The sequence below is a fragment of the Armigeres subalbatus genome, chromosome 3 (genome assembly GCF_024139115.2).
Source record: "Armigeres subalbatus isolate Guangzhou_Male chromosome 3, GZ_Asu_2, whole genome shotgun sequence".
In the NCBI taxonomy this organism is placed as follows: Eukaryota; Metazoa; Arthropoda; class Insecta; order Diptera; family Culicidae; genus Armigeres; species Armigeres subalbatus.
This window is the reverse complement of record NC_085141.1, coordinates 295,703,903-295,827,998: the sequence shown is the minus strand read 5'-3', so window position 1 is coordinate 295,827,998 and position 124,096 is coordinate 295,703,903. Positions and strand designations below refer to the sequence as shown.

Here is a 124,096-nt window from a genome sequence, read left to right as displayed (position 1 = left end):
GATAATTTCCGAAGAATGGCCTCAAGAATTAAGGTCATTTGAAGCACAACGTAAGTTCCTATTTTGTCATGGGGCTCTAGTTTTTAAAAATGAACTTATTGTGCTTCCGAAAACTTTGCGCTTGAAGGCCATAACATCGGCCCATAGTGGTCACGTGGGCGAAATGGCAACAAAACGCATAATGCGAAAATTTTTCTGGTGGCCAAAAATGTCCAAAGAGATTACAATGTTTGTCAAAAACTGTGAAATATGTACACTACTGTCGAGACGGAATCCTCCATTGCCACTAAAACCTAGAGTACTACCCGAAGGTCCATGGGAAATCATTCAAATTGATTTTCTCACAGTTTCCCAGTTTGGTACCGGCGAATTTTTAATTGCCATTGATACTTTCTCGCGGTATCTAGCAGTTATCGAAATAGAAAGCGATGGATGCAGAAAATACTAATTCAGCTCTATGCAAAGTGTTCCAGACGTGGGGATTGCCTTCAGTAATCCAAAGCGATAATGGGCCTCCTTTTCAAAAGCCTGGCGTTCAAAAATTTTTGGGAAGAGAAAGGCGTGTCGGTTCGCAAAGCAATCCCCTCTCAGCCCACAGTCAAACGGTGCGGTCGAGAGACAAAATCAAAGGGATCATTAAAGCACTAGCGGCCTCAAAACTCGAGAATACAAATTGGCGCACAGCCTTACAGGATTATGTTCATCGCCACAACACGATCATTCCTCATTCAAGACTCAATGTGACACCGTTTGAATTGATGACTGGTTGGAAATATAGGGAATATTTCCGGGTTTGTGGAACATGGACAACCGCAACACTACCGATATTATCGATATTCGTGAAAGAGATGCGGAGTATAAACTTGCCAACAAGAAGTATGCTGTTACTGTACGTGGTCCCAGGGAGTCGAACATCGTCACGGGAGACGTTGTTTTGCTAGCACAGAAGAAGAAAAAGTAAAAATCGATCCTACCTTTTCCAATGAACGATACAGAGTAGTTTCCAGAGATGGAGCCAAAGTAGTAATTATGGAGCTCAACAGGTGTTCAATATACAAGAAACATCAGGACATCAAAATTGCGCCACCATACCATCAAGTAACTGACTTGGCCAGTGAACAGGGAACATCAAAAGGTTGCCCGACTAAAGATGAGGATGGAAGTTCGCTCCAACATTCGAATTTTCCAAGTTCTTCGAACGACAGTCCTTCATCATCTGGAACTTCAAGCTCGCCTGAGAAACTTCGATCTTCTAATGAACAGTGCCGATCGCTACGCAACCGAGCAATGATTCAACGACCTTTGCGGTTTGACCAATTCGTGTATCATGTTTTTCATTAAGAAGTTCGAATGGTTTTCTCGATGTTCAAATCACTGCCCTTCTTTTCGAAACAGCCATGGAAATTCTATCCCTAATGTATCAGCACACTTAACGTCTATTGATTTCATCCCTAAAATGATAAATAAATAATAAATATATAAAAAAAAAACAAACCAAACGAATCGATTATTCATTTGAGAGTAGAGAGGAGAAAGGATGTAGTAACTAGTAGCGGGTTGAAAAAATATTGCACTGACTGAGCAATAGACCTTTCCAAATGGAACAGCTTGCTATGCTTATATGTTTTATATTTGATAAGATAAACACTGATGCGTATAAGTTATTGCCGTTAAGCAAGCCGTTAAGTAGAAAGGTCTAAACGCAAACGAATATGACAACCAACATAACACAGCACAAACTTGTTGAAAACAAGACTTGTCTAATAAACAAAAATACAAGTTGTAGGATGTGAGGCGATATTAGCAAGAATTTAATTTACGTTGATCTTACTACACGTATATTTGAAATAAAACAAATTAGTTGAATTTTAATGCTTAAAATTTTGTAAATAAAAGAAATCAAAATTGAGTATCATTTTGGAAAATAATTTCCTCAGTGCAAATGTTATTTTAGACGCATACGAGGTAAAGCGTTACACCAACAGTTACACAGCGTTATAGCGTTCCAAAACATTACGATCAAACGCAAAGATGAAACGCAGTTCCGACCGGAAGAACTGCCGGGACGAAAAAAAAAATAAGAATGAGAAGCTGAAATGTGTTTCATTCTATGAGCGATTGCAGTGAATAGAAGACGTGGAAAATAAATCCGCTGAACCAAATTTATTAAAGTGAAATACGACAAGAATGTAAAAGGGAGGCATAGAGACTATCCATTGAACAACACACAATTGAAGCCTGAAACTTTTTGCCTATAGTCCTGGTTATGAACGGCTTTGTTAGTATCTGTTCCATCTGAATAGGAATCCAAGTTAAAGGGACAGATACGCGGTATCGGCAGTACAGTATACGGAAGAATTATTTATTATTTGTTAGGTATAATTCATCCGGCAAATTGTCTACATGAATAAACTTAAATGGTAAAAACGACAATAACACATTGTAACGACTAGGGACTATGTGGGCAGCAGGGACTATGTCCAAGGGCTTGACGATCCCTCCCCAGGCCATCTGCGAGTTGTGGGGCTTGCCTAGGATGTGGTGGGGTTTGACAGTGGGCCCTGTTAAACCTCTATAAAAAGCTGCATGAATCCGCAAGTAGGCCCCACCAAAGCGACCGTGTGCCGCTCAAAGCGCACAAGCCCAAGTCCTAGTGTTAGGTGGGATGCTAAACAGCCCTGACACGATGGCCCTCCGACGAGACAGAAGGTTTGCGCAGGCCCAATAAGCCGCCTAGAAAACCAATCATTACGAACAATATAAGAGATAATGCGACTCGATATAATCGGCAAAGACCTAGGCGACGAATACAGGATCACGATTGGAAGCTTGGAACATGGAATTGCAAGTCGCTAGGTTTCGCAGGTTGCGACAGGATGATCTACGATGAATTACATCCCCGCAACTTCGACGTCGTGGCGCTGCAGGAGATTTGCTGGACAGGACAGAAAGTGTGGAAAAGCGGGCATCGAGCGGCTACCTTCTGTGGCTGTGGCACCACCAGCCAGCTGGGAACCGGCTTCATAGTGCTGGGTAAGATGCGCCAACGCGTGATTGGCTGGCAGCCAATCAACGCAAGGATGTGCATGCTGAGGATTTAAGGCCGTTTCTTCAACTATAGCATCATCAACGTGCACTGCCCACACGAAGGGAGACCCGACGATGAGAAAGAAGCGTTCTACGCACAGCTGGAGCAGACATACGATGGATGCCCACTGCGGGACGTTAAAATCGTCATCGGTGACATGGACGCACAGGTAGGAAGGGAGGAAATGTATAGACCGGTCATCGGACCGGATAGTCTGCACACCGTATCGAATGACAACGGCCAACGATGCATAAACTTCGCAGCCTCCTGCGGAATGGTAGTCCGAAGCACCTTCTTTCCCCGCAAAAATATTCACAAGGCCACATGGAGATCACCTAACCAAGAAACGGAAAACCAAATCGACCACGTTCTAATCGACGGTAAATTCTTCTCCGACATTACGAACGTCCGCACTTACCGCAGTGCGAATATTGAATCCGACCACTACCTCGTTGCAGTATGCCTGCGCTCAAAACTCTCGACTCGACGGTGTACAACACGCGTCGAAGTCGGACGCCGCGGCTTAACATTGGGCGGCTACAAGATGGTAGACTAGCCCAAGAATACGCGCAGCAGCTGGAAGTGGCACTTCCAACGGAAGAGCAGCTAGGCGCAGCGTCTCTTGAAGATGGCTGGAGAGATATACGATCCGCCATTGGTAGCACCGCAACCGCTGCACTTGGCACGGTGCCCCCGGATCCGAGAAACGACTGGTATGACGGCGAATGTGAGCAGTTAGTGGAAGAGAAGAATGCAACATGGGCGAGATTGCTGCAACACCGCACGAAGGCGAACGAGGCACGATATAAACAGGTGCGGAACAGACAAAACTCGATTTTCCGGAGGAAAAAGCTCCAGCAGGAGCCGTGAGACCGTGAAGAAAAGGAGCAACTGTACCGCGCTAATAACACACGAAAGTTCTATGAAAAGTTAAACCGTTCACGTAAGGGCCACGTGCCACAGCCTGATATGTGTAAGGACATAAACAGGAACCTTTTTACGAACGAGCGTGAGGTGATCCATAGGTGGCGGCAGCACTACGAAGAACACCTAAATGGCGATGTGGCAGACAAAGATGGCGGTATGGTGATGGACCTGGGAGAACGCGCGCAGGACATAATTCTACCGGCTCCGGATCTCCAGGAAATCCAGGAGGAGATTGGCCGGCTGAAAAACAACAAGGCCCCTGGGGTTGACCAACTACCAGGAGAGCTATTTAAACACGGTGGTGAGGCACTGGCTAGAGCGCTGCACTGGGTCATTACCCACCGCGAGTTTGCATCGGTGGTGACGAAATCGAGATGGTAGAAGAATTTGTGTACTTGGGCTCACTGGTGACTGCCGAAATTGACACCAGCAGAGAAATTCGGAGACGCATCATGGCTGGAAATCGTACGTACTTTGGACTCCGCAAGACACTCCGATCGAATAGAGTTCGCCGCCGTACCAAACTGACAATGTGCAAAACGTTCATTAGACCGGTAGTCCTCTACGGACACGAGACCTGGACGATGCTCGTGAGGGACCAACGCGCACTTGGAGTTTTCGAAAGGAAAGTGCTGCGTACCATCTATGGTGGGGTGCAGATGGCGGACGGTACGTGGAGGAGGCGAATGAACCACGAATTGCATCAGCTGTTGGGAGAACCATCCATCGTTCACACCGCGAAAATCGGACGACCGCGATGGGCCGGGCACGTAGCCAGAATGTCGGACAGTAACCCGGTGAAAATGGTTCTCGACAACGATCCGACGGGCACAAGAAGGCGAGATGCGCAACGGGCAAGGTGGATCGATCAGGTGGAAGATGACTTGCGGACCCTCCGTAGACTGCGTGGTTGGCGACGTGTAGCCATGGACCGAGCCGAATGGAGAAGACTCTTATATACCACACAGGCCACTTCGGCCTAAGTCTGAATAAATAATAATAATAACGACTAGGGAAAAATAAGAAGAATGGATCAATCAATAAGCAAAAACTGCCGCTATGAAATGGGCAGATTGCGCTACTGTAGACATGTTCTGTCAAAAACACACGAAAAGAAATATGCGTATACAGTGCCGCCATTGTTTTGATACAGTAAGTATAAAATGAAATACCTTGATTGATCCATTTACATACAAACGATACCGCAGTCAGAATTTCCTTCTACGAATTTTGCTACGAAACTTATTGAATTAGTCTTCAAACTCGTGATCTGTTTCTACTACCAAAAACACTCTACCCACGGCAGAAAAAAGGCTCGTGGTATCCATAGGCGCCGGTGCGATGATACTAATCTTTTCTGCACTCCTTCAAGTCGAAGAATCCAGGTTACTTCATAGGGACACCATACGACTGATGCGGAGTTGCGAACCCGACTCGAGCAGAAATAATTCGGATCGCAGTGGCATAAAATCCCTCTTACTCCTTCTTCTACTTCGGCTTCAGGGAAGTCAAGAACTTTCTCGCAATTATTATTGCAAGTTGTTAAACTGATCCAAACCCTAGATAGGGGAAGATGCTCCAAAACGACCCGTTCCCCGAAGCAAAATACCTTTTGAGTACTTCCTGATAACTGGCCGTAACAAAGCTAGACCTAAAATTGTGTAGGTTAGGCGGAAAAGTGTCAAAATAATAGATAGGAAGGTAGGAAAAATCAAAATTTTTCACATTTTGATGAAAAATCTCACATTACGGCGAAACGCCTTAGTAAGACTAAAACACAATGTACTATGCGTCTCCACGCACGGTCCATACTAGAGTGCTGATCCGCTGATGCGTGGTGAGTTGTTCCCAAAGAGCTGCCAGCTAAAAGGCATTTTGCCTCATGAGTTTTCCGGCAACGAAATATCCCCACTTTTTTTTTTAAATGTGAATATTACCAATATGAAGTACTTTGCAAATAGATAGGATACGGAATGGTCACGGAATGATTCCGTGAGCAGTACGGAATTACCCCCCTTCCCCTAATTGGTCATTCAGGAGCTGCCATAATGTCTCACGCGAAAAAACGCCGGAAAACTTATCGCTCTCTAGTGGACAATACCTCAGCTCTTATTTTGCTTCTATCTTTTCCGAGTTGTCATCGCAACAACTAGCGTTCATGATGGGCCAGTGACGAGAACTATATGTCTAGTTGTTCTTTTTACCAGTTCACAGAACCGAAGCGCACTCGAGTGCTCTAAAGAATTTCACTATCTCATCATAAAATGGAATATTTTTTGTTTTGATTTTTTTATACTAGCGTATGTATAATCAAAAACTGTCTAGCTTTCTTTTCAGCCCGTACCGTGGGCATTCCAGGATCAGATGATCCGCCATTTCATCCACGTCGCAACATTATTCGCATTTTGGACTGTCGACGATTTTTTTTTCGGGCTTACCATACATTGGCGTTGTTATTCCGCGTCACCAATCTGTAAATGCCACAAAATGGCGATTCCCCATATGGCCCTTAACATGTTCCGTCGATCGTCCATTCTTGCTCGAGTCTCATCAATGTGTTGCCCGAAAATCAGCTAACGGCCAAACGCCAACCCGAGGTAACGATGACTTTTCACTGTCTCGATCGGGCTGCCATTCAAACCAGCAGGAAGCGTGTAGTTGTTGTACGTAAACAGAATTATTTTGGTTTTTTTTCTGCGTTGACCGTGAAAATTAGTTCCTGCTCTCACTCGTTAAACTGGTCGACCGCTATATTTTTGCTATGGCAATGATACCAAAATTGTCCGCTAACTGTTCCAATATTACATCCTTTCCTAAGTCATCGTAAAACCCTGCGATGTAAAAATTGAAGATCGTCTGCGAGAGTACATCCCCTCGGGGAAGCCCGTTGGTGATCGTCCAAGATGTGAATTCTCAAGCATTCAAATCCATAAATCACAAGCAATGCGCGTGTCGCTTGAAGGACACTTTTGGCAAGCATCGAGCTTCACAAAGCAATACAATACACGATGCGGCAAACGCCGGTCGGCAAAGTCGCCAGCATCTTCATGTTGATGGTCGACCCTAACTTCACAGTGATGATAAAGCGGATGACTTTTTGTTGTATTGAGAAGGGAGAGGACACTGATAGAATTAGGCTGGTAAACACCTCACAGTACAGACAGATCCTGTTTTCATCTGCATGACCACCCAACGGCTACGAAGGAAAGCAGTAATCCAGATAATTATTTCGCTGGTAATCGAGTAGGCATTAAGAATTTCTTCTAGTTTATCGGTTTCAAACGCTTTGGACGGATTCGACAAGTCTAATGCTAGCAAATATTTGTGGACACAACGTTTCTGAAACCAAAGGCAGTTAGTGGAAGAATCATCCGCCTTTAATGAAGTCATGGCGATTTTTGTCAGCGTTGGCACCAACGATATAAGGCGTTTTCATGCTTTAGAATCGCCACCACATCTGTTATTCCGAAATGAACATCTATGAAGCTCTCCGTCAGATCCTTCTCATCCAACAGCAAATTATTTTCCTTGTGAAATGTTTTTCCAGTCAAACTTCCAATCTTCCTCCACAGTTTCTTAGATGTTGAAAATGGGTTCACTTCGTCGGGGAATTCCTATATTTTCTTTGATATTTCTTGTCGCTCTGTCTTCTGGAATGCTGTAGCTTTCTTTTGGAAGTTCATTAGCGTTCTCTCTTTCGGTATTTTGTTGAACTCCTTGCATGTGGCAGCCTTTTCCTCCTCAATGCGTTAACTACGTTGTCGGACCACAAGAATTTTGGTACATTTTTGTCCTTCCTTAGATGATACCACCTTAGCCTCCACTGTATAGATCATTCACATTTTGAACATCACCCCTATCCAAGTTGGACAATTCTTCAAGAGGGCTTTGGAACAGAACAGTTCGTCGAATGACATTTCGTCGAATGACGTTTGGTCGAAGGGACATTTGGTCGAAGGAATATTTGGTCGATCGGACATTTAGTCGAGAGGACATTTTAGCCGAATGGAAATTTAATCGAATGTTGAAAGCGAAATTCAGCCGGTAATAGGTAATTTAGTAAAATGAATAATTCGTCAATAGATTTTTGGTTAAATTTGAATAAATAAATCATAGTTTAATTTTTTCAAATTATTAATTATTAATTAGGCCGATACAAATATTAAATTTAATTTATGTCCGACAGCTCTTGGAATGTACGAGGGGGGAAAAAAAAAAACAAGGAAACGAAAAAAAAGAGCGAAATGCAATTATTTCATGGAAAATTTTAAATTTTAAAGAAAGATGATAGCAATGAATGTTCAGAAAAAACATAGAATATGAATAATTGTAACAAGAGTGAATTTAGCACATACTTTATATAGGGGGAATGACGGCTTTGGCAGGTTTTGTTCTATTATTGGCAGGGGGGTTTTTTATGACTGACTAGGCTCAAATTTGGCCTAAACATTCTTTGCATATTGGCACGGCAAATACTGGGTAAAGCGTACCATAGGTACTTCGCGTACCTGAAGGAATAAAATAGACCCCATCTCGCAATTCTTAGCCTCTTACCCAGCAGCTCCTATCCCTACCTCCTCGTGGCGCTGGCCGAGATCGAGCAACCTTAGGGAAGATCGGGTAACCAACCTCAGTGGGAACTATGGTCATATGCTGACAGGGAACGGGGGGTTTGCTCCTCTCGGGAGGTGCAAATCTTACTGAGCGTCTGTACTCCATGTTAGGAGCGGCTCACAACAGCGTCTGTTCTCCATGTTAGGGGCGGCTGATCATAGTCCGAGTTCCAGCAAAGGACTCTAAGCAATTCTGTGCACCATGGTCCATCGGAAATTAAGGGGGAATGATCCTCCGAAAATTCAGGGGTTTGGTGTCAGGCCCTGCAAGCCAGCCTTTAAAAATCATAAGCAACGAACAATCAACAAGAGAGTACGGACCGGAACCATCGGCGAAGACCACTGCGACGAAAAGGGACTAGCGATTGGAAACTCGGTTCGTGGAACTGCAAATCTCTCAACTTCATCGGGAGCACACGCATACTCGCCGATGTGCTCAAGGACCGTGGATTCGGCATCGTAGCGCTGCAGGAGGTTTGTTGGAAGGGATCAATGGTGCGAACGTTTAGAGGTAATCATACCATCTACCAGAGCTGCGGCAGCACACGAGCTGGGAACAGCTTTCATAGTGATGGGCGACATGCAAAGGCGCGTGATCGGGTGGTGGCCGATCAACGAGAGAATGTGCAGGTTGAGGATCAAGGGTCGGTTCTTCAACTTCAGCATAATCAACGTCCATAGCCCACACTCCGGAAGCACTGATGATGATAAGGACGCATTCTACGCGCAGCTGGAACGTGAGTACGACAGCTGCCCAAGCCACGACGTCAAAATCATCATAGGAGATTTGAACGCTCAGGTTGGCCAAGAGGAGGAGTTTAGACCGACTATTGGAAAGTTCAGCGCTCACCGGCTGACGAACGAAAACGGCCTACGACTAATTGATTTCGCCGCCTCCAAGAATATGGCCATTCGCAGCACCTACTTCCAACACAGCCTCCCGTATCGGTACACCTGGAGATCGCCACTGCAGACAGAATCACAAATCGACCACGTTCTGATTGATGGACGGCACTTCTCCGACATTATCGACGTCAGGACATATCGTGGCGCTAACATCGACTCTGACCACTATCTGGTGATGGTTAAACTGCGCCCAAAACTATCCGTCATCAACAATGTTCGGTACCGACGACCGCCGCGGTACGACCTAGAGCGACTGAAGCAACCTGATGTCGCCACTGCATACGCGCAGCATCTCGAGGCAGCGTTGCCGGAAGAGGGTGAGCTCGATGGGGCCCTCTTGAGGACTGCTGGAATACAGTCAAAGCAGCCATTAACGACGCAGCGGAGAACAACGTCGGGTATTTGGGTCGAAGTCGACGGAACGATTGGTTCGACGAAGAGTGCAGACAGATTTTGGTGGAGAAGGACGCAGCGCGGGCGGTCGCGCTGCAGCAAGGTACCCAGCAGAACGTGGAACGTTATAGACGGAAGCGGAGACAGCAGACCCGCCTTTTCCAGGAGAAGAAACGCCGCCTGGAAGAAGCGGAGTGCGAGGAGATGGAACAGCTGTGCCGTTCTCAAGATACACGCAAGTTCTATCAGAAGCTCAACGCATCCCGCAAAGGCTTCGTGCCGCGAGCCGAAATGTGCCGGAATAAGGATGGGAGCATCTTGACGGACGAACGTGTGGTGATCGAAAGGTGGAAGCAGCACTACGAGGAACATCTGAATGGCGCTGAGAGTACAGGCAATGAAAGTCAAGGCAGCGGAGGAGATGACTACGTCAGTTCAGCGGACGATGGAAGCCAACCAGCCCCCACCTTGAGGGAAGTTAAGGTTGCCATTCAACAGCTAAAGACCAATAAAGCAGCTGGTAAGGATGGTATCGGAGCTGAGCTCATCAAGATGAGCCCGGAAAAGCTGGCCACTTGCCTGCACAAACTGATAGTCAGAATCTGGGAAAACGAACAGCTACCGGAGGAGTGGAAGGAAGGGGTTATATGCCCCATCTACAAGAAAGGCGACAAACTGGAGTGTGAGAACTTTCGAGCGATCACCATCCTTAATGCCGCCTACAAAGTGATATCCCAGATCATCTTCCGTCGTCTGTCACCATTAGTGAACGAGTTCGTGGGAAGTTATCAAGCCGGCTTCGTTGACGGCCGCTCGACAACGGACCAGATATTTACTGTACGGCAAATCCTTCAAAAATGCCGTGAATACCAGGTCCCAACGCACCATCTGTTCGTTGATTTCAAGGCGGCATACGACAGTATAGACCGCGTAGAGCTATGGAAAATTATGGACGAGAACAGCTTCCTGGAAAGCTTACCAGACTGATCAAAGCAACGGTGGATGGTGTGCAAAACTGTGTGAAGATCTCGGGCGAACACTCCAGTTCGTTCGAATCGCGCCGGGGCTAAGACAAGGTGATGGACTTTCGTGCCTGTTGTTCAACATTGCGCTAGAAGGTGTCATGCGGAGAGCCGGGTGTAACAACCGGGTACGATTTTCAACAGATCCAGTCAATTTATTTGCTTCGCGGATGACATGGACATTGTCGGCCGAACATTTGCAAAGGTGGCAGAACTGTACACCCGCCTGAAACGTGAAGCAACAAAAGTTGGACTGGTGGTGAATGCGTCAAAGACAAAGTACATGCTTGTGGGTGGAACCGAGCGCGACAGGGTCCGCCTGGGAAGCAGTGTTACGATAGACGGGGATACCTTCGAGGTGGTCGAGGAATTCGTCTACCTCGGATCCTTGCTAACGGCTGACAACAACGTTAGTCGTGAAATACGAAGGCGCATCATCTGTGGAAGTCGGGCCTACTACGGGCTCCAGAAGAAACTGCGGTCGAAAAAGATTCGCCACCGCACCAAATGTGTCATATACAAGACGCTAATAAGACCGGTAGTCCCTCTACGGACATGAAACATGGACAATGCTCGAGGAGGACTTGCAAGCACTCGGAGTATTCGAGAGACGGGTGCTTAGGACCATCTTTGGCGGTGTACAAGGAGACGGTGTGTGGCGGCGAAGAATGAACCATGAGCTCGCCCAGCTCTACGGCGAACCCAGTATCCAGAAGGTAGCTAAAGCCGGAAGGGTACGATGGGCAGGGCATGTTGCAAGAATGCCGGACAGCAACCCTGCAAATATGGTGTTCGCTTCCGATCCGGCAGGTACGAGACGACGTGGAGCGCAGCGAGCGAGATGGGCAGACCAGGTGCAGAACGACTTGGCGAGCGTGGGGCGTATTCGAGGATGGAGAGATGCGGCCTCGAACCGTGTATTGTGGCGTCAAATTGTTGATTCAGTGTTATCTGTATAGATGTAGACTAAATAAATGAATGAAATGAAATGAATTCTTTGCATATCATAGAATATTGTGGCCAAATTTCATAAAATTTGGGCGACAAAAACCCCCCTGCCAATAATAGAACAAAACCTGCCAAAGCCGTCTTTCCCCCTAATTAAAAAAAAATGCTGGAACTTATTTTTGAAGAAATTTTTTTTTCTTTTTGGAAAATGGCTGGTTTTGCAGATAAACTCTAAGTAATCTGTTGAATCCGAACACCAAAATTTTCCACAATCCATAACACCAAAGTACTGCTAGAGTTATAAGCTTTTGTTTAAGTCAAGTATGAAACTCAATCAATAGAGGCAATGGTCAGATGTACTTCTCAAATCACAGATGTGTTGTTTGAACATGGCTGTTTCATGACGTTCTTACATAGGCTCGGAAATGCAGACTTCCCGGACTTTACGGAATACTTAGGTGACGTCTGAAGTAGAATCGGCGAAGCACGTCATATCAGCATGCCCACGATCCTAAAACTATTGGAATGACATGCTACTTGTTAGCGGCAAGGATACGACCTCGGACAAACTCGTAGAGAGGATGCAATGGACGCTAAACTCACCCATACAAGAAACATGCGCGATTGAGCTGCGGGGGTTTCTGTATAGTCGTAAGGAGGTCATTTCGGCTCATGGACGGCGATTGCTGCCTGAGCGCTTCCCGACCCCCACACGATCTGAGATGTCTTCTCAGGCGTCTGGTTGCAGATTTTCGTTTACCTTACTTCAAAGGTACGATACACTGAAAATAACCTTTCTTTTTGATTTATGAAAAATGAAACATTCTTCCAAACAGTTTCAAAATAAATGTCTTTTGCTATGTTTACAAACATAGCTAGTCAAAGTTACACAATACAAGGGTTATATGGCACATTAGTTTCCTTCTCATCCCATTGTGCATGTGGTACTCTTGTGTTCTGAACACTTTTTGGGGTACATAGGGCCAACGTAAAAGATTTCCTATTGTTAACATTTCGTGGATAAAGGGCGGGCTCTTCTCCCCATCTATTGGGCCAATCTGGGAAACGAAGGCTAGATTATTATATTGCATGTACGAACTTTCTTCTGGAAGGAGATTCTCTATTCATCCCGTGGATTCGCATAAGCGTCTTTGCTTATGGAACCACCCCACCCATTTTTGGCCCTTCATACAGGAGTCTGATGAAATACAAACAATAGCATAATCATGATCAAATCGTTTGTCAGATATGGCCAGTGCTATCGGCAGGTGCCTTGCTACAATAGATGGTAGCATCATCATCATCATCATCATCATCATAGGGCCAACGTAAAAGATCTCCATCCTTGAATTGGGCCCTGATTCCTATCGACTTCATTTATTTCTCTGTTAGGGTTTCGTCACCAGAAGATCCTAGGTCTGCCCCTGCTGCGATGTCCTGACGGATTCCAGCGCTTGGTTACGTGGTGTATGGCAGGCCTACGTCCATTCACACTGTGGAGTTGCTGTTGATATTGGATTTCGATGGCATCGTCGATAGTACTCAACATTCAGAATACAATTGTGAGGCCACCAGGTCCGAGCTGTAAAACGTTGACATCGGTTGATGAATACTTGCAAATTTATGTGATCTTTGCGATCTCACAGATTCCACGACAAAGTTGAGTATTTGGGGTTCGATGCATTGCCTAGACCGCCGCTTCACGTTGACTGGCTTTGGTTTTCGACCTTCTCCACTGTTTGTCCGGCTACCCTGGAGTTGGAGTTGTTCACATCCAATGATTCGGTGTTGTTGATGTTGATGAGGGGAACGTTCAACCAGGTCATTCAGTTTACTCCACTGTTGCGTAAGTACTGCAGTATCGTCATCTGGGTCGAGGTAGTACGATTGCTCTTTGTTGGTGGGCTGCTAGCGTGGCCCATGATTTCGTCGACTATGGGGAACAGTAACAGAGATTTAATACATCCAGCTTTGCCTTACTTTAGCAACTATATTGTGCTGAACTCTGGATTTTGTCTAGACCTCCTTTGCTTCTAGGGACGCCTCACAGTTTTTCGTGATTCAGACGATCGCAGGCTTTTCCGTGGTCAATCAGTACCAAATTAGGGACTCTTGAAATTCATTGACCTGCTCCAGGATGATGCCAAGCATGACAGTATGGTTCTCACATGATCTTTCGGGCGGGATCTTTCCTGCTGCCGTCCGAGAATTGTTAACCTTTCCCTATATCTGAATTAGGATAAGTCGTCAAAACTAGAAGAAGTTGTTCTGAATGGTCGAACCAAAGTTGTTGCGGCTTTCCTATCATCGTTGACCGGGGACAGCGTTTGACTTACTATTCTTTCAGCTGTCAGGACTAGTACTTAGCTCCTCTGGAAATGGATCACCTGAAAATGGAGACGGTGCCTTCTTGAGTCCGTAATGAACGCAGCGATGACATACATCACGTTTGACTATCATCTTTTAATTTGCAAGATCCGACCACGCATTTCCAAAATTCAGCGGGAGGAGAATTCACTCGGGTGTCGATTTACCATAGACCGACTAGAAGATCCAGCTGTGAAGAGATCGTTCGTTGAAGAATATGGAACTCATGTGGTGGATGTTCTGGAAGGTGGCAGCGTAGAATAGAAGTGGGCGGCGAAGAATACTTTTATCTAAACCGACGAGATCAACTTGGATGAGCTGCGCACTCAGCGAATAGAATGGATTACAGATGTAACCCGACTGAAGATTGAGAAGCGTATAGGATCAATGGCTAACCCAACAAACAATTTACGCTGAATAAGCTAGTTTATCAGCTGAAGAAGGTTGTTTTTGTTTGAATAAGCGCTCTATGAGCTCCCAATGTTTGTTGGGAAGAAACGGGAAGAATCAGATGAGTAAAGTACGAGTCCCGTCTACAGAATGTATCTCTGTAAGTGGGAGTCGGGCGTTGCTGCAGACAGGACAGGCTGGCGTGGGTGGACATCCTGGTTGATGAAGAAAAGATAGCTGCAACAAGCGAAGATTATTGCCTCAATAACTAACTGACTTGGAAAGCTGAAATGTTGGTTCCATCACTTCGAACAGCTTCTTCAAGTCTTAGCCAGCATTCTTCAAAAATCATCCATCTCTGCGGTGGGTCCACCATCAACGCCCGCAGGACCAGGTGGTTGAGTGTCAACGGGAGGACTTCAATATCTTGACATTCTGATATCCTCAGATTGCGATTGACATGGAACCATGAGTCAGAAAGGCTGGGGCTACCTTCGCGAGTTTTCGAAATATTTGGAGACTCAACTGAATTGATCCACTCACCAAAATTCGAATGTATCACTCTATCGATGGACAGTATTTGAATTTATATCTGTAAAATAATCGGATCGTTTTTTTTTTGTTATTGGCAAATCTGATTAAATTGATCTTAATTAATTATCTAAAAGATAACTCGTCTAGCTCAAACCTTTGTAGGGGTATGTGGCGGGACCATCATCATCATATCGTGAAGCGTGTTGTGTTTAGGCATAGATAACGCAGATGATGCCTTAAATTTATAATTCGAACGGCCTCACAGTGCCGAGCAACTTAAAAGCCATCAAATACCGATAACAATAGATGTTCGAAAACGTGGATGGAAATGGGTCCGCCATATATTGCAAGGAAGCTTAGACGGAATCTGTAAGGATATGATATATAATATTTATGCCGATAGAGATATATGCTCGTATTTTCATTTGAAATACTCTTGGGGGGACATTTATGGTCTATGAATGATATAACCAAACCAAACATAATTCGTTAATTATTTGCCGAAAACTTAATTTCGACCAAATGGTCATATGACGTCATTTCATTTGATTTGATCATTTGACGAAATATCACTGGACTAAATATCTTTTGGGCAGGTGGTATAGATTCATCGTAGTCGGATATATGTGTTCGCCAAAGTTAATGTCATGTCGGGAATACTCACCGTTTTCCTATTTTTTATTCTTTTTATAAACCCATAATGCTTTACAACAATAACTTTACACAACAACAACATTTGAGCAATAATATCCCAATAGGGTTTTGTTTTAATAGACTAAAGCTCCTTTCTTTCGAATATCCATTCGACGGAATGTCGTTCAACTAAATGTACGAAGATTCTTATTTCGGAAATTCGCTTTCGACCAAATGTCCATTCGACTAAACGTCCTTTCGGCCAAGCATCATTCGACCAAATGTACGAAGATTCTTAATTCTAAAAAATTGATTTCGACTAAATGTCCGTTCTACCAAACTTCCAATCGATGTAGTGTCCTTTCGACCAAATGTCCTACGTCTCTAATGAACCAAAAATTCACTTTCGACTAAATGTCCCTTCGACCAAATGTCCATTCGACGTAATGTCCTTTCGACCAAACGTCATTCGACGAAACGGTATAGATTCATTCTCAATGCCCCGACTTTTGTAAAGTCAGATACAGTGAGAAGTGGAATGTTAAAAAAGTTGTAGCAATTTTAAAGCATTATGGCTGCTCCTCCAAGCTGCTACCGGTGGTAACCTATATCCGATACTTGATAGTATTTTCCAGCACATTTTGCCTCCATGTTTCAGACAATACAGCTACGTCATAGTCAGCTACTGTCAATACTATTCGTAGTTCACACACTTGTTGCTGTGTAGGCTTTGAATATTAAATTCAGTATTTGCTCAATCGAAGCATCGAAGGCAGGGCTTGGATGAATTATGCATCTTCGGCACTACCCCAGTGAAGACACCACGTTCAAAATAGAGATGTTACAAATTAGTCCATTACTTCGATTAATCGATTTAATGTTGTGATAGTCGAATATTTTTTTAATCATTTATTTCCCAACGATTAATCGATGTGTAGCATGCCGCCGCTTGAACTTGTTTCAAAATGGCAAGTTGTAGGAACGCAACAGTGAGAGTGGCAATTTTGGAAATTGTTTCGGCAATGGCAGGAGAATTAGCTGATGATCTAACAAAAGAAATGAAAAAAGAAGAGAATATGGGTAGAACGGATAGAACGAAGGATGTTGCTGTAAGCATCCCAAAATCTGGTGAACGAATTGCGGATGAAGGACCCATTGGATTTCATGAACTTATTTCGTATGAGTGCCAGTCAGTTTGAAGAACTGCTGGTGAAGGTGGCGCCGAAAATACAAAAACAGGATTACCATGATGACTATTGCTATCAGCCCCGCGATACAATTTCAGGTTGTTCTGCGATATCTGGCCACGAGTGTTTCCTTCAAGAGTTTAGAATTTTTATACAGAGTGCCGAAATGTTTTATCTCTTGTTTTTTGTTGGAGATTTTGGATGCGATCTACACAGTTCTTCAGGAGTACATCAAGGTCATAAAATATAAAACAGAAAGAACAACACTGCTACTACGAATATATTCTCATCTCCATAACAGGCACCGAAATCTACCGATAGTAACAGATTTATATCAGAACTTGTTATTCTGTTACAGCAGTTTTTTTTTAACTTTGTACAGCTGACTGTTTCAATCTTGAATGCAGGTTCCAATTGAGCTGAAGGTGGTACATTCGTTTTTTTTTCCAGTTCCTATTTACCAAAAAAGTAGGCATTTTTTTTCCCGTGAAAATAAACATAACACGTTGTGTTATAATCATGTTATGACGAACATGAAATTTTCTTTCCTCCATCTTTGACAGAGAATTTATAACTACATTATTGCAAGTATTGTTATTTGTAGCACATAGTATTGATATAATTGTGATAAAATTTTGTTATGACTAACTGGTTGGGATAAGCTATTTTTACCACTTTTTGTATAACACATCGAGTTATATTTTTGTTTAAATAATAACATATTTAGTAATATTTTTGTTAAAACTAGAAGAGATTTTGTTACATTTTTTGCTATTTTGACTACTAATGGTACAGGTTTTATAACAACCGCTGTTATGAAAAAACAGCTGTAACAAAATAGCAAGTTCTGATATACATCTGTTACTATCTACTAGTCGGGGAAGTCGTCTACTCCGCTGCCTGTACTCTCAACGCTATTCAAGGTTCTTTGAAATGCTGCTCCATCTTTCGATCACCACATGTTCGTTATTCAAGATGCTGTCATCCTTATCCCTGCACATCGCGGCTCGCGGCACGAAGCCTTTGCGGGATGCGTTGAGCTTCTGATAGAGCTTGCATATTTCTTGATAAGGGCCGTACACATATTACGTAAGCACTTATGGAGGGAGGGGGGGGTCGGACAACGACAACAATAAATGAGTAATGGAAAATCTAAAAATAGATTCTGTGTGGATTCTGTAAAGCAGAATACCACAGTAGATCTAGGCACAGTAGCGGTTAAGTAATACAGAGTGCCTATCAAATAAAGAAAGGAATAAAAAAAATGGGGGGAGGGGGGTTCGCCGGGTCCCTAGATGCGACGCATCATTCTTCTCCACAATCTGTCTGCAGTGCACTCTTGGTTGAGCCAGTCGTCCCGTCGACTTCGTCCCACATACACGACGTTGCTCTCCACTGCGTCGTTGATGTTTGCTTTAACTGACAGATTGAATCGATTGTGCTAGAAGTAGCTGTTAAGAACGGTAATTTTCTTGGAGGTGGCAAACTAAATTATCCGCTGGCCGTTCTTCTTAGTCAGCCCACTGGCGCTGAACTTTCCAATAGTGAGAACAGAACAATCGCAATTGCACAAAGAACCAATGTATGGAAACATGGAATTTGCTCTCCAACTTCAATGTGAACAGTCCGAGAGATCTAGTATCTTTAAATGGTCGATAACGGCGCTGGCCACGTTCTCACGGTCTATCGGGATGAGAAGGAATTGATGACGTAGCAAATCACTCACCCACTGCAAGCCGAAGACGCCTCTGTACTCGTCACGAGTTCATGCGGAATATTATTGGAATTTTGGGTTGCCAATGTAATGAAAGTGTGGTGTATATTCTTCTAATTGAAAGCCAAAATGAGCTTTTTCGTTCATTTCGAATTCTAACAGTCACCTGCTAGAACTAGTCAAGTTTGTAGCTGTAGGATACAAATGAAAGCCCAGTTCCAGTTCTAGCGATTGCTAGAACATGAGAAATGTATGGAAAGATTCGAAGTAGGAGGAATGGAACAGTCCTGGGATTGAACCTACGACCTCCTGCGTATAAGGCAGAAGTGATAGCCATATGACCACCAAGCCCGTTTTAGGGCGCTGAACTTTGCAATAGTCGGTCTCAACTCCTCCTCCTCTTGGCCAACATGAGCGTTTAAATCTGTTATAATGATTCTAACGTCGCAGCATCCCATTTTTATAGAAATTTAAAAGAGTCCACTGCCAAACCTCATAACATCCTACGCGAACCCCCAACTCGCAGGGGCTGTTATCAAGTATCGTAATGCTCCCTCATTCTCACGAGAAAGATGCTCACACGAGGAGATGCTCACTGACGCAGATTTTCGCCGAGAAAGCATGTTGCGGAAAAGAAACAAAAATACCTGATGAGGGATAACTATTTCTCAGACACTGTCAGTGCCGCGAAAAGTTTATTTGCTCGTTTTTTCACTTCTTTCGTCCTTTTTGTGCCTTCACCAATGCAAACAAGAGTAGCTTATATGGAACAAATAACCTATTCACAATAAGTAGTGAACGTGGCTGCAGTGAGCGCAAACCAGTGCCATTTTTGTTGGCGTTCTGGGTTCGAATCCCGTTGCGATCATAAGTTTTTTTTATAAATGCAAACCGAATTTTTTTTTTGAACATTAATGAGGCGTAAGAATGATAAAACGAAAAAAGAATTTCATCAAGTAGGCACGATTTTCGTCTATCTTAAAGGCTTTTGCTAGAGACTTCGAAAAAAGATTCGCCTCGCTTGCGTTCGTCTCACCGAAACGAAAAGTACGTACCCGGGCTGTTATTATTTCCAGTTCGTAAATATTATTTCCGCAATTGCTATTCCAATGTTCGGACTTTTTTCTTTCCTATTTTACTACTTTTAACATTTTTATCAGAAAACCATCTTTTTTCGGCCACCTTGTTTGGTCTCGCTCGAAGCTGTGATATTCCCATCGAACAGTTTATTTTATCGACATACCCTCCGATGACGGAATGCGGCAGTCGAGCAAGGCACAGTTCATAAGTGACTTGTTTTAAAAATTTATTAATATATTTTCTTCTTCCGTTCTTCTGTTTCGAAATTCCTGCCTGAGAAGGTACCCAAAAGCGCGCCGCAAACTGCCCAAAGGAAGAAGGTGCCAAAGGAACCGGCACTCATCGGTTGCCTACCCTCGCAACGGCAATAACAGCAACAGCTACGACGATGCCTTGGAAATCGAAAAGGTTTCCTTCGCTTTGGATCCGGCAGGCACACGTTCTATACGTCCAATGGAGGATTGGAGGTCCAATTTTTCCGAGATACCACACAGGTTCAGCGGAGTGGAGTACAGCGGAAGGGAACTCGCTGATGACCACGCCAAGGCAAATATAATCTCAAAATTGATCTTGATCCGACTTTTGATATTAAAGTTACAGGCATGTTATGCAGATTTTGCTTTCTTCGCTGGTTTTGCTTTTGTTCTCGGTGCTCAGCGAGGTTCCGATCCGTGGATCGTGGAAAGTGTTTGCGGTCCTTCCTTGGGGGCGAAACGGTTCAGTGTGTGCCGTACGTGGACACGAATGAGCTTTGGGCTGGCACCGCGTGTTCGGCGGTGGCGGAACGATCACAACAAAGCACACGGCAGTGTGGTCGACGATTGAGGTTGTTAAATTTAACGATTTCTCGTTGTTTCTGTGGTTTTGAGTACGGAGCTAAGGGGTAATGGCGAAGGATTAAACGGGATTATCGTGATCAATGGTTAATGAAGCAGTTACTTCTATAGCTTCAGTACTTGGATGGCGTTATTCTAGATGTTCAAAAACATATTCAAACTCCATTCTAGTTAACATTAATCAATTCTAAGAAAATTATGTGTATTAAAAAAAAGTAGTGCTTTCAAAAGATAATACGAAAACTATCTATCGAACTACACGGATTGTTGTCGTGGCCTCGAAAACGATTACGCTTACGCTCACATAACGCTGTGGAAGCTTACGAATAATACTTCAGATGTTTAAGAACATGTTCTTTATTACGAGAAAGAAAAAAAATGGCACTAAGCGAATACAATCCTAGTGTTTTGTGTTTCTCGCCCAACAAAATTGTACTAAAAAGCTAAAAGGTACATTCCAATGTTTTGATATGGAAAACCTTAAATTGTTGAATGCTCCTAAAAACACAACAAGTTTGTTTTTGAAAACTGAATCAAAGAAAATAAGAAAGAAAAAATGTAATAAATTTTAGGGTGCATGTGCTGCAATTCCCATTAGATTATATTATCGGTAATATTTTCATCAATATAAAAAAATAACACTAATGATGAAAACTTGGATTGGCTTAGAACTCGGCGTAATATCAAAGGCCAGATCAACCTATCAAACAACGTATCATTTTTCGAATGCCTAAATATTTCATTCAAAAGCCCTGGCTCGTGATTGTGGTACTCTGTGGTGTAGTACAAAGGAAGAAAAATAATCATCAAAAAATTACCTCACGACATCGGTAATCTGCGCCTGGCTGTCTGTGGAGGCCGCCGTCCGCGCTGCTATAGCCCGCGCTTGGATCGGTCTAGAACAAGATAACAAAAGGGAGAGAGAGATAGAGAGAGAGGTGGTAAGGACAAGTGAGCAATAATCTGTTCCAAAGTTGATGGCTTCTTGATTCTTATTATTTTCTTCAATTCATCAACATCAAGCCCCAGTCCGCCCGTTGTTGTTGGATCCGCTGGGTACGCAGATGATGGCAGAGCTATTTTATTTTTCATCCACACCGCGACCGAGGTGCTGCCGACCGGTTGGATGGATGATAGTAAAGTGGACACCACGCCGCCCGCCGAAGCCGTCTACTGACAGCCGGTGGTAGTAGTGTCAAAGTGACACTTGGACGGTGATGGACACACGTCGCTTACGATTTATTTCTATCCGACGACCTATGGGTGACACAGACGAAGAACTTGTGTGATTTGTGTATTCACGCATATAGGCGACGAACCGAGTAGCTGCCGCGCCGCACCGTGTGATGTTTCATGTTTGATGTTTTGATATCAGCTACAAACTAGCACTTAATAGCAAACAAATATTTAATCGGATTAATTTCCTCCTTTCCGCGACGGTTTTTGGCCGTGGCAGGAATGTTACTTGATGGCGGCGATCTTTCATTCATTGATAGATTCTCGGATATTGGAATGTGGGGGCCTTGCTTTGGAGCTGCCGACCAGCGGATCGGGGCGTTCGATGCGGGAGCCTGAAATCGATCCGAATTTCAGGCGAATCATGCCGGATCATGCTACCTGATTGGAAGCTGCTATTGTGATCGGCTTTTATGAATCAAACTGTTTCGAAACACATTTGAAAGCCGAGAGGTGGCGGCGTGGCGTGGCGAGAGATTCATCAACTCTAATCACGCTCAGCGAAGGGGATCAGCAACGGTGCTGCTGCTGATGCTGGCAAGGCTGCCTAAGCGAAAGGCCGAAAAATCGGCCGCAACAGCGCAGAGATCATTAACCAAACAATTGAATGTGTACATTTTCAACAATCCGTGACTAAATTGGCCGCTACGCTACTGGAATTTTCTCTACAATAATCGATCGTGCGGGCTACAGCCGAATATCACTGACCAGGGTCCGATCGTAGAACAGTCAAAAACAGTTCAAAGTCAAGCGATTCTCAGAGTGTGTTACGTCTCAAGCTCTTCAAAGTGCACCAATCTCAAGGGGGTTGAAATTATCCACGCCAAACAGAGAGCTGGCTACTGTTTTTCATACTGCCTTTGTGTCAGCCAAGAATGGCGCACACAATAACCAGTTTGCTTATGATGCAGTGTCTATTTTGTTTTTACTTTTTAAATTCGGGTAACCCAGGTAATAAATTCCACGATTTGCAACAACTAGCTTATTAGTACATTTTTGAGGCTTTTAACCACCTTTGCTACTTTGAAAGAATGGGTGGAGAATCGTAGAAGCTTTGCTGAATAGATATTTCTCCATTTGAAATATTAAACGCCTATCAATTCACAGTAAAACACTACTTCATAGGCAGCATAGTACGAACTAAATGGTTTGTTTCGGAGATCTTTAACTTATAATTCCCATAATCGATACCAAAAAGGACCTCTACTTTTTGGGCGTCTCAAACAGGGGTGCTCAAGACCCATGAGTGAGTTAGTGGATTTTCCTTTTGAATACGAACATGGTCATATGAATTTTAGCACCAAAGAGGTGAGCCAGCCCAGGGGTGAAAACCTCTAAAATAAAGACAAAATTTTAGCACTCATGCGACAAGTTCAAACCAATCAAATTACAATGTCCACAGTATAAGCAGGATCTTTGTTGATGGTATTACACCTAGCTATAATTACAAGCCTATGTTTTCAACGGTTTGCCATAGTGTTATAATATAAGCCACAAATTTAACATAGTTGTTAAACTGGATGTTATCATGGTCCTGATAACATCCAGTTCAACAACTATGTTAAAAATGTGGCTTATATTATAGCACTATGGCAAACCGTTGAAAACATAGGCTTGTAATTATAGCTATAGGCTACGATTCCAATTAAGGTCGTGAACTATTTTGGCGTAGGACTACGTCTGTCTTTTCTATATTGGGGTACACTTTACGATTGCGAAAATCAGGGACCGTCACAAAAATATGATAGACTTTAAACTTTAATATCTCAGCCGTTTCTCGATGGATTTTCAATTTTTTTGGACCATTCGATCAAGGATGAGTCAACGCTTCTTTGTATTTATATGAAAATACTATTTTTTAACTATTCATTATCGAATATTTATAAAAAAAATATAAATAGGTAAACTAACCAATCACGTACATGCATCACTAGCACAGACATCAAAAATCAATCACTTGCGGGTTTGGATCTAATCTTCAGTTTGAATCCATCGCATTGCTGGTGGTCCTCGGTGTGTTGCTGCAGATCATTCAACCTCATCGAGTCAGCATTTTATTTGAAGAAAGGGTTGACTATAAAAATAGCACAGTTGCGATCCCGTTTAGCCAATGGCGATGCTTTTATTACATTATTGGGAAAGTGCATTGAGGAAAGAAAATTGGTACTTCTTAGGACTAGCATTTTCTGAACAGAAAGGTTTAATTGCAAAAATAGACTATTTCAGTGGCATCGGCGTTTGGCGTGGAAGCTTGGTTTCTGTTAGTGATCCCGGGCAGAAGTCATGAACAGAAAAACAAAACATGATAAGGACTTGATTGATATAAGAGATAAAAGATCAGGCAACAATATCAAAATGTTGCACCGAAATATCATTTAAATATCAAGATATGCTATGGATAAGAACAAACTAATGGCACATGATGTTGATCACTTATTACAAATAACATAACCTGATCTCATAATGATATTTTAGTGCAAAATATTGATATTGTCGTCTGATCTTTTATCTCTTATATCAATCATGTCCATATCTCATTTTGCTATCTTATCAACATTTGATATTATTGAGCTATTTTCGTCTATTCGGGATTGCATCCATTCAAATTTACGGGCTTAATTTATTGAATACAAGAAAGCTGCTTTCCAGCGCTCGACCCATTTTGATCTGGATTCCGCAAAGAGCGGTTTAACCATTTATAAGGCTGTGGAAATTATATTGCCACCAACAAATTATATGTTTTTCTGTTTATTAACAAGAGCTCTACTTATTATTTCCCATGTAGTGACTATATTTACTACCTAGTAATCCCCCAGATAAATTTGAGCCATAAAAATTGAAATGTCAATTTGAGAACGGTTTTTTACGAACAGATCGTAAGTTTCGAGTGAAAGATGGATTTTCAGTTATAATTCGTTGAAAAATGACGACAAAGATATACTTTTTCCCATTGGTAATAATTATTTTGAATCTCATGTGTTAGATTATGGCGTGATTAGCGTGAAAAATACTTCGCCTTTCTTATATATTTATTTTTTGGATTTTTGACAAAATTGCTTGGGAAAAAAGAGCAAAAACAATTTTTTTCATTTGTGATACATTTTCCAACTAGGACTCTTCGCTAAAAATGTAACGTGCCTTGTTTTGATTTGTTTTACATAAAACTTAATTTTTAAAATCTCTAATTGATTTTTGCATTTTTTTTCCCGCTTGCAAGGCAGTGGTAAATAACATTCTCCGACATTGTCTGCGGAATTTCCATCAAAATGGCTCGCGCGCGACGAAAACCAGCTTTCTTATATCTAATGAAGTCATTCCATTAGCCCCGCCCCTCCATTAATCGTTATGAGTGCACATTTTATTTGCACCCACATCAGATCACAAAGGGGCGTGGCTAACGGGCTGAATTTATCAAATACAAAAGAGCTACTGTTCGAAAAGTGAAAGTTTGTTTCTTGTCCGGTCGTGTTTCTCCAGTAAGCGGATCGGCCGGTCGTCGAAGTTTAGTTTTGCTTTGTGCGGAAGGCAAAACGATCGGCCGGTCGTCGTAATTTGGTTCTGTTTTGCGCGGGTGAGTGAATAAATCAGAAAGTGAAAGTTTCAGACAGCGAGAGTGTTATTTCCCATCCCATAGATCGCATCACTTACCGGAATGAATCCAGATAAATTATCCTTTGTAAATAAAACGATATCCTATCCCAAGACAATCGTGGAGATGCAGAGGTGTTCTCGGTCTCTAGTAGCAACGAGAGTCGGACTAACAATCCTTCCCTTCCTATATGACCGTAAGGACGTGGCCGGCGCCGTTATTGACTTTAGATATTTGAGCTCCCGAAACGTGTACATTGAGAATGGGTAGCTAGTCCCAAGCCCCATTTATTGTGTTCTTTGTACAATTTCGCAAGTTCTAGTCAATCACGGAGTAGCAACTACGAATTGTGCGGTCATAATGCTCATGCTCATGCTACAAGAGAGCTGCTGTTCTGCGCGCGCGAGCCATTTTGACCGGATTTTGAGCGGTTCGACATTCGATGCAGCAGAGCGGACACAGCAGCATGAAGGCGTGGGTGGCAGTGCCAACGCGGAAAATTTATTCCAAATTTTGGAGGCTTAGCGGAAAATCATAAAGCGGCAGTCGGAAAATTTCATCGCAAGGTGCCGGCAAGCGTTTGGATGCATTTAGTTATTGGAAAGTCGCATTGGGAAATGAAAAATGGTTCTCAGGACCAACAGTTTATGGAAAGAAAGAGTTCATTGCGTTAATGGACTGTTTCGGTGGCATCGGGTTTGGCGTGGTAGCTTGGTTGCTGTTAGTGATTCCATCCATTCAAATTTACTGCATCATCTCCCTCTGACGCGCTACCAAATTTTCTAGTTCCGATTGAGTTTTGAACTTTGAAGAAAATTCATATCGGATTGTCGGATCAACCTTCTTTTGTATAAAGACCTTTTTGGAGGACACCATCCTCAAAAATGGCTGAAATAAAGGAGAAATAAGCAGAATCAGAAGTGGCGTGAAACCAAACGCAAATATATTTATTTGCAACGTTTGGTTTTCGCCCCGTGATGTAAGCGTACGTGGCAAAGTAAGGATTGTGATGTCACCGACTGAAAGCCAGTCGAGTGGCTTCAGCAGCCGATGAGTCATGTTAATTCCACGGTTAGAGACTCAAAGTCCATCCAACTGGGAACAACTATTCAACTTCTTGATTCAGTTGGCCTCCGAGCAGTTTGCTCAATGTTAATAAAACGACACACGCATACTAAGATGAACCTCCGATCTGTTTTCACAGGGTTCTAGTACTAATCATCCCATTTCAGGAAATCATTCGATTAAAATATTCTATCGGTGAAAACTTAAGAAAATTATGTTTTAAGATTTCACAGGGTTTAGAGATAAAGGTTGAGATAGGAAGAAAATTGTCGAAATTCAAATTGGCATTACTTTTCGTAAAATAATTCACTTCTGATAAAAATGAAACCATTGGATGCTAAATGTTTTCTAGGTTTTACCTCAGATGAAATTTCATATCGGTCTGAAGATAGCGGAGATATTCCGGAATTCCGAGGTTGGTGGAAAATGCATTCATTCCACTGATGCTTTTCATTATTCGAGACGTAAGCTTTGAATATTGTTTATGCCTTCTTCAGGAACTAGCACTAGTCCAATACGGGCTATATGTCGATGTCGTTTCCGTGGAATTGATTAAGGGAATATGAACGAATTGATAAACGAAATCATGGAAAGTCGTTGTTCAAGACGATGATTACAGAGATTTTCAGGATCTTAATGTGGACTGACTCCCTTAGAATATGTTGGGGGAATTGGTTAGTTTTGGAATCAATCGGAACCATGCAAATATGGAACCATGCATCGCGACGAGCGATGCGACGCGACAGTGCAATTTGACAGCTCATTGATAATGCTGGTTATTCTTTTATGTGAGTCGCTTCGCATCGCATTTACTTTGGCTTGCCCCTAAGACAATGACTACCTAGAGATTTTCTAGACCGTGAGATTCAATAGCCACTCTGTAACAGGTTTTCGGGGCTCCGGAATTGTGACAATTGAACCAAGGAAATATGACCAAATTGCTAACGAACGAAATTATGCTAATATAGGTATCAAACTTTATAGTTATGCGAATCGATGACTATTTAGACATTTTCAAGACAATAATTATATCTGACTATCCATTAGTTGATTCCAGATTCGACAAGAATGCCATTTTTTTTGTTTGAACACAAGTTGCATTCACAACAGAAATATTATGACCGTTGTTGCTTATATTTTTTCATTTGGTAAGCAAACTTGGCAATTACTGATTTTACATTTCTATGACACCTGGCAACTGATAAAGATTAGTCAATGAGTCTTACAGTCGTGAAAACCAAAAACCAGAACGGAGGTAATAACATACATACATATATCATAACTTGATATTAATAAATGATACTCTTCATAGATAAGTTACAATGACAGTGACACGGACCCAATTCATTTATATGAAAGTTGCTGTGACCAAATCGGTCTGAATTGTGTTGATAGGATGATAAATATCTCAACCATGTTGTTATTGTGCACTATACTGCCATCATACGCATATCTGTCCCATGTTTGCTCGGATTTCGAATTATGCGTAGAACGGCAGTATATCCGTATTATAATAACTGAATTAACATGCATTTGATATTCGTAGAACATGGTTGAGTTACTATTTCTGGTTATTTCCGTTATATGCAAAGCTCTCCCAACCCATAGATCATTGCAGTTGAAAGTATTGGATATTAAAGTGTTTTAAATGTATTCCCTCTTGCTCTAGTAGTTATCGTTTTCAAAATATGAAAGCTAATATTATATATTTGCATGGTCTCGGTCAGTGTAAAGCTCTCCACATAGCGGTGATGATGCCTTTCTCGTGCCTTTGTAAGAGTTAAAAAGCATACAAGAAAGGTCCAAAATATCACTGATAGGTAGATAGGTCCTTATTTTTGAATCCGTTTATACCCATTTTAAAATTTCACGTCGAACGCAATTTGTTTCGAGTACTTCGGATGAGTTTAGATGCCAGAAAAGTGATTTTTCTATACATTATTATTTTGGCCATAACTTTCAAGCCCGACGTATGGCGTATTTTCAATAGGAAATAATGGGGATGATGAATACCAGCCTTTTCAAGCCAATCAGATAACACTGAGTTATTTCACGAAAAATTATGCTAAATTGAATTTTGACATTTTTTTCCTATCTCAACTTATATATCTAACCCCTGCAAAATCTTGAAATCTAATTTTCTTAAATTTTCACCGATAGAATATTTTGATCGCATGCTTTCCTGAAAGGGGATGATTAGTACTACAAACCTGTGAAAACAGATCGGAGGTTCATCTTAGTTTCATAATATTGTTATTCCTGGTATGCGTGCGACACAAATTATTATGGGAAAAACCATCAATTTTGAATAGCTACGTAGTCATACGTCACCTTTGCGAACAACCCGATTGGGCTGCACCTTTGAGTTTTTATTTTATTTATGGTCAACGAAAATTTCTACAAGTGTTATGCCTGTTTGTCTGCAGAGAGGTTACAAAAAAATATGGGTTCTTCGGCGAAGTTGATCTTAAATAAGCCAAATAATCGAGAGGTCAATTCAGCCGAATGGCACTTTCGACTGAAACCCCTACGAAAACACGCTCATTTCGGCCAAACTGGATTTTTCAGCCAAAGGGACTGTCCGACCAAATGACATTTTCAGCCAAAAAACTTTAGACTAGATGGCTTCAGTCAAATATCGCCTGATTTTTGGTCGTAAGTCCAAAAGAGAGGCTCTCTTTGATTACTTTCTCTTTCGATTACTGCAAAGTCTTCCATTTTTTTTAGCACAGATTTGAAGAGACTAGCTTTCAAAAATGATGCTAGAAATGGTTTGTTTGGTTAAGCGACATATTAGGTCAAACAACTTTCGGCCTTCTCAACAAACAGTTTTAGATATATAAGCAGTGGAAATTGATTCAGGTTATTTTAGCGTTTTCTTCACCCCCAATGAATGTTGGGTTGTTGTTTTCGGTAAAATGGCTTCCTGCCAAACGACTTCTCCATTCAAAAATTCTTTTTCAACTAGTTTTTTTAGATTTCATCGGGAAAATCTTCGAAGCTTACACTCAAAGTTTTTTTTAGTAATCACTGTATATGTACAAGATTTTTGAATAATAAATTGTAAGGGATTCGAACCCACCATCCTCATTGAGTGTTCATTGCATATTCACATCGAGTATCCAAACAAAGCAGCTGGTGAGGATGGTATCGGAACTGAGCTCATCAAGATGGGACCGGAAAAGCCGAAAAAGAAATTGATAGTCAGAATCTGGGAAACTGAACAGCTACCGGAGGAGTGGAAGGAAGGGGTTATATGCCCCATCTACAAGAAAGGCGACAAACTGGAGTGTGAGAACTTTCGAGCGATCACCATCCTTACCCAAGCAACACCTCTTGTTTCTCAGTGAGTAACAACAACTGTGGTGTGACTTACTAAAGGTCTGACTTATGCACAACGCGTCGTATTTGGAACTCCTTTGTGACACAAAAAGCGCAAGAGGTGGAGCCTATTTGCAACATCTTGCGGCTACAATGAAAATAAAAACACAAAAACCAACCGGGAATCGAACCATGGACCTTGAGATTTGCAACCTTCCACTATAACCCTCACACCAACAATTCTATTTGGAGATTCTGCTACAAGTGCACTACATAAACAACAAAGTCATTTGTAACTTCATTGTACCTTATACGGAACATGCAGGGGACTGTCAGAAATAAAATACTGCTCAGCTGAGCTCAAAGTGTTTTGCAACATATCAGAAACATTGTCGTAACAGCAATGAACCGAAGTGTTATTAATTCTGCAACTTATCTGTTTTGTTTCTGATATGAAACACATCGAATTTTAAACCACCCAAGAAGTCAGATGGGTAGAATATTGCGACGCCACCTAAACGGAAATGAAACATTGTGATTTTCTGAAACTGGGAAGTGGCTTTAATGTGACTCGATGTATTGCCAGTGTCTTCAATGCAATTTATTAGGAACAAACCCCTATTTGAAAGATGTTGCGCGTGCTGCTTGGGAAAGTGATATCTCAGATAATCTTCCGTCGTCTGTCACCATTAGTGAATGAATTCGTGGGAAGTTATCAAGCCGGCTTCGTTGACGGCCGCTCGACAACGGACCAGATCTTTACTGTACGGCAAATCCTTCACAAATGCCGTGAATACCAGGTCCCAACGCACCATCTATTCATTGATTTCAAGGCGGCATACGACAGTATAGACCGCGTAGAGCTATGGAAAATTATGGAAGAAAACAGCTTCCCTGGGAAGCTTACCAGACTGATCAAAACAACGGTGGATGTTGTGCAAAACTGTGTGATTTCGGGCGAACACTCCAGTTCGTTCAAATCGTGCCGGGGACTAAGACAAGGTGATGGACGTTCGTGCCTGTTGTTCAACATTGCGCTAGAAGGTGTCATGCAGAGAGCCGGGTGTAACAGCCGGGGTACGATTTTCAACAGATCCAGTCAATTTATTTGTTTCGCGAATAATATGGACATTGTCGGCCGAACATTTGCAAAGGTGGCAGAACTGTACACTAGGGCAGTTCACATTTCAAAAATGTTCGAAAATTCCAACTTCCATATGTCTATTAGCATCATTTTGATAATATAGGAGTCCTGGCAAAATTTCAGGCAATTCGGTGGCCATTTAGGGGTGGCGCGAAGTCAATTTATGTTTATATGGAAATTTGTATGGGAAAAACTTAAAATTTATTAAAATCCCCCTACAACTCTTAAGGTGAAGGTGGGTTGAGTACCAAAACAAAGCTTTGATAGTATTGGTACAATAAAAACTTTCATATACTGTAGTAGTATTGGTGTCGTATTTATAAAAAATAATGAATATTAGTAGGGTGTTTCAAAAAACTACCCAGCACCACCACGCTCACTCGATTCCGTCCCATGCTCCAAGTGTCCTCAAAAAACCGATTTGAACAAAAACTGGTTGAGCGCAAGCCGGTTCAAGTTTGTATGAAAACTAGAATGGGAGACTAAACCTTTTATTACACGGGCTACGGCACTTTCCCTCCAAACGCTGGCGAAAAGAGAACCCACATAGCTGAAAGCAACATTCCAGAGACTTCAGTGAACGAAAAGCACACCGCAGGAAAGATCCATTGATTACGTAACGCAAATATAGCATTTTATACTCCACTCACCCTTATGTCACACTTTTTTGCAAGGAAGTATCTGCCCCTGGTACGATAGTGTAGACTAGACTAGACTATAAGTATCTGCCCCTGGTGCGATAGATATCACAGACAAATTCTGGGTATTTTGTTGAATTGCATGTTTCTCTGATGCCTTCTGAGAAGCCCAATTATCATGCGAAGGAATCGCAACCTCGATTAAAATCGACTCCCAACTATTGGAACGACCATTCAATATGGATTGTCTATGGAGTTGAAGCTCTTAAATAGTTCATCCAGTCATATGGTCTCCCCCCTCGCCGTCGCCCAATGACGGAGTGCCAGAATCAGAATAATGTTAAATTCAACGTCGCCATATCAACTGTCATACAAACCTGAAACGACACGGTAAGCCTCTATTCAAACCAGCCCAAACCATTGGATGACACCCAAATTATTAATCATAATCAACTGAGCGTGGCGAAGCAAAATTATTTTTTTAACCACCCTACTTGTTAGTTTGCTGCTGGCGGTGCCGGTGCACCGCGGTGTTTACATTCGCTCAGCGATCAATTTTTAATCGTTTTTTTCGGGCAAAACTAGCAGTTTATACTAAGTTTTCGGTTCAAATAAGTGACTTATTTCAAAAAGTGGTGTTTCATTTGCATTCTATCAACATTTCGGGCTGCTCATGTGCGGAGCAGTGAGTAAAAACTTGATTTTCCAATGCCCTTTGAGAAGAAGTGAAGTGCAGTGATGAACCCACCAAATCGCGAACGGCTATTAAATTGGCACGAAACTGCTGATTTATGCTACAATTCGAGCCGGAATACATAGGATTCATTGAAGAAACATGTTCATTATCACGGGAAGTAAGGAAATATGCTGTGAACAGGTTAGTAATTTGAATATTAAACTTTTGTTCGATGCTGTTCGATGCATTCGAATGTTGGTGGGAGAGGAGTGCGGGAGGTGTGGGGTTGGCCCGTGGAAGGTCCGGTGCCATATTGGCTGCCATCGTGGTACTCTTCCAACTATGTCCTTAAATCGTGATGAATTCAAACAAACATCCCCAACCTCCATTTTTGGAATCTATTTGAGCTCAACCAGTGGGTAACACATTAATTTTGATTTATATTTCCACTGCTACTATTCATACTATCAATAGAACTGGTCAATCCACTCATAACTAATGTGTTATCCCTAGGTCTCATTTATATAGATTCCAAAAAGGGAGGTTGGGGATGTTTTTTTGAATTCATCACGATTTGACAGTTGTAGGGAGACTTGAATAAATTTTAAGTTTTTTCCCATACAAATTTCCATGTAAACATAAATTGACTTCGCGCCACCCCTAAATGGCCACCGAATTGCCTGAAATTTTGCCAGGACTCCTATATCATCAAAATGATGCTAATGGACATATGGGAGTTGGAATTTTCGAACATTTTTGAAATTTGAACTGCACTACTGTACACCCGCCTGAAACGTGAAGCAAAAAAAGTTGGACTGAATGAATGCCTCAAAGACAAAGTACATGCTTGTGGGCGGAACCGAGCGCGACAGGGTCCGCCTGGGAAGCAGTGTGACGATAGACGGAGATGCCTTCGAGGTGGTTGAGGAATTCGTCTACCTCGGATCCTTGCTAACGGCTGATAACAATGTCAGTCGTGAAATACGAAGGCGCATCATCTGTGGAAGTCGGGCCTACTACGGGCAAAAAAGATTCGCCACCGCACCAAATGTGTCATGTCCAAGACGCTAATAAGACCGGTTGTTCTCTACGGACATGAAATATGGACAATGCTCGAAGAGGACTTGCAAGCACTCGGAGTATTCGAGATACGGGTGCTTAGGACCATCTTTGGCGGTGTGCAAGAAGACGGTGTGTGGCGGCGAAGAATGAACCATGAGCTCGCCCAGCTCTACGGCGAACCCAGTATCCAGAAGGTAGCTAAAGCCGGACGGGTACGATGGACAGGGCATGTTGCGAGAATGCCGGACAGCAACCCTGCAAAGATGGTGTTCGTTTCCGATCCGGCAGGTACGAGACGAAGTGGAGCGCAGCGAGCGAGATGGGAAGACCAGGTGCAGAACGACTTGGCGAGCGTGGGGCGTATTCGAGGATGCAGAGATGTGGCCTCGAACCGTGTATTGTGGCGTCAAATTGTTGATTCAGTGTTATCTGTTTAGATGTAGACTAAATAAATGAATAATCCAAACATTTTATACTATGTTTTGACACAATTCTGAAAATCTCATTCTCGGAAAGTGGTAGGACTGTAATAGGTACATGACAAATATGCAAACGGTTCGATGAGCTTTAAATTAATTTCTCTAATTTAGCAAATCCTGAAGTATAGAGTGTCACAGTTTGATCGAATTTTAAAGGAAGCCGGATCCTGTAAGGCAAAAGTCTCAGTTTTCGAAATGGTTATTTTTCTTTTAAGCCCCTCCCGGAAGCTAGCACAGTAAAACAAATGATTCAGCACTTGTAGTAGCACCAACGGACGACGCAACCAGTCGAGCGTTCTTCGGAGGGAGGTGGCTAGGTTGAACCAAGCGGGAAGTCAGCCCAACGATCGATCGTTAGATCGATCATTATTGAGTTGATTATATTGATGCTCCGGCGGGCGGTTGAAATGTTTTGCCGATCCAAAAATTGAACCATCGCCGCTGCAGCGACGGCCGCATTATGTAGGTTGATTTGTTCGCAAAAGTTATTTATCATCCCAGGATCATTAGCAATCGCGGCTTTTGTTGCTTTGAAATGGTCGCTTGGTTGGATGTCCCGAGCTTGGAAATGTGTTCAGTCAGTTTGTATTTTTGAAATTTCTAAACTGAATGTTCAGATTTCTGATCAGATCACCGAGGGATGCAATAGAATGCACTGCAGAGTGCTTGATGTAATTCCGGACTTTTATTTATATAAAACTTTACACTTAACAATTCGATTTCAAATGAAGTACGAGGATTATTCGAATCTATGTTTGAACATTCATTGAACAAATACTCTCATAATCAAAATTTGTCATAATTCAGTTTTTCAGCTGCAATCCGACTCTCGGTACATGGTAAAAAAATGCCAAAGTCACTCTTTCGATCGTTTGTTGATGAAGTTGATTAAACATCCTCCTAAACAATAACCCCAACCGAGTGTACGAAAAAACCGGGAGCCAAAACCACTTTTCACACTCTATTCAAATCGATCCCCCGAAACAAGAACCGAAAAAAAAACTCACATATACGAGCGACCTAACAAATCTGGCAAACAAAGACCCTCTCGGACCATGGTGCGGCGGCATGGCGGCCATCATCACAATCACCTGGTTAAAGCCGGGTAGCGCGAAAAAAAATTAAACCCAAATAAAATCGTGAATAATCATGAAACTGAAACTCATCTCCACCGCGCCAAAAAATGATCGGAAGATTGACGCGGCGATCGCGCTGGTAGTAGTTCGTTCACATTTCAACCGTCCCGTCGTGAGTGAAGGTAAATCTGGTTTAAAATAAATTCTCATCAATGATTGAAGTCAAAGTAGGAGTCTGCGGAGTTGAAACCAGTTTTGATTTGAAGGAGTCGGTCCCTCTCCATCTACGGGGTTGGAGTATCCATATCAAGATGAACAGAGATGGAGAGAGGCAACAGTTCGATTCATTCATCAAATGTTACACCTCGAACTTGGCTCAAAATCGCGAGAAAGGTTAGGAGTTACGAGCAACTGAAGCATTTTTCCAGTGAATTAAATTGGTGCGAAGAGCCCCGGGCAATCCTTTCGATGGTCGTCCGTGTCGTTCCAATTCACAAAAGTCTATTACCATCGAAAGTGTGCATAATGGTATGGTCTGGTGATGGAGGCGATGATGACGACCAGTACGACAGTTGCACGGTTCGGTGGCGATAGCAGAAAAACGTTAAGAATAAGCTTCATGTAATTACGTCAGAATGACTGTCGAGATAACCGCCATGGAATAGGTGTCTAATGACAATCACGTAGCGATAGTTGCACGTTTATAGCTGGCGGCTCCATTCTTGAACGAAATTGAATTTGGTGAGGCATTGCTACTGGTATTCGAGAGGCAATCATTGAGCAAACGAGGCGAAATCATAACTGTTTCTAGTTGAGTGGTATTTTTTGCGCTTGAATGGTTATGTTGGTTGCTTCACATTTAATGACGCCTGAAAGTTTCCATAAAATGTAAAGAAAGGTAAAATCGATATCATCGGAAAGGTTCGGTGAGTCTATGTGGAAAAAAATGACGGTTTTCTACTAATCAGCTCGACAGTTCGCAATACGCGGCGCCACAATCCCAGTATTACAAATATCAAAATTATAAGGTGCTTTGGATTCAATATTTTACGAAACATCCAAAGTTGTTTAAGAAACCCGAGAGCCCAACATTAACCATCTGGCGACCATCTAATGCTATCTTGCAAGTAACAAGCAACCACAACTGTGGTCGTTTGTCTTCCTTCTCCACACCCATGAAGCAATCATTCGCTACGGGACATTTTCCCCCTTTCCATCTCTAATTTCCCCAGTTCCCATCCTCCCTCCACCCCCCGCACTCACCTTGATCAGCTTTTCGCGTATCTCCCAGCTGAAAATGTTCGGATTCATCTTCTTCATCTCCTCGATGCGGGTTTCCACTTCCGGTGTGGCCACCTTCGGCTTGGAGCCCCCAATCACACCGGGACGAATCGAGCCGGTCTCCTGGTAGCGGTTCAGTATCTTGGACACACAGCCATGGGAAACGCGCAGATTGCGGGAGATCACGCACGGCCGAATGCCGGCGGCAGCCATCTCAACAATTTTCAGCCGGATGTGATTGGGCAGCGGGCGCCCATTGATGAACACCCCACCGAGCTGATTGACGCGGCCTTGACCTGAGGGAACGCAGGGGAGAACAAAAATTCAATTAGTGTGTCATAATGGTGTGGTCGTGGTACGCTGTTGCTGAGCTTTGGAGGAGAACGTTGGAGAAAGACAGTTGAAACTGACATTTTTGGTGCAACTGTCGATAAATTTTAAAACTTTTTATGTGTTCCCTGATTCATCAATTCAAATTGACCGATATTTCGATGATAATTTGCTTATTAAGAAAATTTATGGGATGACATAATTATGGCTCTCAACGGACTTGATGGACTTGATGGCAACGACAACGACTTACGAGACACTGCACTGAAGGCAGAGACACTTCTTCTTCTTCTTCTTCTTATTGGCATTACATCCCCACACTGGGACAGAGCCGCCTCGCAGCTTAGTGTTCATTAAGCACTTCCACAGTTATTAACTGCGAGGTTTCTAAGCCAAGTTACCATTTTTGCATTCGTATATCATGAGGCTAACACGATGATACTTTTATGCCCAGGGAAGTCGAGTCAATTTCCAATCCGAAAATTGCCTAGACCGGCACCGGGAATCGAACCCAGCCACCCTCAGCATGGTCTTGCTTTGTAGCCGTGCATCTTACCGCACGGCTAAGGAGGGCTCCATACAGAGACACAGTTGAGGTCGAAACGATTACGATTACGACGTGGGGGAATTGAATGGAAGAGTACTAAACTCGTCTACTCGTACATCTAGCGGTAATTGTTCCTTTCTTGTACATTATGAAAATAGTATTTTGACCATAAATTTTCACGACTTCCTTGGGCATAGAAGTATCATGGTGCTAGCTGTGGGGAATAAAGTGAGCCTGACAAAAGCATTTGCAGTTTTTGATTACATTGATAAATAAAATAGAATTTGAAATTCTATCGTAGTAGGCATTTAAAATGCTAGCATACTAAGAAGCTAATCTAATCTCATCTCATACATGCGTAGCCAATACTTGAAAGCATTCTGGAAAATGACGGTTTCTGAATTCCGTCATTTTTTTTTTCATATGGCCAGGCCAACTACGCAGTATGTACCGCAGAGATGACTCCTAGATATTGAGCGACTTCAGGAATACCTAAAGTCACTCAATAGCTTGGAATCGAGGGGAAAGGAAGAAAGCGTGGACCTCCCGTACCAAACGCTTCCAATAATATAGATACCTAATATATGATAAAAATCGTGTACGTGTTTTTTGTATGATATATATTAGCGTGTATGTGTGTATATGAGTGTGTATGTGTGTTTATATGTCTACACTGATAGACAAAAGTATTCGGCATGTTTTAATAGAGCTACTATGAAAACATGACGAACACTCATGTCCATCAGTATATGTATGTATTTGTGTATATGTATGTGTGTATAATGTGAATGTGTGTGTGCGTGCGTGTTAAATTTACGGATCATCAAAACCTTACCTCTCCTCAATAAATCTGACGCTGAACATGTTTGAGCATTTACATAGCCTTGATCGCAATATTAGCAAGGGCATTGCCCTTGGTAACAATCGATCAGCCCTTGCAAGCACAAACATGCGCACGTCTTCCGGATCTGCAGCACTTTTTTATACACTCGCTAGCATACTAAGAAGCTAATGAAAAGAAATTTGAAATTGAATCTAAGTAGGCTGACAGGGAATTCTAGATTGTTAGAAGGAGACAAAGAAAATAAATGAAGATCATTCAGCGTTCGTTTCTTGAGGCGTGAAAACGCCATTTGATTGCAAGTGTCCAACGCTTATTTTCAACAAAAAAAGCAAGTTGGAGAACGGATTTGCGTGGCTACGACACTAGCCTCATGATATATGAATGCAAAAATGATAATCTGGCATAGAAACCTCGCAGTCAATAACTGTGGAAGCACCGATCGAACATCCAACAAGCAATCCAACATATCCAAACACGTTCTTAGAGCCTCTGAAGAGAATTTTAGAAAATAAAGGTATATGAATTTATTATTAATTGATCCTTTTGATCCTTTTGAAATTATAGGGGATTTATTTTATTTAGACATAAATGACTTTCAGTTAAGATCTTAAAGAGTTTTCAGTTGAATTTTTCAGAGGATTCCCATTGAAGAAAAACTGAAATGCTCTTGAAACCTATAGTAGAATTCTGAAAGGAATTTTTGGGAGATTTTGCTAGACTAATTACCGCAGGAATTGGTTGAATTCAGGAAATAGATGTGAATTCTTGCAGAAATTCCAAAAGTAGCTCCAGGAGGTTTTCCATGAGAAGTTTCTTCAGGAACTCCTGTGGAATATTTGGAGAAAATCCAAGGATAATTCCTAGAGGAGTTCCAGGAGAACAGCTGAAGGATTTTCATGAAGAAAATCAGAATGAATTTCTGGAGGAACTTTCGAAGGAATTCTAGAAAGAACCTATACGTTATACGGAGCTAGTCCTGATTTTTTTCCCGAAGATCCTAAAGAAATTCTTTCCTAAGTTCATCCAGAGATTCATCTTGAAGATCCTATTATAATTCCTCTCAAAGTTCCTTCAAGAATTCCTCATGGAATTGCTCCAGAGATTCCTCTTGAACTTCAGAATTCCTCCTAGAGTTACTCCAGGAAACTCTCTTGGAGTTCCTCTAGAAATTTCTTTTGCAGTTCCTTCATCAATTTCTATTGGAGTTCTTCCAAATATTACTCCTGGGATTCCGTCAAAAGATTATCCATGAATTGCTCCTGGAGTTCCTCTAGGAATTTATTTAGAAGTTACTCAAGGAATTTATATTGCACACTTGAAAATAACCATGTAAATTTATGTCAATTAACATGCACATAAAAGGAGCGGACCCTTTAAACATTGTATCATGTCTTGAAATTACATGATGACAAGAAACCAAAAAAATACACGTCGTGACGTAAAAGTGAGCAACAAACGAGAAGCTCATTTTTACGTCACGACGTGTAATTTTGTTTTCATTTATCATGCCACGGAAGATGTTTCTTTAAAGTGATAAAATGCAGCAGATCAATATTTTCCTTTTGAATTTTCACACTGAACCTACTTACGTTTTAATTTTATCGATCTATGGATTCATACGTCGCAAATCATCACTGGCAAAGAAGGCAAAATATGCTCATCTTTTGAAAACTATATCACTACCGCTTGATCAAATGGATTGGCCCCAAGCGCATGCAATTTGTTTCTAATGGGAACAAATTCACTAATTGCACTGCTGGTTTTTGTTTTTCCGTTTGATAAATCAGGTTTGAACGGGAATTACGGACTTGCTATCAACAAACCTTTTCACACTTTATGCCTACAGCGGAATTACGTCGTTTGTATACCGTCGGAACACTTGATCAAGCACTCACAAAATGTATCAAAATGCACATTGAACACTCTTTATTATCGTTCACGATTTAAAAGTTTATAAGTATATCTTGAAATAATGGGAAATACTTACAAACACCCCGAACAGTACAGCTAGCGATTATATTTTTTGCACCGCGCACCGACCGAATAAGCAAACTAATGATTACCAAGATGTGAGCTCTCAGTACATCTTCGTGTAAATCTACATGCAATAAATCTCAAAAAATGAAAACTTCAATGAAAGAGAACACATTTCAACGATACATAAAAACGGACGTAAGTTTAAGTCTTATATATGTTTGAGTCTCAATATATTTAAGCGCATTAGAGATTCGGTCAGTTGTAATTTTTTTAGAGTATGGAGTATGGAATTGGATTTTTTAGAGTATGGAGTTTATCCAAGAATTCATCGATGACGATGATTCCTCCATGAATTCCAGCAGATATTTCTTGCTTCTCAGATTCCCTTCAATAATTCTACCTGGGGCTCATCCACGATTTCTTTTACAGGTTCCTGCAGGAATTATTCCTGGAGTTTCTCCAAAAAACTTCTTCAGGCTCCTCAAGAAATTACTTCTGGAGTTCTCATCCAGAATTCCATCCTGAATTTCTACAAGAATTTACCCAGAATTCGTCCAGGAATTCATCCAGGTACCCTCCAGAAATCCAACCTCCAGGAATTCATTCTGAATTCCCTAGCAGCTCATTCGGAATTCCCAGGAATTCATTTGGGATTCCCCAGGAATTCATTCGAATTCCACTACGAATTCATTCGGAATTCCACTAGGAATTCATTCTGAATTCCCCCAGGAATTCATTCTGAATTCCCCCAGGAATTCATTCTGAATTCCTCCAGGAATTCATTCTAAGTTCCCCCAGGAATTCATTCTGAATTCCCCCAGGAATTTATTCTGAATTCCCCCAGGAATTCATTCTAAGTTCCCCCAGGAATTCATTCTGAATTTCACCTGGAATTAATTCTGAATTCCCCCTGATTTTCATTCTAAATTCCCCCAGGAATTAATTCTGAATTTCCCCCAGGAATTCATTCTGAATTCCACCAGGAATTCATCCGGAGTTCGAAAATTTCTTCAAAAAATCATCTTTGAGTCTCTTTAGAAACCTATCTTGGAGGTACTCCAGGCATTCTTAGAAAAGTTGGAATTCAGAATGAATTCCTGGGGGAATTCAGAATAAATTCCTGGGGGATTTCAGATTGGACTCCTGGGGGAATTCAGAATGAACTCCTGGGGAAATTCAGAATGAATTCCTGGGGGAATTCAGAAAGAACTCCTGCGGGGAATCAGAATGAATTCCTGGGGGAATTCATAATAAATTCCTTGGGGAATTCAGAATGAATTCCCTGGTGAATTCAGAATGAATTCCTTGGTGAACTTAAAATGAATTCCTGGGGGAATTCCAAATGAATTCCTGGGGAAATTCCGAATGAATTCTTGGGGGAATTCCGGATGAACTCCGGATGAATTCCGAATAACTTCCTGGGGGAATTCCGGATGAATTCCTGGGGAAATTCCGAATGAATTCCTGGGGAAATTCCAAATTAATTCCTGGGGGAATTCCTAAAGAAATTCCGGATGAATTCTTGGGGGAATTCCGGATGAACTCCGGATGAACTCTGGATGAATTCCTGGGGAAATTCCAGATGAATTACTGGGGGAATTCTGAATGAATTCATGGGGGGATTACGAATGAATTCCTGGGGGAATTTCGAAGGAACTCCTGCGGGAATTCCGAATGAATTCCGATTAAATTCCTGGGGGAATTCCGAATGAATTCCTGGGGGAATTCTGAATGAATTCCTGGGGGAATTCTGAATGAATTCCTGGGGGAAATCCGAATGAATTCCTGGGGGAATTCCGAATGAATTCCTGGGGGAATTCCGAATGCATTCCTGGGAGATTTCAGAATGAATTCCTAGATGTATTCAGTATGAATTTCTGAAAGAATTCTGCATGAATCCTGGGGTAATTCTGAATGAATTCCTGGGAAATTCCGAATGAATTTCTGGGAGAATTCCGAATGAATTCCTGGGGAATTCCGAATGAATTCCTGGAGGAATCGAGAAGAAAATCCTGGAGGACTTCATGAATCCCTGGGTAATTCCGAATGAATTCCTGGGAAATTCCGAATGAATTCCTGGAGAATTCAGAATGAATTCCTGGGGGAATTCCGAATGAATACCTGGGGAAATTCAGAATGAATTCTTGGGAGAATTCAGAATAGATTCCTGGGAGAATTCAGAATAAATTCCTGGGGGAATTAAGAATGAATTCCTGGGGGAATTCCTAAGGAATTTCCGGATGAAGTCTTGGGGGAATTCCGGATTAACTTCGGATGAACTCCGGATGAATTCCTGGGGGATTTCCAGATGAGTTACTGGGGGAATTCTGAATGAATTCCTGGGGGGATTCCGAGTGAATTCCGGGGGGAATTTCGAATGAATTCCTGTGGGAATTCCGAATGAACTCCTGGGAGAATTCCAAATAAATTCCTGTGGGTATTCCGAATGAATTCCTGGGGGAATTCGGAAAGAATTCGTGGGGAAATTCCGGAGAAATTCCTGGGGGAATTCCGAATGAATTCCTGGGGGACTTCTGAATGAATTCCTGGGGGAAATCCGAATGAATTCCTGGGGGAATTCCGAATGCATTCCTGGGGGAATTCCGAATGCATTCCTGGGAGATTTGAGAATGAATTCCTAGGGGAATTCAGGATGAATTTCTGAAAGAATTCCGCATGAATTCCTGGGGGCCCTGGGGGAATTCCGAATGAATCCCTGGGGGAATTCCGAATGAATTACTTGGAGAATTCCGAATGAATTCCTGGGGGAATTCCGAATGAATTCCTGGGGAAATCGAGAACAAATTCCTGGGGGAATTCAGAATGAATTCCTGGGGGAATTTAGAATGAATTCCTGGGGGAATTCCGAATGAATACCTGGGGGAATTCCGAATGAATACCTGGGGAAATTCAGAATGAATTCTTGGGAAAATTCAGAATAAATTCCTGGGAGAATTCAGAATAAATTCCTGGGGGAATTCAGAATGAATTTCTGGGGGAATTCAGAATGAATTCCTGGAGGAATTCAGGATGAATTCCTCGAAGAGTTCAGAATGAATTCCTAGAATTCAGAATGAATTCCTGGGGAATTCAGAATGAATTCTGGGAAATTCAGAATGAATTCTGGGGCAATTCCGAAAAATTCCTCGAAATTCAGAATAAATTCCTGGGAAAATTCAGAATAAATTCCTGAGAGAATTTAGGATGAATTCCTGGGGGAATTCATGATGAATTCCTGGGGGAATTCATGATGAATTCCTGGGGGAATTCATGATGAATTCCTGGGGGAATTCAGGATGAATTCCTGGGGGAATTCAGGATGAATTCCTGGGGGAATTCAGGATGAATTCCTGGGTGAATTCAGGATGAATTCCTGGGTGAATTCAGGATGAATTCCTGGGTGAATTCAGGATGAATTCCTGGGTGAATTCAGGATGAATTCCTGGGTGAATTCAGGATGAATTCCTGGGTGAATTCAGGATGAACTCCTGGTGGAATTCAGGATAAATTCCTGGTGGAATTCAGGATGAATTCCTAGGGGAATTCAGGATGAATTCCTAGGGGAATTCAGGATGAATTCTAGAATTCAGGATGAATTCTAGGAATTCAGGATGAATTCCTAGAATTCAGGATGAATTCCTAGGGGAATTCAGGATGAATTCCTAGGGAATTCAGGATGAATTCCTAGGGAATTCAGGATGAATTCTAGGGAATTCAGGATGAATTCCTAGGGAATTCAGGATGAATTCCTAGGGAATTCAGGATGAATTCTAGAATTCAGGATGAATTCTAGGGAATTCAGGATGAATTCTAGGAATTCAGGATGAATTCCTAAGGGAATTCAGGATGAATTCCTAAGGGAATTCAGGATGAATTCCTAAGGGAATTCAGGATGAATTCCTAAGGGAATTCAGGATGAATTCCTAAGGGAATTCAGGATGAATTCCTAAGGGAATTCAGGATGAATTCCTGGGGAAATTCAGAATGAATTCCTGGGGAAATTCAGAATGAATTCCTGGGGAAATTCAGAATGAATTCCTGGGGAAATTCAGAATGAATTCCTGGGGAAATTCAGGATGAATTCCTGGGGGAATTCAGAATGACTTCCTGGGAATTCAGGATGAATTCCTGGGGAATTCAGGATGAATTCCTGGGGAATTCAGGATGAATTCCTGGGGAATTCAGGATGAATTCCTGGGGAATTCAGGATGAATTCTGGGGAATTCAGGATGAATTCTCTGAAATTCAGGATGAATTCCTGGGGAATTCAGGATGAATTCCTGGGGAATTCAGGATGAATTCCTGGGGAATTCAGGATGAATTCCTGGGGAATTCAGGATGAATTCCTGGGGGAATTCAGGATGAATTCCTGGTGGAATTCAGGATAAATTCCTGGGGGAATTCAGGATGAATTCCTGGGAAATTCAGGATGAATTCCTGGGAAATTCAGGATGAATTCTGGGGAATTCAGGATGAATTCCTGGGGAATTCAGGATGAATTCCTGGGGAATTCAGGATGAATTCCTGGGAATTCAGGATGAATTCCTGGGGAATTCAGGATGAATTCTGGGGAATTCAGGATGAATTCCTGGGGAATTCAGGATGAATTCCTGGGGAATTCAGGATGAATTCCTGGGGAATTCAGGATGAATTCCTGGGAATTCAGGATGAATTCCTGGGAATTCAGGATGAATTCCTGGGGAATTCAGGATGAATTCCTGGGGAATTCAGGATGAATTCCTGGGAATTCAGGATGAATTCCTGGGGAATTCAGGATGAATTCCTGGGAATTCAGGATGAATTCTGGGGAATTCAGGATGAATTCCTGGGAATTCAGGATGAATTCCTGGGGAATTCAGGATGAATTCTGGGGAATTCAGGATGAATTCCTGGGAATTCAGGATGAATTCCTGGGAATTCAGGATGAATTCCTGGGGAATTCAGGATGAATTCCTGGGGAATTCAGGATGAATTCCTGGGAATTCAGGATGAATTCTGGGAATTCAGGATGAATTCCTGGGAATTCAGGATGAATTCCTGGGGAATTCAGGATGAATTCCTGGGGAATTCAGGATGAATTCCTGGGAATTCAGGATGAATTCTGGGGAATTCAGGATGAATTCTGGGGAATTCAGGATGAATTCCTGGGGAATTCAGGATGAATTTCTGGGGAATTCAGGATGAATTTCTGGGAATTCAGGATGAATTCCTAGGGAATTCAGGATGAATTCTAGAATTCAGGATGAATTCCTAGGGGAATTCAGGATGAATTCCTAGGGGAATTCAGGATGAATTCCTAGGGGAATTCAGGATGAATTCCTGGGGGAATTCAGGATGAATTCCTAGGGGAATTCAGGATGAATTCCTGGGGGAATTCAGAATGAATTCCTGGGGAAATTCAGAATGAGTTCCTGGGGGAATTCTGAATGAATTCTTGGAGGAATTCTGAATGAATTCCTGGAGGAATTCCGAATGAATTCCTGGGGGAATTTCGAATGAATTCCTGGGGGAATTCTGAATGAATTCCTTGGGGAATTGCGAATGAATTCCTGGGGGAATCGACAAAAAATTCCAGGGGGAATTCAGAATGAATTCCTGGGGGAATCGACAAAAAATTCCAGGGGGAATTCAGAATGAATTCCTGGGGAAATTCGGAATGAATTCCTGGGGGAATTCGGAATGAATTCCTGGGGGAATTCAGAATGAATTCCTGGGGGAATTCCGAATGAATTCATGGGGAAATTCAGCATGAATTCTTGGGAGAATTCGGAATAAATTCCTGGGAGAATTCAGAATAAATTCCTGGGGAATTTAGAATGAATCCTTGGGGGAATTTAGAATGAATTCCTGGGGAATTCAGAATGAATTCCTGGGGGAGTTCCGAACTAATTCCTGGGGGAATTCCGAATAAATTCCTCGGGAAATTCAGAATGAATTCTTGGGAGAATTCAGAATGAATTCCTAGGTGAATTCCGAATGAATTCCTGGGGGAATCGAGAACAAATTCCTGGGGAAATGAAGAATGATTTCTTGAGAGAATTCGGAATAAATTCCTGGGAGAATTCAGAATAAATTCCTGGGGGAATTTAGAATGAATTCTCGGGGGAATTTAGAATGAATTCCTGGGGAAATTCAGAATGAATTCTTGGGAGAATTCAGAATAAATTCCTGGTCTCCCAGGAATCAGATTAAATTCCTGAGGGAATTTAGAATGAATTCTTGGGGGAATTCAGAATGAATTTCTGGGGAATTCAGAATGAATTCCTGGGGGAATTCAGAATGAATTCCTGGGAGAATTCAGAATGAATTCCTGGGGGAATTCAGAATGAAATCCTAGGGGAATCCCGAATTAATTCCTGGGGAAATTCAGAATGAATTCCTGGGAGAATTCAGAATAAATTCCTGGGAGAATTCAGAATAAATTTCTGGAGGAATTTAGAATGAATTCCTGGGGGAATTCAGAATGAATCCATGGAGGAATTCAGGATGAATTCCTGGGGGAATTCAGGATGAATTCCTGGGGGAATTCAGGATGAATTCCTGGGGGAATCCAGGATGAATTCCTGGGGGAATTCAGGATGAATTCCTGGGGGAATTCAGGATGAATTCCTGGGGTAATTCAGGATGAATTCCTGGGGTAATTCAGGATGAATTCCTGGGGGAATTCAGGATGAATTCCTGGGGGAATTCAGGATGAATTCTTGGAGGAACTCAGAATGAATTCCTGGGGGAATTCAACGTGATTTTCTCACAGACTCACAGAATGAATTCCTAGGGAAATTCCGGATGAGTTCCTGGGGGAATTCAGAATGAAATCCTTGGGGAATCCCGAATTAATTCCTCGGGAAATTCAGAATGAATTCCTGGGAGAATTCAGAATAAATTCCTGGGAAAATTCAGAATAAATTCTTGGGGGAATTTAGAATGAATTCCTGAGAGAATTCAGAATAAATTCCTGGGAGAATTCAGAATAAATTCTTGGGGGAATTTAGAATGAATTCATGGGGGAATTTAGAATGAATTCCTGGGGGAATTCAGGATGAATTCCTGGGGTAATTCAGGATGAATTCCTGGGGGAATTCAGGATGAATTCTTGGAGGAACTCAGAATGAATTCCTGGGGGAATTCAACGTGATTTTGTCACAGACTCACAGAATGAATTCCTAGGGGAATTCCGGATGAGTTCCTGGGGAAATTCAGAATGAATTCCTGGGGAAATTCAGAATGAATTCCTGGGGAAATTCAGAATGAATTCCTGGGGGAATTCTGAATGAATTCCTGGAGGAATTCTGAATGAATTCCTGGAGGAATTCTGAATGAATTCCTGGGGGGAATTCCTCATTTTGAATTTTCACAGGAATTCATTCTGAATTACATCAGGAATTCATTCTGAACTACATCAGTAATTCATTCTTAATTCCCCCAGGAATTCATTTCGAATTTCTCGAGGAATATATTAAAAATTCTCCCAAAAATTCATTTTGAATTTTCCCAAGACTTCATTCTACATGAAATGCGAACATATACAGTATTGATCCGATTTTGTCACTCCTCGATTTTGTCTACCCCTGATTTTGTCTACTCCCGATTTTATCACGTTTTCGACCCAATTTGCCGCAAACAACAATGATTTTTATGAAATAACTTTCACCGCCTGTAACTTATTATGAATCATATATGAGTATCTGTCAAGAAGTTTGTAAGTCTCTTCGACAATAAATTACGGGTTCCATTCACGTATTTTGCCTTTACTGGTGCATATTGGCGAAACAAAAAAATTTGAAATAAAAACTGTTCCGATATTTTCATAATTCACCAAGGGGGTGATAAAATCGGGATATTACTGTATCAAGAAGGGGTCACACAAAGTGTGTTATGTTCAATAACTGCCTTCATTACGGAACGCACGATAACGAAAATAACTACTTAAAATACAAACATATACCAAAAAGGGGTCTCACAACTTGTTTATTTTCAAATGGAGGCCATTAAGGAGGTTGATCCACAGACCTTGACTCTTTGGAGTTCATAGACTACCTGGAGCCCAAGACAACAACATGAACTACCTGTAATTCAAACATATACCAAGAAGGGGTCACAAAACTTGTTTATTCTTCGATAACTACCTTCATTACCACCGTGATGAACTTACTTTTAAGATAAAAAATCACGTTAATAAAGTATTTAAAAAAAAAATCATTACTGAGATTGATTCGAAGACCTTGACTCTATGGAGATCGTAGACTACCTGGAATCAATGACAACAACAATAACTACTTGGATGAGATTTATTGGACGACCTGGAACATATACTGTGAAAGCATGATATGCTAAGCACCATAAAGAGCATGTACCGTTCTTGAAATTGCACGATAGACCTTTGGTTTCTCTAGCAGACCTTAAGATCTTATTCCTGGGATTTTTTGGATGACTGAGGCCTTACTCCAGGGGTTTTTGGAGACCCTGAACATATTCTGTGAACACCGACTATTCTAAGAAGCGCAATGAGCATGTAAAAATTTTGAAACGGGTTGATAGTCCTTTGGTTACGCGTGTAGACTCTTAAGCCTTACTTCAAAGATTTCTTGTATAATAATGGACAAAAGCTGTAAACCTTGACAATGAGCAAAAAGTACATGAGTTTTTGTTTCCAAAACTGTCAAAATTATCTAAATCGGTTGAAAATTGTTAAAGTTATGAAAATATCAATTTATGGGAACACGGGTACCCTGTCGGCCATCCACGTGGTAAAAAAAATCAGATGCCCCTCCCCACGTCCCTCCTCACTGTATCAACGTGATTTTCTCACAGGTGCTACATTTAATGGAGTTTATAAATGTCACCGAGTTTCAGCTTTCAGCTATAAAAAGACACTGAAATATCACCACTTGAAGTTGAAAAAGGAACACGGGTACCCTGTCGGCCGCATAAGGGTTAAAAATGACAAATAAATTCTCTAGCCGTAACATAATTATAAGAGCGACTAATATCTTTATATCAACATTATAATAAACGTTGATAAAATTATGCGGTACAAAAGTTTTCTTCAAAGGTCTGATTCGCTACAAACGATGGATTCTTCTCCATAGTGTACGCAATTCACTTTGTTCCAGCTATGAATACTGCGTTCAATACTATTGGTGTCGTGGTAACACATGCTGAATGGCACAGACGCACGATTCACGAGTTGTACTAAGTGTACATAAATGCAGCCATTGGCAGACTGGTAAACTACTTCAGACTGCAGTGGTTTGGACATGTAGTACGTATGCCGGGAAAGATACCAGCAAAAGTGATATTTAGCAGAAAACCGGGAAGACGACGTCGGCTCTGCGGTGGACCCCATACCCGCTGGCTCTGTGCAATCGAGGAAGATGCGTGGCTTGGAAACTGGCCCGAGAAAAAGCGACCTCAGTTTTGCTCCGGAGTGCACGACCATCATAAGCATTCTACCCCTAAATCCAAAGAGGTGATTTTTTATTGGAAAATTATTTCTAAGATCTCCTGATGAGTTTTAAGAACACATCTCGAAAAAAACTATTCCCATAGATCAAAAATGAAAGAATAAATTTATCCCTCCGATTTGAAGGAATTTTATTTCACATCAAATTCGTGCTCAAGTACTCAAAATGCTCAAGGATCGAATACGCGGCTAATTTAATCTTATTGGTAGAACAATTGTTCTAAATTGGCGTTTTGGAGTGCAACAAAGTCTTCCGTCGGGTTAATCCTTAACACTGTTCAATTACATCGCCTTTTTGATTCTTCATTGAGGTTTCAAAGTTTTTTTTTCTGAAATATTTCCTTTCCTGCCGCAAGCAGATCTCAACTAGAAATGAAAAAACGAGCATAATCTAGAACAAACGAAGTGAACCATTTGGAATAACTATCGTAGTAACACCTCCACGCCTGTTTATCTTTCACAAAAGAATGGGGCAGCATCGTGTGCAGTCATTCCTAAGCACACAATAAATTAGCAATTTTTCAGCAGCAACATCCTGGAAACAAAGGCAACCCATGGATAGACCAACCCGGTTGAATATTTCACCCTGGCATACCTGTTTGAATATGAATGCAGAATTGCTTTGTTCCTTCAGCACATCCATACAGGCATATTTTGCTACCATATATGAGGTGTAGGTTCCTGGCATGGACTGAACTCCAGCATTCCGGAATGCAAAGCTTTGGCATCCCACACACAGTTGCAGCCAACCCAGCACCGCTGACTGCTAGGACTGGTTCGTCCAGCCGTCTCGTCTGAGGAGGAAAAGTGAAACACATTTGCCTGTGCAGTCCGCAGTCGCCAGATTGGCTGTCGGGGCGCAAGCTAATTAACCGTATCAGAGAACGGTACACGAAGCGATACCACAAGAAAGACCAGCCGATAAGCGAGGAGAATTCTTCCTGAAAGGGAGAGGTCCTTTGCAGCACCAACACTACCGGAGACCGTCGTTGTTGGTCGCCATCATCGATACAGCGTCGGATACGACCCACTCTCGAAGTTTCCTGAAAGACGAAACAACAACTCGGCGACGACCGGCAGCGACCAGGCACATGGATCCGGACCGGGCCATATGCCCGAAATTAGCCATACCTGAATTCCGATGAATAAATTTTTAATAGCCAAAGCGATCGAACGTCGAAACCGAAATGGAACCCCCGGAAAATCGGAATTTTTCACGCCTAAGGCCAGATGTTTAGCTGCTGCTTAGAAAAAGTGAGTCCGATAGACAGGATAGACAGTTGCATCAAAAGCTGATCACCTTTATCCGACGGCGGCGGCGGCGACGACGACGACGACGGCAATGCTTGGCACCATTTTTCGTCATCAGCCGAGATAAAGGAAAACGTTACGAGCGTGAAACAGCTGGAAAATGAAGCTTTTCTCTTGGCTTCTAATCATCCGAGGCTGCAATTCTGTTTCTTAACTTTGTTTTCTTGCTTCGAAAGAAGTCGATAATGTCTATTTGGGAAGTAATTTGATAAGCTTGACAAGCTTATTGGTAGACACATATATGACCCTATCATAATTTAGTTGATCGTGCATCGACTATCTACTGACAAGATTTTGGTAATAAAAGTTTCATTTTTGAGGATTGAAATATTTCACAATGAAGTCAAAGCTTGTCAAGATACAGTAGTAGGAGTTTGAAACTTTGCAAACATCAAATGATTCTTATCGGTGAATCCAATGCACAGTGGTCCAGGTAGCATACAAACCGGTAATGAGTTGTTCAAGCCGAAAATAGCAGAGATAGAAAAAAAACTTTGTTCTACAAAGTTGCTCCTAACGGTAAGGGGCTTATTGAGGTTTTCATAAAAATTAGGGTGGGCCACATTTGAAAAAAATAAAAATAAAACTTTTTCATTTGCAGAGATACGGGTATACAATGTTCCGCGAAGTTGATGTTCAGCCAGATTCCAAGAATTTTGCTCAAAACATTATTTCTGTAGCTCTTAAATTGACTGATTTAGAGCAATTTTCCCAAGTCTACTTAAGGTGACCCTTAAAAAAACAGTTTTTTTGCTCTACCTTTTTTGTTTCAAATTTCTCAGCAATGTGATGTTTAAACCACTTTTTGTGCTTTGCAGGGCGCAACTTTTCATGGGCTTATCTTATGCGGATCGAAAGTTATTGAGGTTTTTCTTCGAAAAAAACGTTTTCTTCTAACGGCTGAATCTATGAATGGCGCAAACATTTTTTCAATCTGTTTTCTCGACCTTATTCTACTACTTTCAGGCTTCATTTCAGGGTATTTAAATCGAGGGGGCAATTGAAAATAACCCCATGTTATTGCAATGAAAAATTACCGTTTTTTTTCATTTTCAAGCACTAATTTGCTATTTTTATGTGTTTGGCTTCCATGGTTTACTTCGTGATATGGCAAACGCCACACCATTTTGTTATAGAGCCTGAGCAGAAGCCAATAACTTGAAAACAGCCGTTCTTATGAACTTGATATGAATAAGAAGAGGTAACATGATAAAAATAATAACAAAAATTAATATCCAAAATAAATACTTCAGGCATAACATTATCAGATATTTTAATACAAAACGAAAAATAATTATGTTTTGCCGTTGATATTGTAATAACAACATATGTTATGCCTTGAATATTTTGTATATTACTTTTTGTTATTTCATATCTTATACATGTGAGTAATTCTCGCTGAGACCGGGCCACTATTTGCACGAGGTCTTTGAAAATGCCCAAATTTATGTTAATTCGAATGCTTTCGGCGAGTTTATTAGGGATCCGAGTTTAATTTTTCAGAAAGATGGATCCCTCGTTAGTTATAGATGAAATCACTTTTATGGACCCCTCGATTTTTGTCAATTCTTGACTCACCAAAACTGTCATAACTCCAACATTTCTCAACCGATCTTAGAGATCAGCATATCGTTGGAAAGAGGAAGAGAGTGTCCTCAACAACAACAATGGAGCAGCCATGTTTGATTTGGCTGCCATATTGGATTTATTTTTGAAAACTATTTTTTTGCTAGGTTTGCAACCACTGATTTTTAATATCTGCATCGATGGAAAGCTTAGCTTATATTGAGCTTTGCGTTCAAAAATCTCAGGTGTCTGTTTTTTCTATCAAAAGTTATGTATGATTCACCAAATTTTTTTTAAAGGCCCATCTGATGCAAGAACATTATTTTTATGGTGATTATGAGACTACGACATCAGTTCATTGATTTCATACACTATTCTACGCCAAATATATTTTGAAAATGAGGAGCATATCTACAACAGTAATTTATTTGGAAGGCTCAAAACTTTAATCCAATACCAAATCCAATATGGCTGCCCCATTTTTATTATTGCAAATTTAGGATACACTCTTTCTCTTTCCAACGATATACTGATCCCTAAGATCGGTTGAGAAAGGAGTTATGACAATTTTGGGGAATCAAGAATTGACAATAATCGAGGGGTCCATAAAAGTGATTTCATCTATAACTAACGAGGGGTCCATCTTTCTGAAAAATTAAACTCGGATCCCTAATAAACTCGCCGAAAGCATTCAAATTAACATAAATTTGGGCATTTTCAAAGACCTGCAAATAGTGGCTCGGTCTCTGCGAGAATTACTCACGTTGTATAAGATATGAAATAACAAAAAGTAATATACAAAGTATTCAAGGCATAACATATGTTGTTATTACAATATCAACGGCAAAACATAATTATTTTTCGTTTTGTATTAAAATATCTGATAATGTTATGCCTGAAGTATTTATTTTGGATATTAATTTTTGTCATGTTACCTCTTATTCATATCAAGTTCATAAGAACTGCTGTTTTCAAGATATTAGCTTCGGCTTAGGCTCTATAACAAAATGGTGTGGCGTTTGCCACATCACGAAGTAAGCCATGGAAGCAAAACACATAAAAATAGCAAATTAGTGCTTGAAAATGTAAAAAACGGTAATTTTTCATTGCAATAATATGGGGTTATTTTCAATTACCCCCTCGATTCAAATACCCTGAAATGAAGCCTAAAAGTAGTAGAATAAGGTCGAGAAAACAGATTGAAAAAATGTTTGCGCCATTAATAGATACAGCCGTTAGAAGAAAACGTTTTTTTCGAAGAAAAACCTCAATAACTTTTGATCCGCATAAGATATGGCAACGTTAGGCCCATGAAAAGTTGCGCCCTGCAAAGCACAAAAAGTGGTCTGAACATCACATTGCTGAGAAATTTGAAACAAAAAAGTTAGAGCAAAAAAACTGGTTTTTTAAGGGTCACCCTAAGTAAACTTGGGAAAATTGCTCTAAATCAGTCAATTTAAGAGCTAGAGAAATAATTTTTTGAGCAAAATTCTTGGAATCTGGCTGAACTACAACTTCGCCGAACATTGTATACCCGTATCTCTGCAAATGAAAAAGTTTTATTTTTATTTTTTTTCAAATGTGGCCCACCCTAATTTTTATGAAAACCTCAATAAGCCCCTTACCGTTAGGAGCAACTTTGTAGAACAAAGTTTTTTTCTATCTCTGCTATTTTCGGCTTGAAAAACTTATTACCACTTTGTCTCCTCCCTGGACCAATGTGCAATCTTATCAAGTGAATCCAAATTATTAAAAACAAGAGATAATCCTTAGCTGAGAACCTTAATTAAACTTACCTTGAAAAGGATATCCACTAAAGAACGGCCTCATGTTGAGGGAGTTCGCCCCGGACATGCTCCCCGACACATCCATGTTTGCACTTTTGAGATCACAGACTATTCACTTTCCACCCGCTACAAAGTAATAATGCACCTTGAATCACTTTAATATTCACCACCGCAATCCACTTCATCAAACGTATTGTTCACACCTTCCAATTTTATTGCGTGTTAATAAACCACCGATCTTTGCACTCCCATTTTCAGTGTTCGTTCCGCTCCGAAAATTTATTCAAAATGTGCGCCATGCCGGTGCAGTGCGCTGCTCTTCCTTGCAATTACGGGCTTTCCATCAGTCGGTATCTTCACAAACACCCCACCAACAACACACAGCCAGCCGGGGCTGAGCCGCGCTAATGAAATAATTATTTAATTTACAACCATTTGTGGTTCGCGAGCATTCTCATGCGTTAGCTTCGCGCACCGGACTGTCACTCTCGATTATGAGGGTTGCGGGTGGAGGTGGCGGTGGCGATCGCGCTCGTTCTTCGGTAAAACTTTTCACTTCACGTTTCTTGCGCTGTAATTTCTTTTTCACGCCTCCTCGATCCTGGATTTCCAGCGGGGTTGAATAAGATCGTCGCTTACACACGGTGGTCTTTGTGGATAAGTAATTGCAAATTAATTCAGTATCGGGCCGATCGATTTGCAATAAATTTCACTCAGATGAACCTGATCTAGGTAAAGATTATCATGTTAACATGTTCATTGTTTTCGTATATATTATCTCACAACTGGTGCTTATCTGTTGAGAAGTATTAAAATTATACACTAGAAAAAATCAATAGGAACAAAATAAATTGGCATTAAGCAATTCACGCAATGTGTAAGGTAATATTCGTCTTGAACATTGTGTGCGAGCAGTGTCACTTTAGCGCGCCACCACAAGTTTTGAAAGTATTTCATCTCATAAAAGTAAGACAGCAGTCGTGTTCAGTCCTGATCATGTCCTTGTTGAGCCTTTTAAAGACAGATGAAGAATCTTATTCAACCTATCAGTATTGGCACTGCCGGTGAACTATAAGAATTCCTAATCTGATAGAGCTGGTGTTCCCCAAGGCAGCATACTGGGGCCCATATTGCATAACATTTTTACTTCTGACTTACCTGATTTACCAGTAGGATGTCAACAATCTTTGTTTGCAGATGACACAGGCCTTTCCGCCAAAAGGCGAAGCCTTCGTGTCATTTGTAGTAGATTGTAAAAAAGTTTGGATATTTTCTCCACTTACTTCCAAAAATGGAAAATTTCCCCGATTGCTTCCAAAACTCAGCTTATAATTTTCCCACATAAGCCGAGAGCTTATAATTTGAAACGTTCTAGCAGACATATTGTCACTAAGAATGGAGTTCCAATGAATTGGTCTAGCGAAGCTAAATATTTAGAACTTTTGCTAGATCACAAATTAACTTTTTTAAATTACATTGAAGGCATTCAAGCCAAATGTAACAAATGTAATAAGGGTCTATATCCACTTATAAACAGAAAATCAAAACTTTGTCTTAAGAACAAATGTTTGATTTACAATCAAATTTTTAGACCAGCCATGTTGTATGATGTGCCAATATGGACTAGTTGCTGCAATTCCAGAAAGAAGGCTCCCCAGAGGAATCAAAATAAATTTTTGAAAATGATTCTGAAGTTGCCTCCGTGGTATAGTACCAATGAACTTCATAGAATTTCTAATAATGCCCAAGAGAATAATTCCCAAATTTAGACGAAACGAAAACCGTCGCAAAAACTATTGTACCCTTGTGCCCTTGGTATAAATTAGGTTAAGTTTAGTTTAAGTTACAAAAAATGTGATTCCTACATGATTCAATTCAACCAGAAGAAAAATCTTAACTATCATAGGCTAGATTCAGAGAATCTAGAGATTATTTCTATTTTTCAACATATTTAGAGTTTGAAAATTCATGTTCAATGCTGACTTCTTGCAATTTTTTTAATTTTCAGAAGTATTTTTTTTTATTTTCCGTGTAACGAGTTGGTTAAATATTTTAGAGTGTAACATTCATCATTATAACCTTCTTTTGAATAAAATTAGTTGTAGAAAAATGATAAACTACAAATATTTCACTATTCAAATGTATACGAGCGAAAACACGGAGAAACAAAATATAACTCATTTTTCAATATTTTTTTTTATAACTGAGTTGGACTTTGAAAATTGAAGTTTACATTACTGATCAACATCAAAATCTGATCAATTTAAAATAACAAAAAAATATCAAAATACCCCGTCTAAAGGCGGTCTTGGGCATTATAGGGTTAAAATTAGTTGAAAAAAAAAACAAAAAAAAAATAAAAATATGCATTTGTGGTAATTTTATATTCAATGGTTCTGGCTCCGTAAAGTTGTTTTCGCGAAATCTGAGCCTACCAAATAAACAAACTGAAAAAAAAGCTTTGGTGATGTGCGATAGTCTGCAAATTGTTTTTTTATTACATTTTTTTTGAAAAACTCCGATGTAAATATGTACATTATGTTAATGATTTTTATTTGAAAAATTTTTTGGAGGCAACCACTTTCCTTCGATGGGAATCGAACCAATGACTCTTCGTACATCGACACTTCATTTCATAGCTCCCATGTCAATTCTATCAAAATCAAAGCAATGAAGAGCAATTCTCGTAAAATCTAAAGTCGATTCATTTTTGTATTTTTTTATTTCTCTGAAATTTTGCATATACATATATTTTTTTATGTTTTTATCTACCCAATTTTATGAAAGTGCGTTAAATTTCCAATGAAAAAGGTATATCTTGTTAATAAAACGTTCACATTTCTAACATTTTTGATATTTTCATGCAACTCTTTTGTGCTATGATGTCTTGTTAATAAGCATATGCGGTATTTCGAAAAAAAATCGTTTTAGGTGGTTCGAAACGAAATTCCGCGGAATTTCGCGGAATTTGAGCATGGCGAAATCTGATTTCTCGATTTCGTTTCGTTTCGTTAATTTGCATAAATTTCTCCATCAAAAACTAGATTTAAACGAAATTCAACGGAATTCCGCGGAATTTCTAAACTACTTCAAAATTTCGGCTACTCCGCTGAAAAAATCAGAGTCTGTTTTTAAATTCTGCTGCCTATATGCCTATTTCTTCTAGAAAACGTCTTCAGTGTTTTGTTGGAAATGTTCAACAAAAACGAAAAGCATCTTTTACTTAATTTTTTGAGGTTATCCTATTTTTAACGAAAATGCGTCGCATTTAACGCAACTTTTAGTACGTCAGGCTTAGAGTGTAAAAGTTAGTAATAAGAATTAGTTATTCTGATAACTTTGTCTAGCAGGCAAAGTCCTGGATTCCTAGCGTCATTGATGAAGTCTTTTCTAGGCGCCTCTTTGTTGCTAAAGGCCTTCATCTCCACTTAGGCCTTGAACCAGGTTTAAGCATATGAGCAAGTACCGTTCAAGAGTAAGGCGAGCATGAAGAAGGCCCTAAGAAAAAAATTTCTAGCAGATTGAAGATGCTTCAGAAATTTATCTGTGATATAACAGTAAATATTCAGCGAATCAACTAAATATACTTACAGTCCTTAAGAAGGTTTGAAATTTGTTGAAATATTATTTGACTATTTGAAAAAATGTTGTAGCATTGCAGAGTCGTGTCTATTTCTAGATCTTTGGTATCGCACTTGTCAAAGTCGAGAACGAATTGAAAGATTAGTAGAAATGCTGAAAGTAAAGACTCATGATTGCCTTCAGGTTCAGCTCATACTGTTTCTTGCACTTAAGGGGGAACAAAGATTGACAACAAACCACTACACACATCCGTATTTTTTGAATCAGTGTTTATGGTATTTCTCAGTGTTGCACTACTGCAATAACAGTTTTTCGAAGGACGAAAAGAGACAGACGACACAAAGCCGGTGGTAAATCATTCAGAAAGCAGAAATTCTTCTCATTGTCCAACTTTTCTTGAGCTTTAATTGAAAAAGTCGACTTACTTTATAGTACATCACGGAAAATAGGGCTTTGAAAACATGACAAATCGTGACAAATCATATCTCGCGCAAAGTTTCATAGAAGCGTAACTGCATTGATCGATTTATCTTCATAGATTTTTTTTTCGCTTATAACGCAAAAAATTCAAAGCTACAACCATGATTGTTGCTTCTGAAGCAAGATGCAACCATTCTTTACCCCCTCTAACTCTAAAATCTATGGCAAATTGTCTAAATTCGCTGCAATGTTAAAAAGAAATCATCGACAAAGAGAAATCGATGACCGCAGTTTCCCCCTTATGTTCATAAGCTCGAGATATACAAATTTTTGATGGTTAGCAACCTCTGAAGTGGATCAGTCGATTATCGAATTACCTATCGAGCCTGGGATAGCTCGTGCTGATTGTATTGCGGATTCATTTTGCTCATCTTTAGCATACTTAAGCATAATCAATTATTTTAAGGTGAAATAAGGGTTTTAACAGAATTATATCCGTAATGTGCTCGTCATGTGCTTCGGGGGCATACGCCTCACGATAAATTTCTTTTCAAACCGCTTCCATAACATGCTTCTTCTGTTACTAAAAATCTATTTTTTGCATAACAGTTAGGACAATATAAATATTAAAAACATTTATGTCCAACACCCCCCCCCCCTCTCGGATTTTTTTTGCCCAAGAGGGGGGAACAAAAAAAAATTCGGGTAATTTTGAGGATTTTGAAAACATTCTTCAACAAATCTGAGGAGTTTTTTGATTTTTAATCACTTTATTTATTTTTTGTTATCCCCCGCTCCTCCAACCCTGAACATCTCGGAGACCAGTAGGACATAATTTAAATTAAATACAGTGTTGACCCGATTTTGTCACTCCCCGATTTTATCACGTTTTCGACCTGATTTTATCACGTTTTCGAATCGATTTTGTCACCCCAAAAATTTTTATCATTCTTTTTATTGTCGTAAATGATACCACAAGCAACATTGATTTTCATGAAATAACTTTCACCGCCTGTAGTTTATTACGAACGACTTCTGAGTACCTGGGAAATATTTTGTAAGCACATTCGAAAAGAAATAACAGGTACCGTTCACGCATTTGGCCTTCCCAAGGCATAAAATGATTCATATTTCTTAAATGAATTAAAAAATTGGAAATATTTTTTTTCTCAATTTTGTCACATACCCTGTTTTATCACTCCAGACGAGCTCGCCCGAGCAGCACAAGTCAGACAAAAATGGTTGCCGCAACTTGATAGTGACTGAATCCGGTCACATATGAGTTGCAGTAACCAATATGGAACATGTGTGCTGCTAGGGCGGTGGTCTAGTGGCTACCGCTTCTGCCTTATAAGCAAGAGGTCGTGGGTTCAATTCTAGGCTCGTCCCTTTCCTACTTTGTATTTCTATCTTAGTTCTTTCTGTGTTTCACGTTGTACCAAAACGATTCCTACTGTTATAACCTTCCACGCAATCCCAAAAACCTCCCGTGGCACCTATGAGAGGTCGTAGAGTTCTCTGCATCTTTCTCAAGTAGGTGTCCAACAAACCATCCTTCCCCTTCCTCAGCATTCGCAAGGACGTGGCCAGGACAGATCTCGACTATTGGAGAGTGCATTGCTTGCATCTAAGAGTTAGTGATTAGTCCCAAATCAATATCTGTGGTAACGGATGAAAGTGATGCTACTCTCATACAATAGTCTTGGCTTGTACCACCTACGAATTTGTGCGAACTGCTAAATGCTAATGCTAATGCTAATACCCTGTTTTATCACTCCAAAATTCACCAGGGGGGTGATAAAATCGGGATATTACTGTATTTGCAACGGCCTTATTTGACTTCCAAAAATTTAACTTTAATCGTAAGCAATTTAACGAAAATTACGCGGAAAAAAAAAATTCGGTTGGTTTTGAAAAATTTCGAATTAAATAGACTTGGATTTCGTATAGTTCCGTGGTATCGAAAATAAATCTATATTTCGTTTCGCTTCGTTTCGAATCAACATAGACATTTTAAATTTCGTTTCGTTTCGCCAAGAAAAAGTGTATTATCGCATACCCTTACTTGTCAATGCCAGCAAACTGAGTGAAAACAAAGTGCTTTTTGGAAGATGTTTCGCGTGCTACTTGGTTATTTTCTTTATGATTTCTGTAAACTCACTTAACCTATGGTCGTATATTAATAAAGCAGTAAAAACATTTTCCATCAAATTATATAAATCCACCAGAAACGGATTTTTTCATGAGTTCACAAAAAAAGTCGAACTTTGGGGTGGGGTGGTTGATGGTCGGAATCGCATCGAACCTATTCGAATCAAGAATGATCCAACTTTTAAGTATGTCTGTGAGAGACGAATATCCTCTGTTGGGTAAAGTCTCGTTAAACAGGAAAAAAAGTAAGTATATCAGTGACTAGGCAGTGCAGTGACACAACGATCAATAAAATCGCCATCGTAAGCAGGGAGGTAAAGTATTTTAAGAAATAAAGAAAAACCTGATTTTCGTTATAGGATTTCTTATCCTACAAATTGATGCTCTACTGAAAATTATAACAATGCAAATAATGACTCAATAAGGATGCTTTTTTTAGAATTCATTCTTATTAAGCACCTTTGCTCAAAGTTTTAATTGTTGTATGCCCCAAGTCGTATGGAGTTATTTTAGCACCAAAATCTGTTTTAATACCCAGTGGCGTAGCCAGAAAATTGGCCTGGGGGGGGGGGGTGAGGTTTCCGAAAAAAAAAATTTTTATCTTCGAGAGTTGTATAAAGTTGACATTTTTATAAACAATAATTTTCATACTTCACCAAAACAACCCTAAAATTAGGAAGGCTTTGATCACTTTGACTTTATCAAAATTAATTTATTGGCTTTTTTTGGTAATAATTATACTACTCAAAGCGATGGACATGATGGAGTTCGTTTAGGATTAGAGTAGCACGGAAGGTGTATGGATGAACTGCTTGGAGGCAAAGATGGCAAGAAGCAACAAGATACCCGACTTCTATGATTTTACGGAGACACGATAAGCGCCCCAAGTGAACAAAAACCGAACTAGTACACTGTTAATTTTAATCGATCATCTTTTGAAGAAATGTCAATAAAATAAAACAATAACAGCTGGGCCATTGCACCATGCAAACAACTCGTACAAGGCGATGGCCATAAACAGTTTCTTTAAAAGTGAACTGGCAAGATGTTTACCAATCCTACTTTCATTTAATGAAGTGGGTATGATAAATTATGTTTAAGGATGGACCAAGCTTTGTCAAAACCCGGGTATCAATAAGAGCAGTCAAATCTGCTCGATGCATTTCGCCAACTCTGCTTTTACAAATTACAGAAATAAATCTCAATGATAACAAAGTCCAGCTATTAAATCCATTTTAGCTTAAGGCATTTCGTAGCTCCATCAGTTTTCCCAGTCAATCCTGCAGCATTAATATCAACTCCGATGGAAATATATATTGATGAATAAGAAGCAACTTCGTTGGATTCAGGCCACGTATATTAGGATAACGGAATTGATGTTGCTGGAGAAGTTGAATTGGGAAATGTTGACATCGATCAGGAAACACACCTAATTAACGAAAATACAAGGAAAGCTCGCGATAATTATTTGGTCCATCGTCATGATTACGCATTGAAATAGAACGGGTTATTAAATCTATGGAGCGACTTGTATGTTATTGTGGAGAAGGAAAACAGAGTTTTAAAGAAAAAAGTAAGGAGCTATCAGAAAAATATATCTAAACAGAAGTCACGAATCAATCTCGTTGCAGAAATAAAAAACACAGATGGTGTAGCCGTGTAACTGAAGTTTGTGTTCTTTTTTTATATTTACATTCTCTATACACGTTAAACAAAAACCTTCAAAATAGCATTAATGCTTGAGTTTTTGTGCAATAGATGGAAGCACTTTCATTGATTTCAGTGTCTCCGGTGAGATGTATGAAAAGTTTTGAACTCGGTTATCTTGTTGTTTCTTGCCATCTTTGTTGGAGGGGTTTAGTGGACGTGAGGAATATTATCCAGCAGGAGAAGAAACGACCACGGAATCTAATGAAGATTTTTCCCGCGAAGAAACAGAAGTTTCTGAAGACCTGATGAACGATTCTGGTACAGTATTCACAGGTGTTATAGCCGAAAAGATTAAGCTGGGAGAGACCGCAACATGGGAGGACCAAGTAAAGCCACAGAATGCAAATCGCAAACCGTGGCGGTGAACGCGATGGAGAATATGAAGATTATGAAATTACTAAATTTATACGAGGACGTCCGGAGCTATTATTGAACGGTTACGCTTGCAACTTAAACATGAAGGTAAATGTTGGTAGAAAGTAGATATTGAACCCAAAACATACATTTTTATTCTTTATGTAGGTAGATGACGTCTACTATTGAATATTTATTATCAGTGAACGCAGTTTGAATATTTAATATCGGTGTGGAGCGACACTTATTTCGCGAGTCACAACAGAGCAGAAACATAATATAGACACCTGTAAAATACATTCCCTAGTAACCTTTTGGTTTTATAACGCTCTTGAAGAGTATGTTATGGTCTTCAAAAGTGTTATAATACTTAAAACATTACTTGACCATGTTTGTACCGAACTTGTTGCAAAATTATTGTCTGCGCTATAGATTAGCAGTTGAAAAAACGATCGAGAGAAAACCATAAACGTCTGTCAGCGTTTGTGGCAGGAATACGCCGTTAGCGGTTTGTTTTTCCTCAACAATCTATGGTAAAGTATCAACTAATTATTTCAAATCAATAGGTTCAGAGTATGATTTCAAATTTGCGGCGCAGAGGTCTTCTGTCGAGAAAACTGCGAACAAATTTAGACATATTCTAAAGCTCCTGAAACGCCGAAAGATTTTGAAGAAATTGACGAATGTTTCAAAAAATCTTAAAATGGGTCCCCGTTTACAGTTGAACAAAAACTCACCGAAGGCGGAGTAATATTGATGTTCTCTACTGCAGGTACTAAAGTCATAACAGTTATTTTTGAGGAAATGTTATTTATGTTAAAAAATTACAGACAATGTAAATCGCTTAGCTTCATCCAAGCTTTGGATGTTGGATGGAACTTTTGCTACAACTCCGCAAGGTTTCCGTCAAATGTACTTTCGTCAAATGGCATCCAACAGTACAAAAGAATCAGCCAGATTTCTCCCTATGGTATATTTTTTGTTTTAACCGACGCTTTCCTGCTTTTGGACAATTATGCAGCTCAGACCAGTGTCGAACTCGATCCGGAAGTGGTCATCACTGACCATGAGAAAGCCGCCATAAATGCGGGCCAATCAGTGTTTTCTTAAATTCGAACGCAAGGTTGTTTTTTTTAGTTATGCCAATATTTTTACAAACGGATTCAAAGTAGTGGATTGGTACAATCATACTCAAAAAACAAAGATGTTTTCATGGCATTTGAAATGACTCAAGTCCTTGCATTCTTAATGCCAAAACTTGTACCAGACGCTAAGAATATTAAGCTAAGAACCATTTCTCAACCAATATTAGATTTGCTAGAAAAACAAAGCAAGATGGACCGTTGTTAGAAGCAAACCGTGTTTCGATTTACATAAATGGAATATGTTACCACGTAACCAGGTTACCACAAAAGTCGTACCACAAATCGTCTAACAGTAGAAGCATAAATACTAGAACGCTAGTAGCGCTGTACTTATTCAAATTATTTTGCCAAATTATGCTTCAACAAGCTTCAATTGATCATAATTTATGCATGATGTTGAAGTGCATGTTTGATTTCATCACCAACAAAGGTTCAACACTTGTAGTAGCGGTACTTTGGCAATGATAGCAATATTATTTTGGCAAAATTTCACCGTGCGCCAAAAGCTATATTCAGTCGGGAAAACTCACAGTTTTCTTATTATTTATTATTTTAAAGAACCTATCGTTATTGGGCCACTATTAGAATAAACTCGTTACATTATTCTTACATGCAGTGACCCACGGATAGTCATAGAAAAATTTTCCCAGCGACAGCGACATACGAGTATTTGGGGTAATGAAACACCATAATCAATCATTTTGTTTATAATTAGTATTCGACGTAATGTCCAACGTCTCTAATGAACTTTAAATTTATTTTCGACTGAATGTCCATTTGACCACAGGCCTATTCGATGTAATGTCCTTTCGACCAAATGTAATTCGACGAACTGTCTTTCGAATAAATGATACAGATTCGTCCGTTCGACCAAATGTTCTTTCAATTAAATGCGCGAAAATTTTTCATTCTTTAATCGCATTTCGACTACCGTGCGGGACCGAAATCCGTACAGCACCGAAATCCGTACAGCACCGAAATCCGTCCACCTCATGAGATATCAATAAATTAAAGGAGGTTAAAGGTAATTAATGTAGGAATAATTAATCTTATCCTGTTCAGATACTTGACAGTAAGCTTCTAGGGCATAGAATTGGAAAAAAGGCTTTGAATTTAAAACAACAAAAATCAAAAACAAATCTCCACCCACCAAACGCGGAGTTTGTGCCGCCATTTTGTTTTCGGGTAGAGCATAATCGCACCAAAAGTAACTATGTTTTAATTGCTAATTGCAAATCATTACATAAGATAAGCGGAATACAAATGGAAGGGATCGCTTCTCAAGGTGCGTATCGAACTATTTACAGTGGTAGTTTAGTCAATCAGACTGTTTCAATTCAAATATTTAGTGAAGAAATAGCTGTACGGATTTTGATCCTTTGATTCGAAATACGTCCACGGTGGACGGATTTCGAGCCAGGAGTAGTTGATTTAATTCATTATTTTATCATGTTTTTCGGAGTTTTTAATGAGTAAATGTGAAACACTTCAAACACTTCATGCACCTGTGTCAATGACAAACGTTTTATTTACATTCGATATTTATTTTCTAATGACTTTTTCATATATTTTTCGACCAAATGTCATTCAACTAAATGTCATTCAACAAAATGTCTTTTGACGAAATGGCATTGATTCCATTGAATATCACCACATGAGTCTAACACGATGATACGATATAGGAAGTGAGGCATGTGAGTACAACGTAACTTGATGATTCTATACCATTTCGTCGAAAAACATTTCATCGAATGTCATTTAGTAGAATGACGTTTGGTCGAAAGGACATTTGATCGAATGATCATTAGGTCCAAAGATGATTTTCGAAGGAATAATCTTGATACATTTAGTCGAATGACGTTCCACCAAATGTATATTTGGAAGAAAGGAACTTAAGTCAATAATAATGAAAAAAAATATTGCGGTGTTTCAAAAAGTATCATAACTGTTGCTCCAACATTGTACAAAGAATGGTGGGTTCAGAAAAAGAATTAATAATAGGAAAACGTTGAATATTCCTGACAGTATGTTGACTTTAATGAACCCCTCTAACCGACTACGATGAATCTATACCACCTGGTCAAAAGATATTTAGTCCAATGATGTTTCGTCAAATGACACTTGGTAGGAAGGACATTACGGAACACATTAGGTCGTATGACCATTTGGTCGAAATAAAATTTCCGGTCAATAATCAACGAATTATGTTTGGTTAGATGAATTGTATACTGATCTAGTTATTGGATAAATATTAAGTGGAAGTGGAAGCCCGACAGCAACCCTGCAAAGATGGTGTTCGCTTCCGATCCGGCAGGTATGAGACGGCGTGGAGCGCAGCGAGCGAGGTGGGCAGACCAGGTGCAAAACAACTTGGCGAGTGAGGGGGCGCATTCGAGAATGGAGAGATGCGGCCTCAAACCGTGTGTTGTCGCGTCAAATTGTTGATTCTGTGTTATCTGTCTAGATGTAAACTAAATAAATGAATGAATTGAGTGGAAGAAAGAGTACACATGAAAAGAATAAGAAAACCTTTTCCGTTCGCCAAAATGTTTCTTCGACCAAACGTCTTTTCGACGAAATGTCATTTGACCAAATGGTATTCGACTAAATGTCAATCAACGAAATGTTCCAAAGCCGACTATGGTGAAGTATTGGCAAAATAACATTCCCTTGTCATAAGACGAGTTTGTACAATCCCATTTAAATCCACCACTTAATTGTACCTTGACAGATACATATTTTCACCTCAACAGTAATGTCGTCTTCAGTGTCTCGTACTTGACTCGACTTACGACGTGCGAGACACTGAAGACGACCTTACTGTTGAGGTCGAAATACGTATCTGTCAAGGTACAATTAAGTGGTGGAATTAAATGGGATTGTACAAACTCGTCTTATGACAGGTGAAGACATTCCGCTAAAAAGCTCAAAATAATTTTCTTAATAAAATAACATTGATATCATTGGTATTTGAGCTAGTGCCGAAAAATAGAATAGAGGTATTTCACCATCACTGCCTATGATCGCATATCAGTCCCAGCTGTGCTGGATTTCCTATTAATATGGGACAAATATGCATTTGTGGGTAGATCAGTACTTATTATTTTCCTATTTCTGTAGGTTTTCAACTTTTTTTCACAAAAGTTCTCGTTTGCTCTGATGAAAAATCTGAATCTGCTGAATAAGCTTCCTCACGTCCACTACATTCTTTTAATCAGTTCATCCATGTCTCTTGAGGATCATTTATTTTAATTCAACCAAATATCTATTGACGAGTTATCTATTTCACTAAATTATCTATTACCGGCAGAAATTTGCTTTCAACATTCGACTAAATGTCCATTCGACCAAATGTCCGTTCGACTAAATGTTCATTCAGCTAAAAATCCATTTGGCCAAATGTCTCTTCGATCAAATGCCCTTCCGACCAAACGTCATTCGAAGCCCAATTTGATTCTTTTGTTTTACAATTCAATCTCAACAGCAAAGCTGTCTTTTTTGTCTCAAACTTGACTCGACTTCGTTCTGTCATGCCCAGGGAAGACGAGAACATTTCCTATGCCGGACCGAGTATCAATCAAGCCACCCACGGCATAATCTTAATTTGTAACCACGCATCTTACCGCAAGAAAATACGCACCCAATCAGCGACTGTTCTAACAATTCTATTTAAGACCCTAACAAATCCTGTATAAGAACTGGCCATATGCGAAAGTGTTAGATTCATGTACAAAAAAAATTTAAGCTCACAAACAAGTATTGTTAGAATAGCTTGCAAAATTGTAAGGTCTCATACAATATTTGTATGAGAATCTAGCATTTTCGCATATGCCCAGTTCTTATACAGGTCTTGGTAATTTTTTACACAATTGTTAGAAAAACTAAAAATCACCGGTTGGGTGTGCGAAAAGTTAAAAACCTATGTGGTACAGTGGTACAGTAAAACCTACATGAGTCGATGCTGAAGGGACCATCGACTTATGGAAATATCGAGATGTGGAAGAGAAAATCCTTGAAAATCTGTTTGAAGGGACAGGGCTGGTAGCGATGAACGTCGTTCAAAATAGTGACCTTAGTGACCAACGATGACGAAAAAGTGTCCAAATAGTGACTTTCAATTGCAGAAAAAGTGACCAAATAGTGACTTTTGAATGAAGTTTTCAACTGCAAGTCGCGTTAGCATTGTTGTTTCGGCATTTTTCGTAGATTGCAAACTAGTGTTTTATTTTAATCTTAATGCAGAATGCTATCAAAAATCAAGAAAAACAACAAAAGTAGTACTGGTCACGCCCATCTTCATCGTAAAAAGAGAGAGGATGGAGGAGGCCAGTGACTGCGACACTCTCATAATTACCACGGAGTTGGATATTGAGGATGATATTCGTAACAATCATAAACGGATTTAACAATCATGTAGGGTAGGGTTACAAAAAATAAACACAAGAGTGTCCATTATAAGAATATTTTGGGGGGTCTACAATAGGGAAGAAGAACGTCCCGAAACGAAACATGAAAATCAAATGAAGTGTCTACTATAGGGAAGCAATTTCCTATTATGGACCCCCAGGGGGTCTACTATAGGGTGAATTGATTCGGACTTTAAAATGTTAATTTCAACGAATAACGTCGTGTATTTGAGCGTTTTATGTATGTATCGTGAAGAGGAGATGCAGAGCTTGTTATTAGATATCAAGCAGAATTATTATGTTGAACATTTCTACTCCTTATGAGAGGAAGAACAAAACTCCGCTACTAGGGGGTCCACTATTGGGTATTTTACCCTACTTTCTGTCATCGACGCCCTTATCGCTCATTATTCTCTCTGACGTTGAGAAACATCAAACATCATTGGCATGTGATGAAACTGAAGCTGTTCACTATCTTTTTCACCGGAGGGTATGTACTTTTTACTTGCGGTGAATCGGAAATAACCTAACGATTTTCACAACACACTTGGAACTTTTTGGGTGCATATTTCCCAAATTTAAATATTGCTACCAGATTCACATTTTATTTGGTTGATCATGAGCATGATGACCCCGCAGAACAATCGCAATTGCACAGGGAACCCATGATTCCATATGGGATTTGCTCTTCAACATCAATATGCACTGCAGTCCGAGAGCTCTTGTATTTTAAATGGTCTACAACGGCGCTGGCAACGTCCTCACGGTCTATCGGGGATGGTTATGAATTGATCACGCAGTCACTCGCCCACTGCAAGCCGAAAACACCTCTGCACTCACCACGAGTTCATGCGGAATTTAATTGAAATTTGGGAGTAAGGTTTTTATGACATAGGTTCGTCTTGATTAACGGGCTGCCAATGTGGTAGTAAAGAAAGGGTGGTATATCTAAATTGGATGCCAGAAACGAGCTTTTTCGCTCATATCGAACCGGAAGCAAAAAATGGAAGAAGCCGAAGTGGTAGCCATATGACCACCAAGCCCGTTTACACATTTGATTCGGTTGATCATAATAGGTACAAATGATTTTTATTTTGAACTTTTTTACCACAGGCAATGCAAAAATAGTGACTTTAGTGACCATTTTCTGACAAATAGTGACTTTAGTGACTTTTGGATGCAAATAGTGACTTTTTAGTAAGTTGACTCAAAATAGTGACCAAGTCACTAAAAAGTGATTCGCTACCAGGTCTGAGGGATCATCACAGTAACCCAGAAAATATTTTTTAATATGGCACAATTTGCTTCCATGAGTCGGTATCGAGTCATTGAACATCGACTCATGGAGGTTTGACTGTATTACAGATTACGGTAAACAGTATTACAGTGTTTGAACAATTATGAGGCGTGTACCTTCTATCTATGGTGGAGTGTGTGGACTTTGTTCCGTTAATATACAAGCGGGTGTCTCCAGGAAAACCTTTTACCTTCGATGGCGCAGCACATGTGAATGACATCCACGCGCAACGACTGCTTCGATTATTGTTTATCCGATCATTGGTATCAGGCCTACTTCAATGGTTCCAAAGCCAATGAATATTGACCAATATATTAAGTGGCAAATGCTGCACTGCCACACAGAGTGCAAATAGAGTATAGTACATCGAGAAGGCGAATGAACTTAAAATGATATCAGCTATAAGAGGAACCGTTCATCGTTCATATCAAGCGAATAGAACCACTTTAGTAGACCGGACACGTGGCTAGAATGATGATCAATAATCCGATAAAAAATGTATACGAAAGTTTCAGCCCAATTAACAGTTTTTGGAGGCTCCAGTTAGCCTTGCGGGTAAAGGCGTAGGATTGCCATTCCGGAGATGGCGAGTTCGATTCTCGGTCCGGTTCAGGATGCTTTCAGGTAGGAAACATTCTCGATTCCCTGGGCATAGTGTATCCATTATATTTGCCACACTAGATACATACTCATGCAATTGGCGGGAATAGAAAAGCTTCCAATTAATAACTGTGGAATTGCTCTTAGAACACTGAGTTGAAAAGTTGTCTCCATTCTTAACATTTAGAACTCGGGCTCATTTCAATCAAAAAATATGACTTACGAATAAATTTTTGGGACGTGATCAGTAGACCTTCCTCCCAAAAGTCGACGCCGACGGTCAAAAGCCCTTTCGGAATCCAACAAGAGGTGAAAAATCTCAGGGATTTCCGAAATTGTCTTGCCACACCATGGCCATGATGGCGCTGCCGTAACCAAACTACTAAGTAGGCAACTATCCATGACGAACATAAATAACTGTATATTGTAAGGGTACGTACATATTTTAAATTTCACACAGCTTGTTGCAGATAATTTATTCAATTTGTGTTTTCAATTTAGCAGTTCTGTATTTCAACGCTTGTCATTTGGCTCGTGTTTTAAATTATTGAATCTACATCAACCAACATCAACGATATATATGACCGCCTATTTACTCGAACTAAACTAGATAAAACTCTGTCATTTTTACGCTAGTTTGAACCTCAAATATGAAAAGTATGTCAATCACAGAAGTTTATTTCTTAACCCAAGATAACTTACCACACTTCTATTTGTGTTGATTTCTATTTATTCTTTTCTTATTTAATTGTTGATTAAAAACGTAAACAATGTCTACGTTTATGTTGGTAATATCCAAATAATGCCTAAATACACTAAATATGTAGTTTTGATGTTATTGACTGCATCATAAAACGTACATCACGTTTTTATACGTTTTCTCAACAGAAAGCACCAGTATGACAATTGATTCATTCGAAATGGGATAACTTCTATCATCAAACAACACTAACCACACACTTTTATGATGGGTGTTCTTCTTCCGACTTTGCCGCAATCTCGTTTCTTCCAACTAAGCCCACAAAACTATAAAACTGCAGGCGCCAGCAAAATAATACGTTTTCACCGATCGAATTAATTTAATTAACATAAACAACACCATTCCTATCCATCGGCACTATATTTAAGCTTAATTGTCGCGAACGCATTCATTAGAGCTTCTCGCGTGCTTAGCTGGCCGCAGCATCTTCCAGTGTCCAGCCGATCGTCGCTCAGCGAATCAGCCTTTACACATTCGCGACGGCTTTTCTTCCACAAACCACGCGCACCTGTTCCTTAGGGGGCTCGAATCCCTCCACACGCGCGGCCAGGACCCGTATCCTGCGCAATGCAGTACTGCCAAAATCACGCGATCGCGATCAACTATCGAAAAATTCGCGACGGCGCACGCTACCGTCGTCGTTTGCTGCTGCGTCGTCGTCGTCGTGGCTGTCGTCCGTTTGCCGAAACTCTTTCCACGGAACTACATCGGGAGCAAAACAAAAAGCATAATTTTAATCCAGCTCTCGCGTCCGCGTGTTGGCCTTTGGTGATGCTGGCAGTGCGCCCGTTGATTCGAAAGCGACGACGCAGGCGACGGCAAACGATGGGTTGCAACGGATCTGTGCAATAAAGCAGCGCGCCATCAATCGTCGGGCTCGGCCCGGTTGGCAAACCGTGAACGAAAGAGCTGCTAGAGAGAGAAAAGAACTGCCTCGCCGAAGAGCGCCGCGTTGAATTCGTCGACAATGAGCGAGCGAGCGCTGCCTGCCTGCCTGCTGCTGGTGGGTTGGAATCAGAAATCCCCTTATTTGTTGTGTGCACGGCAGCAGTCACGGCGTGGTCTCTTCGGTTGGACACCACCCCACAGCAGGAGGGTCGACGATGACGGCGAAAAGCCGGGAGATTCAGTTTGATCGATCGCGTGTGTGTGTGGAAGTTGAAGGCACCTCGATTAAGCCGCGGGCCGGAAGGTACCTACGCTCATTCGTTTGTTCGATTCGATGCCGGATTGGGAGAGGGACGCTTGTTTCTCTTTGGATGTAGGTTCGATGGTTGATTACGACAAATTTGGCTGTGCCTTACTGAACTTTGATAGATTGGAAACAAAACATGGTTCAAATGTGCTTATCTATGAGGTTCTGGAGTTGTAGACTGTTGTGAGATGCTTTTAAATGGAAATATTAAAAAAGCAATAGAAATTTTAGAAAAATCAACGAAACAGCTAGAACACAACACTTTACGGATCCTTCCCAAAAACTACGATTAAAGCTTACAGATAAAAATGAAAATATTTGGATCGCAACCAGAATTGATGACTTTGAAAGGAGGAAAGATGCACCCAAAAAACAGATCTTACAATTATTGCATAAAAACGTGGCATATGCAATTCTGTAAGGTTTGTATTAAAATAATACAAATCTGTATAATTTCAATACAACGATTGTATTAAAATCTTCCAAAAATTGTATATGCCCAATTATTATACAGTTTCTGTAAGGTTCTTATGCAGAACTGTATTAAAATCTGTCATCCGCTGGTTGGGTGTGAGCTTCACTGAAAATCGTAAGACTTTGTTGATCTGTATTTTGAATTTCAATTATACGACCAATGTGCTGATCGCTGGAAGTATTTTTGACTTTCGATGAATTTGAAGATGGAAATCAGAGTAGCAGGTTCTCTAATAAAATTACAATTTGCCTTTCTGTTTCGAAATGTGGATCGAAAATAATTTCATTTGATTTCTTCATGTCAGCCGCTTGCAATGGAAAGCGAACATAAAAGAGCGAGTGTGAGTGTACGAACAGGATCACTTAAAGCTCAATAGAACATCTGCTATCAGGAAATCTTTGGAAGTAAAGCTACCATCTTCTGGATATGAGTTGAAATATGAGCTTCCATACACTTTTGCCGGCAAAAAAAGCAAAAGATGTTGAAAGGCAAAAATTGCACAAAATGCGAAAAAGGCAGAGCGAAGGACTTCCACAACAAACTATTCGGAGAGTTTCCGCAATTAACTGATAAGAATATCAGTTAAACGATGTCAATTTTCAGATCGCATTAAAAAATGTTGGGGGTTGTAAACAAGACACGACCGCTCGACGTAAACTACGAAAAACCAATTATAGTACACTGAATCAGTTATTCCGCTCTATATAGAAGAGAAGGGACTATCCCACCGACACCACTATCAAGCTTTAGCAGTATCTCCCATTCTGTGAGGGAGTAAGGACTCCACTGCCTAGTAGCTGGGCCACCCCAGCTCAACAATTGATAATACCCTAAAAGTAGGCAATCACCAAGGATTGGAACGCGCTGCATACGAGATGCATAATGCATAAAAGAATTAAAATTTTCAATAGTTTAGCGTTGATACTTAAAAGTGTCAATACTACTCGCAAATTGGTGGAGAGTTTGGGAATCGATTGATATATAAATCTTTAAAATCCATTGAAAGATAAAGGACCTATTGATGTTACACATCTTTTTTTACACCCTGTATCCGAGTCTTCACCTTAGACGTAGTTTACGTCAAAAACAAAAGAGAAAAAACGCAGGGAGCGTGGCTCACTCTGACAGCGACAGTTTTCGTACTCCTGCTACACAGGACTTGGTCGGTTGGTATCAACCCACCTCCGTGGGTGTCCGGTTGGAGTGCCCGGAAAGTTCATGCTGGATCTAGATCTAGTGGTACAGTTCTCCATCTTTGAGGAAACAGATGAGAACAGAAACGCTAGCGGTATCGTTAGCTAAGGCATCTCGCATGTTTGTTGGTATTCCGTAGCTGGAGGGGGAAGGGTCATTTGGCCAAAAGCCATTCGGCCGAAAGCCATTTTGGCCGAATGCCACTAGGCCGAAAGTTGTTTGGCTGAATATACCATTTGGCCGAAAGGGTCGTTATACCGAAAGGGTCGTTTGGCCGAAAGGGTCGTTTGCCCGAAAGGATCATTTGGCCGAAAGGGTCGTTTGGCCGAATGGGTCATTTGGCCAAAAGGGTTATTAGGCCGAAAGGGTCATTTGGCCGAGAGGGTCATTTGACCGAAAGGGTCATTTGGCCGAAAGTGTCAGATGGCCGAATATGACATCTGGCTGAATAAGTCATTTGGCCGAATAGTTCATTTGAAAAGTGAGAAGTTAGGAATGAAAAGAGGGACGTCTCACTTCTCTCTCTTCATTTTTCTCTTCTCACAGTAAAAGTGAGAAGCGCGAAATGAGTGGTGAGACGTCTCACTACCTACTTCGCACTACTCACTCTTCACAGTGAGCAGTGAGGTGTCTCTCTACCCACTTTGCGCTTCTCACTTTTAACCAGGGCTGACAATAGTCATTCTCGTCGTATGAAGAAAGCGAAAAAAAAATTTTCTTCGTCATAACATTGCACGACGCAACACCTATTCATTTTCTTCGCGCCGCATGCGTATCACGACGATAGTCGCGCAGGCAAAAGTTATGACGATTTTCGTCGTCACTTTTTCACACAATTGATTGCACGTCATTATAGACGGACTGGTTAAAAACATAATAGCATCTCAAATAAACAAATAGTAGGAACTTTGATAACATAAATGTATCGATAACATTCATAACGCTTTCATACGTGACTTCAAATTCATTATTACAAAGGATTAGTATAAATCTTCGCATGGCAGCTGCCGCTTGAAGAATAACGGTATGAAGTCTTCGTTCTTCGATGTCGTCATGACAATTTGGTTATACGACGAAAGCTAATGTCGAGCACGTCATTGACGACGTGTAGAGTAGCAATGAAGACACTGCAACTCGTCGCTACTGTGGCATTTCGTGCTATGACGATGACTATTATCAGCGATTCTCATTTCTAATTTTTCACTTTTCAAATGAACTATTCAGCTAAATGACTTATTCGGCCTAATGTCCTATTCGGCCAAATTATCCTTTCGGCCAAACGTCCCTTTCGCCCAAATGACCCTTTCGGCCAAATGTCCTATTCGGCCAAATGACCTTTTCGGAAAAACAACCCTTTCGGCCAAATGACCCTTTCGGCTAAATGACCCTTTCGGCGTTATGACCCTTTCGGCAAAATGATTCTTTCGGCCAAATGACCTTTTCGGCCAAACGACCCATTCGTTCAAATGACCTTTTCGGAAAAACGACCCTTTCGGCCAAATGACCCTTTCGGCCAAATGACCCTTTTGGGCAAACGACCCATTCGGCCAAGTGACCTTTTCGGCCAAACGACCCTCGGCCCAACGACCCTTTCGTCCAAACAACCCTTTCGGCCAAACGACCTTTTCGTCCAGATGGGTTTTGGTCTAATGGTCTGTTCGGCCAAGTGGCATTCGGCCAAATAGCTTTCGGTCAAATGACCCTTTTCCTTCCGTGTTGTCCCCTTTTTTTGAATCGCTTCGCAATGGAGCTGTTTATGTTGGCTGTGGAGGAGTGCCAGCCATGTCAGTGGCCTAGGAGCGAGGAGCCACCCTAGCCACCGGGAGGAGACTGACGCCAGCCATCGTGTGTTGTAACAAATTGTTTGTGTTTGCCCATTGCGAGATATGACGAAGTTTCATTAAGGATGTTGGTCAGTCAAATCCCGCAAATGTGTTTTTATTGCGTTTTACATTTTGTCTATAACAGCCAAGTAGTTGTATACATAGCTCAATTTCGTTTAGGATTCTGATCCTATTTGAGCACCTCGAATCAATTAATGCCATTTGGCATCAACGATTCGATGTCTGTGTCTAAAACGAACTTGGGACAAATCCCAACTAAACATTTTATTGCCTACTTTCAGGCTTTCCTCTTGAGTCCAGACACAGAATCAACAAATATAACAAACTAGTTTATTCGTGGACGCTGTAGCGCCCATGGCAAGGGATTTTTTGACGTAAACTACGTCTAAGGGGAAGACTCAGATACAGGGTGTAAAACCGAAATTTCCAAATTCGAGACCGTCACGAAATTAGGATAGATTTCAAACGCTAATAGCGTCTTTATCTTTCGATGGATTTTCGACATTTGCTTATCAATCGATTCAGAAACTCTTCAGCAATTTGCCAATTATATTGATACTATTGATTATCAACGTTAAACTATTGAAAATGTTGTTCCTTTCCAAATCGGGTGAAAAATTCAATTCCGTTCATAAATCCCCAACACGGACATCAGATTGCAGTAAGGTACGGGCCTTTTGATCCACTGCTTCGTTTTCCCTGAGTATAAAATGTTCCGGAAAGACGTAATCCTACGTCAAAAGCCCCGTGTTTCGCGTGCGCGCGTCATTTTCATTCTGGATGTCACGGCGAGCGGACCAGGGCGTCCAGAAGCGGTCCCAGTGACAACGGCTGTCTCAGCGGATGAATTTTTTTCGGTCGGTGGTGGTGGCGGTCGTGGAAGCAGCAGCACATCATTTCATCCGTGTCCCATCTTCGGCGGATCTGGCAATCGACGGCGTTCGTTGAGCCGAATCATCGGAAGGCGGTCGCGCAGCCCAGTGGCTGCTGTTAATAAGGCACAAAAGTGGCAATTAATCGGTTCTTTTCAGGACCATCATTATATTTGGGAGGAAGGTTAAGTTGAAATAATTTTCCTAAAGTGCAACCGTTAGGAACTGGAAAATTCTTCGGTGAAATTTTCTAGCGTAATTCGGAGTTATATGATTTTAGTGATTTTAGTGATAGAATATTAGACGAACTTTCTTCATAGAACAAAGCATAATTGTTTGTTTCATAATCGGTAGCGTAATCATAGCATTAGTGCCGGTCCGAGCATAGGCTGTCATCGGAAGATTGCTACAGCAATTTATTCACTAATGTGGCGTTTGCAACGATTTGGATGTTGTCGGCTAAACATGAAATTTTCCCGCGAGACTCTAATTTTTTATTTTTCCTGTTGATGATTGATAAAGAAATCGGTTCCGAGATGAACTTTATTCAAAGCGCAACGCTAACGTCGGTAGTTGAATCCCAAGCAAGTATCGGAAGGAGACCATGCAAACAATTGATTCGCATTATGACTGAAGAAAATTGTATGGCGTATTGATGTTTGCTACAGATTTTTTGACGTAAACTTCGTCTAAGAGAAGACTCAGATACAGGTTTTAAAACGGAAATTTCCGAATTCGAGACTGTCACAAAAATTAGGATAGATTTCAAACGCTAATAGCGTCTTTATCTTTCGATGGATTTTCGACATTTGCTTATCAATCGATTCGAAAACCCTTCAGCAATTTGCCAATTCTATTGATACTATTGATTATCATTAATGCTTAATTTTTTTTCTACAACAAACATGATTTTGAAAAAGTATTACCGGCGCGTGCTTACTCGCAATCTACATGCTGATACATTTACAGTTATATCAAACAACTGAAAACCGAAATGCGCCACTCCAAAATTACGAGGTGACAATGTTAGAAAAAGACAAAAGATAGGAAAAATTACACGGTGTGTAGTGCCTCCCCGAGTCACCTTAGAGCCACTTTCATTGATGGTAGCCGATCGTTAGTACTTCATATCAAATATCATATCATATCATAGCATATCAAAGAATATTGTGGCCAAATTTCATAAAATTTGGTCAACAAAAACCCCCCTGACAATAATAGAACAAAACCTGCCAAAGCCGTTATTCCCTCTATTTCAGACAAGAAAATTTAATCTGAGCGCTGCTAATGTTGATGACGACGACAGCGCGACCCACACCATCGCCGGGAATAAAATTTCTGGTAGGAGCTCCGCCGATGCCGAAGGTGGTGCCACGGTCTGCTCTCCGCGACATCACGAACGAAATGGCTCGCGCGCGCGGAAGAACTGCTTTCTTGTAATCAATAAAGTTGAACCTGTAGCCACGCCCCTTTGGTGAGTGTGTGACGGTTACACAATATTTGCAGTGATACCGGAGAACAAAGAGGCGGAACTAATGAGCCATCTTTATTGATTACACCCAATATTTTTTTTACACGGTTGGTATTCTTTAATTTCCCGGTTAGCCTGATTTTTTACAGCTTTTGAAATACCACCTGAATTTTCTTTGATTTTTTGTGATTTTTTTCATGGGGTTAACTCATAGTTTCATCAATGCTGAAGGTCGTAATCAGCTAAAACCCACCCGTGTAAAAAAGGAACCGGGTGTATAAGAAAACAGCTCTCCCGCGCGCGCGTGGCATTTCAGCACCTAAAAACTCATGGATGAGTTGAATCATCGTATGTTTTCTGTATGTATGTACAATCACGAGCGCGCGTCATACGGAGAAGCTGCAAAAATGTTTTCGCATGGATGACTATCTACCAAAATTATAAGTCTTTCTCTGAATCGTGCTCTCGTGATTCTACTACCGACGGAAAACAATCTGCTATCACCAAGCAATTAAGTTTTACTTTGATCAAAATTCATCTCGCCTCAAGTTATGACTTAAGAGCTACTTTCATTGATGGTAGCCAATCGTTAGTAGGGGAAATAACGACTTTGGCATGTTTTGTTCTATTATTGTCAGGGGGTTTTCAGTAACTAATTATGCCGTCTAAGACGAATTAAGTACTGTCGATTTAATTCCACCAGTTAAGTGGTGGAATTAAATGGACAGTACTTAATTCGTCTTAGACGGTTTAATACATTCCACTAAACGAGCTTAATATATTTTCCAACTAATTATGCTCAAATTTGGCCTAACCATTTTTTGCATATCAAAGAATATTGTGGCAAAATTTCATAAAATTTGGTCAACAAAAACCGCCCCCGACAATAAATAAAACAAAACCTGCCAAAGCCGTCATTCCTCCTACTTCATACAAGAAAATTTAATCTGAGCGCTGCCAATGTTAATGACGACGACCGCGCGACCCACACCATCGCCGGGAATAAAATTTTCGGTAGGAGCTCCGCCGATGCCGAAGGTGGTATCACGGTTTGCTCTCCGCGATATCTCGAACGAAATGCTTCGCGCGCGCGGAATAGCTTATTTCTTGTAATCAATAAAGTTGAACCTGTAGCCACGCCTCTTTGGTGAGTGTGTGACGGTTACACAATATTTGCAGTCATACCGGACAACAAAGAGGCGGGACTAATGAGCCATCTTTATTGATTATAAGAAAGCTGCTCTCCCGCGCGCGCGTGGCATTTCATTTGAAATGTCGTGGAGAGCGGTCTCAGCATCGCTCCCAGAGTTGAGTTCCAGCTGAGCGAATTCCAGCTCGTGTCGTGGATCATGTGGTCGTCGTCGACAATCGGTTCTTCTCAGGGCCACCATTCTACACAAAGGAAGATTGAGGTGAGGCGAATTTTATTCAAAGTGAAAATTAACCGCTTGGCGACGCCATAAAGTTGCCTGCCGTCTGTAGCAGAATCACGAGCGCGCATCGGAGGGAGATGGCTTCAGTGGCAGTGAAATTCTTATTCGGTTTTGTTATTCCAGCAGCACAATTACGGGCGCGCGTCTTAGGTGCTGCAAATATGTATTCGTATGGATGGCGTCAGTTGTTCCCAAGTGAAATTTTCTATCAAGATAATGATTTTTCAGAATTACCATTTTACACAAAAGAATTAATTTGCCAGCATTTTTTTTTGACGTAAACTACGTATAAGGGGAAGACTCAGATACAGGGTGTAAAACCGAGATTTCCAAATTCGAGACCGTCACGAAATTAGGATAGATTTCAAACGCTAATAGCGTCTTTATCTTTCGATGGATTTTCGAGATTTGCTTATCAATAGATTCGGAAACTCTCCAGCAATTTGCCAATTCTATTGATACTATTGATTATCAACTTTAAACTATTGAAAATGTTATTTCTTTCCAAAACGGGTGATAAATTCAATTCCGTTCATAAACCCCCAACACGGACATCAGATTGCAGTAAGGTACGGGCCTTTTGATCCACTGCTTTGTTTTCCTGTGTATAAAAATCCCCATGTTTCGTGTGTGCGCGACATTTTCATCCTGGATGTCACGGAAAACGGACCAGCGCGGTTCCAGCGATAACGCCTGTGGTTTGGTCTGTTGTGGTGAAAACTCATGGACGATTCAAATCAAGCCCAACTCAGCACCTAGAAACTCATGGATGAGTTGAATCATCGTATGTTTTCTGTATGTATGTAGAATCACGAGCGCTCGTCAAACGGAGAAGCTGCAAAAATGTATTCTCATGGATGACTATCTACTAAAATTATGCCTTTCTCTGAATCGTGTCGTGGAGAGCGGTCTCAGCATCGCTCCCAGAGTTGAGTTCCAGCTGAGCGAATTCCAGCTCGTGTCGTGGATCATGTGGTCGTCGTCGACAATCGGTTCTTCTCAGGGCCACCATTCTACACAAAGGAAGATTGAGGTGAGGCGAATTTTATTCAAAGTGAAAATTAACCTCTTGGCGACGCCATAAAGTTGCCTGCCGTCTGTAGCAGAATCACGAGCGCGCATCGGAGGGAGATGGCTTCAGTGGCAGTGAAATTCTTATTCGGTTTTGTTATTCCAGCAGCACAATTACGGGCGCGCGTCTTAGGTGCTGCAAATATGTATTCGTATGGATGGCGTCAGTTGTTCCCAAGTGAAATTTTCTATCAAGATAATGATTTTTCAGAATCACCATTTTACACAAAAGAATTTATTTGCCAGCATTTTTTTGGCGTAAACTACGTATAAGGGGAAGACTCAGATACAGGGTGTAAAACCGAGATTTCCAAATTCGAGACCGTCACGAAATTAGGATAGATTTCAAACGCTAATAGCGTCTTTATCTTTCGATGGATTTTCGAGATTTGCTTATCAATAGATTCGGAAACTCTCCAGCAATTTGCCAATTCTATTGATACTATTGATTATCAACTTTAAACTATTGAAAATGTTATTTCTTTCCAAAACGGGTGATAAATTCAATTCCGTTCATAAACCCCCAACACGGACATCAGATTGCAGTAAGGTACGGGCCTTTTGATCCACTGCTTTGTTTTCCCTGTGTATAAAAATCCCCATGTTTCGTGTGTGCGCGACATTTTCATCCTGGATGTCACGGAAAACGGACCAGCGCGGTTCCAGCGATAACGCCTGTGGTTTGGTCTGTTGTGGTGAAAACTCATAAACGATTCAAATCAAGCCCAACTCAGCACCTAGAAACTCATGGATGAGTTGAATCATCGTATGTTTTCTGTATGTATGTAGAATCACGAGCGCTCGTCAAACGGAGAAGCTGCAAAAATGTATTCTCATGGATGACTATCTACTAAAATTATGCCTTTCTCTGAATCGTGCTCTCGTGATTCTACTACCGACGGAAAACAATCTGCCATCACCAAGCAATTAAGTTTTACTTTGATCAAAATTCATCTCCCCTCAAGTTGTGACTTAAGAGCTACTTTCATTGATGGTAGCCAATCGTTAGTAGGGGAAATTACGGCTTTGGCAGGTTTTGTTCTATTATTATTGTCAGGGGGTTTTCTGTAACTAATTATGCTCAAATTTGGCCTAAACATTCTTTGCATATAAAAGAATATTGTGGCCAAATTTTATAAAATTAGGTCAACAAACCCCCCAAAGCAAAAATAGAACAAAACCTGCAAAAGCCGTCATTCCTCCTACTTCATACAAGAAAAATTAAACTGAGCGCTGCTTATGTTAATGACGACACACCATCGCCGGGAATAAAATTTCTGGTAGGAGCTCCGCCGATGCCAAAGGTGATACCACGGTCTGCTCTCCGCGACATCTCGAACGAAATGGCTCGCGCGCGCGGAAGAGCTGCTTTCTTGTAATCAATAAAGTTGAACCTGTAGCCACGCCCCTTTGGTGAGTGTGTGACGGTTACCTAATATTTGCAGTCATACCGGACAACAAAGAGGCGGGACTAATGAGCCATCTTTATTGATAAAAAGAAAACTGCTCTACCGCGCGCGCGTGTCATTTCAGCACCTAAAACTCATGGATGAGTTGAATCATCGTATGTTTTCTGTATGTATGATGTATTGATCAAAATTCAATGCGAATAAATTTATTGCAACGTTTATTGCTCTCCGACAAAGTGCGCAGAATTGAATATGATTGCGTCGAAAAATAAAGTTCGCAACATTCTGACTTTGGATTTTTTGTTATGACTGATTGGAAATGCGTATTATTGAAAACAAATTGGACTATTGAAAATAATTGGTTATTATCATTGCACCAAAAGGTTTTTCGTAGTTTACGTCGGGCGGTCGTGTCTTGCACACAACCCTTCTGATTTTTTTCAATATAAACGGTTCATTAATTCATGCACTAAAAAAAAATCTAAATTTTCAACGTCTGTTGTCTGTGATTTTGACGTAGGACTTACGTCTCTCTTTACTATACCGGGTGTCATTTCAAAATTTCTAAATCGGCCGCGTTACGCTGTGTTGAAAGATTTCAAACGTTAATAGCTTTTACCCTAGTGAACAGATTTCTGCAGTTAACCCCTCAATCGACAGCTTTCAAGTATGCCTTTCATATTAATGCTTGATAATATCCGAAAATTTGTTTCAATAGGCCTAAAACTGTTTTCAAAGCAAAGCATTGAATTCACGAAAACCTATAAATATGGGTACCGCATCATTCTTGCATCATTCCATTACCACGTTCTGATTGGTGCAGACGTCAACGAATGAGCTCACGCTAGGTCTGCTAAGAAGGCATAAAATAGCGCAGCGCGAATTTTTCCTCTCAATCTGACCGAAACAGGCAAAGCAATAACAGCAGCGCATCGTCGGAATTTTTGAACGGTTGCATCATCGTCTCAGCCACGCATTCGCAAACCTAAGCCTTTTTAAGAGCAAGGCAGCATCGTCAGCATTCTCAGGTCAGCATCATCGACATTTTCAGCCCGGCATTGTCGAGAAGCCAACAGTAAGCGCGGCACGGCGGTGTGTGACGATAGAGTGTCGATGACAACACTACTGATCAAGTTTTCTCGGCCGATGGCAGCAGCGGTTAAGCGTTTGGTATTCCTGCAGACATCGATTCATAATGTTTTAAACAATCTTAAACTCCCAGTTGAACCGCTCAAGAGGAAATTTACATCTAACATTGTGAATGGATCTTTTCAGAACCACTAATATACTTACTAAAGAGTTTTTGGCAATAGAATCATTTTGAAAATGTAGTACAATCAACTAATTAGAGAGCGTTTGCGTGACAATTTTATTAATTCGCGCTCCTGGCGATGAATTGTTACAAAATTCTGTCTTCCTCGCTCACGACAAAAGAAAATGCGTTTCTTATTCTAAGATTTCAACAAAAATTTTGAAATTTCTCCATTAGAATTCCAAAAATTGTCACTGTTTTGAGTCTAAATATTTCAATTTAAAATTTGATTTATTTGTTGATGTGAATAGGTAAATAGCTACTGAATTTTGTGTAACTTTTTCAAACGTTTGTATAAAGCTTTTGAATATTCTTGGTTAACGTGATTTTGTGTTTCAGCAAGTATACTCTATTACCACTATTACCACTGAAAATCCGTTCTGCGCCAAATCCGCGCGACCCAAAACTAAATTCTTAGCAAACACATATTAAATATCAATGTTAAATATTACGCTGAACATTTCAACAATTTAGTGACCGTCTTTTAGAGTTCGTTTTTATAATATTACTGATTTTAAGTATATGTTTTAACTTCAACGTTACACATGTTTGTACAAAATTGAAAATAGGATTAAGAAAAAGGAGTTGATATAACAACTCATCTAGATGGTCCTTCTTGGAATTTCTGAAGAAGTCGCTCCAAAATTGTCTGCGGGTGTTTCTCCGAGAACATCTGTGGAAATTTCTTCATTCTTGCAAAAAGGTTCCCCGTAAATTTATGCGGAATTTCATTTTTTGACGTAGAACTACGTCTGTCTTTTCTATATTGGGGTACACTTTACGTTTTCGAAAAATCAAAAAACGTCACGAAAATATGATAGACTTTGATCGTTAATATCTCAGCCGTTTCTCGATGGATTTTCAATTTTTTTGGACACTTACGCGGCTTTTGTACACGATTCGCTTTTTATGCGATTTTGTTTTCACTAGAATTTCGGGATTTCCATGGCTCATTCAGACACATTTTGGGATTTACGCGGTTTTTTACATTGTTTTAATTCACGCGGCCCACATCCTCCGCGTAAAAACTGACTCCAGTGTGTTACAATATTTAGGTATGATAATATTTAGTATTGCAAACTTGCTAACAGTTTAGCAATAATAATAATATTTAGCAGTTTAGGTTTCGGTGAATCAGTCAATCTCGTAAGTGTATCGCAAGCTTCTTCTACCATAGCACTACATTCCAACTGGAACTTGGCCTGCTTTTTGAAGTAATTAGCATTGTTTTAGTTATTAATTGAAAGCTTTATATGCCCGATATTGCATGAGTATTGAGTATGTATGTTGTGTGACAAATACATGGATACACTATGCTCGGGGTGTCAAGAATGTTTCCCATCCGAAAGTATCCTAGATTGGATCGAGAATCGAACTCGCCATCTCCGGTTTCTGGACCTTTGTTCCTAAGGTCAACTGGAGACCTCAAGCCAGCATAGAAGTCAAATTAATGCAACTTACAGGGCTGCACCAGCTGGTGCAGTTCGTTTCAGCTAAATTACACGCGCGTTTTCTCTCAAAACCTTGAGGGCGTTTGACGGTAGCTTCTCGCTTACGTCTATGGATGCCAGTAGAAAAGCTCGGAATCTTCTTCACTGCTGCAGTGGATGTGTTCTGGGATACTTTCTTCGGTTTTTTTTGCAGATTCCTAGCTGTCCAAAGTACGACGCAACTCGCATGAAGGAATAATAATTATTAGATATTATTAGATACAGTCTACATCCCCTACTGAGCCAACTTTTGGTTTATTTTAGGCAGTCCTTCAGTGGGAAGGTTGCCACTGTCGAGGCTAATATTTCGTGACCGGACAGATACTTCCTGAATTTTTTTTTATGATTTTTGTTCGAGGTAGATTTGATTTCTGTGTCGGTTTGATGAGAAGATTTTGCCAAGGAATGGTATGCAACACCGATTATTTATCCAGAATAGTTGATGTGAGAAATTTGGACATATTATGTATCTTAAAGGCATGGTCAAGTCAAGTCCTACGTCCACTTAGCGGTTATGTCACAGACATTACCCACTGTTCGTTTTTTTCACCAAATGCTGTGTCTTGTTGTCTAAGGTTGGTTTTGTTTTCTGCATCTGATAGTAAAAAAGATTTGAAGTGTCAAATATTTTATTTTTTTGTGAGAATTTCCCCGCGTGCTGCGTCTGGTTGGCTAGTCACCGGACAGACAAACAGGGCTATTATATATAGTATAGCACAAACGATATAGACTCGATCGAATATTTACAACTATTCGATCAAAATAAAACCAACCGTAACACAACTTTTTCCAACAGCACAGAATTTATCATGAATCTGAGAGCCGAAGTTTATAAACACACATACCCGCAAAGGATTCGTTGTGACAGGGATTGTAAATCGGAGAATGACAGACGCTGGGTACCTTGGTCTCGTCGAAGTTGTCGTGAACAACATACTACGATTGGATGGCATCAGCGATAACAAGCGAAAGGCTGGACCCTGGACAATGACGGATATGAAAAAATAGATCATTTGCTTGGCCAACATCCTCCAGAGTATGGATCGTACACGAGGATCATGCAGCTGTGGAATGATCGGGTGGTAAATTTAGTTCCACTAGTTGGAGTCCAACACTCGATCCGAACACAATATCATGCTCTTCAACTCCACTACATACATCCGGATATGGTCTCGCCGAACATGCGGATCCTTGTGCTGAATTGGCTGCAACCGTTAACCACCGTCAGCTGGATGCTCGAGCAAACACGTTGCACCTGATAACACTTGTCGCGGTGGCTAAGGCTGGGAACGTTACAGATGCTTTGGTACAGAAGCGGGTTGAACAGTACCAGAACCTCGGTCAGCTTGAAGTATTACCTAATTTGTTGACTGCGGATGCAGTTAGCACACTATTCCGTGAATTCATCGCTGTGGTAGGAGTAACCCCAGAGATGATTTACAGCTTGCTCTGTGCTCTCTACTCCCGAGCAAATGAGGTGGATGTTACTCCCCTAAAATGGACGATTGAACAAGCGACAGGTCCCAATGCTTGCACTGTCAGTTATCGCAACAACAGTACAAAGTCTTCGATTCAGGTATGAGTACTTCTACTCAGGTATGGTCGTCCTTCTAATGGAATGTCAGTTCAACAATGTCGTCAGAGCTCAAGTGCCGTCTCGGGATTATGCAATCCTTACAGCAATTTGCCGAAGCATATCCTCTACAAAGTCGTTCCAGGATCTGAAACAGTCCAATCCGACTGTGGTCGGAGCCGCTGCACTACTTCGCAAAGTAGTGCACAAAGGACTCAGATCCTGTTTGGGCACCTCGAATTGATTTGTGCCACGTGGCACCAGCAATATAAAGTCTGTGTCTGGGAATTTCTTTATTTATAATTTCAATTGCCTATCTTCAGGCCCAAACACAAAACATTCAGGAATGGAACATTACACAATTTCACTCAAACATTTGTCACTTATAGGTAAGATAAAATGAACCGCAACAGTGTATGCTCTGATCCCCTGAAACAAGGATAGGGTTTCTATGGTTTCCGGATGTGGTGGAAGCGTATGCGTCGGTTTTTAGGCAAATAGTCACTTGCACGCGATGGCGAAATGGTGTAACCGTTTGGTTCCAATATTTACTTGTTGGCTCCACCACATTCCTGTGGGTAGTCTCATGTCGAATTCGTTTTTAAACCTGGGTCAGTGCCAACCCGAACCCTGAATAAAAAAACATTTTCAGTTCCATCTGTCATTGGATATGTTGGTGTGCGTAGCATCGTGTTTGTTTTGATTCGAAACATATGATCCAGGACATCCAGTGCACTGACAGTGCGTTGGCCTAATCAGAACTGATTTTTGCGGATAGTGGAATTTGCTTTTGGGTGTATATAAATAAAGGAACTGCTCCTGGAATTCATCTCATGGCTCCGATATTCATCCCATCAAAAACAAAGCAATGTAAAGGAATTTGGATTGTTTGTTATTTTTGCGATTTTTTTCAGCAGTGAGCACGCATGTTGACAAAAAAGGCGACGAAATTGGTGCTGTATTTCTTTGTTTCCCGATGAGATGAATATATGTTCAGTGAGATGGAGATCGGAACAGTTCCCCTATTCAATTATATTCAATAATCCCGTGCACATTTTTATACCGAGAATTCCGTATAGAATTCATGTCAAAGAGATTTTCCATTCTACAAAAATTCATCTATTTCTGCTAAAGTTTTCGGAGAACACTCAGAAGCATGTAATAAAAATTCTCCAGGATTCGCTTATTATTTTTTCCTCGCTACCTCTCCTGATGAAGGTAGCCTCGAAGCTCAGGAAAATTTTCCACCAGATTTTGGGCCCCGTGCATTTTCAATTTTCAAGAATCTCCCGGAGGAATTGCTCAAGGTACTTGCGGGGGAATTTATGTACGAACCTTGCTGAGCAATTCCTGAAGGAAACTTCGAGTTAGTTCCTGTATTCCACAAGGATTTCCTGAAGGAATTATGTTGTAGGAATTTTAAAATTAAATCCTGGAGCAACTTCCAGAAAAAATCCTGGAACAGTCTTCAAAGATCTTCCTAGAAGATTTTCCAAAAGAATTCATCTCGAAAGGATCCCTTGGAAAAAAAAAAACAATTGGAGGAATGCCTGAAAGATATCGCCAACAATTCAAGAAATAATTACTGAAAGAATTTCTGAAGAAATTTCTGGCAGAATTCCCGAATATATTTTTCTGACTATTCTTAGCGGATTTTGTGAACGGGTTTCAAGAGGAATTTCCAAACTACACAATTCCATCTACCGACCTAATTTAGGACAGAATCTGTGAGGAAAACCTGAATGAACTTATGAATACATAACTTCCCTAACAATTATTTTAAAAAAATGAATCTAGACAACAGTACCGGATTAATTTCATTTAAAATTACAATAACAAATATCACAAAATTCCCGAAAAAAAAGATTTTCAACGCGCATTTCATTTTAATAAACAGACAGTTTCGTTTCTCCCTTCTGCTTGTTCATTCCACCCAGTCCCACCCACCCACGTGGTTTTGACAGTTGAAATACAGTTGTATTGGTGAACCCGATGCGAAACCGTGAAACAACACAGTGCGAACCCGACAGCTTTGGGGTTGGAACTAGAGATGTCGTAAAATTCCGATTAATCGATTAGTAACTAATCGATTACTCTCAATTCTTGTCGATTATTGAATCGATTAATCGTTGGATAGTAATCGATTCAAAATTAATCGATTATCAAAACGATGAATCGATCAATCGAGGTAATCAATTAAATTGCGACATCCTTATGATGTCGTAAAATCCTGATTATTCGATTAGTAACTAATCGATTACTCTCGATTCCTCTCGATTAATGAATCGATTAATCGTTTGGTAATAATCGATTCAAAATTAATCGATTATCACAACGATGAATCGATTAATCGAAGTAATCGATTAATTTGCGACATCTCTAGTTGGAACTAGTGCGAACCTAGTTCCAACCTGAGCGAATAAAAAAACACTTTGACAGTACTTAGGTTGTAACTTTTTAAAAACGAATTCGACATCAGACTCGACGCTCTTTGCTCATGTTCTGTTCAGAATGTATCTCTGATTCTAACCAATGTAAGGTAATGAGCTTTGGTTAGAATCAATAAGAAGGTATTGATGCAATAGATCCACACTTTCTCATTTACTGCATTGCTCAGATTACTCCTTCTTCCTTTTACTTTTTTCTCTTTTCCTTCTAGCTTATTCCTTCTTATTCCTTCGTCCTCTCTTTTACACTTTTGTCTACTCACTTTTAACTTCTCACTTACCACTTCTCATTTATTATTACATACTTCGGAAAAGCTTTCTGGGAAATCATCAGTTCTATATCTGTTTGTATATTTCAAAAAGTGTGCCAAACCAATCTAAAGATAATCTTCAAAGGCTAATATCGAGGATTTTATTTTGTTTCTGAATCCTAAGGGATTTTGCCTCAAGATTAGGGTGGATCACACTTTGACAAAACCACTCGTGGTTTTTCTTCATGCTCGTTGAGCATCCACATAGACTTGACTACTTGACTAGCTGAAATTTTTCAGTAGCTTCTGAGAGCAAAAAACTTTATTTTCAGAGGGTATACGAATCGAAAAAATGATTTGATGGTTTACCTTACCCAAGATATTAACACTTCATAACACTTTGAAGAGACTCAGAATTTTTGAAAAAATGTATGAGTAATCAACCTAAGCTGCGATTGCAACTTTCAGGTTGAGATGAAAACACTGGGATCACTACCAGAATTGATGACTTTAAATGGTGGAAAGATGAGCTTCAGTGGAAATTGTAAGACTTTGCTGAAAGTATTTGTAACTTCCGATTTGGATTTGACGATGGAAATTAAAGTAGCAGATTTTGTAATAAAATTACGATTTTGTCGCTTCCCTAAAGGACCTTTGTGTTGGATGGATGATGATGTTGTCATAAGGACTGAGTTTGGATTAAAAATAACCCCATTTTATTGTTTTCGTGACAACCGCTTGTTATGGACAACGACCATAAAAGAGTGAGTGTAAGTGTACGAACGGGATCACATAAAGCTTAATAGAACATTTATTATCAAGAAATCATTGGAAGTAAAGTTTCCAACTTCTAGATATGAGTTGAAATATGAGGAAGCAAAAGGTATAAAAGGGGAAAGGCAAAAAATGCTAAGGGATCAAATGAAATCGATAAAAAAGGCAGAAGAAAACAACGGCAAAAAAGGAAAACGTAAGAAAAACAAACGGCGAAAAAAGAGCAAAAAGCAAAATACAAAAACGCAAAAGAAAAAAAAATAAAGCGAAAAGCAAAAAGGGTGACAGACACAAAGGCAAAAAGCAAAAAAATGTAGAAGGCAAAATATGTAGGCAAAAAAATCCAAAACCGCAAGGCAATACGCAAAAAAGCAAAATACAAAAAAAAAGCAAAAGGCAAATAAAGCAGCATGCAGCATGCAGCAGGCAAAGGCACAAAGGGAGGAAAAGCATGAAAAACAAAAAGGAAAAGACAAAAGGCAGAAAAGGCAAGGACAAAAAAGGCAAAAAACACAAAAGGTAGAAAAAGGCATAGAAGGCCATAGTTTAGAAAGGTAAACTTCAAAAACGCATGAACGGGCGCAACTTTTTGCGATGCGATTCAAGAATGAGAACTTATACGCAGTCGGGAAGCATGCCCAGGCAGAAGTGTACCGGCACTTTTCCTCCCTCAGACTCCGTAGAAATTCTGGTGAGTTGGATCCAATTCTGGATGTTTCAGGTAGTCCAATCTAACCGCCTGCGCTAGTTTTACGACTGCTATCAAGGTGTCGACGCTGGCGAAATAGTCGTCGACGTAGTGAAGGTGGATGATCGCCTCCGATGATATACAGCAAACCCTTCCGCGTCCCGGGTTTTCACAAACTGCGCCGAGCAAAGGAAGCTTGCGACGCGAATGTCGCAACGTTCATTATGTAAAGCTGGGTTGTTTTTCCAGAGATTTCCGAAGGACAATCCGCCACATCTGCTGGTCCTCTGGATGATTCTTTAGCTGATGGAACATTTCTTTCAAGCCGCCACCGAAGGCATTCCGTCATCAAAGGTTCTCGGGAAAATTTGCAATGACCCTAAGAAGGATGGCGCAGTTGGAAACTAAATTTGGCAAAAATCTGTTGCTGCATGAAAACGTTCGCCGACACATAGGTCGAAAGTGACAAAGGTCGAAAGGAACAAAAGTTAAGAATGGACAATATCGAAAAGGACAAAATATAGAAGAAAAAAGAAAGAGGAAAAAAGAAGAAGTAACAGGGGAGGCGAATGAAGAAAGAAGAAAAAATAAAGTAGAAAGAAGGAAGAAGGTTGAAGGAAAAAGAAAAAGAAATAAAGAAGGTACAAGAAATAAGGAAAAAGAGAGAAGAAAGAAAGATGAACAAAGAAGGGAGTAGGAAGAAAACATAGAAAAGAGAAACAATAGAGAAGAAAGAAGAAAGCGGAGGAAAATAGAAGCATGATGGAAGAAGGAATTAGGAATAAGGAAGAAAGAATAAGGGATTATAAATAAGGAAAAAGGGAAAAGAAAGAAGGTAGAAGGATGAAAAATGAAGGTAAATAGAAGAAGTAAGAAGGAGGAATGAAGAAATAGGAAGGAAGAAGGAAGAAGGAAAAATAAGCAGGAAGGCGGAAGAGGAAGAAGCAAGAAGGAAAAAGAAAGAAGGAGGAAGAAAGATGGAAGAAGAAAGAAAGAAGAAGGAAGAAGGAAAACAAAAGAATGAAGAATGAAGCAGGGAGAAGTAATAAGGAAGAAGCAAGAAGGAAGAAGGAAGAAAGAAGAAGGAAGAAAGAAGAAGGAAGAAGGGAGAAGGAAGAAGGAAGAAGGAAGAAGGAAGAAGGAAGAAGGAGAAGGAAGAAGGAAGCAGGAAGCAGGAAGCAGGAATAAGGAAGAAGGGAGAAGAAAGAAGGAAGATGAAAGAAGGAATAAGGATGAAAGAAGCAGTAAGAAGGAAGAAGGAAAGAGAAAGAAGGAAGAAAGAAGAAGGAAGAAGGAAGAAGGAAGAAGGAAGAAGGAAGAAGGAAAAAAGAAGAAGAAAGAATGAAGAAGGAAGAAGGAAGAAGGTAGAAGGAAGATGGAAGAAAAAAGAATGAAGAATGAAGAAGAAAGAAAGAACAAGGAAAAGGAAAAACCAAGAAGCAGGAAGAAAGAGTAAAGAAGAAAGAAAGAAAAAGCAATAAGAAAGGAATATAAAACGAAGAATAAGGGAGGAATGGAGAAAGAAGAAGGGCAAAGGAAAAAGTAAATAAGAATGACGAAGGAAAAAAGAAGAAACAAGGAATAAGGAAGAAGTATGAAAAAATAAGAATAAAGGAGGAAGAGAGGAAGAAAGCGGATGAAGGAAAAAGGAAGAAAGAGAAATAAAGAAGAAAAAAGAAAAATTGAAGAAGATGAATTAAAAAGAGAGAATAAAGAAGGAAGTTGACATTTTATCCATTTCAAACTTTTGTCACTTTTGACTTGTTGTCTTTCGATCATTGAAGCTTTCGACCTTTTGTCTCTTACCCTTCTTACACTACAACTACTAAGCGAAAGTTGTCGTGTTGTCCATTATGCTGCAAACAGATCTGTTAATGAATGCTTGTGGTGAGCCTGGTATCTGCGATGGTACGCCAGCAGCGATAGTTGCTTTTTTCCCGGTTGTGGCGGTGGGAGGATCGGGATCTACTGCTGACTGGGTGATATAGGTGGAATGTTTTGTTCAAAACAAGCGAAACTGGAATTACTTTTGACCTTAATTGGTTCCTGGTGATCCTCCGGGTCTCCCAATTCTACCCTCTTATGGCAACTCCTAGTGATGATAGCTCGATGTTTGCTTCATCTATTAATATTGCACTGTTGGATTACTGCCTTCGCATTTGTTGCACTGCTGAGCAAAAAAAAAATCATAACATCAAGTTAGAACTTGATGCTATGATCGAGCTGATAGTAGTTCAGGTACTGGGCGACTTTGAGATGAACAGACTTGTATTTTTGCCATTCCACCGCGGCGTTGTTTTTCACGTTGATGGCTTACAGATCCTTCATGGCGATGAATCTGCTTATCAGGTGCAAGAGACTTTCGTTGGCTCAGACATTCGACTTCAGCTCGGTCTTGAGCTTCATTTCCTTGGCGTCATTCAATCCATAGAGTGTAGCTTTTAGTGGCTTTGTTCCTAAGATGACATGAGCAAAATCCTTATATTTCTGATTATCTAAAAACTGTACCCCACGCTACAAATGTCCTTCTCCTTCTGTCTAATATCCTCTTGGTACATAATCATTCCGCGTAGATGCGGGCGCAGATTTAGCGTGTCGCATTTTACGAATATCGGCGAGCACTTCTCCTTCTGCTCCGGATCTTAAAAATGCAGCAGCTACTCCTATTTACTTTTTTCTAGCACTGGTGATCAGCGTTTTTAATAAAACAACGTTTTTAATGACAGTATAATTTTATTAGCTCTTACTAAATTATTGTTTCAAATCTAAATTGTTTTATTTTTCTGCCTTGCTTATAATGGTATGCTGAAGTTATTAGCTCAACCAGATAAATGTTTTAGTAATCCTAAATTCCTAACTAAGAATTTTCATTTAATTTATTTACTTTACATCTAAACAGATAACACTGAATCAACAATTTGACGCCACAATACACGGTTAGAGGCCGCATCTCTCCATCCTCGAATGCACCCCACGCTCGTCAAGTCGTTTTGCACCTGGTCTGCCCATCTCGCTCGCTGCGCTCCACGCCGTCTCGTACCTGCCGGATCGGAAGCGAACAGCATTCTTGCAACATGCCCTGCCCATCGTACCCTTCCGGCTTTAGCTATCTTCTGGATACTGGGTTCGCCGTAAAGCCGGGCGAGCTCGTGGTTCATTCTTCGCCGCCACACACCGTCTTCACGGTGGTGGCCCTAAGCACCCGTCTCTCGAATACTCCGAGTACTTGCAAGTCCTCCTCGAGCATTGTCCATGGTTCATGTCCGTAGAGGACAACCGGTCTTATTAGCGTCTTGTACATGACACATTAGCTAAGGATTTATAACAGTATTTAGTTTCAATACACCCAGTTCTTTTTTTACACGGTTGGGTTGTAGTCGATTATGACCTTTGCTGTCAATGAAACTATGAGTAACTCCACGAAAAAAAAATCAGGTGGTATTTCAAAAGCTGTGGAAGTTAAGGTTACCCGAGAAATTAAGAAATACCATCCGTATTAAAAAATATTGGGTTTATAAATTACTTAAATCCAAATCAGGATTATTCCGACATTTAATTCGTTTTTGAGTTAATTTTTCATCTGTTTATTCAACGATGAAATAATAATCAAGAACTTGAGAATAATTGATTTGGTTTGAGCAAATAAGGCTCTAGTCACTTGATATCCTGACGGAAGTAATCAGCTCTATATCTTAGGATTGTTTTGATGACATAAGTTGAAGATTCAGTAAAAATAAATGTAAAAATAAATATTTTTATTATCGTATTTAGATCAAGACATGATTGTCAACTGTTTCCATGAGCACGAGTAGCCACCGCAGGCCATCCGGAAGATAAGCAATGCAGTGATATCCCGATTTTATCACCCCCTGGTGAATTTTGGGGTGACAAAATAGGAAATATGATAAAATTGGATTTTGTATGCCTTGGGCAATCAAAATACGTTAACGATACACTTTATTTTCATTCAAAAAGGCTTGCAAAAGCCTTGACAGGTATTTCGAAATAATTCATAATAAATCACAGACGGTGTAAGTTATTTCATGAAAATAATGGCTGTTTGCGTTATTATTTAAGAATAAACAAAGAACCAGTAAAATTTTCAAAAAAATTAGGGGTGACAAAATCGGGTCAACACATCCGTAAAAATGGACAAGCACTCCTAGAAGAGCGCCAATTTTTTTAACTTTCGCTAAAGCGTATTCTCTTAGCAAGAATAAATTATTGGCAGTGGCTGGTTTTCTACCCGCCGCTGCCAGCATACAGGCGCTATCGTATATGCGCAAATAGCCAGCATGAATTACCCACCAGAAACTTATATGGTGAAAGACATCTAACGCGGGTTTTCTTAAAATTAGGAACTTCTCATGAAAAATTATTTGGTACCGGTTATGTAGGAAGATCCGCTACTACGCCTAGGTACTAAATATTTTTTCGATGAAGGTGCTTAATTTTGAGAAATTGAACCTTAGATGCCTTTCGCCATACTGATTTCAGAAAGTTAACTCCTAGTGTGCCGCTGTAAGCAGGTTCAAAGTAGGCGATTCATTGATTCCAAAATCTGAAAAGCTATCGCCGAGGGCAACTCGCCTAATTTTCACACCAGAGAAATTATCAAATGCTAATTCGTATCATTTATGAAAATTATTCAGCACGTTTCTGATCGTGATCTATCCGTAGGTCCCCAGGAGATAAGGAATATTCATGCAACATGTCTATTGTCTATTCATGAAACTCATTCTAGAAGAGTGCGTTTTTTTCTGAAACTTCGTTGTCGTACTTTGAGCAAGAAATTATTGTCTTGACCCTCTGTCAGGGACCTGTCTGTGTAGTAACGAGAGTGATGTTTTTTCAGTTCCAAAATATTTTCTCTACTGTCCATTGAACTGGACCGTTGCAATGATCATGATTTGATAATTTTCATCATTTTTCTCTAATATTTTAAGGGTTTCTTGATGAACATCTAAATCAAATAAATGCTTGTGGAACAAGGCATTTGTATTTCAGTAGTTTAATGACATAAATTCAATCACTATTAATACAACCAACAACGACTAGAATTACACCCTCAACATACAAGTCCAGCAGTATACAATTTGAACACAAAGATTATTGAAATTCGAGCTCATTGCTGCTTAGCTAGCCGGCGTAATTCGTAGATTCGCTCCACCTCATAAACCACCCGAAAAAACAAGCTCATGATTTATGCGCTTAACTACCCAACACAGAGACTCGATTATTATTCTGCTACCGACGACGACCGGGGCGACGAGAAAAAGCCGAGGACGACGATGTCAAAGTCGTCAAACGCCATAAAAGCACCCGTGACCAAAGATGCCAAACGAAATCGGTCCACCCAACCCAGCCTGCAAGCGGCTAAACAAAAAGCGGTAGCCTTTTGTGATTGTTGCTCTCAGTAGAGGGAAAAAAAATCAGTCCTAACTCACGATTATGCTAATAGGCCTCTATGATCGACAGAAACTACCAAACCGTAGACGCACCGCGGTGTAGGACACTGCTTCCATGGATACCTACCGACCAAGAAATCGATCAAGCCACGAGTAGGCCAAATATCGATCAACCGCGCGCCACCAGCAACGAACGCGTACCGCGTGAAAAGTGGGCGGAGTTACTCGTTCCTATTATCCATCTGTGATCGATCCGGGCGCGAGTTGCTTTTCTCGTTCTCCCTCGCACACGGCGCGCACTCACTCGAGCATAACTTCCATCGTCAACATTAAAACACCAATTCCGGGGTCTGCGGTGTGTGGCAGCCGTGCACCGCACACAAATATCGCATTTCATTTCAATTATTTGGTTTTATGTTCATTCATGCCGACGACGGCGATACAAGGCGGTGGTTGTCTCTTTTACTCACCCCACTTTTCGATATCGGTTAGGGTTTCGCGTTTCGCTTCCTTTCCCTATAGTCATGGTTCCGTCGTCCGGAGGTGATAGTTCCGTTCCCCGTCCCGTCGACTGTGTTGTGTTCCGCTGTTTCCAGAATAGACAACATGCATGGAAACCGGGTGCCGGTAGTGATTAGTTTCCTTTTTTTGCCAAATGGAGGGTTGCGAACTACCATAGCCGTACCCGGAATAGAGCGCCGGCCTCACGGGGATGATAGACACCGATGATGGAAGCGTTTGGAAAAGAATGGAAATTAATCGTCGAAAATCTGGTATAGCACCATTGTAGATAATAGAGGCTTTGTCTAGGAAAAAGAGCAATATAATATGAATGACAAGGCGAAATTTATTGACGTAGGGTATTGCAAGGTTTTTTTAAATGTGCCAGACACAACAAAAATGTTGAAGAAGATTTGCTGAAGTTTGAATATGATTCTGAATTCTGAAGAATTTCATGAATAACATCAGCTACACTATTGTTTTATCTCAATATTAATTTTGTAATTTTCACTTCCTTGATTACACGTTATTTGTGGTCATCAAGAAGCCACGGTAATTTTTTTTGCGGTATATGAGCTCCCCTCATGCGATTAATAACAGTAATCTTCTGAAACACGCTATTCCTATCTTATTACAAACGCCAAAATGAGTCTTGCCTCAAAGAACCAAACACTGGGACAGAGAAAAATTAGAAACAATGGGTTCCAAGAAGACGCCAATGACACCCTTGAGAGGCTCTCTGAACCGGAAGACTTTGGAATGGATAGACATTTTAAAAGATTTTTAAATTTTGTTAGTAGTGCTAAAGATTTGTCGACGTGAAAAAGAAAACTGTTGAGACAAAACAGTTTTTACAGGGGTATGTGAGGCGAGCCCAATGTGAGGTCATCTTAGCTGGGGTAAGTCCTTAAAACCGTTGATTTTGGATGCTAGGGTTATTCTTTGCGCTGTTCTGCACAGTTGGTGTTGGTATCTGCATTGCCAATCAAAAGCTCAAAAGCAAAAGCTCGGAAGACAAATGATCGAAATGACAAAAGGTAGAAACAACTCAAAACGGCTACGCAGTCTTTAAGGATTAAAACAAGATTTATATTTGTCCAACGTTTCGACACGGGGTTGGTGTCTTCATCAGGGGAAAAATATTATGTTTGTTCCTTGTCTAATGTTTAGTCTTACAATAACTGTCAGGTTTGGAAATTTATGGTACATTATTTTGGAAAACACTTATTTTTATAATTATCCGAGCAAAGTTTGACATCGTGATGAGTGCAAATAGAGATCCTACTTTGATATCGACATCAAATTGAAATCATATTTTTTTTTAATTTTAATTTTAGTCTACTGTTGTTTTCTAAATCATTTGAACTGATATTAAACTGACTACTAAATCAGTTTAAAATTTGCTCTCATCGGCAGCAGGAACAAATTTAAATTTAATATCACAGTAAAATTTGTTTGCTGTACATACATTTTTTGCTGTTTTTTTTTGTTGTACATGACCAAAAAGCAATCTAAGTAATTAAAATCAGCGATTCCACAGCATGGAAACAAGTTTTTGATTTGATTTTAAGCATTATTCGGGTAGTAACTGTGCCGTTAGTGTTGGAGTACTGAACCTTATCCAAAAGCGCATATTAGCTCCATCGAATCCATCCTCCACTCCTCGAGTACGCCCCACGCTCGCCAAGTCGTTTTGCACCTGGTCGCTGCGCTCCACGCCGTCTCGTACCTGCTGGATCGGAAGCGACCACCATCTTTGCAGGGTTGTTGTCCGACATTCTTGCAGCATGTCCTGCCCATCGTACCCTTCCGGCTGTAGCTACCTTCTGGATACTGGGTTCGCCGAAGAGTTGGGCGAGCTCGTGGTTCATTCTTCACCGCCACACACCGTCTTCTTGCACACCGCAAAAGATGATCCTAAGTCTCTCGAATACTTCAAGTGCTTGCAAGTCCTCCTCAAGCATGATCCATGTTACATGTCCGTTGACGAGTACAGGTCTTATGAGCGTCTTGTACATAACACATTTGCGGTGATGAATCTTTTTTGATCATAGTTTCTTCTGGAGCCCGTAGTAGGCCCGACTTCCACAGATGATGCGCCTTCGTATTTCGCAACTAACATTGTTATCAGCCGTTAGCAAGGATCCAAAGGAGACGAATTCCTCGACCACCTCGAAGGTATACCCGTCTATCGTAACACTGGATAAATTGACTGGATCTGTTGAATATCGTACCTCGGCTGTTACACCCGGCTCTGCACTCTGGCTACACTCTGGTTTTTCTGAATATTTTTTTTTGTATTTGAGAGAGTTCGAAAAAAAATCTTCTAAAAATTGTGTCCAAGGATGTTAACGATCATTCAGTAATTTGCGTTCGATCATTTAGTAGTTTGTCAATAACTCATTTCATAAGCTGAATTTCGAAATATGTTGTATGGTGGACTTCTAGTGCGAAGGTTTTTCTACAGCTTTGCCTAATGGTTCGTTATTAGAATTCAACTAATAACGGAGTTAGAGCGCTAGTTGCAGTAACTCAAACTAAATGATTGGAATTTTGTTATCATTTAGTATAAGTTACTGAAAATATAGCTATAACTCCGTTACTAGTGGAATTCAAACAACGAACCATTAGGCAGAGTTGTAGAAAAACATTCGCACTAGAAGTCCACCATACAACACTTTTTGAAATTCAGATTCTGGAATTTGTTATTGACAAACTACTAAATGATCGAACGCAAATTACTGAATGATCGTTAACATCCTTGATTGTGTCTCTGGGGGGAGGGGAGGTTTATGTCCAAAACCGTGGCAATGTCACTGATACGGAAGGCTGTGTTGGAAGTAGGTGCTGTGGATTGGTCATGTTCTTGAAGCCGGCGAAATCAATTAGTCGTAGGCCGGCCGGCCGTTTTTGTTCTCCAGCCGCTGGACGGTCTAAACTCCTCCTCTTGGCTAACATAAGCGTTCAAATCGAGCAATTTTCGGATACCCTTGAAACCCGCGGTAAACAAGCTTACAAAGAAGTAAGAAGTGTTTTGAGAGATCGCGATGTGGATTGTATGCTTTAAGGGTTAGAGACAAAAGGTCGAAGGACAAAAGGTCGAAGGACAAAAGGTCGAAAGACGAAAGGTTGAAGAGACAAATTGTCTAAAAGAAAAAAAGGTCGAAAGGCACAAAAGGTCGAAAAGACGAAACGTCGAACGGGACAAAAGTTTGAAAGAGTCAAAAGGTCGAAAAGATTAAAAGGTCGAAACAGTTTTATTCATTTTGTTTGGGAGCTGGTCCTCTACCTCCGAAGTGGACTGTATAATTTGGCGGTTTTCCAAAGGGGATCCTGGGGGCTGAGGTGAACACAATCTTGGGCGGCCGATTGGGATTATATTCGTGGGCTTTGGGTTGGTTTCCTCGGGCTTTTGGTCCAAATCCAACACGTCTTTTACACATTTACATATTTATTTGCTTAAGGTCCACAGCACATTATACATCGCACTACATTGGCTAATTAAACAACACTTGATTTAACAGAAACTACATTTATTTTACTTAAACACTACACATATATTTTGGATTCAATTCCTCGGGAATTTGGACCCTGTCCGAACCGTTCAATGGCTAGTAGTAGACTCTTCTCTTTTGTAATGGCATCGTTACTTAGAAAAACCTTCTCTTAAGAGATGGGTGGTTACGCACACCGACCAGCCGCATATTTCAACGTGAGGTGCATCGATGAACTTGTCTATTTGATCCTCAAATATTACCGCCCACCCACCCAGAAATCTCAGTAATTGATTTCTGAAAAGAAAGAAGAAAAAAAAACCTCTCGTGCGTGTTTGGACAGGTTGGGTTGGTTGGTTCGAAATTATCTTGGTTGGTTTCTTTGGCTTGCTCTCTATGCTACCGCCGGGTAGCGTACTTGTTCGGATAAGTGCTAACGCTCTCTGATTTCCTTCGGCACCATACGTTCCAGGTTTGGATCTGTTGCTCGGTGATACTTGTAATCCATGCAAGCTTCATGGCAATGCATTTGCCATACTGATCGATTGAACGAATCACTCCTCAACAGTTGCTTCTTTCTTCGATTACCTGTCAGAGGGCGCGATATACTCTTCGGACAACGAATTAGCTTCTCCTCCAGGCAAACTGCCACATTGCTTGTGATGCGGTAGTTATTGTGCGGCCTGTCCACACTCCCGGACACTACCCATCCAAACACTGACTGAGTAAGAATCGGGAGACCTTCACCAAGTGGTACTTCATTTCCGGTATTGAAGAATTCAAAAAAGTTGTTGATGCTCAGCACGAGGTCAATCGCCTCGGATCTGAAAAACGTTGGATCCGCTAACTTTAAACCTTCAGGGAACTCCCATCCCGTAACATCTACGTTGGTAGTAGGGAGATTCGTTGTCACCTTCGGCAGCAACAGGAATTCCAACATTCGAGAATCCTGTAACTCGCGACCATATGGTGGATGTCACCTTCTGCTTCACCTTCATGTTGGCTTGTCCTATTTTGCATACTTCACCAACCGCCCGTTGCCTTTGGACCTTCAGTTGTTGAGCCAGCTTCTCAGTCATGAAGTTACACACGGAGCCGGAATCTAGAAGCGCTCTGGCCGGAACACGAACTCCGTTATTCCTTCCACTAGGATAACGGCCGTTGCAAGGAGTATCGACGATACCTTTGTTCCGGTTACATTGGATGACACCTGCGCTGGTGTTCCTCCTTGTGTAGTCGGCCTTTCGGAATGGGTACTTCTGCTCGCTGCAGGGGCTCGGAGCGTCGGTGATCCGTTTCTACTTCCGTTGGATGGGGTTAGTGAGCATACCAAAGTGTGGTGCTTACCTCTGCAGTTCCGGCATGTATATGGGGATGAACAATCCACCGCCCAATGGCCATGCCTAAAACAGTTCCGGCAGAGCCCGTTATCCCGTAACACCTTGGTTCGATCGGGTATAGACATCCGTTGAAATCTCGGGCATTGATATAGTGGGTGATCTTCTGGGCACGCTACACAGCCCCAACGTTCCCTCTGAACACTGGTGTAGCTCAAGTGCCGAAACGGTGCCCTTTTTTGTTGAGGAAGTTCTTCCTTGTAAATCGAGGACTTGGTTGGTAGAGCAGCAAGGTCTTTCACTCTACGTTGGATGAAATCAGTTAGATCCTTGATCGTATCCTGCTCCTTAGTTGAGGATAGTTCTTCCCAGCTTCTTCTAGTTATCGGATCCAGTCGCGCGCATAGGACGTCCAACAGCAGCAGATCTTTATATTCAACAGGTTGAACTAGCTGATCTAGCGTCTGCATAAACCGCTCGAAGCCCTCCAGTAGGGACCGCAACTCGGTAGCCGACTCCTTAGCCAGCTTCGGTAACTTGAACAGCGCCTGAACTTGACGACGCTTAAGCTGCTTGCTATCGTTATAGCGTTTCATTGAAGAGTCCCACGCGACCTGATAGTTCTCCCGCGTAATTGGCAGCGGATCCACTAGTGACTTGGCTTCGCCTGCCAAGCACCCTTTGAGGTAGTGGAATTTTTCCACTTCCGGTAAGTCTGCCTTCCTATGTATGAGCGACAAATACAGGTCACGGAAGCTCAACCAATCATCGATGTTGCCGTCGAAGGTTTGCATGGTACATGTTACATGGTAGCTTGATCTGCCGCTTCCAGGTTTCGGGTTGATTGGTTAAGGGCTGGAGGTTCCTGGAACTCCTTGACCTTGTCCAATAGCAAAGACTTCAAGTCATTATATTTGCTACTGAACTCTGACCGCTGCTTGGAACAGTTGTCCTCCTCCTCGTCGTAGTCATCGTGGGTTTCAATGTTCAGGATCACATCATTTACATTTTTCCACATCTCATCCAGCTTCTCCAGCCGAACCGTTACCTGACTTGCACTTTTCACTCCGCTCAAGTTGTCAGCGAACCCACATATGTCCTGGAACATGTTAAGGAGTGACCGCAGTGTTGTCTTCAGTGTCTTCATCGCTGGAGTCTTCCTGTTGGTCGATGTCGTCGGTAGCATCTTCACAATAGGCACTCGGAAAACGGTTTTCAAAGGGAAAAGAGCAACAAAGTAATAATCCGTCGATCCTAGCCTCGGCTAGACATACACTGTAGAGTTATTCTATATTTACCTGGATAAATAGGATTTTACACCCTCTCTACAGGTACGTTCCTCAAAACGGCTCCTTTGGTTTAAATAATTCGAAAAACTCTCGTCGGTAACCCTCAATTCGTCCAAAACAGAGAGCAATAAAGGAGATACAATGATATAATATTCCGTGGTGTCCAACTTCGGCAAGGCATATACTGCTCAAACTCACCCGAAAGGACAGTATCTGCTGTAGTGGTAGCAATGAGGTTATTTAAAAAATATTTAGAAATTAAAGTTGAGCAAAATTCAATATTATTTTAATGTTATACATCTTTGCATATAACAAATTCTTGAACATGCGATGTAACCAATTCGCCAAAATGTAGGCAATTATATTGCAACTAATGAACTTGAAGGCATTAATGGTAAGACTTGGCAACAAGGTATGAATGGCACTAATGGAGTGTTAACTCATCACTAATGGACCATGTCTCATATGTCCATAGATATGAGTAAAAAAGGTAAGAATGTTGCGAATTTTTGGCCGATGTGTTGGAACGCATCGAAGGTGGGACGTACACCTGGGCGGAGACTACCATAGCGTAGTGCCCATTCCTGGACCAGGACCTACAGGAGTAGGTCCAAGCGGCGGAGAACCTACAGGAGTAGGTCCGTGTTCCCGGTGGCATTAGTAGGCAGCGGGTAAGCGGGTGGCACCGCCCCTGCTGGTCGAAATGTCGCCGGAGGTAGCAGTTCCCGATGACGATTAAGTCAGAGAGCGGGTAGAACTGCTCTCTACTTAAATTGTCGTTCGGAGGTAGCAGCATTAGCTCCGATGAGGAGCTTTGGTTGGTCTGGTCGCGACATCTGCGTCCAAAAGTCCAAAAAACATTGTGCCGGTATATCACGGTTCACAAACTGTCTATCCGCAATAGTGGAAACATTGATCGATTTAGTCGTATTGATGGACCCCTCGATTATGCTCCACGAAAAAACATTGTATCACCACGTCCACGGCAGCGAGAGAAATTCATTGTTGTAGTAATCTGTTATTATCCTTGCCCCGGCGAGACATATAAAAATTGGTGTAATATACATAAAGCACTAACCTGTGGAAACAGTTAGGTGGCCAACACCAATCGTCTTGATCGGTGTTCAGTGATCAGTTTTTGTCGTATGGTATGGTAGAAGGGGAAGAAATGTAGTAGCAAAAATAGTGGTCCAGCTACGGCAGGATATATAGTAATGTCGTGTTAAATTACCTGGATAAACCAAGGCAGTTGCCTGATTTGATTTTCGTTTTCATGATATCACAATAGTGTGTGCGGTGATCGTTTACAGTTGGATAATCAGCTGGGCAGAGAATTCCAATTGGAATAGTTTTGTGCAAGCTGATTCAGATGATTCGTCACTCGCGCGGGCTGGTCTTTCTTGTAGCAGAATGGTGAGTGGTGATGGTGGTTTTCGGCTAATTAATTTCTGCTACTGGCGCGATTATTCCTTCTTCGGATTGTGCAATGGCGATGGCTTCTTCCAATCCTCCCTGTGATCCGGCTTCAAGGACCAATGTTTGGGAGCTGGTCCTCTACCTCCGAAGTGGACTGTATAATTTGGCGGTTTTCCAAAGGGGATCCTGGGGGCTGAGGTGAACACAATCTTGGGCGGCCGATTGGGATTCTATTCGTGGGCTTTGGGTTGGTTTCCTCGGGCTTTTGGTCCAAATTCAACATGTCTTTTACACATTTACATATTTATTTGCTTAAGGTCCACAGCACATTACAAATCGCACTACATTGGCTTATTAAATAAAACTTGATTTAACAGAAACTACATTGGAGCATGGAGTGCGATCCTCTCGTTTAATAAACAATGTGCACTCGCTTGACTGTGGATATACAACAGTAAAGCACATGTGGAGATTGGACAAATCAAGCATCCGAAAGATATTCAATTTGCAAAAAAGAGAGCTAACCGCGGTGGAGGTTGGTACTCGGATTCTGATGGCTTTTCCGCAAACGTGACCTTTAAGTGGTCTTGTTGCGTAGGGGTTATCACGCCTATCTAGAGAGTAGGAGGTTGAGGGTTCGAGTCCCTCCAAGACACGTGGATTCTTTTTCGCAAATTTCATATGAATTTGTCCATTTCGAAACATGTGCTGTGCATATACACAGCCAAGATATTTAACAAAAAAATGGTTTTCGTACGGCCGAGTTGCCGAATAATATGCAATTAATTGTACATTTATTTTACTTAAACACTACACATATATTTTGGATTCAATTCCTCGGCAATTTGGACCCTGTCCGAACCGTTCAATGGCTAGTAGTAGACTCTTCTCTTTTGTAATGGCATCGTTACTTAGAAAAGCCTTCTCTTAAGAGATGGGTGGTAACGCACACCGACCAGCCGCATATTTCGCCGTGAGGTGCATCGATGAACTTGTCTTGTCTATTTGATGCTCAAACACATTTCTTAAATCAACAATCTTTTTTTATCTCTAATGGAACTATCTAGATTTTCAAAATATTGTTTCATAAAAATTACTCCTTCTTTGAACATTCTTGCTCATTCTTCAACTTTGATTGATGAGATGAGTGTATAATTTCTGTTTTAAGTCAAATGCATTTCATAAATTCCTTTGGAATACACCATACGTGTAATCAACTTGTTGTTGATTGATCTTTTGTCGAAATCTTTTTCAACCTTTTGCCTTTTTCGACCTTTTGACCCAATTGACCTTTTGACCCAATCGACCTTTTGTCCCTTTCGACCTTTTGTCTCCTATAACTTTTTGTCCTTTCGACCTTTTGTCTTTTCGACCTTTGGCCCTTTCGACCTTTTGTCATAGATTCCAAGTTTAAAGTCAAGCGTTGCGTTGCAAAAGCGATTTATTCTGATAGGATATGGGGGGCGGTGAGGGGAGCATTGCAGTGGTGCATATTGGGGGTTTGTTCTCTTACAGTATTTTTATAGAGGGATAAACGCAAATCTGCAAACAAACGAATCTATGACAAAAGGTCGAGGGACAAAAGGCCGACGGGACAAAATGTCGAAAGGACAAAAAGTCGAAGGGACAAAAGGTCGAAATTACAAAATTGGTTAAAATTGAAAAGCCATAGTATTGAGAACAAAACAAATGAAAACTATGATGTGAGTACCGTCATCGGGGGTGACACTTGGCCAAATAAGGGTCAGATTGGCACATGTTTTCAACAAATTCAGCACAAGGAAAATGTAATATAAGACCCTTTCCGAGCGATTCAGATAGCCGACCTACAGACTCTAATTTCTACACAAAACTCTACCACTAATATGCAATATGCATAAGCACATTCATTCATTTATTTAGCTTACATCTAAACAGAAACCACTGAGTCAACAATTTGACGCCACAATACACGAGTTAATAATTCGAGAACACGGAGTTCTGTTTAAAAAAAATTAAACGTCTCACTACCTTCACTGTACACAACCAACTGATTTATTATCCTTAACTTAACTACATTACAAGTATGCTAAGTCTGCACTGGCTCGGTAGGTACAGGTTTGATGATCGCCCTCGATATCGTTCGCCTGGTTCTGCTGATGCGCCTCGATGTTGCCAACTCCAAAATGCTTCAAATTCACAAAGCCCGGTCGGCAACGACGTTAACTCACGGTTCGATACCGCATCTCTCCAGCCTCGAATGCGCCCCACGCTCGCCAAGTCGCCAAGTCGCTCGCTGTGCTCCATGCCGTCTCCTATCTGTTGGATCGGTAGCGAACACCATCTTTGCAGGGTAGTTGTACGGAATTCTTGCAACATGCCCTGCCCACGGTACCCTTCCAGCTTTAGCTACCTTCTGGATACTGGGGTTCGCCGTAGAGCTGGGCTTGCTCGTGGTTTATTGTTCGCCACTACACACCGTCTTTTTGTACACCGCCAAAGGTGGTCCTCAGCACCCATTTCTCGAATACTCCGAGTGCTTGCATATGCACAATCATGATTTTATCCTGAAACACTAATGCAGGATCGTTCATGCTGTGTACCATGAGAGAGATTTTTCGTTAATGTTGAACAATATACAGCATCACGCATGTTTGAGTGTTAAAATGATTCGTACGGTTGAATCACCGAATAATGTGCATAATGTAAACTGTTATGTACGGCTTAAGGCCAGTCTTTGTGTACATGATTCAGTGTTTATTTCTTATTTAAAACCAATAATAACGTCACGTTGAATTAAAACCAATAATATTCCCATCTAATACATGATGATGAGTGGAAAATGAATTTGACACACATTTATACAAGAGACTTCTGATTCTCCATGATCGACATCGGATGTATAGGAAGTCGCGTTGGTGAAATAACTAATTATACGACACTGAAACAAAGATACCCAAACCAACGAATTTCACTCAAACATGCACTCGAAGCGACACGTGTTACAAGAGCACGATCTAACAAGTTTTAATTTTTCAGTTCTCGTCTCGAGAACTAATCAAAATCACACAATGCACAATGCTCAACAGCCAGAATATTCACCGTAAATTGGTTAAAGAACTGCCCATGAAATAAAGAAGGAGAAATCTCTGGGAAATGTAAAAAGCTAAATTTTTTTTCAGAAACATGTTTTCAAACTTGTCGATTATTTAGTATTTTTCATGTATACAGAATTATAGATTTTTAAATTTTGTCCGTTCGACTTTTTGTCCCTTCGACCTTTTGTCCCGTCGACGTTTTGTCCCCTCGACCTTTTGTCCCATCGACCTTTTGTCCCGTCGACCTTTTGTCCTTTCGACCTTTTGTCCCTTCGACCTTTTGTCCCATCGACCTTTTGTCTCTTCGACCTTTTGTCCGTCGACCTTTTGTCCTTCGACCTTTTGTCTTTCGACATTCTGTCCCAAAGCCTACCACACATAGGCAATAGAGGGGGCATACACTAAAAAATAACTCCAATACAGGAAAAATTGAAAATGGTTTTCGGACTCCGCAGAAAGTGAGAACGTCATAAAGCACCTTCCATGACCAAAATGAAATCTACAACCACAAATCATAAATAAAGACCCAGGTACTGAAAGATTGAGCAATACATCAGGGGGTGGGTTGGGGATGTTTTGTAGTTGCCATACTCCTAGGTGCAGGGGCCCATGGAGTGTCAATTGACACATCAGTATCAATACCAGTGAAGTCCTGATTATGGCATTCTGGCCGCGAGTTAACGACAAGATATCGCAGTAATAGTAATTGGATTTTGTAATATTGTGAAAGCGAAGGCTGGCAGTCGGACATTCTACTCTTTTAGTAGAGCCGGGTGACCCTGACTTGAATCGGCAAGTGGGCTAATGACTAGCCTGTCTTCCGCCCGTCCGTGGCGAGCCTTGTAGCACGCTGTCCAATCCTGGCACCAAGCTTTTCCTGCGGGGTGGGAGTAGGCTCAGATGCCGTTCCCAAACTTGCGCTGATCTGGATCTGAACATGTAAGTGTAAACCAATGCATGAATACCTTGCATACCGATAGGTATGCAAAAATAACCATGGGATCTTTGAGGGCGACTACTCCAGTAGGATTCGACGACAGCCACATGGGGGGCCAAACAATAATGAGTGATTCAAATTTAATTCTACCTAACGATAATGAGTTATTCAAAAATTAAAAATTAATTAATAGCCCCAGAGTTTCCCGGCACGCTTCGCAAGTGACTACGGGATGCGGGTGGTCGCCGAGCGAGTGCAAGGCAGAACATCAGTAAGGAACTGCAACAGAACCTTCGGATGCTTCGCCCGAGTTGCAAGACAAGAACAGGACGCGTTCATCAGGGTGGTGGGAAGAGAGAAGGCCGACAAAGGTGATCAAACTGATGCTTTCTACTTCCTAGGAAGAGCGACTATGGTCCAAAAGGCGATTGATTTCGCCCTGACGGCCTCATTGGCCGGCCCGAAACAGCAAGGGCAGTAATCCGGCGAAGGCGCTCAGAGCAAAGCCAAACGACGTGCGACCATAAAGGCAAAACGTTGTCTGGACGGAACAGATTGGGATACATAGGGCATCGACCCAAGAAGGCGACTTCTCGGCCCAAAAAGGCGAAAAGCGCCTACCAGACGCAAGTCACCGGGCCAGAAGAGGGTACCAGCCGGCCGGTGCCATCGGCACAAGAGACCGAAAATCCATGGCAGCTGGTCAGTAGGGCAAAGCGAAAGTCGAGCGTATCTCGACCTGCCAGAAAGCAAAGGATAAAGACGAGGCCTTGTTGGTGAAAACAGATAAGGAAAAGTACACCGAAGTCCTTAAATCGATGCGAGCGGCAGAAAAGCTTTCGGTGCTAGGTCAGGACGTGCGAAGTGTCAGACGCACCAAGATGGGTTAAATGATCTTAATTCTGAAACGCGGAGCGCAAGCTAGTGGGACGGACTATAGGAAGTTGGCCCAAGAGATCTTGGGTGACGACGTCAATGTGAGGTCGTTGGGGGCGGAAGTGACCCTCCAGTTCAAGTAACTGGACGAGGTTACGAACGCGGATGACGTCGTCTCTGCCATCAGAGAGCAGTGCGGCACAGATGTTGAGAAGACCTCTATACGCCTAAGAGGCGGTACCTTTGGCACGCAAGTAGCCTACCTTAGATCACTCACGGAAGCCAAAAAAAGTCATAGAGAATGGAAGTTGAAGATCAGCTGGTCAGTATGCCCAGTAAGCAAACTTCAGCCGCCATCAGTGAACAAGTGGTATTCGTGCTTAGAGTCGGGGCACACTGTATGGACCCAGACCGTAGTAAGCTGTGTCATCGTGCGTTGTGGTGAGGAAGAGCACAAGGCGCAGGAATGCTATAAGGCACCAAAGTGCCTCATCTGCGCCAACAAAAAGCAAGCCTGTAATCACGTTTTGGGTGGACCTTCGTGTCCTATTGGAGAGACAAACAAGAAGAAGCCGTGCTAGTAACACAATTGAATTTTAACCACTGTACATCTGTTTAGCAGCTGCTGTGGCAGTCGTCCTCCTGTTCGACCCGTACAACGTTCCTGTCGTCAATTAGGTGACGAACGGATCTAGGATGGCGGCTATTTGCACAACGGGACGGTATCTGCTCCAAGAGGTGGTACATTCTTCCGCTGAGGGTGTCGTGATGGCCAAGATCAACGGTGCTAACCCATACGCTTAAACCTGGTTTAAGCACTAAGCGGAGGGGAAGAAATCGGCTCTAAGACTCATTGGCCAATTTGTAACAGTTTCTGGGTGATCTGCGAAAGTTACATCTGTTCAGGGCCAATCCCAGACCGTTTGGAAATGGCCATATTTCTGCGTATAGCTTACGGATTTTCGATCAGCCAGCATTGGTCATCATACTAGTTCTAGTTTCTGGGGAAAGGATAAAACATGATGGAAGTAAACGTCACTTAAAATGACAAGCAGAAGAAAAAATGCATTAACATACCCTCGAAAAACCCGGAACATCTCCGGCGGCCAAGGACCAATCTGAGGTTTTGGATGGGGACAAAATACTAGGAAAGTTTCCAATCCGCCAGTGTGTTGATAGCGTATGCTGCCACAAAAATTAAATCCCCGTAGACTTATAAGGTCATAGGCTAAGCTGACGATCTTTACATCAGAAGGGAACTTCAGTTTCAGAAGTCCGCCGTACATAATATTCGATAATACCGGGTCCAATAATGAGCCTACTGCATTAATTGGAACACTTCTCTGACTGGCATCGGTGTCGTATGATAGTATACGGTTCTGAAAATAGCTTAGAATATAAGAATACCTCGCTTTTTACATTGGATCGCTATCTCAACGGTCTTTACCCCGCTGTCAACGTCAAACGTGGACTTATCCTGACGAAACCCGAACTGATTGCTTGCGAGGCCGCCCGTACCCGTACTGAGTACGGGGTCAGCCTTTTGAGGATGATCCTCTCCAGCAACTTGCCCGTCATGTTAGTTAGACGGTTTCGCGGCTTTCGGTAACAGAACCAACTTGTGCCTTTTCCATCTATCGGAAAAACTACTACAGTCATGGAGACATCTCTGCATAGATGTTCGCATAAACTCCTGCCTTGAGAAGGGTGTTCGGAACTCCATAAGGCCCTGGAGCCACCATTTTGGCCTACACGCACCCGAATACTAGAATAGAACGACTAACTCATGTCAAAGACTTGGGCGTAATTTTGGATTTCCAACTAACGTACAAGTTGCACATCTCGTACGTTGTGGGCAAGGCTTCCAAAACCATGGGCTTTATCTTTCTTTGGCCAAAGAATTTTCTGACATTTACTGTCTGAAGCATCTGTTTTGCTCACTGGTGCGGTTCATACTGGACTATTGCTAAACGGTGCAGAACAAATTGAGTCCGTGCAACGACGTTTCCTACGATTTGCTTTGCGTAGACTACCGTGGAGAGGTCCGTTACGCCAGTCAAGTTATAATATCTGCTATCGGCTTATCGATCTGGAGCTGCTAAGGAATCGCCGTAACATTGCTTGGGCGGTACTGGTTACAGTTGTTTCGCAAAGCCGAATAGTTGTAGCGATATTTTGGAGCAAAATATATCAACGTACAGCCGAGGGCACTTCCAAATAAAGCTATGTATGCTAAGAAGGCCATTTCGTCGAACTAACTACAGTATGAACGGTAGTATTGAAGGATTACAGCGGTTATTTATTACGGTATCAACAATCTTCGACTTCAACTTGCCTTATCAGACGCTGCGTCGGAGATTCAAAGAATTTTTCTCATCGCGTCAGGTCATGTTTGAACTCAAATTTTTACTGCAGGCGCCTCCATGCTGGTCACGTTTGGACTCCAATTTGCACTTCAGACGCATCAATGCTGTTTGATAAGTACTTGATCCAATATGAACGCCTCGACAGGTCAAGTTTGGACTCAAATGTTCACTGCAGGCGCCTTCATGCTGATTGATAAATACTTGTATACTTGTATAAAATAAACTAAGAACTAAAGAACTAAAAATAAAAAAACATGAGGAACAGATGCTCAATCAGATTTGTACCCCAGAAGGGAAGCAAATCTGTACTCCCCCCTTCCGTAATTCCCTGTTAGCTTACGACCATAGTTTCCACCGGGGCTGGTTATCCATTTTTCCCTAAGGTTGCTCGTATCCTAGCCAGCACCACGGGGAGATAGTAATAGGAGTTGCTGGGTAAAAGGCTGAGATCCGGGAGTTGAGGTCTATTTTATTCCTCCAGGTACGCATTACCCAGCATTTGCCTGGCCTAATAAAATAACACAAATTAATTTTACATCGTCCATTTTGCGAATGTTATTGATATAGGAGCATGTTATTAATAATGGAGCAAATATCCTACCTCGCCTTAAGGTAGGATTGGGCATCGAAGGGTTGAGTGCGTAGGCTTCTTATACAAGTCTTATTTGTATAAAGCGCAATCAGAACTGTAAAGGTTTTATGTAATATTAGAATAAAAAATCGACTTGGTATATATTAAGATTTGATACAGATTTTTTAGGATCTTCTACAGAATTGTGAGTAAATCTTTTATTTACTGGTTGGGATTGGTCAAATTATTTCCATCATGGGGCAACCTTTGTTAAAACAAATAAATAGCTACCATGGAAATGAACAGTCGAGGGTTGTTTACTTCATCGAAATTCATCAGGTCAAGGCCATTCCTACTTTTCCAATCAAATGATCAATATGGGGAAAAACGAAAACGCAATATACCATTTGTACATTTCCGGCACGTTCATGGAAAAACTAGTTTTCCAAGAAGGCAAACAAGGGGAAAATGTCTTTTTCGCTTTGGGACTTTCCGTAGAATCACGTTTCGAAGGGGGTGACTGCAGCCATCAGTGAGCGGCATTGACATCGTTTCCAGTTTTTTGAGGTTTGATTCTTTCGCTTCCCGTTTTGCGCTCGGAGCGCGCCCGTTTGACAATGACCAACGACTTCATTGAAATTGATATGGCGAAAAATTGAGTTGTTTGGATGATTTTGTTGCACTCTGGCTATGTGACAAAGTTGGTTGCCTGTGCAAGGCATGTTCCTGCAACTAACTGTCATAACTTATGTGTGAGTAATCGTTGGAACGTGATTGGTGGTAAATTTATTAAAGCTAAAAACTGTACATTTAATAAACCAGTATCTCATATGACAAATATGGTTCGAAATGTTCAAACCGAATAGACTGCTTTCAACACGATGAATCCACCAACATGACACGACGTAATTAAATTAATTTTCTATAAATTACGATCCATTCAAAAGTTAATTTAATCTGAAAGGCCATGCAACCACTCGTCAAAGTTTTAACCACCATTCGAAACTGGCAGTCACCACTGCCGCTCCAAAACCAGACCAATGAGCAATCTGACTGTACCCGTACGAGCGGCATGACATTCTTCATCCAAACAATCAACACAATTTTAAGTTTTTATTATCAACCTCCTTCCTCTATCTCTCTGATACTCTACCCTTGGAAAGTTTTTGTATTGACAAAGGCCTCCATCGTCAGCAGCAAGCAAGTCTAGGACCGGCGTTCTACGCGAAATGTCAACGAACGAATTGCCCCGACTCAGCCATCCCGAGGGGAAGAGACGATAAATTCATCAACCCAATCTCGCCTTCGTCGTAATCAAATTTTCTGAAAACCATCCCAATAACAACAAGTTGGCTCTAATTCATTCTTCAGGCGGGATTTGGGGTTGCGAGCAGATCTGATATCCGCCCATGGGAGCAGAAGCTATATATGGAGCAACAGTTTAAGGCCGAGGAAGTGCACAGTGGAAGCTCGAGTAGCGCTAATTGAAACAGTCGACGTTTATAAATGTCGCATACGATACATACGATCCAAATAGAGCCAAAAATTGTGCTTAAAATATTGTAGACCAAACATGACATAAAAAATTTGAATTTTCTTTTTGTACACTTTAAAATGTAAAATGTTTCGAATATTAATTGAGTTATTTTTTAGTTTGTCTATCTTCGGAGTTTTTTTCCTCATCTCTTTTAATGTGCTAAAACAATAAACTATCCCATCACCAAACAAATCAAATAGTGATTTCCAATTTAAACATAAACTTCGAAGTGCATCGTGAGTCGAAAGTCGACTGTACCAAATTGGCGCAAGCAACACTGACGGCAGGGCCACTAAACAGACTGCACACCATCGTAAATTAGGGCTCTATTTTACGATTTGCCTTTCACAGAGTTGCATCGTGGAGGGGAGAAGGGATTTGTTAGAACACTTTTATTCTTGGAGGATTACTGAAGTGAAATGCCGTCATCGTCTTGGTGCTTGAAGCTTGAGTTGATTGCCTTTTCGGTCCACTTGATAGCACCATCAGATTTTTGGCGTTGGTCCAGTATTTGTTGAAAGTTAAATTCAAGTGTTCAATTAGTGCAAATAAATATTGAAGGAAATTTGGACATAGTTCGACGAATTTCCCTCACTACAACAGCGGACGGCTACAATGGTATCAATTTATCGTTTGTGCTTCCTTTTCCTGGACATGATGACGATAACAACCATCCTTTTTCCCCTTCGTGGGAAAACTGAACTGGAAAATGTGATTCTGTAACATAGCACATATGATGATATCATTTCCTGCCTCGTGTAAGTGCGAGTGTTCGCCGAAACATCAAGGCCATTTGGTGGATATATTTAATGCTCGAGGGGTGCTGGAGCATTTGGAACTGTTGTAATACCGAGAATGCAAAAGGGATACATTTTATGCCTTGTAATGACTTTTCCGGGGAAAAGGCGGCAAAAAGGCTTTCCGTCCAAAATGAGTCAACGGGTTTTTATTATTTTCAACTAGAAGTTTACTTTGTCATAATAGGGGATGTTTCTAGTATAGTCCGTGGATCAATATTCTCAATGAAAATTATTCTATTTTAAGAACATTATATGAGGATCAATCACCTTACGTATTTGTAATGACATTTCAATCGAATACCTGCACACACCATGGAACATCTGAATCGTCGTTCAGACATTTTATAGGGATTGATATAGAGTACAAACTTCTATAAGAAAATCTTATCTGCTATCTTCTCGACATGACGTTGCGAAGCATAATTTCATTTTCGCCGATTCAAAATTCCATCAAGAAATATTCTCCTATCAACAAGGTCACAATCACCGACTCGTGTGTAATTGATTGTCAACACCCGATCCATCAGTGCACTTTAATCTGCGTGGCCAAATTGCATCACACTGAAACGGTTCCATTCGTCAACAAGCGAGAGTGAAGTGTGAACATTAATTTTCAAGGGTAGTAACATACTGTTTAACATCTCCGAAAAAAATAAACCGACCCGAACATTCGGGCAATGCTTGAGGCTTCTTCACTCCGACGAACCGACGCCGCATTGTTTCACTTTCGATAGGGGCTCATAATCGATTTTTGCGCGCACTTTAGTCCCGTATTTTGTGGTACTTTTATGCCCCAAACGAACCATATCAGCCCGGTGTGAGTGCGACTAATGCTCGGTGGTTAATCAATTAGCAGCTTGGTGATGTTGTTGAATTACTTGGTTTGTTTTGCATACTTACATTCGATTCTAAATCGATGGAGGAAAAACAGTTCGATTTTTTTTTTTCGGGAGCATTCATTGACGTAGATCGGTAGAGATTATGATTCAACTAGGACCGTTGCTCGTATGAGGTGTGGGACCTCCTGGGAAGATACTCCCCGTCATTATCGCAATTCGTTACGGGTCTGAGGAATGGCTTCTTTGACGGCACCCCAAGTGAACAGACTCCAAAAACACAACAATTTTCAATACCCACCTTCCGGTAGTTCCATTATTGATGGCTTCTTGTCGGCTTTTTGTGGGATGATTTTCGGTTTGGCTTCCCCCAATCAGTGAGGAGAACAAAAAATCACTCACTTTTTCGGATAATTGCTCCCGCCGTTCATGTAATTGATGGAATCACACAGCAAACACCCGTAGAGTAAAGTGTAGACATCTCGTGGGAAAAAGAAGGAGAAAACCGCCGAAAATTGCGAACGCGGAAAACAGTAGCGCAACGAACCTTATTTCACAATCGCTGAAAGGAAACTCTTGCGGTGAGGCGTCGATTAAGGTCGTAAACGCTTAACACAGGTAGCCAGGATGCCAAGCCCGCTACACACAGCCAGTAGCAGCGTCGCGTCAAGTCTTGTATTGATTCACCACCGAACGGCCGACCGATCGATCGATCGATCGATGATTGCATTGTGAATCTTCAAGATCGATCAACGCGGCCAGCAACATCATTAGTGGCAAGTGTTAATGGTTCTGCAAAATAATGCTGAGGATGATGACGGTGGCTACGAAGTTCTACAATTCATTTTGCATCGGCACAAGCGTGGATACAGGAAGCATTTGTATAAAACATAAAATTTCTTCCAATTTATTCTTTTAAGATGAACCACAACTCAGCGGAAGATTTATTTATTTATCATCAGACTAAGGCCGGAGTGGCCTGTGCTGCACATAAAAGACTTCTCCATTCAGCTCGGTCCATGGCTGCACTTCGCCAACCACGCAGTCTGCGGAGGGTCCGCAAGTCGTCCTCCACCTGATCGATCCACCTTGCCCGCTGTGCACCTCGCCTTCTTGTTCCCGTCGGATCGTTGTCGAGAACCATTTTCACCGGATTACTGTCCGACATTCTGGCTACGTGCCCGGCCCACCGCAGTCTTCCGATTTTCGCGGTGTGAACGATGGATGGTTCGCCCAACAGCTGATGCAACTCGTGGTTCATTCGCCTCCTCCACGTACCGTCCGCCATCTGCACCCCACCATAGATGGTACGCAACACTTTCCTTTCGAAAACTCCCAGTGCGTGTTGGTCCTCCACGAGCATCGTCCAGGTCTCGTGTCTGTAGAGAACTACCGGTCTTATAAGCGTTTTGTAGATAGTCAGTTTGGTACGGCGGCGAACTCTATTCGATCGGAGCGTCTTGCGGAGTCCAAAGTACGTACGATTTCCAGCCACTATGCGTCTCCGAATTTCTCTGCTGGTATCGTTATCGGCGGTCACCAGTGAGCCCAAGTACACGAATTCTTCAACCACCTCGATTTCGTCACCACCGATAGAAACTCGTGGTGGGTGGCTCACATTGACCTCTCTTGAGCCTCTTCCTATCATGTACTTCGTCTTCGACGTGTTGATGACTAGTCCAATCCGTTTAGCTTCGCTTTTCAGTCTGATGCAGGCTTTCTCCGTCCTCTCAAAGTTACGTGCCATGATATCAATGTCGTCGGCGAAACCAAATAACTGGACGGACTTCGTGAAAATCGTACCACTCGTGTCAATCCCTGCCCTCGTATTACTCCCTCCAAAGCGATGGTGAATAGCAGACACGAAAAACCATCACTTTACCGTAACCCTCTACGCGTTTCGAAGGGACTCGAGAATGTCCCTGAAACTCGAACTACGCACATCACCCGATCCATCGTCGCCTTGATCAACCGTATCAGTTTATCCGGAAATCCGTTTTCATGCATTAGCTGCCATAGCTGGTCTCGATCGATTGTATCATATGCGGCTTTGAAGTCGATAAATAGATGATGTGTGGGCACGTTGTATTCGCGGCATTTCTGCAATACCTGACGTATGGCGAACACCTGGTCTGTGGTAGAGCGTTCACCCATAAATCCCGCCTGGTACTGCCCCACGAACTCTCCTGCAATTGGTGTTAGTCGGCGGCATAAAATTTGGGAGAGTACCTTGTAGGCGGCGTTCAGCAATGTGATTGCGCGGTAGTTGCTACAATCCAGCTTATCGCCCTTTTTGTAGAAGGAACACACGACACCTTCCATCCACTCCTGGTAGTTGGTCAACTCCAGGGGCTTTGTTGTTTTTCAGCCGGCCGATCTCCTCCTGGATTTCCTGGAGATTCGGAGCCAGAAGTCGCATGTCCTGCGCGCGTGCTCCTAGGTTCAATACCATCGTTCGTAAGAAGGTTCCCGTTTATATCCTTACACATATCGGGCTGTGGCACGTGGCCCTTACGTGAACGGTTCAACTTCTCATAGAACTTTCGTGCGTTATTAGCGCGGTACAGTTCCTCCGTCTCTTCACGGTCTCGATTTTCCTGCTGACGCTTTTTCCTCCGGGAAATCGAGTTTTGTCTGTTCCGCGCCCGTTTGTATCGTGCCTCGTTCGCCCTCGTGCGGTGTTGCAGCAATCTCGCCCATGCTGCATTCTTCTCCTCAACTAACTGCTCACATTCGCCGTCATACCAGTCGTTTCTCTGATCCGGAGCCACCGTGCCTAGTGCAGCGGTTGCGGTGCTTCCAATGGCGGATCGAATATCTCTCCAGCCATCTTCAAGAGATGCTGCGCCTAGCTGCTCTTCCGTTGGAAGTGCCACTTCCAGCTGCTGCGCGTAGTCTTGGGCTAGTCTACCGTCTTGTAGCCGCCCAATGTTAAGCCGCGGCGGACGATTCTGACGCGTGTTGATCACCGTCGAGAGTTTTGAGCGCAGACATACTGCGACGAGGTAGTGGTCGGATTCAATATTCGCACTGCGGTAAGTGCGTACGTTCGTGATGTCGGAGAAGAATTTACCGTCGATTAGAACGTGGTCGATTTGGTTTTCCGTTACTTGATTAGGTGATTTCCATGTGGCCTTGTGGATATTCTTGCGGGGGAAGAAAGTGCTTCGGATTACCATTCCGCGGGAGGCTGCAAAGTTTATGCATCGTTGGCCGTTGTCGTTCGATACGGTATGCAGACTATCCGGTCCGATGACCGGTCTATACATTTCCTCCCTTCCTACCTGAGCGTTCATGTCACCGATGACGATTTTGACGTCCCGCAGTGGGCATCCATCGTATGTATGCTCCAGCTGCGCATAGAACGCTTCTTTCTCGTCGTCGGATCTCCCTTCGTGTGGGCAGTGCACGTTGATGATGCTATAGTTGAAGAAACGGGCTTTTATCCTCAGCTTGCACATCCTTGCGTTGATTGGCTGCCACCCAATCACGCGTTGGCGCATCTTTCCCAGCACTATGAAGCCGGTTCCCAGCTCGTTGGTGGTGCCACAGCTTTGGTAGAAGGTAGCCGCTCGATGCCCGCTTTTCCACACTTTCTGTCCTGTCCAGCAGATTTCCTGCAGCGCTACGACATCGAAGTTGCGGTGATGTAATTCATCGTAGATTATCCTGTCGCAACCTGCGAAGCCTAGCGACTTGCAGTTCCATGTTCCAAGCTTCCAATCGTGATCCTTTATTCGTCGCCTAGGTCGTTGCCGATTGTATCGAGTCGTATTATCTTCTATGTCGTTCGTAATAGTTGTTTTTAAAGGCGGCTTATTGGGCCTGCACAAACCTCCTGTCTCGTCGGAGGGCCGTCGTGTCAGGGCCAGTGTTGTAAAATGTCATTTGCATTCGTTTGTATAATTTTTCCAGAACTTTTTCCAGAAGATAGCTATCAATTCATGATGTATGACGAACTTATAGCGCTTAAATGTGCCTACAACTTTGTCTAACAAGACATTGCCGTAAATATGTAATCTGGGGCGTGGGAGGCAAAATGTCATTCAAATGACATTATGTCAAATGACACGTGACATTTTGGAGAGTTTTCACTCTCCAGCCTAAGATGTTATATTTAGAGCAATGTACCCTTGGACAAAAATATAGCCCTACTCAAGCGTTATGAGTACATCTAAAAATATGCAAAAAATTTGGCTTCTGAAGAAAGTTATGAACAAATTAGTCAGATGACATGCAGATGACATTTTACAAGCCTGGTCAGGGCTGTTTAGCGTCCCACCTAACACCAGGACTTGGGCTTGTGCGCTTTGAGCGGCACACGGTCGCTTTGGCGGAGCCTACTTGCGGATACATGCAGCTTTTTATAGAGGTTTAACAGGGCTCACTGTCAAACCCCACCACATCCTAGGCAGGCGCCACAACTCGCAGATGGCCTGGGGTGGGATCGTCAAGCCCTTGGACATAGTCCCTGCTTCCCCCAGCGGAAGATATAAAGCTGCGAATTGATCGATAGAATCGGTACGAATTACATTAAGTTTGATTCATGAATTTATTTTGATTGCAGATGTGCTAACATACAATCATAATCATAACTTGACTCAGACATCAAATATGCAACAACTGGTACTAGATGGTGCTGGTTCAGTAATATTTCTGAGAAGATCTACTTTGGATCATCACTATGGTACCAAAAACAATTGCCAAAGGCTACACCTAACCAATGGATGTCAGATTTTCTGGACATATGTGGAATTGCTATATTCCAATTGTCGCACACAGTCTAATCCCTTTCTTTCGGAACATTATATCCAATCGGAACGCCTTATATCCAGTCGGCCGAAAAAGTCACGGTTTCCCAGATATTGTAGAGTAGTTGATACAAAATTTGCGCAGCATGGGGTAAGCTATGAGCATCTCTGCTGATATGCGATCAAACCGGGAGCCTTGTTGAATTGAATTGTTTGAATGGCCTTTTCAATCTTCTGCGACGATGGGGCTTCGGAGTTGACGCCGTTTGTCGGGTTTCAAAATTTGAAGAGGTTTGTCGAAGTGTTTCAGTTAGGTCGGTATCGTATAGTATCGCGCATCGTAACGTATCGCGTAGAGTAGGCGAATACCATCAGCTGTTGCGGTTTTCCTTCGTCGGCCAGGAAGTCCACCCGCGCACACTAGTCCCACCTGCAACAGTGCTTAACTTCTTTCTCCAAAGCCGAATGCTATTGACGGGACTCTTATTTGACTGCTCTGGTTCATGCCTGTTCTATCGCGCCCTTTATTTCTCTACGCCAGGTTGCATAGCTGTAATCCACTTTTCACGCTGACTACGCAACTCATCCAGGATGTTCTCGCTTGTTTCGATAAGGGCATTCTTGGTTGCGGTCCACTGCTCTCCTACGGTGTCACCCGAACATCAACTGGCCGAATTTTTGAGTTCTTCAACAAACGAAATAATCACAGCTGGATCCGAGCAATGTGTGATTAGATTTCGCCAATTAAAAGGACAAACGCGATGTCTGCGCTGCATTTCTAACTGATGGTGCAGATATAGTTGATTTTCCGTTAAATCAGTAGTGTTTCAAATAGTTCTGGGACATTCTTTTTGAATATGAATTTGAAATATGCATTTTCCCAGTAGGCCGTTTCTTATACATAACAGTTCAGTTTCAAAGCTTGAAGCTGTTCTATATTTAATCCATGCATGAAACAAGATTTAAATAGGGGTAATGACGGCTTTGGCAAGTTTTGTTCTATTATTGTCAGGGGTTTTTTATGACTGATTATGCTCAAATTTGGCCCAAATATTCTTTGTATATCAAAGAATATTGTGGCCAAATTTCATAAATTTCGGTCGAAAAAAACCCCCCTGCCAATAATAGAGCAAAACCTGCCAAAGCCGTCTGTTCCCCTATTTTTCAACTGTTTTGGTGTACAATTTCGTCATGTTTTGTATGGATGAACATACTTTGCAAGTTTTATGTCGAATTCGTTTTTAAAAAGTTCCAACCTAGGTTGGAACCAGTTCCAACCTAAGTGCTGTCAAAGTGTTTTTTTATTCGCTCAGGTTGGAACTAGGTTCGCACTAGTTCCAACCACAAAGCTGTCGGGTTCGCACCTGGTTCACCAACACAACTGTACTTTAACTGTCAAAACCATTTGGATGGGTGGGACTGGGTGGAATAAACAAGCAGAAGGGAAAAACGAAAAAGTCCGTTTATTCCTTGGTTTATTCAAATAAAATGCGCGGGGTAATTTTGCGCGGGGTAATTTTGTGATATTAAATTTTGTTATTGTAGTTTTAAATGACAGTACTGTTGGCTAGATTCATTTTAAAAAATAATTGTTAGGTAGATTATTCGTGAGTTCATTCACGTATTTCCTCACAGATTGTGTCCTAAATTAGATCGGTGAATGGAATTATGTAGTTTGGAATTCCTCTTGAAATCCGTTCACAAAATCCACTAAGAATTGTCAGACAAATATATTTGAGGAATACCAATAGAGGTAATAAACTATAGAGGAAGATTGTCGCTGTCGTCACTGGCGAAACATCTTTTGCTGGCGAGGATAGGGCACTAAATTTCAACGAAGGAAAAATCAGAACGTTTTGGCAGATAGGTACCCAACATGTTCAGGAACGATAACAAAGGGAACCGTAACGACAATCCTCTATAGTTTATTACCTCTATTGGAATACCGAATAGAATTTCATTTATTTAGTCTACATCTAAACAGATAACAACTAAATCAACAATTTGACGCCACAATACACGGTTCGAGGCCGCATCTCTCCATCCTCGAATACGCCCCACGCTCGCCAAGTCGTTTTGCACCTGGTCTGCCCATCTCGCTCGTTGCGCTCCACGTCGTCTCGTACCTGCCGGATTGGAAGCGAACACCATCTTTGCAGGGTTGCTGTCCGGCATTCCTGCAACATGCCGCCCAGTGCCCATCGTACTTGCAAGTCCTCCTCGAGCATTGTCCAAGTTTCATGTCCGTAGAGGACAACCGGTCGTATTAGCGTCTTGTACATGACACATTTAGTGCGGTGGCGAATCTTTGTTGACCGCAGTTTCTTCTGAAGCTCGTAGTAGGCCCGATGATGCGCCTTCGTATTTCACGACTAACATTGTTATCAGCCGTTAGCAAGGATCCGAGCTAGACGAACTCCTCGACCACCTCGAAGGTATCCCCGTCTATCGTAACACTGCTTCCCAGGCAGGCCCTGTCGCGCTCGGTTCCGCCCACAAGCATGTACTTTGTCTTTGACGCATTCATCACCAGTTCAATTTTTGTTGCTTAACGTTTCAGGCGGGTACACAGTTCTGCCACTTTTTCAAATGTTCGGCCGACAATGTCCATGTCATCCGCGAAACAAATAAATTGACTAGATCTATTGAAAATCGTGCCCCAATTGGTACACCCGGCTCTCCGCATGACACCTTCTAGCGCAATGTTGAACAACAGGCACGAAAGTCCATCACCTTGTCTTAGTCCCCGGCGCGATTCGAACGAATTGGAGTGTTCGCCCGAAATCTTCACACAGTTTTGCACACCATTCACCGTTGCTTTGATCAGTCTGGTAAGCTTCCCAGGGAAGCTGCTCTCGTTCATAAGAACCAAAAATCAGGGCATCTAATAACATGAAATTAGAGGGCGACCCATCACCAAATTAAAAAACCCGATTCATCCACCTAGCGGTGTTTGTACTTTCTCGTGCACTTATAACTAAAAAGACATGAGTGAGATTTTCTTAGCGTGTTTTTTGTATAGAAATCGTATTTTGGCCATAACTTTTGATCCTATAGTCCGATCTGGCTAATTTTCAATAGGAAACAATGGGACAGGATTAGGGAAATCAAATGCATTTGGATTTTTTTTTTATTTTGAATGTGAAAGAAACTGTTGTCCAACGATTAAATTTCCCATGATCGCAAATTTGTAACACTTGCATTTTTGTTCATTTTGAAGAATGCCTGTGAATCGTTCAGAAAGCTCAATTTTTTGCATCTATCCCCACAACAGTAAAATAGGCTTTACGAGCTTGCTTATCTGCGGTAGGATTGAAATGATTGAGTTTTTGGGGAGGATTGACAAACAATTTACAAAATCAACCAACATGCAAATGATACAAGTATGAGTTCATGAGCAGTAAAAATATCAGCAGAGGCTTTCTACCTTATTGAACTGTCCATGATGACATTGAGTAGAATTTAGAGATGGTCGGATTTCACATTTTTTAAACCCGAACCCGACCCGAGCCCTGTGCGCCGGTCGTATAATCGGCGGCGGCGGCGTGGTGGTCATTTTTGCCCCGGCGGCGGCGGCCGCGCGCCTTTGGCTTTTATCGGCGGCGGCGGTGTGAACCGGCGTGGATGAAAAAATGAATGGCTGAAAATATTAATTTCAACGCAGATTTTTTTATTTACACGGTACGAATCACCCGTATACAAAATCGACTTTAGTTCAAATTGCAATTTTATACGCTTTCCGATCATCAAACAGCACATTCAATAGTGCTGAGGACACTAATTAGTACCTGTTTTCAAAATGTTATTTAAAGTAAAACTATTTTATTATTCCCTGATTTTTATGAATTAAATTCAATAAATTCTGCTTCACTTTTCGTGATCCCTGAGTAGTGTTGAGAATTAGATTCAAAAGTTATTCCCAATTCAGGATTTTGATACCTACATTTCAGTAGTTTTACTCCTCAATATAATTACTATGTCTGAAACTTGATTATGCATATGTACAACATGTGATAGATTTAGTTCGGAAAAGGTATTGGAGGGTAACCGCCCCTTCGGTGGGGTTTGATCCCACGACCCCAGTTCGTATGACAGGTGCTTTCCCTACTAAGCTACGAAGGACCTCCGTCGTCCACCGCAGCTTAGCGGGTACTGATGAAACCAAATTCCCAGCACCAGGTACCAGCCGATCTCTCGCAATACATTTTCAGAACTAACTCTCTCAAATGTATTTTTGTACACATGTCAACCAAGTAGGATGAGTATTTAGTATTGTCCGGCTCCTACACACTTGCTTCATGAGCAACGTCAAATGTTGGGTAAAGGGTACCATTGGTACTTGGCGTACCTGAAGGAATAAAATAGACCCCATCTCGCGGTCCTTAGCCTCTTACCCAGCAATTCTATCCCTACCTCCCCGCGGTGCTGGCCGGGATACGAGCAACCTTAGGGAAGATCGGGTAACCAACCCCGGTGGGAACTATGGTCGTATACTGACAGGGAAGGGGGGGTTTGCTCCTCTACGGAGTTGCAAATCTTATTGAGCGTCTGTTCTCCATATCAGGATCGGCTCACAACAGCGTCTGTTCTCCATGTTAGGGGCGGCTGATCATCGTCCGAGTGCCAGCGAGGGACTCTAAGTGAAACTGTGCACCATGGTCCACCGGAAATTTAGGGGGTTTGGTGTCAGGCCCTGCAAGCCAGCCAAAAAAAATCATAAGCAACGAACAATCAACAAGAGAGTACGGACCGGAACCATCGGCGAAGACCACCGCGATGAAAAAGGACTAGCGATTGGAAACTCGGTTCGTGGAACTGCACTGCAACGTTTAGAGGTAATCATACCATCTACCAGAGCTGCGGCAACACACACGAGCTGGGAACAGCTTTCATAGTGATGGGCGATATGCAAAGGCGCGTGATCGGGTGGTGGCCGATCAATGAAA

At 41.3% G+C, this 124,096-nt stretch overlaps 2 protein-coding genes across 2 annotated transcripts; both read right to left on the bottom strand.

The window, feature by feature from the left end:
* Positions 1–20,396: 20,396 nt before the first annotated feature.
* On the bottom strand, positions 20,397–71,336 carry LOC134222566 (paired box protein Pax-3-B-like). Its single transcript, XM_062701726.1, has 5 exons — positions 70,964–71,336; positions 54,040–54,826; positions 36,188–36,501; positions 21,457–21,534; positions 20,397–20,678 (listed from the first exon to the last, which is right to left on the bottom strand). The coding sequence occupies exons 2-5, from the start codon at positions 54,113–54,115 to the stop codon at positions 20,397–20,399; spliced, it is 750 nt and encodes a 249-aa protein (XP_062557710.1). The 5' UTR covers positions 54,116–54,826; positions 70,964–71,336.
* Positions 71,337–100,459: 29,123 nt separating this feature from the next.
* LOC134222565 (uncharacterized) lies at positions 100,460–101,488 on the bottom strand. Its single transcript, XM_062701725.1, has one exon. The coding sequence runs from the start codon at positions 101,486–101,488 to the stop codon at positions 100,460–100,462; it is 1,029 nt and encodes a 342-aa protein (XP_062557709.1).
* Between the last annotated feature and the right edge of the window lie 22,608 nt (positions 101,489–124,096).

What these genes read in the sequence shown, in the direction of transcription:
- LOC134222566 (XM_062701726.1), bottom strand. Translation starts at nt 54,115, where the DNA reads ATGGATGTGTCGGGGAGCATGTCCGGGGCGAACTCCCTCAACATGAGG. An exon ending in TAGTGGATATCCTTTTCAAG is followed by an intron (nt 36,502 to 54,039) that starts GTAAGTTTAATT and finishes GCGTTCCCTCAG; the next exon opens with GTCAAGGCCGCGTCAATCAG. An exon ending in TACGCGAAAAGCTGATCAAG is followed by an intron (nt 21,535 to 36,187) that starts GTGAGTGCGGGG and finishes ATCTTGTTCTAG; the next exon opens with ACCGATCCAAGCGCGGGCTA.
- LOC134222565 (XM_062701725.1), bottom strand. Translation starts at nt 101,488, where the DNA reads ATGCAAACCTTCGACGGCAACATCGATGATTGGTTGAGCTTCCGTGAC.